This window comes from Microcebus murinus, chromosome 2 (genome assembly GCF_040939455.1).
Source record: "Microcebus murinus isolate Inina chromosome 2, M.murinus_Inina_mat1.0, whole genome shotgun sequence".
Lineage (NCBI taxonomy): Eukaryota > Metazoa > Chordata > Mammalia > Primates > Cheirogaleidae > Microcebus > Microcebus murinus.
The window spans coordinates 10,926,787-11,067,407 of NC_134105.1; the positions used below are offsets into that span (position 1 = coordinate 10,926,787).

General features: G+C 56.2%; 1 protein-coding gene across 1 annotated transcript; it reads left to right on the forward strand.

Annotated features, from left to right (window-relative positions):
• The first annotated feature begins 373 nt into the window (after nucleotides 1–373).
• ACTL8 (actin like 8) lies at nucleotides 374–65,618 on the forward strand. The gene is made up of 3 exons (XM_076010538.1): nucleotides 374–529; nucleotides 62,129–62,544; nucleotides 64,349–65,618. Exons 2-3 carry the CDS (start codon nucleotides 62,197–62,199, stop codon nucleotides 65,090–65,092), a joined length of 1,092 nt encoding a protein of 363 aa, XP_075866653.1. The 5' UTR covers nucleotides 374–529; nucleotides 62,129–62,196; the 3' UTR covers nucleotides 65,093–65,618.
• The last annotated feature ends 75,003 nt before the right edge of the window (nucleotides 65,619–140,621 follow it).

Consider the following 140,621-nt stretch of genomic DNA (forward strand, 5'->3'; position numbering starts at 1 on the left):
ATTTGAGCAGTAATAAATATAGTCGGCGATGACTTATGGGCCTGTGAGTCTCCTCGTGTTATGCAAAAAGTGAGAAGTTATCCTGTCAGGACGATAGCTGCGTCTTCTTAGGTGGAAATACAGAGTTGTGTTGTTGTGCAGGAGTTCAATTGTGTGTAGAAGGGCTCGTATGGAAGCTGAGTTCTCAAAGGGACGGACTTACTGATTATTCATTATTGCCTCCCAGCTCCAGATTCACCCTTCTTGCCTGCTTGGTGAAAATGGAGCCGGGCCCTTTAAATTTCCCCCCTGGCCAGCTGCAAGCGGGCCTTTGCCTCTAGAGGGCGCCGGAGCCCCATGCAGGGACAGGCTGCTTCCTGGTGGCCATGTGCTCACAAGGCAGCTCCTGCAGCCCTGCAGCCTCCCAGCGCCTGGCTCCTGTAGTGCAGAGGAGGGGCGGCACCCCTTTTTTGCAGTTTGGTAGTGGGGTGCCTCCGGTGAGACACGTCCCCTGAGCAACTTTTGTGGCACCCTAGAGGGCAGCTTTCTGGTAAGTTCTGCAGGTTGTGTTTCTAGCAAGTTGCACCAACTTTTTTCCATGCACTGAGGCACAGCCTTGCTGTCTCAGCAAGATCCGAATGTCAGCCCCCAGGGGTGTGTGTGGAAGGGTACTGCCTTGGGGGTTCCATTGCAGCTTGGGGGTGCTCTCTCAGCCTAGGTTGGGGGGCTCTGCCTCAGCACGGCAGTTGAAGCCTCTGCCTTGCGGGCTCAATATCAGCTCTGGGGAGGGCGATTCCTCTATACTCTAAGCACTGGGGGCTGGGGGCTCCCCCTTAAGGGTCTGTGTCAGCCTTAGGGGTAGAGGTTGCCCCTGTATCTGCTAAACCTATGGGTTTCCCGTGCCAATCCCTTGCGGATGCAGTCTCCGGTCATAGTAATCCTCTGCACGAAACTGTCCCTGTTCCAGTGGCTGCGTGGCTTCTCCCAGACAGGACGCAGCGCGATGCCCACTGTACGTATAGACCACGGTGTGTGTATCCGCTTCCTCGTTGATATTTCCAGTTTGGGGCTATTATGAGTAATCTGCTGTGCATATTCTGGAGTGGACAAGGCTTTTCGTATGCTACGTCTCCATCTCTCTTGGATACATACCTCGTGTGGGGCTCCTTTGTGGAGGCCAGGCTGGAGGGCTTTAACGTGGTCCAGAGGGTGCTGCAGAGCTGCTGGAAGTTTTGTGGGTCTGTTTTTTTTAATAATAATGATGGCATTCCAGGTGGATCTTAGACGGATTGCTCGGCCGGCGTGAGTGGGAGGGGAGACGCCACCTTTCAGTTCCCCAGGTGAGGGTGGCAGCTCGGCCTGGGGCTCTGGGCGTGTGACTTTGCTCCATCCCCGATTCCCTGATCTGTGAAACGGGGTTTTCATGGGCATGTGCAGGATCATTGGCAGCACTGAAGGGGGTAATGGTGGGGACACCTGGCACAGGGCTGGTGTGGGGCAGGTACACGGTGGTGGCAGCTAGCGTGACTGCCACTATTAGTGTTTCAGCCAGGATGTCCCGGTTTCCTGCGGCACTAGCCATTATGTGTCCACAGACCAAGCGTCCGGAGGGTGGGAGAGGGTCTCGGGGCCCTGCCCAGGGTGTCTCTGCACTCAGGAGGGGGCACGGCTGCCCGTTGTTTTATAGTGCCAGGAGCTTTCTGATGCCTTCTTGTGACTTCCCCGGAGGAGTGGACCCTCAAGGTGGCCTTGGGGTCTGGGCTCTTTGCCCGGCCCCCTGACAGTCACCTCGGCTGGCACCCTGCCTGTCCAAGCCCCGAGCTGCTGCACCCCAGGAAGTCAAACGGCCATGATTTGTCAAATAAAATTTCCATCTGTCGAGGAATTTACGAGAGTTATTACTGGCTATAAAACCGATCCGAGGAGAAGGATGGATCCGAGGGGTAAGTGCCTCTAATTACGTGCGGCAGTGACTTTTAAATAAGGTTGCACATGTCCTTATTGGAGGGAGCCGGTCCCTCTCCCTGTCTGGCCCGGGGCTGTGGCGGGTGTGTGACTGCACAGGCAGGGAGGAAGAGGAGCTGCCTTACGTGGACTTGGGGGTCACTGTGCCATTTAGGAAGATCCTTGATGTGAGGGGCCTGGCATGCTGCAGGGGCTTAATAAATGCATGTTTTTGCTTTATCTTCTTCCTTCTCTTCTTCCCGCGGGGACCAAGCCGGGTTGCTTACTGGGTGGGGGCGGTCTCTCTGCACCATTCCTTGCTGGCATGGCCTCTGTGTGACCAGCCCATGTGACCTCACTGGGCCTCTATAGCTTCACCTTTAAAATGAGACAATTAATTACCAAGTGCCCATCCCCAAAGGAGCATGGGGAAGGGAGATTTATGGGCACGTGGGCCCAACCTTGTTCTGCTCTTAATACACAGCTTTGCTCTAACGTGCCCAGCTACTGGGGACAGAGGCCACGTCATGGGTGGGAAGGTTTGGGGGGCTGGGGGGCTCCCCTGAGGTCACTGGGATCTCAGGGGCTCCTGCTGTCTTAGAGGAACATGGTGCTGTGTTAGTCTAGCCCGTTACCTTGACCCTGTTGGAGATGCTGAGTGCAGGACCACACTTGGGGGCAAGCGTGGCCCCTGCTGGCTGGGGAGTGAGGAGGGCCCGGCTGGAATCACACGTCACTGGGTCCCCAGGACTGGGTGGGGCACAAACCACCCCATCCCAGAGCGTCCCCACTGTCCAACATAGGGCTTGGGGCCGAGACCAAGAGAGAATTTGTAGCCTGTCCCTTAACTGCTGGGCCAGGGGTCCGGTCACTGGTGCACACAGAAAGGAAGGACAGCCACTCTGTCCCTCCCCTGACCCCCACCCCACCAGGCACCAACCAGCCCCACCCCTCGGGCCATTTCAGGCCCCAGGCCCCAGCCCAGGCCCGGCCACTGGCTGCCTTTTAGCTGCTCGCACCTGTGGCCAGGAGCCATCAGGTCTCGGGCTTCCCCGGGCGCTGGCTCTCCGTGGGGCCTTGCTGCCAGCCACGCGGCGTCAAGGCAGCTGTTTGGCAGCGACTGTACACCGCGTCTGCAGCCGAGGGGGCCGGGCTACAGTGGGGGCCCAGGGGCTGGTATTTGGTGGGGTCTCGTGGGGAGCTGAGCGCCCTGGTCTGGCCGTGGCCGGCGGGGGACACCTTCCCCTCATGCCTCCTGAGCCCGCGTTCCCGGGGACTGCCTGAGCCTTTGGGCCGAAGGCAGCTGTGGAGTTGCATGGCCACCCGGGACTCGGTTTACCTCTGTGCCGGTGGGGTGGGAGCACTGCCTTGCAGAGTGTGTGAGAGAGTGGGGACCCGCCCGGAACAGGTCTGGGACTCCGGATTCGTCTGTCGGGGCCAGGCTAGGAGGAGGGCGGGGGGTACGTGCCCTGCCGTGTCGGGTCCACGTCTCCCTGGACGGGGCCTCTGGGGAGGGCGGGCTGGGGCTGGAGTGAGCGGCCTCTCGAATTCTCCCCTCGCCTCCCGCTGGGGATGAAAGAGCCGGAGGGGCCCCCGGGGGCCCCAGACACCGCGGGCTCTCGAGTGACGCAGGACTTCTGTCTCTGGACGGGCGCCCGCCGTGCCGACAGCTTCGCTTCCACCTGGCTCCGCGGTGTCCAGGGCCGGCGGGCGGGGCAGTGGGGCGCGTGGGCGCAGCTCCGCGTTGCTCCTGGGCCGGCCCCGCCCCTCTGTGCGGCGTCTTGCTCGCTGGTGTCTCCTGCTCCATCCTCCCCGTCCTTGCTGTTGGCTGCACGGTGGCAACACAGCCATCGTCACGCTAGTTTTACAAATGAGGACACAGGCTTAGGGGTGCGGGCTGGGTGAGAGAGAGGGGGCAGCTGGTCTCAGGCCTCGAAGCCTGGCCTTCGCGTCAACATAGGCCACTCGCCCTCGCTCACTGAGCCTGGGGAAGGAGACGCCAGGACCGCGGGAAGCCCGGCCTCGAGCAGCCTCTGGCTGGTGGGGGACAGCGGCTGCCACTGCTGTGCAGTTGAGCGGCAGGCCCGGGGTTGGGGCCGGGTGCCTTGGGCGTGGCCTTCAGAAAGGCTCCCCTGAGGAGGTGACATCCCTGGCCCTTGCTGCCCCGGGGGGCCCTTCCGCATTGCGAGTCACGGGACACAGGACGCCCGGCCCCTCTGGGCCCTCCTGGTGCCGCGGCCTCCAGCCTGCAGGGAGATCCGATTTTCTCTCTCGGAAGGGTGAGCTGGAGGGCTGCGAGTCTCCCTGCTGGTTCAAGAGCCTTTCTGAGGAGCCGCTAGAATTTTCCCTTCCTGTTTCCTCGTTAGCTAGAAGCCTCCAGAAGGAGGTTCCAGCACTGCTGGGTTTTTGCTGCTGCCTCGGCAGGGGAAGGCTCAATGCAGAGTGTCCCCCAATTCCGTCCCCTGCAGAAAAGAACAACGGGATGGGGAGCTGGGAGCCGACGGGTTTGGCGAGCGTGCGTGCTGGGCGTCCGCCCTCGGGAACCCGGGGTGCAGGTGGAGCTCTGTGCCTGACCAGCTAACAACGGGGTCAGTCTGAGCCTCAGTTTCCCGTTTGCTGATGGGGATGGCAGCCTCACAGGGTCATCACCAGGGCTAAACAGGACAATATTCATCTAGCGCTTTCTGTCGTGACAATTGCTGCTGTTGATGACGCGTCCTGACCAGCACAGCAGAGGCTGGGAACCAGCCACGCGCCGTGGAGCTGAGCGGGTGCGGGGTACGGGGTGGGGGGTGGGGCCGGAGGCGGAGCCCGAGGGTGCCGGCGGCCGGGTGAACGTGGTGGCTCTGGCTGCAGCCCCGCGTGGCGCACAGCTGTGGTCCAGGTCCAGGCCCCGGGGGCCCAGGGCCGGGGCTGGCCTGTGCTTTGCCGCTGCAGGAGGGTCGGGTGCCAGTGGGAACGCTGAGCCGGGAGGGCAGCCGAGTCACACTGGCCTCGTCACACTGGCCTGGCCCTGGAGCTGGGGTCCCGCCAAGGTCGTGGTCAGGGAAGGGCAGCGCCGGCGGCAGCGAGGTCAGGCTTATTCCTTCGCTGCTCTCGTCTGTCCGGCCCGGCGGTGGTCAACCAGCAGCAGTTTTGTCCCCCAGGGGCAGCTGGTGATGTCTGGGGACATTTTGGGGACGAAGTGGGATAGAGGAGACTGGCATCTGGTGGTGGAGGCCAGGGATGCTGCTACACATCCTGCAGGACAGCTCCGGCCCCAAGCGCCGGCGGTGCCGAGCTTGCACGCCTGGCCCGGAGTTGGCTCCCGGTGGAGGTTGGCTGAGCGAGGACCCGGCGAGCCTGGGGGACCGGTGTCACTCACAGTCAGCCTGAAAATGGGAGTTTCCTTGTTTATAGCTTGATGTTCCCTCCTGGTGCTCTGTTAGGCTTGGTCAGGAACGCTACGGGATTCCGACAGCAGCTTCCGCTCTGGGCACCCTTGGGGTGGCGGTGGTGGGGCTGGGACTGCAGGGCCGGGGGTGCGGGCTCCGGGGGGGCCCCTAACACGCCCATCCTGGCTCCTGGCCCAGGCTCCCCCTCCTCGTCTGGCCCTGTTGCTGGGCAGACCGGCCAACCACTTGGTATGCAGCCCAGTGTGGCCCAGGAGCTGGGGTTTTAATAGCTGAATATTTCTTTTAAAAATTCTACTTGTCTGGACACCCTTATTGCTCCAGCTCTGCCCGCCCAGCTCCCCGGGGAGGCGCACGCAGAGATGGTGTGTTAATAGGCCGGCAGCCCCCTCTTTCTGGCTCTGCACTCGGCCTCCTGTGAAGGGGGCCGTGGCCTCGGCCTGCTCCCTGTGCCCTGCCTGGTGGCCCGAGGTGGCACTGACGCACAGCCCTGGTGTCCGGGCGGTGGGGGCTGGTGGACGCCGGATGTCAGAATCCACCTCACCGAGAGTTTCTCTGCGGTGCTGGTGGCGTGAGCCGCGGGCACTGAGGTGCCAGCGCTGGTCCCTTCTGGGACTGGTCCCACGCTGTGACTCTGACCGCCGCCCTGCTGTGACAGAGTGGGGGGAGGCCTCCGCGGCTGTCCCCAGGAGAAATCTGCCCTCTTGACGCTACGCCCTGGCGTCTGCCCACCTCTTCCTCTCTCGCTTGCTGTCTGCGACGGATGGAGCTAAATCCAGCAGGGGCGCGGCCGGGCGTGGTGTTCTGTCGGCACCCGGTGGGCCCGTCCCACTTGTCCTCACGGCGGCCTCGTGTAATGACGGCTGTGCTGTCATCGCCCCATTTCACAGGCGGGGAGCCCGAGGCTTGCAGGGCTCACGTGTCCCAGGCTTTACCTCCGGCGAGCTGGCCGCTGGGTCCGGAGCGGGTCGATGCCCGTGGGGACTGCCCCACGGGGCCGCCTTCCTGCCAGCCCCTTCCTGGCAGGTCTCCCTCGACCCCTCAGTCAATGGGTCTGCCAGGTCAAAGGTCAGAGCGGACTTCAGGCAGGAACGTTCTAGCAGCCGACCAGCAGGCCTCATGGCGGTGGGTTTTCTGGTGAGGGAGGCGCATCCACTCGCTAGAGTGCTCACCCAGGGCCGACGGCCACGGTCCGGGCGGGACAGCCGGGCCCTTCTCGGAGGTGGGGGCCGGAGGTCCCTGAGGGGCCCCTGCTCCTAGGATTCCAGAGCCCCAGGCCTGCGCCTCCAGGTGATGGTGTCCGCACCCCGTTCTCAGGATGGGGAGCGGCAGCTTGGAGCTGGCATTTCTGTGCCCGGGTGCCGGCTCCTCCTGCCTCCCGCCTGCCCCAGCTGGCCGGCACAGAGAAGGTGGCCGGTACAGAGAGGGAAGGTCACCTCATTGTGTCTTGCCCGGCGGCAGCGCCTTGGGCCACTGGTGACCTGGGGGGACAGGAGTGGGCTTGGTCCGGCTGGATGTCCCTCCGCCCATCTGCGCACCCTGGCGCACGCTCCGCTGGGCTCCTCCTGTGCCAGGCCCCCGAGGCCGAGGGAGGTGGCTCCGCCCCCAGTGGGCCCTGGTGGCTTTGCCTGTGACTCCCAAGCATCAGAACGAGGTCCTGGCCTTCCTCAGAGCACAGGGTCAGTCACCCGGGTGGGGCCTGGGGCTCTCTGTCGCGGCCAAGCCCCCGGAATCACCGCCGAGACCCCCACTCAGGAACCAGGGACACACAGTTCCCCGGGGACCGCCGTGCAGCAGCCGGGGCTCCTGCCGAGGGAGGTGGCGGTGCTGGTGGGCCTGGACTCGGGGGGACCGTCCAGTTGCAGGCGCTGGGCGCTTCCATGCAGCCTGGGACTCCGCCTCCCTCCTGCCCTGGTCCCGGGGGTGTGGGCCTAGGGGAGGAGGAATGTGCCAACCTGGCCGTCCAGGTCACGTGCACCAGAGGGGACCCTCCGTGCGGGCAGGCTTCTTACCTGCCTCGGTTCACTGCAGTATCCGATGCCCAGGAGGTTGCCGGGCACGGAGGAGGGGCGCGAGCGTTTGTCGAAATTGACTCTGCAAGGCAGCGTGCTCACCCCTCCTTGCCTCCGATCCACAACCTCTTCTTGAGCCCTGACTGTGGTCCAGACCCTGTGCCACACGCTTTTCACATACTCACCTGTCAGATGTTACAGCATCCCCGTATGGAGTAGGGGTGATAGCTGTACCCATTTGACAGATGAGGAGACTGAGGCCTAGGGAAGGGCGATAGCGTGGCCAAGCCCCTCTCGGTGTCTGGCTCCTCAGCATCGTTTAGGCCTCAGCTCGGGTGTCCCCTCTCAAGAGCGGTCTGCCCTGAGCCCTGGCCCAATCTCACGCACGTGGTCCTGGTTACCGCCCCCATGGCTCTCGTAGCCCAGCTGCCCATAAAAGTCTCATTCCCCGCTGTGGCTGGTCCGCCTCCGCTCCCCGGGCCCGTGCGGGCTCTGAGCACAGCGTGCGGCTCCCGGCGGGGCAGGGCTGGCCGATCCTGGGTGACACCTGCGCTCCCACCCACCAGGCCTCCCTGCCCGCCTGGCTGGATGAGCCGTGAGCTCGTTGAAGCCGATACTGATGTCACAGCCCTGGGTCCCAGGATGGGGGCGGAGGTCCCCCGAGACCACCCTCAACCCCCTGGGAGTCACATCTCACCCGGGTTTCGGATCAGCCAGAGTTCACGCAGCTGGCCCGCCTGCGGGTAGTGACCGCGATTTCCCCGCACAGCCCTCAGCGCTCGGGAGATGCTGGGGCTGACGAGCAAGGGGCTGTGACGCCCCGGCCCTTGTCACCAGGCTTCGAAAGTGCTGCCGCCGCCTGCAACGCGGGCTGGGTGCCTGGCGGCGTGCCGGGGCGTCCAGCCCGTCAGAGCTGCGGCCTTTGACTCAGCGGCTGCTCTGCAAACACAGCGATGGCTGGTGGAGGTGACGCGTGGATTCACGCACCCGGGTCCCCAGGTCGCGTGCTCGTCTCTGATCCATGGGCAGACGACTGATGCAGTTTCAGGGCGGGAGAGCCGCGGGGACAGTGGGTGGAAAGGGGACAGAGTGATGGAGGAAAGACCACGTGGCTAGAGAGGGCAGGGACAGGTCACACACAGACCTGAGGGAAGCGAGAGGGGCTAGCCATGAAAGCATCATGGGGGAGAGGTTCCGGACAGAGGGCGCGGCGCGTGCAAAGGCCCTGTGGTAGGGCCGTGCAGGGCCTGCTTGAGGAGCGGCGAGGAGGGTGGTAGGAGGCGAGGTCAGGACGATGAGGGTGGGGAGATGCTGGCATTGCTTGAGCAGAGCGATGGCACGATCAGACTCCCGTGGCTGAGGACAGACCGGGGGTGGACAGCTGGGGGCAAGGGGACCCCTGTACAGGGCAGAGATGGTGCTGGCAGCTTAGCGTGTTCTAGGAGCTTCTTAGACGTCACTCCTCTTCCCTTTCCTCGCCTGGCTGACGTCTTCTCGTCCTTCCCTCCTGGTGAGCCCTCCCTGCGCCCCTGGGGGTGCGTTTGGCCCCATTTGTGCCCACGGCTCCTGCGCGCTGCCCTTTTGTGGCTGTCCTGTCCCGTGGTCTCTTGGTGCAGAGTAAGCCCTTTGCTTTTTGGCTATCGAATGAGGATCCGTGTTCGCTGTGTTTATCCTGCGTAGGCATCAGTTTTTATTTTTAACATCTGTAGAAATACCTGCTTTCCGTGTAACCTGCTCAGGGACGTCTCGTTGCCGCGTCTGTTTGTTTCAAACAAGAGGCGGCACCTGCTCAGCTTCCCGACTCGCCGAGATCCTGCCACGGCCGACGCCGGAGGGAGGAGACTGTGCCACGCAGCCAGCGTGGCTTTTGCAGAAAGCACGAGGCCCTGGCCTGTGGCTGTGCAGGGTCCCTCGGGGGGACCGGGTGTCCGTGGGTTCAGTCTGGGGACACGCGTGAATGTGACGTGGGGCTAAGAGAGTCAGCCACGGTTCCTGTTTCACAAGCAGTGGCCGTCGGCGCTGGCCAGTTTGGCAGCGGAGGAGTCACCAGAAGGAAGCTCTTGGGTCCGAGGTCAGCTGATGGGGACGGGTCTCAGTCAGATCTGCTCAGAGCCATCTGGGCACCCCCGTCCAGGATGGGCGGCCCCAGCCAGCTGCTAAGGCTCTTGCAGGACTGGATTCCGTGTCCCGGGAGAGGGGCCCTCACCGGGGGACTCACTGGGGCAGCCCTGGCCCAGCGGGGTGCAGGGCCTTGTGCTCGGCAGTCCTGCCAAGACGGCATTTTGGGGAGTCTCACTCCTGGAAAGGAATTTGGGGGTGCTGACGTCAGAAGAAAGAGGGGCAGCTGTGGGAGTGCTGCAGAACCTCACGCTTCCTGAAAGAGCCTCACGTGTGAGTGGTGTAGTCTTTTAAGATGCCGAGGACAGTGGTGCCGTCACAGGGGCTGCTGCAGGGCAGGACCACGCCCTGGAGCTGGGCGCAGGGTGGGCAGGGCGTCCTGGCTTGGGTACCCGCTGCGGCTGGGCCGCCAGGGCTGGTCGTCTGGGCTAGGAGGGAGAGTTGGGGGTGGAGTGAGCCGGGCTCACCACGGGCACGGGCCGGAGGTGGTTTGGTGGGGGTGAAGGGGCAGCCCCCGGCTTGCTGGTGGGGAGCAGGGAGGGGGGCTGCCAGCTGAGGAGTTCAGCCTTGGGAGGGTGCCTGTGTTGGGCTGGAGGAGAGCAAGAGGGCGTGCAGGTGGATTTGAGGAGTGGGGTGACAGGTGCTGCTGTTTCCCCCATTATACAGATGAAGAGGTGGGCTCAGAGAGGTTAAGTGACTTGGGCATGGTCACACAGCAAACAAGTAGCAGACAAGGGATTTGAACCCAGGCCTGGACGACATTCTCTGTTGGTCTATGTTATAGAATCACGGCTGTGACATCTGGGGGCAGCCTCTGACCTGTCCCGGGTGGTCCTGATTCTCTTTCCTCAGCCTGTTCTTTCCCGGGCTTCCTAGACCTCCCTGAGCATGGCCGTGGGCGGGCAGGTCACAGCGGTTAGGGGGTTGGAGAGGGTCCCAGGGGACTTCCTCCTTGTCCCTGCGGAGCCTTTCCTCCTCCCTCCCTCCCCCCCTGCAAAGAGCTGGAACAAAGCCGGCAAAACTGGAGTCAGCAGAAAAGCCTCATTTTTCACCCTAGACACGTTCGTAGCTGACAGATATTAACCTAGCTCCTACTCTTTCCTTCCAGAAGGGTCTGGGCTGAGTCCCGCCCCGGATGCTGGGATACCAGCGCTGCCGTGAATTCCCTGCCTCCTCCTAGGCAGGAGGTTCCTGCTCTGCAGGCCTCAATCTTCCCACCGGTAAAATGGGGGTGTGGCACTCACGGTGGGGGGTCACACCCCACATGCCCATGGGGGCCCTCCGGGAAGGAGGGGGGTGGGAAACCGGCCAGTGCGGGAGAGGGGAGGGTGCGGGATGGGGGCCTGGCGGGCACGTGCCCGCAGGTAGGCCGGCCGCCGCTCAGGGCCAGCCTGGCTGTGCGGGGCTGGGAGGGCCAGACCTTTGGCTTATCTTCAAGAAAATCCAGAAATCTGAATTGTGCTCCAGAGTATTTCAAATTTTAAATGTTAGCAACTGATTTGAAATTTTTGAAAAGACTGTATAGGCCCATAACAGTAGCTCCGTGGGCCGAAACGGGCCCGCGGGTCACCAGGTCACGGCGTCCGGACTGGACGGTTTGGGTCTCTGCCAGCAGGATGAGCCACGGCCACGTCGAACAGGCATGTAAATAAGAATCAAACACTTGCCTTCTAGAAGCCTTGATCTGTGCTGTGTTTATTGACGAGGTCTGAGGTTTAGAACGTGCGTCTAAGCTCAGAGTCAGCGACGGGGCTGAAGCCTCTTGGAGAAACTGTGATCGCAGATTGGGGATCGTGTGCCCATGCCTCTCCCTGCAGAGCACTTCCTGCTCCCAGAGTCTATCTTGAATCCTTCCTGCTGCAGACTTAGCCTAGCCTGGCTCCCCTGGCAACCGCGTACGCTCCTTCTCCTCTCGTCATATAGTCAGAGAGGGAGAAGCAGGGAGGGTAGCCTTGAGCTCTCCATAACCCGGACGGCAGTCCCAGGGACCTCTGCTTTCTTCCCTCTGCAAGATCGTGGGCAGGACAGGTTTATTTGAAGCCAGCAGGCAGCCTGGGAGCAAGATTTATTGGCTCTCATAAATTTTTAGAGACCTCTGGCTAGAACTAGCACCTTTATCACATTTGCTGCTACCTTGGTCCCCAATCTGGAGGGTGTTAGTGGTGGATTGATTTCTTTAGTATCCAGCGAGTAGTGGTTTTATAGGCCCTTTTAAGGGCAGACTTGGAAAAGACCTGAAAGAGGCAATAGGGTCAGAAGAGGATCTAGAGGTCACAGTGGCCCTATGAGCGGGTCATTCTCACCACGCCAGTGAAGCCAAGGGAGAGAAATGGCCCCACTGGGGTGTGGTGTGTGATTACAAGTATCAGTTCTGGGCTCTGGCCAAGAAGAACAGGGGAGTGGATAAGATACAAACACTGGCGTCAAATGCTTGGGTTTGAATCCTGGCTCCAGCACTGTGAGGCTGAGGGATGTGGGAAATTTACTGAACGTCTCTGAGCTTCTAAGAACTTTCCTGCCTGCAAAATGAAAATTATAGCAGTTGCTTCCTCATAGGCTATTGTAAGGATTAAAATGATACATGGGCCGGGCGCGGTGGCCCACGCCGGTAATCCTAGCACTCTGGGAGGCCGAGGCAGGAGGATCGCTTGAGCTCAGAAGTTTGAGACCAGCCTGAGCAAGAGCGAGACCCCGTCTCTACTTAAAAAAAAAAAAAAAGAAAAAGAAAAAAGCGACATACATAAACTGCATAGAATAGGGGCCGGCAACCTTCTCTGTAAAAGTCCAGATCACAGACATGTTCAGGCTCCGTGGGCCGTATGGCTTCTTCAACTCAGCGGCTGTAACGTGAAAGCAGCCAGAGACAGACAATATGTAAATGAATGGGCGTGGCTATGTGCCAATAAAACTTTATTTATAGGCAGTGCAATTTGAATTTCATATATTTTTCATGTGTCACGAAATAGTCTTCTTTTTTATGATTTTTTTTTCAACACTTAAAAATGCAAAAGCCATTCTCGGCTGTCAGAACGTATAAAAATAGGCAGTGAGCCCGATCTGGCCCACGGGCCCCAGTGTGCTGACTCCGGATGCAGAGCAATGCCTGTTCCCTGCTCATGAAATGCTGGTCACTGCAGTTACCTTCATCTTCATCATCGCTCTTTCATCTGCGGAGGGGGAGTTGAGGCAGTTAGGTTTGGGCCCAGAAAGGGACCACTTGGGTGGAGGAGGAGCAAAATACCTGTCAGTGGAGAGGGAAGAGGGGACGTGTTCCGTGCTGTCCCAGAGGGACGGCCTCCAGGGCTGACGGGGAGGTGGATTTATGGCTCTGAGCCTTCTAGCAGCTCGAGGGGCCTAAAGTTGGAACAGACTGCCTTGGGCGTCGTGAGTGCCTGTCGCTGGGTGTGTTCCTGCAGAGGCCAGACGCCCGTGACAGGCTGCAGCCTCTGGCTGGATGAATGGCCACCACGGTGCTGGTGTCCCGGCTGGTTCTTGTAGCACCTGCCAGGGTAGCAGGAGAGGGCAGCTTCCTATTCCTCCCTGTCCCTTTTTCTTAATTCTCAAACTACCTTGCCCTCTTCCTGGCTCCTCAAATAATCCAGCCACGCGTACAGGCCACACTCTCCCATTGAGCAGGTGGGAGAGCCGAGGCCGGGGGTAGAGGCTGAGTTGGACACCTGGCCAGACCTGTTGGCCCAGGCAGGGTGGCGCGGCTTGGTAGAGACACATAGCGATGGCTCGCCCTGGTTCAGATCCCAACTCTGCTGCTTCCTACCTTTGCGAGTCTAGGCTAGAATAGTCACTTAACCTCTCTGAAGCCTCAGTTTCCCCATCTGTATAGTGGAGGTGTGTCACCCCCTTGGCCAGGCGGTCGTGAGGATGAAATGAGTTGTTGTGTGTAAAACGGCCAGCCCGGTGCCCGGCAGACGGTGGGTATCTGAGCGGTGCTCATTCACGTCTGTCCTGGTCCTGGCCTCTGGTCCGGGGGGCTGCTGGCGAGTCTTGGGGGGGCCAGGGAGGAGCCTGTCCTTCCAACATGGCCTGCCCACCGGCAGCTTGCTGTGGCGGAGCCCCTCCCGTCCTGACCCGTGGTGCCGGCGTCGTTGGGGCCGGGATGGGGTGTCAGGAGGCGGTGACCCCAGCCTGGACCAAACGTCTCTGGGCCTGGTGACAGAGTGTGGCAGAGTCCAGGCTGCACGCAGGCCAGTCACTGGGTGGGGGCCTTTTCCTCTGCGGTGGAGTGAACACCAGGCGGGGAAGCCCGTGGCCCTGGGCATGGCCTCCAGATGGGCCCCGCAAGCTAGCCGTTCCTCTCCTCCCGCGGGTGTGGGCTGCGGCCCTCTAGTGCCCAGGGCAGGTGACTGGGGGATGGGCGGGGTTCACCAGAGACAGCCGGCTGCACCCCACTCGCCCAGCGCTTCCCGCACTGGGCCTCTGCCCGGTGGCTCTCACGGGGATCCCACTAACCCGCAACCTCCCGTGGGGTGCAGGCAACTTGACCCCCACTTGCGGATGATCACACCGAGCCCGACAGCCCAGGTCACTTGTCTGGGGCCATGAAAAAGGAGGCAGGAGAGTTGGGATTGAACCTGGGTCTGGTGACAGAAGCCCGAATCCCCGGCCCCAGCTCAGTCTGCGGCTCCCACTGCCTTTGGCCGCGCGGAGTCCACACGTGTAGGGCGCCCCCTGGTAGGAAGGCAGCCAGCGGTTCGGGGTGGTCCCGAGGCTCCAGTTGCTGTTCCACATAAGTCCTCTTGTGTTTGATACTCTTGTCACCCACACGACCTCTGTATGAGCTATTCCCATTTCACAGATGAGAGACTGAGGCGCAGGGGGGTTATGTGACCCGCTTGAGGTCGCAAAGCTGAGCTGGGAGGCTGGGATTTGAGCCCGGGAGTTTGAAGGCCTGTTCTCGTAACCACTCGCTCCCCTGCCTCTAACGTGGCCATAAGGCGCTTAGGCCGGCATTGGACACAGCCCCGGTGGGCGCGGACACAAAGTGCAAGGCCAGAGGCCGCGTGCGTGCGTTCGTCAGGTGTGCGGGTGACTCCTGCCCCACTCTGGACGTCACGTTCCTCCTCCGTGTGCGGGGGGACGCCGCCGTCCGTCCCCTTCCTGCCCTCGCCTCGCGGGCGGTTCATGCGGGGAGAGCAGTCTGTCCTGCCACAAGCCGGCTCGCGCGTCCTCAGAACCGCCAGCCGTGCAAAGTCGCGCGGTCAACACCGCAGGGTTTACGGGGAGAACGCCCAACCCTCTGTGGGCGACACACGGGGAAGGCGGGGACCTGATAGAGTGGCAGCGGAGCTGCGTCCGGGTTTGGTGGCCAAGAGGCGAGGCGTGTGGCGGTCAGTGCCGCCTGTCATCTGGGAGGAGACCTCAAGTTGGCTCTCGGAGGAGTGTGTCGCGCTGCGCTGGCCGCCACCGCATGCACGAGGACGAGAATGGGGGAGAGAGAGAAACCCCAGAGAACACGAGGGAGGAAAGTGGGGCGGGGGAGGTGGCGCCGGCTGGAGGGTTGTCACGGCAGGGGCGGTGGCGTGGCCCCGTGTCCTTGCGAGGCCCGTGCACTTTGTGCATTCCCCAGGGTGCCGGGCCCCACGGGTGTGGTTTTCCGTGTTCGCCTAGGGTTTCTAGGGGAAACGCGGGCGAGGCCCCGCATGGGCCGACGAGAAATGTGCATAATGCTCAAATTATTCCCTGATACGTCAGTGGCGTGGGGACGCATCTGCACTTTCAAGACCGGTGTTACAGAAGACGGGACGGTGCTTTGAGTCGGCGTGACGGGGGTTGGGAGGGTCTTTTCTAAGCAGGCTGGTCTCACCCCAGAAGGGGGGCTGTGGCTCCGCCTGGCAGCCCCCGTGGGGTCTCGGGGCTTTAAGCGAGGCTGGCCCTCTCCTGAAGTCCCGTCCCCAAGCCCCAGCAGCTGGTCCTCCGGGGTCTCCAAGGCCCACACTGGGTCCTCTGATAAATCCTGGTGCCGCTGGTTATTCTGGGGACAGCCGGCGTGGAGGGTGTCGGGGCAGGCCCGCGGCTGTGACCACTCAGACTCAGCCAAGCTGTGGCGTGTGCAGGATCGCGATGGCCAGGGACAGGAAGCCCACTGGGGACAGCAGGAGGCAGGGGCTCCCTCTGAACAAGGGATTTAAGCAGGAACGTGGCCATGTGTCCCCAGCTCCCTGGAGCCGCTGCCATGTGGCCGGTGAGTCCCACGCGCTCTGGGGCTGCAGGGGCCCGGGGTGTCTCTGGGGCCAGACCCAGGTGGCCTCAGAACAATTTCCTTTGCAGCAGAGCCCACGGTGGGGCCTCCACTGGGTAATGAGGTCTTGTGAGCGACTCCTCCTTGGAGCAAAGAGGATAGGGGGAGAAAGAAAAAAAAGGATTGCCCGGAATTTATTAGTCTAATTACATTTTCCTAATGCGGTCGACCCTCGCTCACAGCGGCGAGCTTATCAAAGCAGCAATCGCACCAGCATTATTGGAGTTTTAATAAGAGTCAATTGGTTATTGTCCTTGCGGCGGCGGACACTGTAGACGTAATCCCCCAGGCCCCGGGAGGCAGGGAGCGCGCCGCCTTTGCCGGAATGAATTATTTACACTAGTAATAAGGATTAGAGGTGTGGCTTTTGTGTTTGGGGGAAGCGGAGCTTTTCTTTGTTCGCTCGGCTCCCGGCTGCCCTGAGTGCCCGCCGGCGCCCCTCCGAAGTGGGGAGAGCACTGGGCTGGGAGTCAGGACCATGGGTTCTAGCTCCAGCCCACGGCCCACCTACTGCGACGCCTTGCTGTGTGAGGTCAGGCCGGCTGCCTCACCTCTCTGGTCCCTCCCGTGACCCGAGAGGCCTCGAGCAATAACGAGGAAGTGAGAGTGTGCGGAAAGCACTTTCTCGGCATACAGCAAGTGCCAATAAACGCTGGCTGTTTCCGAAATAGCCAAATAAAGGGGCGGGTCACAGCTGAGCACCACCCTCCAATATTAATAGGTATTTATTGTGCCACGGAGTCGAGCCGCTTTGCGTGGGGAATGCGCTTTCCCAGAGCGCCAGGGTCTGTCCTCGTCACGGGACCTGAGGTGGGGGCCTTCTGGCCCGAGGAAGACGAGGTGGTGCCGCAGGGGCTCACCTTTCTGTTCTCCCTGCAGCTGTGTGACTTCGGGCAGCATTCCTGACCTCTCTGTGCCCTAGTTCCCCGCTCTGTAAAATGGGTCTAATCGAAGGATCTCTCTCGCAGGGTTGACGGGAGGATTACAGGAGGTGATCGTGCAAAGCGTGCGGAGCCGCGCTCAGCCCGTGCCGAACAGATGTGAGTTATTGTGAGGTTAGCAGACGTCTACACCTCCGCGTTCTGATCTGTGAGACGCGGGGGCGGGGCCGCCCGGGCGGGGTCACCGTGGGGACTCGGTCAGGTGGCGTGCGCTCGAAGCTGGCATGCAGGGTAGTCAGGGCGGAGGGCGCCATGCTCGCCGTCTTCCTGTTCCCGCAGCGGCCCCAGAGGTGGCTCTTCCTTCCTGGTCACAGGCGGGCGGGACAGGACAGTGCGGAGCACACGCCGGCCGCAGGTCGGAGCTAAGCCCGGCTCCCCGAGGCCAGATCTGGGCTCGCTGGGCTCCAGCCGGGGCGTGAGGGTGCTTTTGTGCCAAGGGCCGCAGCAGCCTGACAAATAGCTGCTTCTGGCATTTGATCCCCGTCCTGCACGCCCCCCATTTTGCCAGTGAGGAAACCCTTCCGCCAGCCGAGCAGCCGTGCGCCCGCCCCCGCCGTGCTGGGCGTCCTGGCTCTGTGACGGTGGGGGGCGGGGTGTGGGCTGTCTCACCCACTGCTGTGTTCCCAGGGCCACAGACAGCAGCTGGCACATAGTAGGTGCCTAATAAATATCAGACCACGTGGCGCTCACAGTGTGTCAGAGCAGGGAATGGGGCTGGGGACACTGGGGGATGTGCAGGGAGGCTGCAAACGGAACTCCCCGGGGCCAGAGAAGGCCCCTGGAAAGGTGCCGCCTGAGTAGGGACTGCAGGGTTATGAAGGAGCAGACCGTGCTGCTGTCTGGGGGAAGGGTGTTCAGGCAGAAGGAACAGCAAGTGCAAAGGCTCTGAGGTAGAAGCATGTCTGGAACGTTTGGGGAACGGGGAGGCTGCAGTGCAGTGAGGAAGGAGGGCAGTGGATGAGGCCAGCGCTGTCTCTGCCACCACAGCAACTTAGGGTGCCAGGCCCCGAGCCGCGGGGGAGGTGTGACAGCGGCAGCTGGTCGGTGGAGTGGCTGGAGGGGCCGAGAGCCTTCTGCTCGGCAGGTTTGCCTCTGGCGTCTTTGTCCCGTCTCTGGCTGCAGGTGTCCGCTCTCGCCTAGATGGGTGCATCCGCCATGCCAGGCTCCACCTCCCCTCTGCCGGCACCTCCAGTCCTCATTTACCGATTCCTGTGCGGGGGCCTCGTGGGCTGAGGAGCCTGGGCCAGGGGAGGGAGGCCTGGAGGTTCCAGGAAGTGCTTCCTCCCAGCAGTTGCAGTTCGGGGAGGGCACCCTGCTGGCTCGGCCCCCCGGGCTGCCCCTTCTTCATCTGAGGAACTTTCCAGATCAGAGCACAATTAATCCTGACTCTCGCGAACACAGGTGGGGGTGCTGAGGCCAGGTTGGGCAGGGATTTCCAGCAAATTAGAGGCTGGGGGCTGACGTCAGGCAGGAGGCCCTGGGAGGAGCCTGCAGAGCTGTCCCCTCCCGCCCCACCTGCTGGCAGCTCCTGGGGCCGGAGCTCTCTCTGCCTGGAAGTGGAGGAATAGAGTTGGTTCTTAGCATAGGAATGGCCCGGAAGCCCATTAACCACGCACTGGGCAGGGGAGGCGGAAAGTTCTGGAGGGAAGTGAAAGGACAGGTGTCAAGGCCAAGAGGTCCACCCGGCCGGGGCGGTACTGTCAGCATTAAACACTCAGGTGGCCCCAGAGGTGACATCTGAAAGGAAAAGGTTGCAGGCTTGGACCAGGATGTGCCATCAAGAGGCTACAGTTCCCGGCCAAGGTCACCTGTGTCCCCCGAGTGCTGAATCTAACGGCCGCATCAGCCTCAACCTGACTCAACAGAGTTAGGGGCTCTTTCTGGAAACAGTCTCCATCTGTTGGCTCCACGCACCTGTTGAAGTTTGAGAACTTGCACTCACGTGCCCCAGCTGCCCTCAGTCTGGCGTGGCGGACAGCCCTGGGCTCGTGAACCCAGCATGGGGTGGGGGATTCTTAGAGCTGGGGCAGAAGAGTCCCAAGACAGCGTGGGGAAGCACCTGGTCTAACTGGAAGAATCAAGGAGGGCTTCCTGGAAGAGGCTTCCTCGGACCAGCTCTGTCATCTGTACTACCAAGATGCCAAAGCTCAGCAGGGAGGTAGAGTCACTCACATAGGTCCCATGCCCTATAAATAACAAGGACAGGATTTGCACCCTTTCGCCTCTCCTCCCCAACCAAGACTTGTGACCTGACTCTGAGGGCCACAGGGAGCCATGGAGGCTTTAGAGCTGTGGGCAGAAGCTCTTGAAGAGGGCAGCACGTAAGTCCCGGGCAGGATGGGACCCGGCCGCTTCCACTGGGCTCTGCTGAGAGCTGTCCCCTCGGAGAGGCTCTGCCGTGGACCTGGGAGACAGCAGAGATCCCGGATTCAAAGCAGATCCTGTGCCCGGCTGCTCTGGGTTTGCTCAGGGCCTGGAACAGGCGGTGAGGACTCTGGTGTTGGTCCTGAACTGATTTTGCCCCTGTCTCGCCCTTCCACTGTGCCCTGGTTCACGTCCGGCTCCAGGAGCTGGGGGTGAAGGCTCCTCGCTTTGGCTCCCAGGAGCCTGGACTGCGGCCTCCTCGTGTCTCTGGAGCCCACTCCACTCCCTGTCCCTTCCACGCTGCTCCTGTCCCTTCTCCCTGCAGTGGCCTCATCTCCCCTCGCAGGCAGAGCCCGTGGCCATCGCACACTCGGCCGTCTCACGCGTGTTCCCTCACCCGGCTCGCTCCTGAGGGTGTAAATGACACTGGTCCTTGCACCAGGCCCTGGGGTGACCTCACTTTTTACGCCTTTCCTTCCGGAGGGCCGTATGTGACCCTGTTCGTGGTTTCCTCTTTCTTTTTTTTTTTTTTTTTTTTTTTTTTTTTTTTGAGACAGAGTCTCACTTTCTTGCCAGGCTAGAGTGAGTGCCATGGCGTCAGCCTGGCTCACAGCAACCTCAATCTCCTGGGCTCAGCGATCCTACTGCCTCAGCCTCCCTAGTAGCTGGGACTACAGGCATGCGCCACCATGCCCGGCTAATTTTTTTTTTGTATATATATTTTTAGTTAGTCAATTAATTTCTTTCTATATTTTGGTAGAGACGGGGTCTTGCTCAGGCTGGTTTTGAACTCCTGACCTCAAGCAATCCGCCCGCCTCGGCCTCCCAGAGTGCTAGGATTACAGGCGTGAGCCACCACGCCCGGCCGGTTTCCTCTTTCTAAGCCAGCGACTAGCCACGCAGCACAAGCCCGTCTCTTCTACCGGGCCAGTCAGGCGCGTGCCGTGCTGGGTCAGGCCCTGCAGCAAGGCCGAGATCCCAGGTCCTGGGCCTGCGGGAACACTTCGGCCTCTCGGGTGCTGCCTGGCTGCTTACGTCCTAGGAACGGGCCCTCCCCCGGCAGGGACCTCCGCCCGGCCGGCCGCTGGAGGTGCCTTATCCCGCGGCCCCGCCCTGCGCCGCCCCGCTTCTGCGTGTGTCCCGAGTCTTTCAGTCGCTCCACCAGATCAGCGCGTGCCCGGGGGTGGAAGCCAGCCCTCCTGTCCGCCATCCTTGCCCGGGATAGCGGGCGCGGCGTGGCGTTCCTCTCGTGCACCGACTCTGATGGACTGAAGACTGCGGAGAGAGTCCGGGTGGTATTTGGGCTTGGCGGGAGAGAAGCTGGTGATTGATTAGTGATGTCTGCCACGGCCACGAGGGGGAGCAGTGGAGCGAGTGCTAGAAAGTGCCGGTGCCTTTTCCCCTCGCGTCTCCTGTCCTGCTGTGTGCTCTGGCGGTGGCCTTGCTGGGCGGTGGCCTTGCTGGGCGGTGGCCTTGCTGGGCGGTGGTGCTCGCTGGCTGCCGGAGGGCTGACGGGAGAAGACACGTTCCGTTGGTCCTGCTGGGTTGGGGAGAATGGCTGGAAACTGCTGTGAGCCGAGGCGCGCTCGCCCGCGGGCCTGTGCCCTGCCTCTGTGTCGGGGGGCTGGGCAGCCGTGGGGGACTGGGTGGGCAGAGAGGGTTTCCCAGGCACCGAGCCTTGCGACTGTCCTAGCAGTGGTGCAGGGCTTGCTGCGCCCTGGTGGCTTCTCACCGGCCCGGGGGCTGCATTTCCCGGGCCGTACCCCAGGGCGTCGTTCAGGCTCCTTGGCGTGGGGGCAAGGGTTGCACAGGGCCGGGGTGTCAGCCAGAGCCGTGAAGGGACCCAGGCTCAGCTGCGCCCACCGAGACCCTGGAGCATGGTCTCCCTGCCTCCTGCGTGAGAGCTGTAGCTCTGACGCCCAGCGGCTCGGCTGTGTGGTGGGGTGTGGCCGCTGGGTCAGAGACCGGCTGGTTTCTGGTGAAACATAAACCCAAGGACCCGGGGACCCCAGGAAACACAATAGCCACAGAAAGAACAAGCGTTCTTGGGGCCCGGTCTGCATTCTAGTCACAAAGCTGTGCCTTGCATTTGCTGTGTGGCTTTGGGCAAGTTACCTCCCCACTCTGGGTCCATCTTTCTTCTCTGTACAAGGAAGGGGGTCACTGGAGATCCGAGGGCCCTTCCTGCCCCACTGTGGACATGGGCTGGGGACGGTCCGTGTCTGATCTGTCTCCAGTGGGGCAAGTCTGAGAGTGGGGCCCGTGGGGTGCTGTGTCCCTGGGGCCTGCCCCCCCAGACGTTGGGTGCTCGTGTGCGGGGTGACAGGTGGGCTGGTGAGGAAGTCCTGGAGCTAAGAGGCTGCTGTGTGGAGGGCAGAGGGCTGGCGACCCGGCCCAGCGGGGTCAGGAGAAGCTGGCCCACCTGCTTAGCCCGCCTCTCCCTGGCACTGTTTTGCTTGGAGGAGGTAGATGTGCCCCCACCCTAGAAAAGCCCCAACCTGCCCTCCCCACCCACCGTGCCCCTTTCCCTGCTTCTCTGTGCCCCGTCCCCCCCACACACCTGGGATTCCAGCCGTGCTATCCGATTCACAGCTCCCACTCTGGCTTCTCCTGCGGCAGCTGTACCCGCTGCTCCCTCTTTCCGATCTTTCCTTCCCTCTGCCCTTCTCCCCGCCGACACGCAGCCTGGTGGGCCTCCCTGGAAAGCGCCTCTGACCTGCCCCTGGCTTGAGTCGGAGCCAACCCTAGGCCACCTCCCTCCCCGTTCAGTTCCTTTGCCGCCCTGTCTGGTTTTACTGCTGCCCCCCACGCCACTTTGCAGCGTGTGAACTTGGGAAGCTTCGTCTCTCTGCCTGCACGCCTCATCCCCAGATGCTCAGAAGGAGAGGGCAGCTGTGTCGGTCAGGAGAGGCCAGGCCGTGCCACACTGATAAACACGTCCTGAAATCTCAGTGGCTTAAAACGGCCACGTCTAGTTCTTGTCTCTGCAGAGTCCAAGATGGGTTGGGTGGAGCTCAGCATGGCTCTCTTCCAGGTAGTGACTCAGAGATCCAGGGCCGCTCTGATCTGTGGCTCCACCCTCTCCACGTGGGGCCTCTGTGTCACCACTGAAGGGGACAGAGCGCAGAGATGGCCCCTGCCTTTTACATGCCTCAGCCCAGAAGCGATCACTTCCGCTCACACTTTATAGGCCAAATATAGGCCCCACTTGGGGCGGGGAAGTTAGTCTTTCCTGTGGCTGGGGAGGGGGACCTGGATGTGGACGAGCCTAGGGACCCTATTGTACCATAGTCCATGAGTCCAAAAGGTTAGGGCCCTGGTCAGTGAGTGGCCGCAGCCAACAAGTGGCGTAAGCTTGAACAGACAGTAGGCTCCCACCCATCTGGGAGCACGGGGGAGACCCGAGGTCCGGGGGGGCTGGGGTCCTGCCTGAGGCGGCACCTGGCGTCTGCGGAGGGGCCAGGGGCAGGTCCCAGCTCTCCCACTGTCCAGGCTGGTCCTTGCCCCTTAGTTCCAGGTCACACCGTGGCCGGCCTCCCGCCGTGAGACGCAGGCGGGGACGGATGGGGGCGGCATCTCTGGGGCTCCTGTGAAATTGTTTTAAGACCTCGGAAAACAAATTGGAATTTCCAACCACCCCGCCCTCTTGAAAGCAGGCCGGGTGCGTGTTCTAGGTAATCTAGTTCTCGCCGTGCTCTATGGACGGGCTGTGGGGGGAGGGCGGCGGTGAGCCGGCAGTGGGGGAGGGGAGGGCTGGCGTCCGCGCCCGGGTGGTGCCGGGCCTGGCTCAGGAGCGCTGGGGGATGGTGGGGCGGGGTGTCTGGGGGGGGCGATGAGCCCTGCGTGGGGCACGCTGGGGCTGGAGGGCTGTGGGACAGCTCCCAGGAGCACCCGGGGGCTCCGGCCGCGGGCACGGGTTCGGGAACGTCAAGGAGGCTCTGAGCTCGGTCTGTGGTCTCTCCGGGATTGGGGGCTGCATTCATTTCGGGGGCTGCTGTGACACATCACCATGAACTGGGGGGCTCAGAACGACAGAAATGCGTTCTCTCACCGTGCGGGAGGGACCAGTCCGAGCTCGGTGTCACTGGACTGAAGTTAAGGCGGCGGCAGGGCCCCTCTCCCCCAGAGGCTCCTGGGGGGACCCTCCCTGGCCTCTTCTGGCGAACCTGAGTGTCCCTGGGCTCCTGGCCGAGTCACTCTGTCCCTGTCCTCCCATGGCCTTCCTCCCTGAGCGTCCCCGTGTCCCCCTCTCTTCTTGTAAGTGTGCAGGGACTGACGGGCCATTGCACTTGGGGCCCTGCCTGAGTCCAGGGGGATCTCATCAATAACTGATGGCATCTACAAAGACCCCATTTCCAAATGAGGTCACAGTCTGAGGTCCTGGGTGGGTATGAATTTGTGGGGGGGACGTTATTGAACCCAGTACAGGGGCTATTCGTGGGTGGGCTTCAGGGGGGCTGCACACCACCTAGATCCGAGTATAAGGTCCCCTGTGTATGGTTACCCCCGTGAAGACACGTGGCTTTCTTTGATTCGTCAGAGACCCCAAAGATGGGGAATCAGCACTCCTGCAGGACCCCTCTCTGGTGGGTGAGGCTATTGGGACAGAGGACGGGCCTTCAAAACGCAGATAGAAGGGGGTCTGGAGACCAGCCACCTGTGAGGGAGCCACTGGAACAAGAGGGCACGGCAGAAGGCTGTGTTGGAGGGCTTGGGACAGTGGGTCCCACCTCCCAGGGGTCACGGACACTTTTAAGGATATGTGTTTTTCAGGCCCAGTGCAGTGGCTCACGCCTGTAATCCTAGCACTCTAGGAGGCCAAGGTGGGTGGATTGCTCAGAGTCAGAAGTTCAAGACCAGCCTGAGCAAGAGTGAGACCCTGTCTCTACTATAAATAGAAAGAAATTAATTGGCCAACTAAAAAAATATATATATATATATAAATATGTAAATAAATTATCTGGGCATGGTGGTGCATGCCTATAGTCCCAGCTACTCGGGAGGTTGAGGCAGAAGGATTGCTTGAGCCCAGGACTGTGAGGTTGCTGTGAGCTAGGCTGATGCCACCACACTCTAGCCTGGGCAATAGAGTGAGACTCTGCCTCAAAAAAAAAAAAAAAAAAAAAGCATATGCGTTTTTCAGATGCATCCCCGGAACAGCATACATAGTGAACACACGCCTTTGGTGTACACTCCAGGCATGAGCCTCCCCCACGCAGAGCCCACCCTGGACCTCTGAGGACCCTGGTCCGACCCCGCTGGAGGGGAGGAGCTTGAGGAGGACGGAGGGAGGGAACAGCCCCGGATGCTGCAGGCAGCTGAGCGGGGTCGGGCAGAGGGGAGGTCAGGGAGGACCTGGCGTTGGGGATTACAAGAGATAATATGGGTGAAAGCGCTCCCTGGTTTTAAAAGTGAAATTCCTTATTTTGTCTTTTTTTCTTGTTAAACTGCATAAGGCAATATCTGGGCATGATAGGACAAAGTGAGGAAGTGCAGATAAGGAAGAGGAGGAAAATCCCTTTAATCTCACTGTGCGCAGACGGCCAGGGTCGGTGCGCGGCATGCGACCTTCCGAACCTCGTCCCCTGCGTTCCATCTGACATGCACGGGATCCAGTATAGGCAGCAGCGTAGTAGCTCCCATTTTCACCTGAAATATTTAATACGCTCTCGGGTGAAGAAATGCTCGGGCAGCATCTCCACCAGCTGCGTGGGCGCCTGTTGTCCGGCCGTGCTGTGACCGGCCGGCCTGCTTTGGGGCAGATCGCCGCGTTTCATTTCCTTCCCGATAAACAGTTCTGTAGTGGACATCCCTGCAGTTTCTTCTGCGCATGCGCTTCTGTGGGGGCGAGGCCGTGATCCCTGCGGCAGTGCACTGAGGCTCTCCTTTCAGAAGGCTGCATTTGGCGATAGATCTGCGTGAAGCCAGTCCTGCCTCACCCACGCCGGGTGTGGGCTCTGTGGCCCGGGCTGTCCCTGTGTGTTAGGCGGTGGCTGGGGGCTCCCTGCGAGGGTGGCAGCCCTCATTTAAAACATTCGTCACTTAATGCTCGGGTTGGAATAGAGGAAGGAAGGTCCCACTTTGGCTGCCCATCGGTTCTCTGTGGATTCTGCAACTCGGGCCCCCTTACGTGTCCCAGGATGAGCGCTTCCTCTCCCGGGAGGTTGCAGGGATCCGGAAGTGCATGGTCGTCGGGCTGGAGATGCCGTCTCCCGGCCTCTTCTGTGGACGAGCTGCCCGGAGACGCCAGCTGTGCTCACAGTCATGCTAAGGAAACCTCTGTTTCCTAGGGGAAGCTTCTCTTGGGCTCCACTGGCCTGGAATTCTGGAATGAGTTGGTTCAAAGGCTTGGCTCGTTGGCTGAAAGCCTTTGAGTTGTTGGTGACTTGGAGCTTGGGGTCTCTGCTGGGGCTGGTGTCACCCTCTAGACCTAAACAGGTGTCCACCTTCAGTCCTGCCTCTCGCTGTGCGGACCGGCCGGGCTGCGTAGTCGTTTCCGGCCTCCGTGGTCTGGTCCCTAACATGGGAGGCGAATCCTCTGTCACATGCCTCCTAGGAATGTTGGAAAGCGAGTGACATTGTCCCCTGTGGGCAAAGGAAAAGTACCAAATGCTTGGAAGAATGATTTATAATAGCCCATTTTCCTAGGAGTTGGTACTCTCCAGAAATTGAGCTTCTATTCTTTTTGTCCTCCTGTTTTTTTTCCTTCCTGAGGAGTATAGGACATTAGGAAAGCGATTCCGCATCTTCCATGCCAGGGACTCCTCTCAGCGCTGTGCAGGCATCAGCCCATTTGATCCTCGAGAGACAGGCACCAGCTTCTCCCATTTCACAGGGGTGGAGACTGAGGCCCAGGAGGCAGCCCGCCATGTTCAAAGCACGGGCTGCGGAGCTAGACGAGATGCGGCGTGGGCTGGGGTGCCCGGCAGGGCCGGTTTGAGTGCTTGTTGGGCCACCTGCTAGCTGTGTGACCTTTGAACCTCTGTTCCCTCGTCCAGAAAGTGGAAGCGACACCTGCTCTTGGTGGGTCTGTTGGGACCGCTTCAGCGCCTGGCCTGGCATACGCAGCGTGTGCCGGTGAACGCGGGGTGAGCCATTTCCGCCAGAGAGACTTCATTCTGCAATGTGCCACTGATTCTCGCTAGGAGGATGGGGACTGTCCCCTTCTGCTCCAGGGGATAAGGGCACCCACTCCATAGGTCGTTGTGATGATCGGATGCGCAAATGCAGGTGAGTTCTTTAGAGGAGCTGGCTGAGAGCTCGAATGTCCACCGTGACCCCACGTCCTCGATCACCCCTCAGGGGCTTAGATGTCAACCCCCATCCCACTGTGATGGGGTGCCCGCGGGGTCCCTGTCCCTAACCCTCGATGGCCCCACATAGCTGGTAGCTAGCGCGTGTCTGCTGCTCTTCCTCCTAATGCTCAGTTCTCACAGCGATGGCTGTACTCTTCCAGTCACCCTTCTGTTTCAGAGTTTGGTGAGTGTTTTAGTTTCCTCTTGCTGCGTAACAAATGATACAGACTTAGAGGCTGAGGACAGCACACGTTTATTATCTCACCAGGTCTGTGGGTCGAGAGCTCACGCAAAACTCGGCCGGGTCTCCTGCTCGGGTCCCCCAGGCTGCCATCAGGTGTGAACGGGGCTGCGTCTCACCTGCAGGCTGGACGGGGCAAGAATCTCTCCCAAACCCGTTGGGGTTGGCAGAATCCGTTCCCCGTGGCCGAGTGACTGAGGGCTCCGGCTTATTTCTGGCTGTTGGCTGTGCCTGTGGACACTTAGCTGCCGTGGATCACCCGGGCTCCTCTGCCATGTGGCTCTCTCCGTGGGCAGCTCACGCGCGGCACTTTGCTTCTCTAAGGCCAGGAGGACAGCGTCTCTCTTTCTGGCCTGTGAAGATGGAGACGTAGAATGCAGCACAATCCCAGGAGCGATGACCCGCCACCCTTCCGTCATCCTGTTGGTTAGGAGGAGGCCGCGGGCCCCACCCGCACCTGTCACACAAGGGCACCGTGCAAAGGTGTGGATCGTGGGGTCACCTTCAGGTGCGTCTGCCACAGCGAGTTTCGTGAGCTGACAGCTTATTGAAATGATGTAAAATAAGCACCATTAGCCCAAAGCACTTTCCTGGGAGCAAAGCGCTCACCGTCCGTTTGGCCGCCAGATGCCTGTTCGCAGCGCGGCTCTGGGCTTGCTGGAGAGCCGAGGGTGCGGGAGACGTCCGTCACTCAGCGCTGGCTTCGCCTCTCTCTGTTCCTCTTGTCTGGATGGCCTGAAGTCAGAGGAAGAGTGGACAAAGGGGGAGACGGTGGACAGGACCCCAGAGCGACAGCAGCAGGGGGGACGTGTACGTGGACTTTCTTTACATACACGGGCAGGCGCCTTTGTAGGGACAGTTTTACGTAAGTGCACGAATGTTGCACATTTTAGTGTGATTTTCCCCTTCCTTCTGTTTGTCCCCTGACCCTCCTTCGGTGACACTTCCCTCGCCCCAACCTGGAACCCATGTGCAGGATCTTGAGTTTTTTCATGTTTTCCATGCTCTTATAAGCATTTACAGACATATATGAATGGTTTTACATTTCTGGATCTTTTCTCATTCAGCCGTGCTCTGTGGAATCCTCCCACACCAGTAGCTCTATTCTAGTGTGCGGTTTTTAGAACTGTGCAATATTCCCAGTCCTGGATGTACTGCGATTTAGCCGATAGCTCCTCTCTCAGTTGGTGTTCCTGTCATTCCTCATCTGTTAGCATGGCAAGTAGCACCCACATAAGCATGTGCACACACACACATGTGCACACACATGCACACACATCCTAAAGTACCAGCTTTAATTCTCTGGGGCGTAATCCCAGGAGTGGAGTTGCTGGGTCAAAAGCTTTGTACACTATTCATTTTAGCAGCTGTGGCCAACTCAATTTTGCCAAAAGCCGAAGCACCTCACGCTGGCCCCAGTCGTTTGAGGGGAGTCCTTTCCCCGGACCCGCCAGCGAGAGGCGTCATTGGTCCCGTCAGCTTTGCCAGGCGGGGAGGTGTAGGGTGGCATCTCGTTGTTGCTTTAACTTGCACCTCCCCGACACGCAGTGACCGAGCGGGTTTCCATCCGCGTGGCTTTCGGACGCGCTCCCACGTGCCTGGCCTCTGCGCACCCTTTGCTCGCTGCGCTGCCGGGGCCTCGGTCCCCCGCCCGTCCGCTTGCCGGCTCTGGGTATGGCGCAGACCCTAACCCTCTTTCTGCCATCTGCGTAGCTGCTATCTTGCCGGAGACGGCGAGTCGTCGGTTCACTTTGTTTATTGTATCCTTCGCCATGCAGAAGTGCTGAGTTGTCACACGACTAAGAAATCATCCACCCTCTGTGGTTCCCGGGTGTCCAGTGAGGGCTAAGAAGCCCTCACCTGCACGTCTGCTTTCCTGTTGCATCCGCAGTGCAGTGGGGCAAACGTTTACTCGTGTGTGGCTGCGCCAGGCCCTGGGCTGACCACCGCAGGGGTGGACAGGTGGGGCACGCAAGATACGCCATGCCCTCAGGGAGCCCAGCGTCACCCAGATCAGCAGGACCAGTGTGACCCAGTGGCGGGGGCTGGGGGTGAGGGTGGGCAGCGCGTCCGCTCAGGGCTTCCCAGCCGGGACGCAGGGGTGCCGAGGCCTGACACCCTCGGCCCTCAGAGCAGCCGGGCCAGGCCTGGGCCTCACCCCACGAAGCCCCCCCGCCATGGGCAGCCCCATCCCTTTACCACACGCAGGTGTCCCTGTCTCCACCTTCCGTGTCGCGGGGCTGCCTTCCCTGATTCTTCCAGGCTGACGGCTGAGTCAGCCAGGTGAGGAGGGAGCGGGGAGAGAGGGAATTCCTGGAGGAAGGCACAGCAAGGGGGTGGCAGGAGGGCCTGCCCTTCCCGAGGAGTCCCTACCTGGGCCGTAGGTAGAAGGGCAGGGAGGGGTGGTGTGTGGGGGGCGATACCACCACCAAGCTGCAGACGGCCCTGTGAAAACCAGAGAGGAACCCAGGGCTGACGCTCCTTGCAGGGGGACGTAGTGGAAGGGCGAGTCAGACTTGGAAACACCGCCTCCCTTCCTGAGGTGGGAGGTGCGGGGCCCTTGCGTGCCAGCTGGCCTCCTGGCACACCCCGGCCCTCTCCTGGCTGCAGACCGCTTTGATCAGTGGTCACCCAAGGGGGTCTGTGCGCTCGCAGGAGCGTGCGGGGAGAGCCACGGAGTGCAGGAGATGGAGTTAGCTCTGCATTTCTATTTATGTTCTCGTCTCCTCCTCTGAAGGTGTATTTTTGTGTGCGTTTAATGATGTACATAATATTAGGAAGGCAGTGCATGTTCCTAATTATAAACAAATATATACTGAGACGTGCACAAGCGGAAGTCTGGAGACCACTGCTCTTAGTGGGATGACGTATTGCCACCCCCGTCTCCCCCTTCAGCCATACCCAGCGGCTCCCAAGAGTGAGGGGACCCCCAACACAGAAGGGAGGGACCCAGTGGGTGGGGGAGGCCTGGGAAAGTGATTGCTGGGAAGGAAATGACTTCTCCCACACTCCCAGAAGGCCCGGCTCCTTCTCATACATCAGCTCCTTGGAGTAGCCCCCTCCATTTTGGTTCCCTTTTTTCTTTAGAAAAATATCTTGCAATTGTGGCTATTTTGTCTATTTACCTTTTTCCTGTTTCCCCATGGGACTGTCAGCTCCATGAGGGCGGGGACGGAATGTCTCTGTGTTTGTGGCGTCCCCAGCACCTGGGACAGCGCCTGGCACAAAGCTGACCCTAAGCATAGGCGCAGCCTAACGAAGGAATGGGTTGGAGCACGTGGTGGGTATTTTCCATACCTCGTTTATTTCCATGCTCCGTGACGGTAGGCAGCATCATCTCCGTTTTTGGGCAAGAAGCTTGGGTTCAGAGAGGTTGAGTAATTTGTGCTAGGTCACACAGCCATTTGGGTACAAGGGTGGGAGAAAGAGAGCTAACCATTTTCTAAGTAGTATGTCTGCTAAGTGCCTGGCTCTGACCATAGCTTGAACCCCCCTCATTGGCTACGAAGATCAAACGCTGTTTACCGAAGGGTAAACTGAGGTGCTCAGAGAGAAGTGCCTGCCCAAGGCCACACGGTGAGGGAGCAGAGGAGCTGGGATTTGAACCCAGGCCCGCGTGAGTCCTACACACGTCCTCCTTCCTCCTTCTGGCTGTGGTTCCTTCGTTCTGGGAGAGCTCTCGGGGCCCGATGGTGGCTCCGCGGCCCACAGCGGCACGGCGGGCGCCCTGGCACACGCCTCCCCGTGGGCAGGCGGCACTGGGAGGCGGCGGGCTGGATCCGCTGTGGCGAGGGTGGCACCGGTCCACGGCGCCAGGCCCCGAGCCAGCCTCATTTGCCTGCCTAACGAGGAGGGTGATGTTTTATGCATGGCGCCTAATTCTGCCCCGGCAGTCTCCGGCTATATTTAACACCGTTAATCATTATTGTCGGCTCCCGGGGGGCCGGGCCCCTGATTAGTGTCAGAAATGCATCAGACGGGAAGGAGAGAGGGAGGAGCAGGAGCTCGCCCCCAGCCGCTCTCCTCCAACCGGGGGCAGGACCTGCCTCCCCGGCGCCCCGTCTGCCATCTGCGGGGCACGTGACTCGGGCTACCTTGGCTCGGGGTTCCCCCCCGCCAGCCTCGTGGGCTCCTCCTGCCCCCAACCCCGGCCTCAGCCTGCAGCCGGGCCTGTTAGCCATCGGCCCCTCCTGCAGTCTCGGTGTCCTTGGCACGAGAGCACTGCCGCCCGCCAGGCGAGGACGGTGGCCTGGGCGGGAGCTTGGGTAAGGGACATCCGAGCACGTGGTAGACAGGCGTCCCTGCTCCGGGCCTTCCCTACCCAGCCCCGGCCTTCCTGACTCTCACCTTCCCCAGGATGTGGTTTTCACCCGTCTTAACAAATAGGGAAACTGAGGCACAAGTGAGGTTTCACAGGCGTGTGGCGGGTTTGACAAAGTGTGTGGACCTGTGTGAACATTGGGTGGCCGTGTGGTTTCGCCTCCAGATATCCGGAAGGGTCTTCTGCGGGACCCGGGGCGGGCAGATGCCCGGGCTTTCCCGTGGCCACGTGCGGAGAGCAGGCAGTCCTGTACAGCGTTCGTTTCCTGCTTCCTCCGCTCCAGCGCAAACCCCCTCCAGCTCTGCCCTTTGCTGCCCCCCACTCCGACCCGGCTCCAGCTGCTGCCTTCTTTGTGCTGACGTGGGGGACAACGGCCCCGTGCTTCTCTCGGAGCTCCTGGGGCTCTTTCCTGAGCAGAGCGTCCGCCCGCCTGCTCAGAGCCCCGGCGGCTGCTGGCGTGACTGCGTGGCCCCGCCGAGACCCTCCCCAGCAGGGGTGAAGAGGGCAGATAAACTAGAAGGCGGGGACCGGGAGCCCGTCCTGCCATCTCTCGTCACCCGGGGGGTGGCAACTGAAGATCCAGGAGAACTGGGCAGAGGTCGGTGGAGAGGGCAGGAGTGGACCCAAGGGATGGCCCCGCTGGGGGACGCAGGCTCTCTCGGGGGTGCGGGAGGGGAAAGGACGGCCATCGGGCGCACGCCTGCACCCTCAGGGGCGCAAGGCCTCTTGCCCCAGGAGAGAGAAAGCAGGGGCGGGACAGGTGACCATCTGCCGGCTCCCACGCCGTCCACCCTGCCCGCGTCTGTCCTGCGCGGCGTCATGTGACTGTCTTGCACGGTCAGATCCAGGTCTCCGGGTTAGACCGCCCTGGGCCCGAAATGTGCAAATCATGTGGCTCCCCTGGAGGGGGGCTGGCCCTGTGGGGACCCCAACTAGGGGGAGGGCTTGGAGTGGCCAGCTAGGGCCCTCCTGCCCGTGCATGTGTGGCGCTGCCACCTGAGCACCCACTGTGCGCACCGCACCGTCCTGTGCAAAGGACTTTCTCCGCGCAGCCGGTAAACCGAGGCGTCGTAACGCTCCGTGGGTCAGAGTGGGAGCTGGTTTTCATTTCTCCGCTTGTTGCTTTTAATGGAATTTCTCTGCGTTCTCCTTTCTTGGGCCTTAATGTCCTCAGGCAGATTTTATTATTCTCTGGCCATTTCCAGTTGTTAAAATGTAATCCAATCTGTTTTAGAACCCGGGATCTCATATCTCATCTAAAGCACCTATTTCATTGCCCGCCCCCAGCTTTCTCCAGGGGGCGGGGGAAGGAAGGGGGCTCACTCTTCCAGGCAGGTGGGGTGGGGGCTGCTTGCTGCCTTGGTTCTGGTTGGTTCTGCCCACGCTGGTGGTCTCTGCTGCCATGGTGGTGCCCCTCGCTCCTGCTCCGTGACTGCCTCCACCTCCGGGCCTGGGCCACCCTCCCGCCAGAGCCCTGTTCCCTGCGAGGGCGGCCTCGCTGTGCAGAGTGTGTGCGGGGAGGGGCGGTGCTGGGGCCGGTTCTGCTGTATCCGGGCCAGCCCTGGGAGGGCAGAGGAAGGGGGCAGGTTTGTCCCCGATTGTGGGCAGTTTCTTGTCACCTCCCTCTAGAACCTGGGTGTGCTTGGCCCTCCTTATCCTTCGTTTTGGCTTTGGCTGTCATTCCGGGCTCCAGGAAATGTCCCACTCACATTCTGTTACATGCAGATTCCTCTTGCTGACTCCTTGCAACCACCCTGCTTAGTTTATGGGATTGTCCCCATTGACAGATGAGGACACGGAAGCCCAGAGAGGTGCAGTCACTTACCCAAGGCTGCTCAGCGGTGGGTAGCGGGCAAGATTTGAACCCAGGTGTGGATAACCTTAAAGCCCTCGCGTAAGAGCCTGGATTATAGAGTCTGACTCCCTGAACTGGAGTCTTGGCTCTGCCATTCCCTGGCTGTGTGACCTTGGGCAGAGCTGCTTAACCTCCCTTGCCTTGATCTCCTCATCTGTAAGCTGAGGGTGGTGATTAACAATGATACCTAGGGTTTTGGGGAGGATTAAGGACCTCATCATTGCATTTGCCACCAGGACTGTTGCTGACATTGTCTGTCAGCTGCCTCTAGGCTCCACAGGAGAAATGGCTTTCAGCCCTTGAAGCCTGGAAAATAGATATTGATCAACCACCATCATGAGTTGATTGTGTTTTCCTCTTTGCTTTGGCTGCTTGGAAGCTCACATTGCTGCAAGTATATAGGCCTTCCTGATCTCATCTTATTTTTTTCTACCTTTCTCCTTGCCATAATGCTTTTAAGTTAATTGTCTTATTTCCTATAGTATGAAGTGGTATAATATTCTAAATTTCTATGTGAAGCCCTGGTTGTCACAAACTGATGTTGCCATCACAGGGGAAACTGAGGGCAATGTAGAATATCCTGGAGAGTTGCTCTTGCAGATCGTGCCCGGTCCTTACCCCTCGGAGAAAAGCATTTCTAAGAACAGAACTGCTCTTTTGGGAATGGGGGAGGACGTTGGCGTGGTGAGTAATACTAGAAAGTCCCTCCAACCCTTTGCACGCTGAGGGGGTAGGATGATCTGCTGATATTAATGACATCTGCAAAAGGAGGAATACCTGGCAAGTCACTGTATCCATTTAGCATCAATGCAGAAAATCCCCAAATAAGACGCTCAAACAATACAGAAGTTGATTTCATGCTCACGTTCAAGTAGTTTAGAGGGGGGTCAGTCCCGGGTTGAGGGGACTGGGGGGTGAGTCCCGGGGCCCCACAGTCTAGGAAGACCTAGCGTTCCTTTCTTTAGCGCTGCTGTGTGGTAGCTTCCATCCTCAAAGTCACTCGTGTCCCAGGATGGTTGCTGGAACTTGCCATCGCATCCTGCATTCCAGAAGGGAGGACCAAGCAGAGAAGGGCACTCCTTAGAAGTTGCAGACACAACCCCCACCACGCTCTAGGCTCTGGTCCTCATTGAGGAGCTCCAGGACCTCACCCGGGAAAGGAGTCTGTGTTCTGTGCGAACTTGGGCTGCTCAGAGCCCATTTCCTCCACTATAAACGCTCTAACTACCTTGCAGGGTTCTTGTGAGGATTAAATAAGGATGTAGTAAAATAGAACAGGTGTTCCGCAAATGTAAATTTCCTTCTATTTTTAGTTCTCCCTTCCCTCCACTACTTGGGACTAAGAGAGACGCTTTAGCTACATGAGGAAAGATTTAGGAGCAATAAAAAAAGAAAACTCTTTGAGCGGGTGTGTTGTAGCACACACCGGAAAGCTGGGGTAACTAACAGATTTCTTTCGGCTGCAACCAGGGAGGCAGTCAAACGGAAACCGGAAGGAGGGTGGGGGTCCCGCGTCGATCCCTAGAGGTTAGAGATGTGTAGAAATGGGGCGTGGACCCTGGGAAGGACCTTCCCTGCTCTTGGATTCCAAAATCTTGCTGTGATTGTCTTCCCCAAGTTCAAGGTGGTGCGTGCAATGCATGTAGGGGGCGGTGGGGCTGAATGTGCAGCTGTTTCCCTGCTCCGGACGAGCTCGGGCGAGTCGAGGGCTGTTTGCACACCAGGCACGCTGGCATGGGGTGCAGCATCCTGCAGCGGCATCTCATTCCCCTGCCTCCCTTTTCTGCCAGGGCTGAGCCCCCAGGAGCTCCCTCTGGGGCCTTTAAAAGCTGAGCAAGCGAGAGCAGCACCCAGCTGGTGGCTGGCTCTGCTCGGAGGAGGCTGCTGGGGAATGACACTCTCCCCCGGGTGTCTCACCAGGGTGCAGATATTGAAGTCAGCAGTGGGGCGGCAGGCCCCGGCTGCCCTGGCTACTGGGCATGCCCAGACTGGCTCCCTGGAGGACGAGGGAGAAGAGGAGAGGAGCAAGACAGCTGAAGGTGCACGAACCCGTGCAGGAGCCTTCGGTATCTCATTTAATATCCACCGTCCCCTGAGGGGTAGGCATCACTGCCCCACTTAACAGAAGGGGAAACTGAGGCTAGGGGTAGGCGCGCACCTTGTCCAGGGTGAGTGGCAGCCTGGGGTGTTATTTGGGGAGATTCAGGCCCAGCTGTGTCACTCTGCCCTCAACCTCATCCGGGGCCAGCGGGGTGATCCCCACGAAGGGCTGGAACTCGCCCACCTCCTGCTCACACAGCTCCATGCGGCTGACGCAGGGTTCAAACCCCAGACCCACTTGGCTTCAAAGTGTGCCGAGTGTCTTGGTCTCCCTCTCAGCTCTTCCAGCCTCGCTCCCCTCCTGCACCTGGTGGCACGCCCCAGACGTAGACTGCGCCTATAGGGAGGTTTAGGGGCGGCTTGTTGGAGAGTTAGCTTGCGCTCGAAGGACTGACTCGCTGACTTCCAAGCAGCAACTGCACCAGCCCCGAGGGCCCAGGGGGTGGCCAAGTCCACGCCTGCCACTGTCTGGGCCCCTGCCCCTCTGCTCGGGGGCCCCGCCCCTCTGCTCGGGCCTGCTCTAGGGGCGCGCTGCTGGAGGGCGGCACGCCTGGGCCCTCCCCGGCAGCCCTGGGGCAGTGTCCTCACTCCCGGCTTCCAGCTCCTGGGACCACCGAGATCTGAGCGCCCGCGGCTAAGAGGCGCCGGGTGCGGCAGAAGGAACTCAGACTCTGACCAGACTGGGGCTGGAGACCCGCGTCCCTCCTGCCTCTCTGTGGTCCCCACCCTCTTGGAGCCTCCGGTTTTGCTCCTCGACAGGCAGGGCGGCAGCTGCCACCTGCTACGGCAGTTCCAGGTGGCGCCGACAGCGTGTCCACGCCCTGCTCTGGCGCCTGCCGCGCGGCAGCTCAGAGGGGCGGTGCCAGGGCCTCTCTGTCTCTCCGGCGAGACCACGGTCACCCCGGACCAAGCACCCCTCTTTCTGCAGCACCCGGAGCTGACTGTGCGCCACGCCCGCGTTTCCCAAGCCGTGTTCTGTGGACGTGGGCGTTCCCAAAAGGAATGTTCTGGAACCAACTGTGTGTGAGAGACGCCCTGTTAAATAGGCTCCTAAAGGGTTTTTTTTTTTCTTTTGAGACAGAGTCTCACTCGGTTGCCCGGGCTAGAGTGAGTGCCGTGGCGTCAGCCTCGCTCACAGCAACCTCAAACTCCTGGGCTCAAGCGATCCTCCTGCCTCAGCCTCCCAAGTAGCTGGGACTACAGGCATGCACCACCATGCCTGGCTAATTTTTTCTATATATAATAGTTGGCCAATTAATTTGTTTCTATTTTTAGTAGAGACGGGTCTTGCTCTTGCTCAGGCTGGTCTCCAACTCCTGACCTCGAGCAATCCTCCCGCCTCAGCCTCCGAGAGTGCTAGGATTAAAGGTGTGAGCCACCGCACTCGGCCTCTTCAGGGTTTTTGATGTGACAAAAGCCTCGTGACTCTGTAAGGGAGACTGGGCAAGGTACATGTCCTTTCTCAAACTAGTCCAACAATGGGACCTTCCTCTCATTCTTCCTGCAGAACACACCATAGTATATGGGTGAGAGAATATTCCAGAAGCCTGTGGGCCTGAGTGTGGCTCTAGTGGCTTCCTCCACTAACTGGCTACATGTCACCTCTCTGAGCCTCGGCTCCTTCATCTGTAAGGGGGTCAGGAACCCCAGGTTTCCGGGAGACTGAGAACTGCCTGGCGCGCTGTGGGTGGGGCCGGCAGCACAGGGCCTGGCCCACGGGGGGTGCCCGGCGCGGGGAGCCCCCATTCCCGGGTGGCGGGGAGTGCGCAGGGAGCGAGAACTCTGACCCGGCTGCAGGAGGGATGAGGTGGGACCGGAAGAATTAAGAGGCGGAAAGGCTATCCAATCCCAGTGGGCAGAGGACAGAGCCGAGGGAGGAAGTCCCCATCTCCCCACGAAGGCGTTTGGTGTAGCCAAGTCCGCGGGCAAATTCACAGTCCAAACTGCCCGCGTCTTCACACCAGGGCTGCCGGGGTTCTCTCCCAGAGCCTTCGCTAATGAGGCTGGCTCTGCCCGGAAGGCAGAGGTCACTGCGGCCTGTAGCCCTGTGAAATGCGCAGTGTCCCCAGGCAGCCATAATTGGCCCGCTCTGCCTTCTGTCTCCTCAATCGCATGCGAAGGTGCAGCGGGCGTGGGCACCTGTCACCGCTCCACTCCACACACAGGTGCCACCTGCCAGGTCCCCCAAGGAGCCCACCGTCTGCGGGCAGCTGGGCCAGCAGATGCGCAGTTGGCATAGGTGGCCGGGGGCAGGGGACCCGCTGCTGCTGGGAGGGAGCCCTGGACGGCACCTTGCAGCAGGTGCAGACCGTTGAAAGAGATGTCACAGTTCACCTGGCGACGCTGAGCGTGGGGCGGGGAGGACGTTTTGGGCGTGTGCAAACACACACACGCACACACACGCGCGCGTGCACACACACACACACACACACACACACAGCCATTTGGCAATGCCATAGAGTTTTCTCGGGTGCTCTATTTTAGTCCGAGTTGTGACCTAATTTCTACCAGGGTGATTGAGAATCATGAGATTGCTGGGCATTCATTCCAAACATGCTTTTCAAACATGTTGTTTTTTTCCCCCCCATCTATACTGTTCCCCCATGTGAAAGAAGTTCATGCCATTCACCATCTGTCCGGTCCCAGGGCCCTCTTGGGTTTTCACTGTAAAGAAGGAACTCTTTCGTCCCCGGCCCCTGCCGCGTCCCCGCCTGTGGGGGCTCGCGTCTGTTGTGCCGTGTGTGCTGGTGTGACGCGGGTAGGCGCGGCCTTAGCCACGTCGCCAGCGCTGTGCTATTTAAGGGCTCCCTTCTCCGTTTCTACATAGTAACACCCCGTTTGAAAGCTGTGCCCGCGCGGCCGTGAAGTCCGCTCCCAAGCGTGCTTCCCGAGGACCGTTCGCCGTCCGCCTCTCCCCGAGCGATGCCCGTGCTGGGGCCTCTCGGGTTTCCCGGAGGCTTGGAGGACACGGTTTCTCTGCGGTGTGTGCAAAGGAACAGGGGCGGCAAGTCGCCGGGACACGTGTGTGGGGTCACCGAGCTCCACCAGCTGGTCCCGCCGGGCGCACTCCCACCAGCAGGGCTGGGAGCCCCGTCGGCCCACATCCGTGCTGCCTCGCTGGCGGCTGCCCGCCTGGCGTCGCTGCTCCCAAGAGTGCAGGGCATCTCATCGCCTGGCCGGGCGCGTGGCTGACGGGCGCGTGGCTGACGGGAGCGTGGCTGGAGGGCGCATGGCTGGACCTCTCTTCATGCCCCTGCGGCTGTTTGGAGCGCTGGTCTCTGGGCGGGTCACACACTTTGCCCATTTCCCCATCTTTTCGTCTTTATTGCCTTGTTGTTTTCAAAGTTCTGTATTTGTCCCTTTTGGACATGGCATGAGTGTCGTCTCTCTTGATACATTTCTGTTAAATGTGTCTGTTTTCTGTAAATAGAAACCTATTATTTTTATGTTGCTACCTCCCCCCCAACAACATTCTCTCTCCCGCTCACCTTAGAAATTGTGTGTGTGTGTGTGTGTGTGTCTCTACTGTCTTGTTTTTAGAAGTCCTTCCCCACACCAAGGCCAAAAATATTCTCCCAGAGGCCAGGCACGGTGGCTCATGCCTGTAATCCTAGCACGCTGGGAGGCCAAGGCAGGCAGATCGCTCAAGGTCAGGAGTTCAAAACCAGCCTGAGAGAGACCCCGTCTCTACCAAAAATAGAAAGAAATTAATTGACCAACTAAAAATATATATACAAAAAAAAAAAAAATTAGCCAGGCATGGTGGCGCATGCCTGTAGTCCCAGCTAGTTGGGAGGCTGAGGCAGCAGGATTGCTTGAGCCCAGGAGATTGAGGTTGCTGTGAGCTAGGCTGATGCCACAGCACTCACTCTAGCCTGGGCAACAAAGTGAGACTCTGTTTCAAAAAAAAAGATTCTCCCAGAATCTCTTCCCCTAGCTTTATAGTTTTCGTTTTTAAATTTAGGCCTTTAATCAAACATCTGGTTTCTGTTCTGTGTTCTCTGATAAGACAACCGTATTTTTCTCTCTACTGTAAGTCAGTTCCACCCCGCCCGCCACCCACAGTCCGTCTCTTCTCCTGCGGTGTCAGGAGCCACCTGTGTGTGCCCCAGCCCGTCCCACAAGCAGGTGCCATTTCTGGGCCCTCTCCGCTGTTCTGTGGGTCTGTCTGTTTTCAGAGGGATGCCTTAGCTGGTCTTCAATACTGGGCCTCTGGGGCATCTCTTACTTCCTTAGAGGCCAGAGGTTTTGCTCTCCTCAATCAAGCTTGAGCAAGTGGGAGACCTTTTCTTCTTCTAGACAATTTTAGAATTCGTTGGCCACATTCTCTAAAAACCTTGCTTTAATTGTTAATTGAAGTTGCATTAAAATTTCTATATTACATTGGGGAGTTAACATCTGAACAATGTTAACATGACATTTAGTTACTTTTTTCAGTCATTTTAATAATTTAAAACTTTTCTCCATACAAATCTTGGACATTTGGGTCAATTCAAAAATAGCTTTTGATTGACAATGTAAATGCAATTTCTCTCTCTCTCTTTTTTTCTTTTTTTGAGACAGTGTCTCATTCTATTGCCTGGGCTAGAGTGCAATGGTGTCATCACAGCTCATTACAACCTCAAATTCCTGGGCTCAAGTGATCCTCCGGCCTCAGCCTCCCAAGTAGCTGGGACTATAGGTGCATTCCACCACGCTCGGCTAATTTTTCTATTTTTTTTGTAGAGATAGGGTCTTGCTCTTGCCCAGGCTGGTCTCCAGCTTCTGGCCTCAAGTGGTCCTCTAGCCTCGGCCTCCCAGAGTGCTAGGATTATAGGTGTGAGCCATCACGCACGGTCAGGATCTCATTTTCTATTGTGTTTTCTAGTTGGTTATTACCAGTATAGAAGAATGTTATTAATTTTTAACTTGATCATTCTGAACATGGTCAGATTCTGTTGAGTTTTCTTCTATAAATGATAACATAATTTTCTTAAATGTAAACAGTGGTATTTTCTCTCTGTTCTTCCAGTGATTTTACATTTTGTTTCTTCTTGTCCTCCTGCATTTGTCGGGACTTCCAGTGGGATGCTGAGTCACAGCAGTCACTGCAAGCTTCCTTGCTCTAGTCCCAGTCTTAAAAGGAACCAGGCTGAGATTTTTTTTGGCTAAGGATGGCATTTTCTCTAAGTTTTACTATGTAGCGTTTTATCCAGTTAAGGAAATTCAATTTCTTGTCTGAGTTTTTAAAAAAATAAATAGATGTTAAATTTGATCAAATGCTTTTATCAATCTATTGGAATCATTTTTGCACTTCTGTGCAAAACCCTACTCTGCCTAAGAATACTTACAAAGCTCTTTCTATGTGCAGACTGTGTTGCAGGTGCTTTATAAATATTGACTTCTTTAATCCTTGTAATAACTCTATAGAGCCAGGCACTATTGTTATCTTCTTCTTGTAGCTGAGACAAGGTAGGCCCAGCAAGGCTAATTAACTTACACAAAGTCACACAGCTGGTTAGGCACGACTCTAGCATTTGCGGTACCAGGGGAAGAGTATAGGTGAACACATATATGCCAATTTTAAATATTTAAAGTTATAAAGCAAGTTAGCAAACTGTTAAACAAAACATATTCTATCTCCTACCTGAGAAATATACCTTGATAAAGATAAAATCTATGAGATACCAAGATGACAAAATGTAACTATTGCACAGTTTGGTATTCTATTGATGACTCTGAGATAATTTGGATGAGTGATAAAGTCATACATAACTCAAATTATATATTTAGTAACCATAAAATGTACATTTTTTTTGCCTTCAATAAAACAACTAAATTCTGACATCATCAAGATTTTCACATAGTATGTGTCCTATTGATAGTAGTGATATAAAGGATTAAAAAAATAAAACAATTATATTAAAAGTATACAAAATTAAACTTTTACCACCTAGAAGTTAAAGTACATGTAAAAAAAAATCTCTTGGGCTTTCAAAAAGGCTTTTTCATCTAAAATTCGGAATTTTTTGTAAATATTAAGTGGTAAAATATAAGTCAGCAAAAAATTTTAAATTAAAGATATTTAAAGCTTACATGTGTCTACCCTTTGAAAATACAATTCTAGCGTTCAGCTTCCATCTAGTTGCCAATATAGACCACTGGTATCACGCTTTCACCCTTATTACGTCTAGACCGAGGTGGATGCACATATAGGAGTCAGATGAGTCAGTTGTTCAGGGTTCTGCATGCCCCTGAGCTGCGACTCAGAGCTGTCGGGAACACTGTTCTAATTCAGCTAATTCACGAGTGCCTCTACTTCCCCAAACTGGAGCACGAAGAGAAACAGGAAGGCGTATACGCAGCGCTTCTAGGAAACGACGCTTCGTTTTGCAGGAATTTATTGCACGAGTGCAGAGAGGGAGATTGGCAAGTTGGCTAATTTGTCTTCTCCCCTACCAGACTGCTTCTGCAGCTCAGACCCTCCCTGCAGCTCAAAGCTGTGACCTCCTGATCTCTGCAGCAGCACGTGCGAGAAACTGCCATGGCATTTGGGCACAGGTTGCTCCTCGTTTCTGTGAAGTCGATCAGGAGCTGCTGGGAAGCAGGTGTCTGGGGCCTGGGCCGTGTCAGCCATGAGAGCAGACGCTGAGTTAGGGGTTGCGGTGTGCTGGCCCCGGGCGCAGCTGCAGGTGACTCCGTGCGTGTGTGCGTGTGTGTGCGCGTGTGTGCGTGCACATACTTGTCAGTGGGTGGGGCCCAGGGGAGGGTCCCCTCTTACCTGGTTCGAAAGAAGTTACTACAGCTAGTAAGTAAAGGGGCTGGGGTTGGAACCCAGGCTGCCGGGCTCAAGTCACTCCCCTAACCGCAGCCCCACGCTGCCTCCCCACTGTGATGTTTTTAACCGACTCTGAGACTCGGCTAGCCGGCCCTTGATTTTGGGTTTTTGCAAATGTGTCCGTAAGCGAAATGGGCCTGTGGTATGTTTCGCTTATACTGTCGTTTTCTGCTTTTGGGAGTCAGATCATACCAGCTTCCTACCATAAGTCTAGTGACTTCATTTTGTTTCCTATTTTGTTTAAGCTCACGATAATCTATTTGGTGGAACTCACCTATAAAACCGTCTGGGGTTAAGGCCTTTTGGGTGGATGCATCTTTGATCACCATTTCGATTTATTTCGTGTTTTAGTTTGTTCAGACTTTCTGTTTCTTCTTTTATCACTGTTGGCATTTTATATTTTTCTGGAAACTTTTCCGGCTTTTCAAATTTGCGACCCGTCCAGGGCGTCGTGGGTGAGAAGAAAGGACATGGTGTGGCCTTTCTTCTGCTTGGGGTGCCGGCCACCATCTCCTTTGGGGCACTGCTTCCCCGTGATGGGGCCCAGACACATGCCGTCTCCCCAGCGGCTTCTCCTGGTCTTTGTCATCGATGTCCCCCCCCCCCCCCCGCCCCGACTGCCCTGGGCTCGGGGGAGGAGGCTCACGCTGGGTGGGGAGCCCTCGTTCAGCAGCCTGTGCTAGTTTACTCTCTCGTCACGATCGTGTTCAGTTGTCGTCTCCTGTGGGGACTGGCCGGGATTGTGGGACGAGATCCCAACACTGCAGCTGAGCCCCGGAAGTAACGGAGCTGGGGTTTGGATCCGGGCTGCCCGACTCGTGTCCTGCCCTCAGCTGTAACATCGTGTTGCCTCTCCGCCAGGTTGTTGAAGTTGACTCTTACACTGGTTGGCTGATGCTTCCTTTTGCGGAGAAGAGTTCTTCCAACAGTGATGCCCGCCAAAGGCGTGAGTGGGCAGTGAGTGTGTGCCGCATCTGCCATTCCGACTTGGCTCTCACGCCCAGCTGAGGGTCCCTCTGATTTTAAAGGCAGACAGAGTCAGTGAGGGAGGTGGAGGTGGGCTTTAAGCTCACATCAGGGCTTTTGAGCCAGCAAGACTTGGTTCAAATTTTAGCTTTGCCAATTTCCATGAAATCATATACATACCATGAGAATTCTGTGTCAGTTAGGAATCTAACCTACCCAAACTGGCCAAAAGAGAAGAGGGAAATTGATCGGCTCAACGAACTGAAAGCCACAGAGGTAGATCCAGCTGCAGGAGCAGTTTGATCTAGAAGTTCATGATGCGGAGCCCTGGCCCCATTTCTCCAAGACACCCTCGCCCCTGCCCTTCTCTATGGGCCTGCCCCGTCCTCAGGCCGTAGCTGGGAAGCTGTCACGGCCGTGGTGGCTTCGGAGCTGGCACCCACCGGCTAAACAAGAGAAAATTGTTCTTTGGGGGCTTCCTGTGATAAGTGAAAAAGATTCTTTCCCAGAAGCCCCCAGTGTCTCCTTGTCTCATTGGCTTCAGTTGGGGCACATGTTCCTCCCTGGACCAATCACTGGGGTCAAAGGGCAGGCTGCGCCCCCGGGCTGAGAGTGGGGAAAGCAAATCCCACGGGAGCCACAGGCTGACGTGGGGGGGGCGGGTCCTTCTCATGGTCTGAGTGCTGTCGCTGGGAGCCAATGCAGGTACAGGGAGCCCGCAGACGGCTGCCCCTGCCCACGGCCGCTGCCACTGCGTCCTGACGGGACTCCTTGCTTCTGCCTTTGACCTCACCTCTGTCCCCAGCCCTACAGCCGTGCGGTTCTCCTGACAGCAGGATGGGTGTGACCTGCCTCGTCTCTGCTCAGACACCTTCGGCGGCTGAGTGTCTCCCTGAGGGGCAAAGCCAGAGTTGCTGCAAGTCCCCAACAAGGCCCCAGGTGCTCCCCACAGCCATCCCCCCCAAACCCCACACCGCTGGGGCCTCCCCTGCAGCCACCCTGGGCCCGCCCCCGCCTCGGCCTTTGCACCTGCCGAGAAGCCGGTCCTGGCAACCATGCGCTTCCTGCCCTCGCGTATTCGGGGGCCTGGCCAAGCGGCATCTCCTCCGAGAGCCTCTTCTCATCAGCCCGTCTGAAGCAGGAGCTCCTTCCTCCCCCGTAAGTTCCTGGTTCTGCTCTTCGCTTTAGAGCCAGTGTTTTATAAAACAAATCTTTCCTACCTCCCTCCAAGCCCCCCACTCCACCCCGATGTCACCTCCCCGAGGGCGGCCTCTGGCTTCCTGCCCATGGCTGTATCTGCAGAGCACGGCACACAGTAGGTGCTCAATAAGTGTTTGTTGAAGGCTGTAGCTCTAACCCCGCCACCTCTTCCTATCGGTCCGGTGAGGGTTTCCTCTCTCTCGCCTGCCAGCTCTTGTCCTGGGGCCAGGCCGGGAGGACCCAGGGATCAGATGTCCCCTTCCCTGGCGATCTGTGACGTGTGTGTCATGGACATTGGTGTGTCCACTCGGGTCCCTGGGGGCAGCCGGTTAAAGGCACCGCCTTTGCTCTTTGTCCTCTTCCTCCTCACTCTACGCTGCCAGGATCTTATTAGCCCTGTTTACATGGCCGCGATGTGGAGCGATTAATTTTTAATGGCTTGGTTTATTGCATGTTTGAACGGTTTATTGAGTAATTCCCACATTTAAGTGATTAATTCCCCAGAGTTCAGAACAACTGGTTAGTTTTACATTAATCGGGGTTTCTGAACGCCACGAGACAATCAATCCTGCCTGCCAGGGAGAGTGATGTTAAAATACCTCAAGGTACAATGAGGTTAAGAAAAGGAGTAATTAAAAGCCTGTCTTCCCCTCATGCAGATTTGATGTCTCTCTCTCTCTCCTGGCGCTCTCCCCTTCTCAGCAGGGCCCTCGCGGAACCCACTTGCTCTTTAGGAAGATCGAGTCCGCCTCGGTCCTGGAGGATCTGCCCTCCCTGGTCCCAGGCTCCGCCCCGCTACTGCCGGGAGGGGGCTTTGCTCAGCTCTCGGCCCCCAGGGGAAGCGGCCTGTCGGGGAGCCCCTGGCTTCTGTCTTCACCCTCTGGTTCCTGATTTGCGAGGAAGCTGGGCCATGCTGGCCTTGGAATAAGTGACCGGTTATGCCGTGGGGCCAGGCGGAGCCCAGGTGGCCTCACGCGGGACGGGCTTGGCCTCCCAGCCCTGCCGCAGGGCCTGGGCCGGCTCAGCTCTGAGCAGGAGAGGAGTGGGAGCTGCATTGGCCTCTGTCTGGGTCTCCCAAAGCTGCCCCTGCAGAGGGCTGGACGGAGCAGCTCGCAGCTGCACAACGTGCTGTCTTTCCGTTCCGGACGCCAGGGGCACGGGCGGGTCTCGCTGGGCCACGGCCGAGGTGTCATCGGGGCTGCGTTTCTTCTGGAGGCTCCAGGGAAGATGTTTCTCTGCTTCTCCCAGCTTGCAGGGGCCGCCTGCGCCCCTCGGCTCGGGGCCCCATGGCCGACAGCAGCGTGGAGCCATGTCCTCACGCCTTCCCCCCACTCTGACTTCCGCTCGCTCTCCCGCAACGAGGGGACCCTGCGGTCACACTGGGCTCGCCCGTCGTCCAGGGCCCTCCGCCCCTCTCGAGGTGGGATGACCAGTCACCCCGACTCCACCTGCAGCCCCGTTCCCCTCGGCCCTGTCGTCGGACACACTCACAGGGTCCAGGGTGGGGACAGCACCACCTTGGCGCCGTGCTGGTCCCAGCATCGTGGCGGGGGAAACAGGGTGGCTGGCGGATGAGAGACTCTACCGCCAGGATGCCCTGGGTTCAAACCCTTGCCTAGACCCTCAGGAGCCCTGGGGACTTGGCAAGTTTACTTCTGCGCCTCAGTTTCCCTATATATAAAACCGGAGGCTGGTAACAGTGCCTTCCTCCCAGAGACGGTGTGCTGGGGAAACAAGCGGTGAGGCGCCCGGCCTGGTGCCCGCGACGGGCCAGAGACGGAGCCCTGACCAACGAGGTCCAGACAGCCCGTGTCCCCAAACGCCTCGCAGCTCGAGGGAGGGGGGACCCCGGGTCCGCCGTTAATGGGAGGCGGACAGCAGGCAGGGGCTCAGCATGTACCAAGGGCTAACCCGCCTCGGCTCTGTCCCGTGTGTCCCGCAAACGCTGTTGCCGATCCTTCGAGCATCCGCGAAAGGTAGTCATTCTCATCCGAAATCTGAGGTTTAGAGAACTGATCAACCTAAGGCCACTTAGTCAATCGTATGGCGGGGGTTAAGGGCTTGGGCGTGGGTTTGAGTCCCGACTATACCCAGAGGTGGGTGGCTCGGGGCCCATCCCTTCCCTGAGCCTCAGTTTCTCCATCCGTAAACGGGAGGTGACACTATGCCCGTGGCGCTGCGCTGCCGTGCAGATTGAATGAGGCGCCGTGTTGGAAGGTACCACGCCCGGCGCCCGGTGAGTGCTTAGCAAGAGTTCAGTGTCAGCGGCCCTTAGAGGGATGCGCCCCGTTTGGAGACTACCTGGCGTTGGGAGCATCGTGGAGTGAAGGTCTGGTGTGGGTCTCAGAGACCCGAGGGGCGTGGCGGGAGGGGTTTCTGGCGGAGAAGAGAAGTGGCATGGAGAGGCACAGCTCTCCGGTGGCAGCAGGCATCCCGGCGCGGCGCTGGCCTCCAGAGCGCAGGCAGGCCGGGAAGGCGCGGCCGCCGCCGGGAGGGCCCTGCGAGCCCAGCTGAGTTTAGACTCCGTCTTGCTGGCGGTGGGGGCTGGGGAAGGGTTTTGGGCAGGAAAGCCACCAGGAGCCTGTAGAAGAGACCCATGTTTTAGGGACACGGGAGGGGAGCCCATATGGAGCGCACGCCGCCAGCAAGCCAATGTATTTTTAAAAATTTATTCATTCAACACAAACCCCATGTAACAAAAATATGCCAGTTCCGTGCTGGAGATAAGGAAGTAAAATACAAACAGGAGCTTGTCTGCCAGCGGCCTGCATTCTAGTGGCACTTGGGGAGAGACGGACGCCAGCCAGGAAACATACACCGCCGTTACGGGTGGTGCGAAGTGCTGGAGAAATGAGGTTAGCCGGTGTGCTGCTGGCTTGCTCCGGAGTGGCCAGGCAAGGCTCTTCTGGAGGGGTGTCACTTGAGTGGTGACCAGAACAAGGGGAAACAGCTGGGTTCTGGAAGGACTGGCCAGGTGCTCCTGCCAGAGGCAGAGCAATGCAAAGCCCGGGGGGTGGAGGAGCCGGCTGCGGCCCAGGGACAGAGAGAACAGATGGGCCAGCGCGCCGGGAAGACGGCGGAAGATGCTAGGGACAAGCAGGCGGCGCTTAATCACGGAGAGTCTGCATTTAACTGTAGCTCGCTCTGATTTCATTCCACCTTTTCTTCCCCTAGATCATTCCCGTCATCCTAAAACCTTACCAGATCCTTTCTCTTCTTAAAAAAAAAAAAAGCCTCAGATCTCCTGGGGCCCCGTTTCTTGGCATGCCCACTGTTGTCCTTCTTTGCTTCCTTTCAGAGCAAAACTCATCAAAGTTGCCCGCACTTGCCACCTCCAATTTCTCTCCTCCCATCCTTTCTTTTCGTAAAATCTTTTCATTTTAAAAACCGTTCATACTTAGAGAAGACGGAAGAACAGCTCGACGTATTCGCTAATACGCATCATCTGTATTCACTGGTTATTACCTTTTGACCACATTTGCTTTGACACTTTTTCTGTATGCACACGCTGGTTTTTTTTTTCTTGATCTATTTGAAAGTAGATCATGTGACATTTTACCTATAAATACTTCTTTATGTGTCTGCCTAAAATCAAGGGTATTCTCTTTTAGAACCACAATATAGTGGATCAAATACAGGAAATTTAACATTGAAAATATAAGCTGTATTCAAATTCACCATCTGTCCCCAAAATGTTCTTTAAAAAATGTACCTTAAAAGTTACATGCAGTAAGACTCAGTCTTCTTTTTTTTTTTTTTTTTTTTGAGACAGCGTCTCACTTTGTTGCCCAGGCTAGAGTGAGTACCGTGGCGTCAGCCTAGCTCACAGCAACCTCAAACTCCTGGGCTCAAGCAATTCTGCTGCCTCAGCCTCCCGAGTAGCTGGGATTACAGGCATGCGCCACCATGCCCGGCTCATTTTTTCTATATATATCAGTTGGCCAATTAATTTCTTTCTATTTATAGTAGAGACGGGGTCTCGCTCTTGCTCAGGCTGGTTTTGAACTCCTGACTTCGAGCAATCCGCCCGCCTCGGCCTCCCAGAGTGCTGGGATTACAGGCGTGAGCCACCGCACCCGGCCAAGACTCAGTCTTTTTGATGGATGGTTCTGAGTTCTGACAGTTGCGTGGAGGCCAATAACCATGATCACGACCAAGATATAATACAGTTTCACCACCCTGCAAATTCCTGCAAGCCTGTATATTGAACTCTTTCCCCCACCCCCAGGAAACACTGATCTGTTCTGTTACTAAGTTTTGCCTTTTCCAGAAAGTCATATATTAGGTCGTCATTCATAAATATGAAGTGTCCAATTTCCTTAAGTACTAAGTTTGACAGTTGATATCTCTGACATTTCCCGTTGACACTTCTTGTTTTATTTTTATTGTGAAGGCACATCCTCACTTGGGCAAATGCCCATTTTGGCTTGTGATTTATCCTTCACATTTTTTTTAGAGCAAGTTTTGTGACACCATGGATAAGTCAAAATCCGTGTTCTTTTCTAATATGAGTTCCGTCGTGGAAACAAATGCCGCGCAGACAGCTTGAAATATCAACGAAGCACCTGGGAAGGGTGTGGCTCTAATGAACGCACAGTACTTTGATGGTTTGACAAGTTCTGTTTCTGGTGATTTCAGTCTTGAAAATGAGCCACGTGGGCGACCTGAGACCGAGAAAGCTATAGTGGAAGCGAATCCATCTCAACCTATGAGTGAACTAGCAGCAAGGTTGGACGTTACTACTGCAATAATGTTGGACCCCTTGAAACAAATGGGCAAGGTAAAGGAGCTGGATGGATGGGTTCCGCATGAATTCAATGAGCTTCAGAAGAGAAACTGTCTTGAAGCTTGACTTTCTTTGCTGTCATGACATAAAGGTGTGAACCCTTTTCACATTGTATCATTACCTGTGATGAGAATGGGTTATTTTTGACAATCACAATTTTGGGGCATAGTTGGTTGGATAAAGATGAAACGCCAAAACGCAGTCCCAAACCAAATATTCATCAGAAAAAGCTAATGGTGTCTGTTTGGTGGTCCAGCACTGGTGTTATCCACCACAGCTTCGTGAAACCTGGTCCGTCGATGGCAGCGGGTGTCTGCGGCGGCCAACCGGACGACGCGGTGAGGATGCTTGTGACTCAGCAGCTTAGCTTGGCCGGCAGAGCCAGGCCCGTCCTCTCGCAAGACAACGCTTGACCGCGTTGCACAAACAACGCTGCTCAAACCCCAGCAGCTGGACCTGCAAACTCTCTGTCATCCGCCCTGTTCACCAGACCTTGCACCAACTGACTGCCACTTCTTCCAGGCTTTGGACCGCTTCTTGCAAGGAAAAATATTCAATTCCCATCAAGTTGTGGAAAGCGCCTTTCACGGTTTCATCGCCACCTACTCTCCAGGCTGCTGCGCTGCTGGCACAAGCAAGCTGCCGTTAAGGTGGCAAAACTGTGTCGGCAGTGTAGGTGCGTCCTTCGATTGACTGCACTGCTGCTTGTTTGAGAAATAATAAACTGCACTTTTGATTAGAAAGTGGACGTTTCATATTTAATGACCTAGCAATGGGGAACGTACAGTATGTAAGTCTGGCTTCTTTCATTTAGCAGACTGGTTTTGAGAAGTCGATCTTGTTGGTGTATCACTAATTGTTGCTAAGTAGTAGTCACTGTAGGGATGGACCACCACTTGTTTATCCGTTCTCTAGCTGAAGAACATTTGGGTTGTTTCCAGTTTTTAGTGATTGTGAGTAAAGCCTCTGAAAACATTGGTGTAAGGGTTTTTGTGTAAGTCTTCATTTCTCTGAGGGACTTAGGAATAGGATTGCTGGTTTATGGAGTAAGTATGTGTTTACCTTTAAAAGAAACTTCCAAATTATCTCCTAGGTTGTACCTTTTTATAGTCACACGAGCAATATATGAGCATTCCAGTTCCTCCACATCCTCACCAGCACTTGCTATTATTCTTTAAAAAAATTATTTTTAGTCATTCTAATAGGCATGTAGTAGTATCTCATTATGGTTTTAATTTACATTTCCCTAATGACTAATGGATTTTTAGTATCTTTCTACTTGCTTATTTATCATCTCTATTGCTTCTTTGATGAAGCGTCCAAACTTTTCACCCACTTTTAAAAGTGAGTTGTTTGCTTTATTGTTATTGATTATTGATAGTTCTTTATATTTTCTGGGTACAAGTCCTTTATCAGATATGTGATTTGCAATTATTTTCTCTCTGTGGCTTTTCAAGTTTTTTTCCTCTTGATAGTGTCTTTCAAATAGCAGAAATGTTTAATTTTCATAAAGTCCAGTATATCAACTTTTATGGATTGTGATTCCTTTTTTTTTTTTTTTTTTTTTGTTACCCAGGCTAGAATGCAGTGGTGTGATCATAGCTCACTGTAATCTCAAACTCCTGGACTTAAGTGATCCTCTTGTCTCAGCCTCCTAAGTAGTTGGGACTACAGGTGTATGCTGCCACGCCAGGTTAATATTTCTATTTTTTGTAGAGATACAGTCTCACTATGTTGCTCAGGCTGGTCTTGAACTCCTGGCTTCAAGCTATCTTCCTGCCTTGGCCTCCCAAAATGCTGGGATTGCAGGTGTGAGCCTAACCTGTAATTGGCCCTGGATTTTATTTTTGATGTAGCATCTAAGAATACTTAGATGTTCTTCAATTTAAGGTCACAAAGATTTTCTCTCATGTTTTCTTATAGAATTTTTATAATTTTCTATATTCTATTCATACTTTATATGATCCATTTTGAATTTTTTTTTTTTTTTTGTAAAAAGGTGAACAATGATGCAAGGTCATTATTTTTTTGTGCGGAGTGGTCCAATTTTTCCTGAACCATTTGTTGAAAAGGCTATATTTTCATCACCAAATTGTCCTTGAACCTTTGTTAAAAGTGACTAGGTGTGTATGAGTTAATTTTTGGACTCCCTGTTCCATTCCACCGATCTACGTGGTTGTCCTTTCACCAATAGCAACTGTCTTGGTTACTGTAAATTTATAGTGGCCCTTGAAATCAGATAGGTGAATATTCCAACTTTGTTCTTGTCAAAATTGTTTTAGCTACTCTAATTCCTTTGCCTTTTTATATACATTTCGGAACCAACTTTTTTTTTAAATTTTAGCATATTATGGGGGGTACAAGTGTTAAGGTTACTTATATTGCCCGTGCCCCCCTCCCCCCTCGAGTAAGAGTTTCAAGCATGTCCATCCCCCAAACGTTGCACATCTTACTCATTGTGGTTGTATATACCCGTCCCTTCCTCCCCCTCCCACCCTCCCGACACCTGATAAAGGTTACTCCTATATGTCCACTTAGGTGTTGATCCGTTAATACCAATTTGCTGGTGAGTACATGTGGTGCTTGTTTTTCCATTCTTGAGATACTTCACTTAGTAGAATGGGTTCCAGCTGTATCCAGGAATATACAAGAGGTGCTATATCACCATAGTTTCTTAAAGCTGAGTAGTACTCCATGGTATACATACACCACATTTTATTAATCCACTCATGAATTGATGGGCACTTGGGTTGTTTCCATAGCTTTGCAATTTGCAATTGTGAATTAGAACCAACTTGTTGATATCTAAAAATACTCCTGCTAAGATTTTGATTGGGATTAAATCTATAAATCAATTTCAGGAGAAATGGCCTCTTAATGATACTGAATCTTCTAACCCGTGGACATAGCATCTCTCTCTATGTATTTGTTTTCTTTGATTTCCTTCATCAGTGTTTTATAGTTTTTAGTATATTTTATAATATGTTTTGTTAGATTTATGCCAGAGTATTTCATGGATTTTGATGCCATTGTAAATGGTACTTTTTTTTTGAAAAATATGGTTTTTCAGCTGTTTATTTCTAGTGTATAAAATATAATTAGTTTTTAAGATATTAAACATGTGTCCTGTGACTTGGCCAAATGCACTTATTAGTTCTAGGATTTTTTTTTTTTTGTATATTCTTTGAGATTTTCTTTTCTTTCTTTCTTTCTTTCATTTATTTGACTTCCCTATAGCAGCAAAGATTTTCTACATAGACAATTATGTCTTTTGCAAATAGGGATGGTTTCATTTCTTTCTTTCCAATTTCTATGTCTTTTATTCATTTTTTCTAGCCCTATTGTGCTGGCTAGGACTTCCAATTCAATATTGAATATGAGGGGTGAGAGCTGATACCCTTACCTTGTTCCCAATTTTAAGGAGATGGCATTCAGTTTTTTAGCATTACATTTGTTAGCTGTAGAGATTTTTGTAGATGCCCTTTAACAGGTTCAGGAAATTTCCTTCTATTCCTAGTTGTTGAGAGTTTTTATTATGATGCACATTGAATTTTTATCCATTGATTTTTGCATCTGTTAAGATGGCCATGCGGTGTTTCTCCTGTAGTCTGCCAGTAGGTTACATTACATTGATTTAAAAATGTTGAACTAGCCTTGTATTCCTGGGATGAGCCCCACTCAGTCAATGTATATTATCCTTCCTTTATATTGCTGCGTTTGCTAAAATTTTATCGAAGAATTGTTTTTATCCATCTTTATGAGAGCTTTTGGTTGGTAGTTTTTTTGTTTTGTTTTGTTTTATGATTGCTTTTGGTTCAAGGCAATGCTGGCCTTACAAAATGAGCTGGGGTATATTGCTTCCTTTTTCTGCTTTCTGGAAGAGCTTGTTTATAAGTAGTATTATTTCTTCCTTAAATATTGGTAAAAATTTCCAGTGAAACCATTTGGGCCTAGAATTTTCTTTCTTGAATGTTTTTTTTTTACTATTATAAAAAGTCTATTTTGGCTGGGTGTGGTGGCTCACGCCTGTAATCCTAGCACTCTGGGAGGCTGAGGCAGGCGGATTGTTTGAGCTCAGGAGTTCGAGACCAACCTGAGTAATAGTGAGACCTCGTCTCTAACTAAAAAAAAATAGAAAGAAATAAGCTGGACAACTGAAAATATATATATATAAAATCAGCCAGGGATGGTGGCGCATGCCTGTAGTCCCAGCTACTCAGGAGGCTGAGGCAGGAGGATTGCTTGAGCCCAGGAGATTGAGGTTGCTGTGAGCTAGGCTGACGCCATGGCTCTCTAGCCCAGGAAACAGACTGAGACTGTGTCACCAAAAAAAAAAAAAAAAAAAAAGTCTATTTCTTTAATAGTTGTATGGTCATTCAGGTTATATATTTCTTCTGGACTGAACTTCGTTAGTTTATATCTTTGAAGGAACTTGTCCTTTTTACCTAAATTGTTGAAAAATTTATAGGCATAAAATTGTTCATAATATTCCCTTATTATCCTTTTCTTGTCTTTAGAGTCTAAAGTGATATCACCTCATTCTTGATATCAGTCCTTTTGTGTCATCTCTCTTTTTTTCTTAGTCTGGCTATAGGTGCGTCAAATTTATTGATCTTTTCAAAGAACCAGCTTTTGGTTTTATTGACTTTCCACTGTTGGTTTCTGTGTTCAATTTCAATTATAGTTCATGCACCACATGACAATATTTTGATCCATGACAGACCGCACATACAATGGTGGTAGCATAAGATTGCAATACTGTACTTTCACTGTTCCTTTTCTGTGTTTACATATGCTTAGATACATGTGCTTATACAATACTGCCATTGTGTTATAGCCACTGTGTATTCAGTGTAGTGACATGCTGTACAGGTTTGTAGCCTAGGGGCATTAGGCTATGCCATACAACCTAGGTGTGTACTAGGCTGTACCATCTGCGTTTGTGTAAGTGCACTCTTTGATGTTCACATGACAAAATTGCCTAATGACACATTTCTCAGAAGTATCCCTTTCATTAAGCAGTGCGTGACTGTGTTTTAATCTTTGTTACTTCCATCCTCTGCTTTCCTTGGGCTTAATGTGTTCTTTCTCTAGTTTCTTAAGGAAGAAATTTAGGTTATTAATTTTAAACCTTTCTTCTTCTTCTAATAGAAACATTTAATGCTATAAATACCTTCCGAGCACTGATTTAGCTGCATTCCACAAGTTTTAATATGTTGCATATTTTTTTCGTTTGGTTCAAAATATTTTCTGATTTTGTTATTTGACCCATGATTTATCGATGCATTTTTTAACTTCCAAATATTTGAGGATTTTCCAGATATCATTCTGCCTTCGATTTCTAGTTTAATTCCTTTAAAGTCGGAAAACATACTTTATATGATTTCGATTTCTTCTGAAGGTAAATGTAAAGGTTTGTTTATAGTGTGGCCAGTCTCTGTGAGCGTTGCATGTGTTCTTGAAAATAATGTGTCATCTGCTGCTGTTTGTTGGAGTGTTCTATAAATTCCAGTTAGACGGTTAGCAAAGGTATGAAATTTGTGAGCAACCAACTTGACTTTTCTGCTTGTTCTATCGATTACTGAAAAAGGAGTTGAAGTCTTCAAGATGGTGGATTTTTCTATTTCTCTTTGCACTTAAGTTTCTGCTTAAGTGTTTCAAATTATCTGTTGTCAGATGTGAGTGTGCTCTGGGTTGTTGTCCTCTTGGTGAATCGACCCTTTTACCATGACACAATGTCCTTTATTATTGGTAATAGTCCTTGTTCTGAAGTCTGCTTTGTCTGGTAGTAAGACAGCTAGTCCAGCTTTCTTTTGATTGCTTTTTACATGGTATAGCTTTCTTTTCCATCCTTTTACTGTTAACTGATCTTTATCAGTTTAAGTGGGCAGCCCTATAGTTTGCTCTTTTTGTTTTTGCTGTTGCCATTGGACAATCTGTCATTCAGTTGATGTGTTTTGGGATGCTACATTTTTTAAAAATGTAATTATTGATGTGGTTGGATATAGGACTATCATTTTGCCTTTTCTTTCCCCTCCCCCCCTCTGTTTTTTTGTTTGTTTGTTTGTTTCTCTGTTCCATCTTTCCTGCCATGGTTTGGATTATTTGACTGTTTTTTAGTATTCCTTTTTAACTTATCTCTTGGCATTTTGGCTTAATCTCTGCATCATTATATTTCTTATTTGTTGCTCTGGGGAGTGCAATATACATACCTGACCTTCTGCAGTTTAATTAGAGTTAACAGCAGCAGCAAAAAAATTACCCAAGAACAGGACGCAGGACGTTCTTCTGTCCTCTGTCGTAAGTCACCAAAAGCAAACGGGGCAGGAAATTTAACAAAACGAGATAGCAGATGCCCTTGCCAACCTAGTGGAGAACACAGGTGAAAACCTTTGCATGGAAACCAGGTGCATGAACATGGCAGACGGGAAGTCACCCCTTTGCAGGACGATCATGTGATCTCATTGCTGCTCATGGCTCTTGCGGTTGTTGCAGTCTGGCCAACTGATGGCAGTCAAGAGACCACCAGCTGGGACACCTGCCAGTGACAGACAATAGCCCAGCGGCACCCTGTTGGTACGCTAAACGTGCTCTCCATAAATTCCCCCAAAGTTAAAAAAAAATCCTGCTTATGTAAAGGGTAGAAGCCTGGCAGCCTTGCAGATCTGCTTATCCTAATCCTCCTTCACCCCTGGCCTGGGCGTCACATCTGCGTACATCGAAAACTCCGTCAGACACCGTTATAACTTTTTGCTTTCGATGACCATGCATATTTTAAGAGGGGAAAATATCCTTTTGTGATTTCTAAGGCATTTACCATTTCTGTTGCTCTTTCTTCATTCCTTAAGTGCCAGGTTCCGGTATCTCTTCTCATTAACCTAAAAAGCTTTCCTTAACATTTTTTTTAAAGCAGCTCTGCCAGAAATTAATTTTCCTTCATCTAAAAGTGTCTTATTATGTCTTTCTTCGCACCTGAAAGAAACTTTTGCTGGGTATACAGTTCCGGGTTGGCAGCTCTTTATTTTTCCTGGATTTTAAAGCTTACTCACCTGTTTTCCGGCCACAATTTTTTTTTCTGATGGGAAATCTGCAGTCCTTCAAAGTATTATTCCCCTAGACGTAATGTTTTATTTTTCTCTAGATTCCTTAAAAAAATGGATATTTAGCAATCAAATGACCATGTGTCTGTACATGGTTTTCTTTGAATTTGTTCTCTTTGGGGGTATGCTGAGCTTCCTGAATCTGTAGATTTATGTCTTTGACCAAATTTGGGGAACTTTTAGTCATTATGTCTTCAACATTTTTTCTGAGACAATCTTTTCTCTCTCATTTTGGAACTTCAATAACATGAAAGTTAGACTTTTTAATATTATCCCACAGGTCTCTGAGGCTCTGCTAATTAAATTTTTTTCTCTGTTTTTCAGATGGGACAATTTCTATTCATGTCTTAACGTTCCCTTACTCATGCCTTTGTCATCTCCATTCTGCTGTTGAGCACAGGGTTTTTTTGTTGTTGTTGTTTATTTTTCATTGTACATTGATAACTTATAATTGTATACATTTATGGGGTACACAGCAATGCTATAATTTATGAGTACAATGTGGAATAATTCAGTCAAGCTGGTTAGCATATCCATCACCCAAAAATACCTACCATTTCTTACGGTGAGAGCCTTTGGAATTTACTCTCTTGGCAATTTTGAAACGTGCTATTTCAAAATACTCTATCATTAACTCTATCCACCATGCTGTGCCACAGAACTCAAAATATTAATACTTTTCAGGCTGACAATATTTGAGCCTGATGCCGCGGGGCTCTGTTCTGTTAAAATCCTCCGCGTTCAGCCAGCCTGGTTCGCTGTCACTCGTGCCCTCGTGGGTGGCGGTTTTGATGTCGCTACAGTTCAGAGGCCTCTGCTCTGCTCCTCGGGGCCTGCCCCACCCACGCCCGGTGAGCCTGGGACCCGGCCCCTCCATACACAGCGTGGGGGGCCTGTCTCTGTCTTGTCCCCTTTCCTTCAGCGCTCTCCCCACCCTCCCTGACCCACACAAGCACCCTTTCTTGGTCTTATGCCAGAAAGACAGGGTTTTGCCTCGTCCTGGCTAAGTCGGGGCCAGCCACGCCTGAAGCTCTCTGCTGGAAGCTCGCCCCAGGCCAAAGCTTTGAGGGAAAATAGGAAAGTAAAAGAAGTGGGAGCCTTATCCTGGGCAGGTTGCTTCTTTGAGTCTCCTCTTCAATCTGCCTGCTTTCCTCCATTGTCCTCAGGTAGATATTTTTTTTTTTTTTGCATTTTGTCCAGAATTTGTAGTCATAAGCAGCAGGAGAGAGGACTGCAATGGCCTTACTCCACCGTGGCCGGCACCAGAAGGCTGCGGTAACGTTCTTCGTGGCAATTTCTTTTCTTTTCCGACCTGGGATCAGAAAATGTGCATTGTGTTAATTGTCATGCCCTTTCATTTCGAGCATTTTCCGAGCATTTCGTTGCTTGGTTTGCTGCTGCTGTTAATCTCTGCCAGTCTCTTCCTCTTTCTCGAATCCTTCTTTTTAGGCTTTCACCCCCACCTCTCCGGCGAAACTGCTTTAGCCAGGGCCACCGAGGACCTCCGTGTCACCAAGTCCAGTGCATATTCCTTCGTCTTCATCCTTGTTCCCCACCCCATTTGATTCTTCCCTTCTTGAAGCACTTTCTCTGCTTGGCCCCTGGGAGACAGCTCCCTGCCGCCTCTCTGGCCACTCCCACCCGGTCCTCTTCACTGTCCAAGGCCCGGCCACTGGACCCCACATGTCCCCAGGCCTGAGTCTCTATCGGCTCTAAGTCCCTTCGTGATCATGCCCACCCCAACAACTTTCTCTTCCTTCCGTTCAGTGGCTCCAAGTTATGCTGCTGCCCAGACAGTTCCACGTGTCTAATGGACACCTCTAACTTAACACGTCCAAAATAAAATTCCTAATTTCCTCCCTAACCCCAAACTGTTCCTCCATAATCTTTTCCATCTCAGTAAATGGACACTTCATTCTCGCAGCTTTTCGGGCTGAATATCTCGGAGTCTTCCTTCATTCTTCTCCTGGTCTCATGTCCTGGTGTATCAGCCTTTCTTAAGTGTGCCCCTGACGTGACGGCGTCTCCCCTCCTCCCGCCACCACCGTAGCGCGGGTGACCCACATCTTCCACTGCCCTTAGCATTTCTTCTGCTCTTGCCCTCCGCAGTCTGTCCTCTTACCGGCCCACATGATCCTGGTGCGAGTGGGGTCAGATCACGCCGTCCCTCTGGCCAAGCCCCAGGGGTTTCCCACACCCGTAAGCACGGTACGGGGGCCTGCAACGTCCTTCCCCCACTCAGCACGCCCCACACTGGCTGATCCCAGAGCACATCCGGCCTTTTCATCCTCGGGGCCTGTGCGCTTGCTGTTCCTTTGGTGTGGAATGCTTTTCCAGGTATTCACATTCCTTATTTTCTCAACTCCATTCAGTTCTCTGCTCAAGCGTCGCCCTGTCGAAAGGCCTTTTGTGACTTGTCTATTTAAAGCATCATGGCTTTGTGCCTCTAACAGTCCCTGTCGCTTTTCCCAGGCTTTATTTTTCTCCACCGCGTGAACCTCCCGGCATGCTGTGTTGGGTTCGGTGGTTACCGACAGTCTGTCTTAGAAGGTAAACTCTACAAGGGGAGAAATCACGGCAGTCTGGAACAGTTCCCGGTACCTGGCAGGTGCTCCGTAGGGATTTGTAGAATGGATGGCTCCGTAAAAATGCTTTTGAATGTGTAGATTTTCTCTCTGTCCTCAGAGCCGGCTCCGTGGAGCCGTCCAAATGCTCCTCTCACTTTTGTCACCCAGGGCAGAGGCCTCAGGTCATGCAGGCCACCAGCCTGGAGCCCCCAACCCCCCCCCCCACCGTCCCCACAGCAAGCACCCTGAGTGACAGCCCCAGGGAGATCACCCTGCCAGCGTCTCCCACGACTCCAAATGCCAGGCCCGAAGGAGCATTGATCAGTCACCGCTCTCGCCGTGCGGAGGAGGCCGGTGGCGGAGGAGCCTGCTTCCCGGAATGTCATCCAGCAGCCAGTTCTCCGCCACTCCGGGTGATTCAGTGCGAGGAATCCATCACTCGCCTGCCAGCAGCGAGGCAGAGACCGGCCGCCTTGGCTCCGTCTCTCTGCGCCTTCTGGCGCTCCCGGAGTCTGATGTCAGAGCTGATTAAAGGCGAGGAAGGCTGGCCTCTGCCCCAAGGTTGGCGACAGCAGGGAGCCACCGGCCAGGGCTGGGCAGTGGCTGCCACGCTCCGTCGCGATGGGCAGATGCACTGCTGCCCAGAAACCGAAGCAGAGCAGATAACTGGGGCGGCGACAGCCCTAGAACGCGGCCTCGCCCTGGAGCGCTCTCTTACGGGAAGCGCCACGCACGGTCACCGCACCCCGTCTGCGGTCCCTGCGGCCCTCTGCATTCTGCAAGGGGTTCCATAAAGCTGTCACTGATGTCCCCATGCCCACTCAAATTTTTTTCCCTCAAAAAATTTGTACTTACTGTAAAGTTTACTCCAAAAGGAGAATAGTTGTGAGAATTTTACAAATGCGTGCAGTTGTGCACCCGCGCCCATAATCGAGATACAGCAGCGCCCCACCACGGCCAGCTCTGCCCTGCCCCCGCGGTGACCCCGCTCACCACCGCCGGCTGCTGGCGGCCGTGGATCTGGCTTTGGACGTCCATATGGTTCTGCCTTTTCCAGACTGTCATGGGAACGGACTCGCACGGCGTAGAGTCTCCCGCATTTGGGATTTGTTCCTGTCACCGTGAGCATCAGTTGCGTGTCTCTTTTTGTGGCCGGGCTGTATTCCACTGAGTGGAGATTTGTTTGTCCCTTCCCTAGGTGGAGGATATTTGGGTTGTTTCTAGTTTTTGGCCATTATGAATAAAGCTACTACTGTAAACATGTGCATAAAGGGGTTTTGTGTGAGCATAACTTTTCATTTCTCTTGTGTGAGTACCTAAGAGTGGAAATGCTAGATCGTACAGTAGGTATATGTTGAACTTTATTTTATTTTATTTTTTTGAGACAGGTTCTTGCTCTGTTGCATAGGCTAGAGCACAGTGGCATCATCATAGCTCACTGCAACCTCCAACTCCTGGGCTCTGGCGATCCTCCTGCTTCAGGCTCCCGAGAGTAGCTGGGACTGTAGGCACATGCCAACCCACCTGGCTAATTTTTTTATCTTTTTAGTAGAGCTGGTGTCTTGCTCTTGCTCAGGCTGGTCTTGAACTCCTGAGCTCAAGCGATCCTCCCACCTCGGCTTCCCTGAGTGCTAGGATTACAGGCGTGAGCCACCGCACCTGCCTGTATGTTGAACTTTTTAAGAAACTTGCCACACTGTTTTTCCAAAGCAGTTGTACCATTTTCCATTCCCACCAACAGTGCATGAGATTTCCGGTCTCTCTGCCTCCCAGCCCGCCGGTCTCTAATAGTAGTCATCCCAGCAGGGGACAGGGATGTCTCGTGGTGGTTCCAACAGGCATTTTCTTAAAGACTAACCTAAAGGTGCCAGCCACCTTTGCACGTGCTCATTCGCCACCCATGTATCTTCTTTGGTGAAGCAACTATTTCAATCTTTTGCTTGTTTAAAAAATTGGGTTGTTTCTCTTCTCTTTATATTAGGCTTTGAGAGTTCTTTATATTTTTTGGATAAAAGTTCTTATCGGATAAATGGTTTGTAAATATTTTTTTCCCAGTTCATAACGTGCCTTTACATCCTCTCAACAGTGTTTTTTGAAGAAAAGTTTGTACATTCAATGAAGTATGGTTTATCCATTTGTTCTTTTATGGATCAGGCTTTTGGTGTTATACCTAAGAAAACTTTGCCTTATCTAAAGTCACAGTGACTTTCTTCTATGCTTTCTTTTATGAGTATTATAATTTTAGGTTTTATACTTAGATCTATGATGTATTTTAAGTTAATTTTTTTTTTTTTTTTTTTTTTTGAGACAGAGTCTCACTTTGTTGCCCAGGCTAGAGTGAGTGCCGTGGCGTCAGCCTAGCTCACAGCAACCTCAAACTCCTGGGCTCAAGCAATCCTGCTGCCTCAGCCTCCCGAGTAGCTGGGACTACAAGCATGCACCACCATGCCCGGCTAATTTTTTGTATATATATATTTTTAGTTGGTCAATTAATTTCTTTCTATTTTTGGTAGAGACAGGGTCTCGCTCAGGCTGGTTTCGAACTCCTGACCTTGAGCAATCCGCCCGCCTCAGCCTCCCAGAGTGCTAGGATTACAGGCGTGAGCCACCTCGCCCGGCTTTTAAGTTAATTTTTATATAGTGTGAGGTAGGGACTAAGATCCTCTTTTTTGTTGTTTTTTTTGAGTATGGACATCCAATTGTTTCTACTATTTGTTATAAAGACTGTCCTTTCTCCAATTAATTCTTTTTGGACCTTGTCAAAGATCAAGTGACCTTTTTTGTGGGTCTATTTCTGGACTCTCTGTTCTGGTCCATGAATCTACGTGAGTGTCCTTTCACCAATACCACACCGTCTTGGCTACTGTAGTTTTATAGTAAGTCAGGACATCAGGTAGCGAGTGCACCTGCCTCTGAACATGCGGTTGCTGTTCTCCCCACTTCCTAGATGATGAAACTGACCATCATCACGGTTAGTGTCCCCTGACGGCCTCCTCGTATGGTAAGTTAGATGCTCAGCTCATTGCCAAAACCCACATCTTCTCATGCATGCGGCTCAGAATACAGCCTTTGGAGTCTGGTTTGGGTTTAACTCTAAGCCCTGCTTTTGTTAGTTATATAGCCCTGGGAATGTAACGTTAACCTCTGTCTTCCTTGGTTTCTCCATCTGTAAAATGGGTGTAGTTGATGGTCCCTGCCTTATGGATGGTGGCAAAGATTAAACCATATGAAACTGCTGATAATCTGACCATTTTTCATTGACACACGTGGCAATTTTTACATAGCTCAACTTATCATTCAGATGTTCCTTGTAGTGCTAGATGAAGGGTATGCACTCCAGAAAGGGCACCTACAGCTACCATCATCATCATCATCATCATCACCATCACTATTACAGCGAGTGCTGCTGTTGCTATGTCATTATTATTGAAGGTGGTGGCTCTGAGGCTGATGTTTCTCATGTTCCTTGTGCCCTCTAATCAGGCAGCCAACGTTTACCAAGGACTTCCTAAGAGACAAGCTCCTTGCTGAGTCTGCAAAGAGTAATCTGACCCAGGCTCTGGTCCCGTGGAGGAGAAGTGCCCACCTGGTGTGACAGGCTTACGTGCAGAGTGCAGTGGGAGACGCTTGGTGGGCAGGAGGGGTGGGCAGGGATTCCTGGACAGGGCCCGTTAGGTGAGCCTTGTGGGATGACCAGGAATGTGGGGTGGGGAAGACGTTCCGGGTGCAGGTGGCAGCTTACGCAGAGGCTTGGGAAGGGGTGACGGACACGCTTCAGGAGGAGGCTGAGATCCGACCCTGGGGTGGAGGGTGGGTAGCGGCTCATGGTGGCCTAGACGGGGTTCATAAAAAAACCCCTCCCTTCCCTCCGCAGTTGCCCTGCTTTGCCAGACGTCCTTGGGGACCCACGTCTAGAAGCCATCTCCCGCCTCTGCCTCCGCCATGGACTCCAGAGCCATCATCATTGACCACGGGTCTGGCTTTCTGAAGGCCGGCCTGTCCGGCTGGAACGAGCCCCAGCTGGTGGTGCCGAGCATCGTGAACTACATCCCGTGCAGGGAGAACCCCGGGCCCAGCTACGCCCGGAGGCGCGTGGGCCTGGGCATCGACCTCCGCCACCCCGACACCTTCAGCTACCCCGTACAGCGCGGCCGCGTGCTCAACTGGGAGGGCGTGGAGCACATGTGGTCCTTTGTGATGGAGAGGCACAGGCGGGAGCACAGCGACTGCGGCGTCATCATCACGGAGTCCCCCCTGAGGGAGCCCATAGACCGGAAGAAGACGCTGGAGGTGAGTCCTTCTGGGGGCTGCCACCCCCACCGGGAGGGGTGCAGCCCGACGCTGTGTCAGGGCGTGACTGGGCACCGGAAGTCTGCTTTTTCAATCACGTGCCCCACGTACGTTTCCTGAGTACCTCACGCGTGCCCGGCACGGTTCTGGGTGCAAGGAGCTCGCGGAAGCCTTCCTGCGGACAGAGAACAGCAGCCACAGTGGGGGCAAGGGAGGACGCGCCGGCTGTGTGCTTCTGGATCCTGTGCCTGTTCACAGACCGTGTTCTGGCCCTCAGACTGGACCATGGAGAGGTTAACAAATCATTGCAGACAGTGACCAGTTCTAGAAACAAAATGACACAGGGTGGTGGCCGACTGGTGGGGAAGAGGGAGCCTGTTGGAAGAGGGTGATCAGGGAGGGCTTCTCTGAGGAGGTGATTGCAGCCAGTGAGGCTGGAGCCCAGTAGGAGGCATGGCGAGAGGCCAGTAGGATGGTGAGGTTGGCGGGAGCCAGACTGTAAGGCCTGGGTGTGCTGTGGGGAGTGCTTTGGTTCTGCTCTAAATCAAGGGTTGGCAAGCTACAGCCAGCGAGCCCAATGTGGCCCACCACTTGTTTTTGTAAATAAAGTTTTATTGGAACATAACCACACCATTCATTGACATATTGTCTGTGGCTACAGCAGCAGAGTTGAGTAGTTGTAACAGACTGTATGGCCCGTGAAGTCTGAAATATTTATTATGGTAGGTTTGCAAGATACAATATGTGATGACTAGCTAGATTCAACTTTTAGATAAATGACAAAATCATGTCATCATATAAGTATGTCCCCAGTACTGCATGGGGCATACTTATACTAAAACATGACTTGTCGCTTATCTGAAATTCAGATTTAACTGGGCATCCTATGCTTTTATTTGCTGACTCTGGCAACCCTCACTGTCCAGCCCCGTACAGAAAACACTTGCCAACCGCCTCTCAGAGCACATAGGCGGTTTCTGGAGAGTTCCGCCAGGGGAGTCGTATCTGATGGTCTGTTTGGACAACAGCGCCTTGCCTGCTGTTTGGAAAGTGGCTGGTGGGGGACGGCATTCTGAGAGCAGGAATGGAGGGAGCCTTCTCCCTCCGAGGGCACAGGTGGGCCTGCAGGGGCACGTGAGAGGCACAGGTCAGAGAAGGCCGGGCTGCTCCCGCCGGTCTGCGTCTATGGGGTCAGGGCCCTGGCGCAGCAGGTAGCTGGGGAATTGGGGCGGGGGGCTCCGTAAAGACCCGGAAATGTTGGGCAGGGGGAGAAAATCCGCCAGGGACTTTGCCAAACACTAAGTTTCAGAATTCCAGCTTCGTATTGATATTTGGGAAGTTTTTATTGTAAAAATAAATAAGGCTTTGCCTACCAGGCAGTGAGTACGTTTTTCTTTTTGCTTTCTCTCTGCATTTTTTGGAGGCAGTGGTGAATATGCAGCACTTGTTTCTTTTCTAATCTGTTCCTCCTCCTTCTAAAGAGGCGGGTTCCGGCTGCCAGCGTGACCCTCGGCCGAGCAGGCACCCGCAGAGCCGGTCCCCAGCGCGGGGCTCCTCCCGCTGCCCCAGAAAAGGGGTCTCCTGAGAGGCCACCGTCGGACGAGCTCCCAGGGGCAAATCCAGCTCCTTTTCTAGTGCTCCAGAGCCCCTTCCTCGTCCCTGCTGCATAAGCCCCCGGCCCTAGGCCCGACGTCCCGGGGGCAGCTGGGAGCCCCCGAGGGTGTGGGTCTGTGCCGGGCTCAGGTTTGAGAGCAGAGCGGTTCCGGGAAAACGCCCTGAGCGCATTCTCCCTTGATTCTCGCAGATCATGTTCGAGTTGCTGGATGTGCCCTCCATCCTCCTGGCCGACCAGCTGGAGATGTCCCTGTACGCCAACGGCCTGCTGTCCGGCGTGGTGCTGGACTCCGGCTACGGCCTGACCCGCGTGCAGCCTTTCCACATGGGCCGCCCGCTGCCCGACTGCAGCAAGACGCTGGAGTTCGCCGGCCAGGACCTGTCCGACTTTCTCTTCAAGAGCATCTTCAAGAAAGACTGCAATCAGCACGACCCGTTTCAGCTGGACACGGTGGCCGTGATTCAGACGAGCAAGTGCTTCGTGCCCCAGAGCCTGGGGGAGGCCCTGGACTTCTGCCCGAGCCACTCGGATGCGGGCAACACCTACCTGCTCCCAGATGGCACCCCCATGGAGCTGGCCCCCCTGGAGCGGCTGGCGCCCGAGGCCTTCTTCAGCCCGCAGGTGTTCGACCTGCCGGGGCCCAGCATCCCGCAGGTCGTCATCGACTCCATCGAGTCCGTCCAGACCTCGCTGCGCCCACAGCTCTTGTCCCACATTGTCGCCTGCGGGGGCAACACCCTCTACCCCGGCTTCACCACCCGCCTGTACCAGGAGCTGATGGCCAGCGATTTCTCCTCCTTCGAGGTCACCATTTGGGCGAGCACCACCAGAAACTTCAGCGTCTGGCTCGGAGCGTCCGTGTTGGCTCACCTGTCCACGTACAGGTCTGAGTGGCTGACCAAGGAGGAATATGATGAGAGTCTAAGGCCGTGACCTGCGGCTCCCTCCTGGGAATGGACTCCAGCCAGCTGGCCCCGGGCGGATGAATTTCAGCAACGTGCTCTGGGCAGCAGTGGAACGGGAGGGGGGAGGGGCGGAGTCGGCTGGAATCTGAGGTCTTGAGGGAGTTTTTTAGGTTTTTAGATTTTATCCTTTTTCAAGAGTGGGATCCAACTCGAGGGAGGATGGGATGTCATGCCTGGACACTCTACGGGGGACAGTTTTTCCAGGGTGGTCCGTCACTGGGGTGGGAGTGGCCCTCTGCCATCTCCATGCCTGACAGCCACTTATTTTCCCCTGGTGCCTCCCTTGCATTGTCCCATTCTTCTTGATCAAGTAGGTTTTAACTGGGGTAACCCTTCTGCTGGGAGCCTCAATTAATTTTGACTGGGGGACAGGGAGGGTGGGGATGGGAGAGTTGAGGACTCTGGTCCTACAGGCCCTTTCTGGCCAGGGGTCATTGGTGTGATGAGCCTGGAAGGCCCTTTCCACCCTGGCCAGGGCCTTGTTTTACACATGCAAATAAACAACCTGTTTGGAACCAGTGTGGCTCCTGTGATGCACCAGTGTGGGGGAGGGGGCAGCCCCTGGGGAGACAGACCGGGGAGGGTGAGAGTGAAAGAGAGTGAGGGTGGGGGCCTGGGAACCATGGCTGCCACCGAGCAGAGCACACAAGGGCCTGGAGCCCCGTTCTCCATCGCCACGTCCTCCCCGCTCACCCCACAGGACCCCCATTCTGTTCACAGCTTGCGTTCTCATTCGATGAATATGTACCCGGTAAACGTGCGAGCACTCACTGTGTTCCAGGCACTGTGCGGGGTACAGTGGATCTATCCATTCTAAAGCCAGGTTATTACCAGCGGTGCCAGGCTGCCTTCTCAGCTTGCTGGCCCTGCTGCCCCCTTGCCCTGAGAGATGCCGACGTGTGATTTTTCCAGCTTGAGTGAAGGCCACGTCTGGGTGGCAGTCAGGTGTGGACATGCTGAGCTCTGACCTCTGGACTCGAAACCAGCATATCCGTGTGCACCTGAGCCTTGCAGGGCGGAGACTCAGCAGTGAGAGGGAGGAAGAGGAGGGCCTGGGGAGGAGATGGGCGAGGGGTGTGTTTCCCCTATTTGGCTCCGGGCAGCCGTCATCAGAACCCTTTTTCTCGTTTCCTTCCCAATGTAACATTTAACCTTTCTGTTCCAGCGTCAGATCTGGCTGCCTGGTGTATAATTACCAACTTTTCTTCGCCTTCTCTCCCCCCACCCCCACCCCGAAAGCTTTTAAAACTCCCTCGCTGGGTACCATCCTTCTCCTCCGACTCTCCAATTAAATTAAAAATAGCAGCTCCGTGGGGCTGCGCAGGGCCGTCAGCCGAACTCGGAACTGCTGGCACGCCGGGCCTGGAGGGGCGGCGCGTGGTGCCCAGAAGATGCCTGCCGACTCCGGCAGGGCCTGGCAGCTGCTCAGGGCTGGGGGAGGCCGATCCTCCGCGAGCGGTCTGGGGCTGCCTGCCAGGGGCAGCCAGGTGCAGGGCGGTGGGAGGCTGGGTCTTGGCAGCTGGGCTGGGGGCTGGGTAGGGCTGGCAGAGGGGACAAAGGGACATGCCCCCGGGTGGGCCATCCCCAGTTGTGAGGGCACAGTCCTGCCAGTTTCTGTTGCCAAGGCAGGGGCTTAGCACCCTGCGCTGGGGTTTGGGTGTCCGGGTTCCCTGAGATAACCCTGGTGGAAGCTTTAGGTTGTGCTGGTGCAGAGGACCAGTGGAGCGTAACACTGAGCATGCTCCTGGCTCCAGAAGAGAGCTGTGCTTTCTCTCCTACTTCTAGGATCCCTTTCTTTAGACAGGCAGGTGGTGAAATGGACAAGGGCATGGATCCCGAAGCCAGACTGCCTGGATGGGAAGCCCTGCTCTGCCGCTTCCTGGCTCTGCTAACATCCCCGTGCCTCAGTTTCCCCAGCTGTAAAATGGACATAATAAAGATGCCTCCTTCAGGGTGGTTTTGATGATTACCGTATATATGGCTTTAATGAGTTAACTTACATAAAACACCTAGCAAGTGCCAGGCACGTAGGGTTTGCTGAACACACCAGCCTCTATGACCAAGTCCTTAGGCAGAAAACCGGTTCTTCTGTTTATGTTTACTCGCTCACAGGTAGACAGGTGCTGGCGATGGAGGATAAACATCAGGAAGTGCTGGTTTGGTTTCCTGGGGGAGGCGTCGCGGGGTGATTTCCTTCCTTGTCTGAGTGCTATGGTCTGAATGTTTGTGTTCCCACAAAATTCGTGTTGGGACCGAATCCCTCTTATGGGTGAGATTACGAGATGGGGCCCTTGGGCAGGGATGTCATGAGGGCTCTGCCCTTGGGCATGGGGTTGGCGCCTTAATAAAGGAGGCCTCAGAGAGCCGCCTGGGCCCTCTGCTCTCCCACCACGTGAGGACACGGTGCTTGTCCCCTCCGGAGGATGCAGCACCAAGGTGCCACCTTGCGGGCAGAGAGCGGCCCGCACAAGGCAGACATCAAACCTACTGGCGCCGCAGCCTCAGACTCCCAGCCTCCAGAGCTTCGGGCAATGCACCTCTATTCTTTGTAAATTACCCACTCTGCGGCATTTTGCTATGGCAGCAGGAGCAGAGGGGACAAAGGGACATGCCCCCGGATGGGCCATCCCTGGTTGTGAGGGCACAGTCCTGCCAGTTTCTGTTGCCAAGGCAGGGGCTTAGCGCCCTGCACTGGGGTTTGGGTGTCCGGGTTCCCTGAGATAACCCTGGTGGAAGCTTTAGGTTGTGCTGGTGCAGAGGACCAAGTGGAGCTTAACACTGAGCACGCTGAGTGATGGGGAAGACTTGCGTTCTTGACACAGAGGTACCACGGGGCCAGGGAGTGCCTGGCGCAGGAAGAGGTGGACAGCCAGAGTGGTCTTCTGGAGGAAGTGATGTTTGAGATGGCACTGGTTAGAGGGGCAGGACTTTGCACATGCTGTTCCTTTTGTTTGGGATGCTTGTCCCTGCTACCACCCCCATAGTTGCCTTTGACGACCTGGTATGAGGGGCTAAATAGATGGGTCATTTGCAATGGCTGAGGGATGGGGGGCTAGGGAAAGATGAAGGTGATTGTTGGCAGGGTCAGCTCTCAAAGGACATCGGGTGTCACACCAAGGACAGAATTGTCAACAGAGTCATGATGTCACTTGAAGTAGAACTCTGGGAATAGCTTGGAGAATGGCTCAGAGAGGGATTGGACCAGAGCAATAACATAAACCACAAACATAGATATTCTGTTAGACTCGGCTAAGGCTAAAAATTCTGCTTTGTCCGGGCCCTTGGTCCTGTCTGACAGGGACTTTGGTATTGACGATACTTGGGGTTAATGGTGGGTTTGAGGGGCTAGCGCATCTTCTTTCCTGTTGCCAAGCAGTTTTAGAGCCGAGGTGATGGCAGGAGAGTGCAGAGCTTGGGCGGAGTCACCTCCCAGGTGGGAGAGTGAGATGAATTCACGTCCAGGGTGAGAGGAGCCCTTCCTCAGTTGGGACATCTGCGCTGGGCTCTTTTGTTCTTCCCTTCAGCACTGCAAGTCGTGGACAGCTCCCGGGGCCTCTCCCTTCCTTCCTCCGCCTCCTTGGATGAGGCCAAAGCCTGTTGAGAAAGTGGGACGTCAGAAAGACGCAGGCTGGAATCTCTGTTCTGCATTTGCACGCTGTGTTGCCTGGAGCAAAGGTCTGCCCCTCTCTGGTTCAGTGGCATCATCAGTAAAGTGGTGATTATAAGGCTGATATGGAAATTGAAGCTGTTTATGCACTCAGTGGATATTCATTAAGCACCTACTCTGTGCCCTGGGCCCTTTGCTAGGCTCTGTTAAATTGAAGAATGTTTTTAAAGAGGCCGAGCAGTCATCCTGGCACATAGTAGGTGCTCAGTGAAGGTTAATTTTCTCCCTGAGTCACTGTCTGCAACAAAACTCCAGGACTAAAGACCCCAGGAGGCTTTAGGGTGATGCGTGGGCACCAGAGCTCATTCCCGCTCCTGGCGAAGCTTCCTTTTCATCCCGTCCTTTTGATTAACTTCCTCACCAAGGTGTTAGGACACCCACTCTCGGGATCTTTAGAGCTTCAAGAGGCCCTAAAACCAGAGTGTGAGAGGCGGGTCTCCCTCTTCTCTTTAATTAAGTCAGAGTTAACTACACTCACCCAAATTCGAGCCATCCTCCTGACCCCCAGTTCTGGGGCTGTCCCCTCTACAGTTACCTCCCTCCAGGGAGAGAAGAATGCTTCACCCAGGAAGCAGGATGCCGATGGGATTGGAGACACGGTTTCATTTCTGCAAAGCCTCGCTCAACACCGGCTGGGTGCGTCTCAGAACACAGGACAGACCTGTTCCTCCTCCCTAGGGTTTGATGGGGGTGAGCACACCCCCAGGAGGTGGGGGGGGGGACAGGCCAGTGCCACCCCCTCTGTAACCGTGTGCTTGTGGGGTCACCATCTTGGCCAAGCTCTCCGGGCCAGCCAATCAGGCTCCCGGTCGGGCCGAGGGCCCTGCCGCTGTGCTCCCACCGGACACCTGGGGCTGGGGGAGGGGCCGGCCATAATCCTCGTTTAATTTCTCCACGGCCTCCATTATAAATTCCATAGCTCTACCAGTCAAAACATGACTAATTCCTGGGACTGCAGCCCCCACCTGGGAGTAGAGAGCCCGGCGCTGTTTGTGCTACCTTTTATCACCACTAATAAAGGCTTGGCAGTTGGAATTTAGCTGCTGCGGGTGGTTTTCCTATGCATGTGGGTCCCCCTCCCCACAGGGTCTCTGCAGCGGTGGAGGCTTGCTGGGCTGGTTTCCCGCCAGCTCTGTAATGTCCCCAGCCTGGAAAGCCCGTGAGTTTGGGGGCAGTTTGCAGAGAAGGGGCCACAGCGTTCAAGGTTAATTGGGCCTTCGACGATTCTGACGAGGGTAGGACGCTGCGTGATTTATGGAGAAAAGAATGGGTTGGCTGAAAGTAAACAGAGCAAAATTGCAGGTGTGATGTTTGACCGCTGCAGAGAACGTGAGTGAGGACGCATTCCCTCGCCCGGGCGCGGCGGTGGCTGGCAGAGGGGGCCGCGCGGGTGGTGGAGCTGTGCGCCTCCCTGCTTCTCCCCCACCCGCTGCGCTAGCTGTGAAACCCAAGGGAGCTTTCTCAGCTTCTCTGAGCCTCAGTTTCCACACCTGCAAAACGGTACAGACAAGCCATCAGCCCAAGTGCACGACGGGGTCGTATGTGGATAGCACACTTTGTCCAGGGGCTGGCCCACCGGGAGACCACTGAGGTTGGGGGAACGGTCCCCTGCGGTTGTGTTGGTTTATCTGACACCTTTGTCATTCCGTAGTCATTAGGGATGCTCCCCGAGGGCCCGGCGAAGGTGTGAATTTATCGCCTTTGCAAAAGCAACCAACTTGGCCTCCATGTCTCCAAAAACAGTGCCTGCTTCCAACTGCCCGGGCTCTGCCTGGAGTCGGCGTGGTCTCACTCCGGGTCGGAAGCGGCGGCGACTTTGACTCAGGGAGTCTGCAGGGGCGGTCTGTGCATGTGGATGGAGAGAGGCGTGTTGAGGGCTGGCCAATCCCAGAAGAGAAGGGTGGGGACAGTGGCAGGTGACAATCAGACGGAGAGAGGTGGGTCTGCCTGGTGAACCCTGGGAGGGCCGTGCAGCCAACAGCTGTTCAGCCTCGAGATCTGGAGGCCGAAGGAGCTCTGCCACTCTCTCGCCGTGTGACCTTAGTCTGATTACTCAGTGTCTCTGAGCTCTGAACTCCTTATCTGTAAAGTGGGGATGATGACGGCACCCGCCTCACAGTGCGTAAAGGTTTCTATGCGCTACCGTGCGCAAATGCCCAGCCCGGTGCCCGGTGAACGTGCCGCTGCTGTTACTATTATTGCTGTGATTGTGGTCATCATCATCCCTCTTCTTTTCAGCTGCTGTAACGAGGAGCACTGGCGTTAACAGGCAAGGGTTGCAGTCGTGGCCAGAGGCTGGGAGCCGGTCGGCCTGCTGCAGGGTAGTGGGCCTGGTGGCCAAGACCGTAAGGGTCAGACTCACCTTCGAGAAGCTGCAGTGGCACTAAGTCCTCTCCCTATTGTCTCTGACTTCAGAATCTTTCCAGAAACCACCACTTCTCACCTACTACTCCACAGCCACTGCTGCAGGCCACCGTCTCTTACCTGGGTCCCACCTGCCTGCCCTGCTCCCAGGGGGCCCCACCTCTCCCACCACCCCGCCTGTTCTCAGCACACAGGCCGCCGCAAGCCTGGGAAAGGCCACGTCCCGCTGCACTGCCCTCTGCTTAAAAGCCTTCCGTTGGCTCCCAACTTACGCGCAGGAACGAGCCAGAGTCCCCAGCCCTGTGTCCTGACCCCTCTCCTCCTCTCCCTCCCGCCGGGCTGGCCCCCTGCCGCTCCCTGATTCTGCCAGGTGAGCTCCTGCCCCGCCTTTGCCCCGGCTGCCCCTTCTGCCTGGAACGCCCTCCCGGGCCGCTGCCGGGTCTTCCTCTTGCTTCTTCAAGTCTGTCCAGAAGCCACCTTGCTAGAGAGGGAGCCCTGACCCCAACACCCCTCCTTAAAAAGTAACAGCGTCCACAAGTCCTCTCTTCGCTCTCCCTGCTTTATTTTATTTTATGAAGACAAGTGTGTCTCCCCATTAGAACATAAGCTCCATGAAGGCAGGACTTTGTTTTGCTTACTGTGGTATCCCCAGCGCCCAGAACAGTGCCAGCACATAGTACTTGCTCGTTAAGTGTTTGTTGACTGAATGAGTGAGTGAATCTGCCTCCCCAGAGAGCACGTCTATACCTACACAGAGGACGGGCAGCCAGCTCTTTGTTCTATCCCCAGGGCCAAGCAACGGCGCGAGGCTCCAGCGTCCAGCAGGAGGTATTGAGGTCAGTGCTTGCAGAATTTTCTGGCATTGAGCTAAAACTGGCATGGTCTTGTGCATACGTGGATTGAGCTGACTTTCTCGGAGGTTCGGGAGCCCGTCACCTGCAGGAATGCACATTTAGTTAGCTGCCTGGCAGAACTTCCAGTTGCGGGGAGATGGGTCTGATACAGAGATAAGAAGCCCAGAGAGGTGACAGGATGCGCCCAAGCTTGCCCACTTGTTAGTAGCAGAAGCAAGGCGCAAATCGGGTTGTGTTATTTAGCAACGCTGCTCCCATTACGGAGTGCATACTGCGGCCCAGGCACTGGAGCTGCACAGACCGGGGGCTTCCCTCCTGGAGGGGCTCTCTCTAGACCAGGCGTCCTCATACTATGGCCCGCGGGTCACATGCGGCCCGCTGAGGACATTTATCCGGTCCGCCGGGTGTTCTTGCTACCGCTGCCTGTCCTGCTTAGCAGCCGACTCGTCCCGGGCCCACAGTGCGCATGTGTGGAAAGTGCGCTGCACTCTCCAACGGTCTGAGGGACAGTGAACTGGGCCCCTGTTTAGAAAGTTTGAGGACCCCTGCTCTGGACCCTGCGTCTCACGGCCTGATCTTGCCATACCAAGTCCCATCACTCGGGTCTCTGTCAACCGTCCTCCCTCTCCCTGGAGAGTCCCAGCCACGCCCTCCACCTAAGCGCCCACCTCGCGGCCTGCACACCCTCTGCTGGTCCCCCCGGCTCCCTTTCTTGTCAGTCCGGCTCAAAGCACAGTGACCCCCTCAGCTCAGCCTGTGCCGCGGCCCTCGCACGCCCCTGCCCTTGCATGCGATGAATTGGGGCGTCATCCTTACTTCTCAGGTATTTTGGGGAGACCGAGCTTTCTCTCTCTCAGCTCAGCCGCAGCTTCTAGGGCCCAGGGATTTTGTCTCCGAGTCCTGGGCACCGGGAAGGCCGAGTGGGGAGACCTCAGGCTGTGTCGTCGGGCGGGAGACTTGGGGTTCCCATCCGGGCATACGCGAGGATGAGGAAGCACACCTTGCTGTTATGGGGGGTCGTGATGCGCCCCAGCAGGTGGGACGCCTGTCGCAACTCGCGGCACGTGGTGATTGTTCAGAGAGAAGCTCGCCGCGCCGTGTTGGAGACGCTCCTGGGAGCCCCGAGGCCTGGGAGCAGAGCCCGACTCTGTCCCTCCCCAGCACCGTGACCTTGGGTACGTCACCGGGCCTTTCTGTGTGATGGAGTTAGCACCTGCCCGACAGGGTTGTGGCGGACTCGGTGGGCGCCTACAGGAAGCCCCCGCGCCAGGCCCTCCTTGGCATAAAGCCTGCGTCTTGCTGTCGTCGCCAGGAAACACAGTGGAAGGTGGCAGAAGGAGGTAGGAGAGACAAGGTCTCTTCCGGCTCTCTAATTTACAGATGGGGAAACTGAGGCCCAGAGAGCTGGGGCAGAGGCCTATGTCGCTGACTCTTAGGTTTGTTCTCTCTCCTTGGTTCCAGTGTCACTGAGGCTGCTCTGCCCTCCTAGGGTGGGGGACAGGGCGCTGGGGCCAGTGTGCCGCCTGCCCCCAGCGGGGCACCTCCGAGCGGCGTGGGGGGGACTATAGCGGCCACGCCATTCTGAGCCCCACCTGGGAGACCGGGTGCTGGTTCTGTGAAGGCTGTGTCTTTTCCCCTAAATGATAAAAAATGTCTTGGATACGCCTTGTGCCACAACCACCCCTAATCTGCAAACCTGTAATTCCCCGAAAGAGGGAAGTGAAAGAAAAAAACTCTGCCTGCACGGTCTGGCGGGATCCTGGGCCAAGATTTAGAGGCGGGAGCTATAGCGGGGCCTCGCATTACTGAGCCTTCATTACTTTTACAAAATACGTTCCGGTGGGTTTGCCCGCCGCTTTAAAGCGCCGTCGTAAATAATTAAACTCCACTTGTCAAGGGGGCGGAGAGAGGGCTGGTGAAACGATGGCTTGTGTGAGGGGCACTGGGCTGGGAGGCAGGAGTCCCGGAGCCTGGGCTCTGCCTGAGCCCCCTGCCCCTGGGCGAGCGGCTCCGCCTCTCCAGGTGAGGCTTCCCCAGGTGCAGAACCAGAAGGCCGGAGCAGGTGGTCTCGAGTCCCGGCCAGCTCTGACAGTCACGCTGCTCAGCCCCAGGGAGTGTGCATTTGGGGAAGGCAGGGCCAGGCCTCCCAGCCTTCCTTTTACTCATCCTTCCATTTGCCCAACTGCTAAGCACTGTTGGAAAACAGGGTTACGGCACAGGCAGCCTCAGCCCTCACAATCCAGCGTAGGAAACCATCCAGGAAACGGATCACAACACCAGAGGAGCCCAGAGCCCTGTGGATGTGCAGCAGAGGGGCAGCTGCCCAGCCTGGGAGGGCCTGGGAAGGCTTCCTGGAGGAGGTGCCATTGGGCCGAGTCTGGAGGATGGGTAGGAGTTAGGTAGATAAGGGAGGACATTGAGGACAGGAGGAACGGCCTGTGCAAAGGGGCAGAGAAGTGCCTGGGAGTTAAAAGGCTGGCCCGTGGTTCCGGCAAGAGCAAAGGTGACCCAGGAGGGTTGGTGAGTGACAGGGACAGGTCTGGGGGCCTTGAATGCCCAGTTGCGGAACATCCCTAGCTCTGTACCTGAGCCCATGACGTGCGGCCCTAGCAGAGCCTGCTGGGAGGAAGGTAGGTGCCCCCACCCAACCCCACGCAGCCCCCACTCCTTCCCCTGGCGAGGCAGAACTTGGTGGAACGCATCAGTTTGCCAGGGCTGCCTAACACATGCCACAGACTCAGGGCTTCAGCGACAGAAATGTATTTTCTCATAGTTCTAGAAGTCCAAGGTCAAGGTGTCAGCAAGGTTGGTTTCCTGGGGTGTCTGTCCTTGGCTTTTGGGTGGCTGCCTTCTCCCTGCATCCTCATGTGGGCTCTCCTCTCTGTGAGCACCCACCTGGTGCCTCCCCGTTCTCATAAAGACTCTGGTCAGGTTGGATCCCTAACGGCTCATCCCTAAAGGCCCCGCCTCCACATACCGTCTCATTCTGGGATAGTGGGGCCTAGGGCTTCAACCTGTGAATTTGGGGGGGACACAGTTCAGTCCGTAGCATGGAGCTTCCTTCACGTTATTTATGGAGGAAGGGGCTGTCCCCTGAGCTCCTGGGGAGATTTCTGTGGGTGCGAAGATTCATAGAATGTTCCAGCCAGATGGGGCGGCCATTCCCGCTTCCCTCTCCTCCCAGTTTAACAGGGGAGAAAGCGGGAGCCCCGGGGATGATGCGGCTTGCCTGAGGACACAGCAAAGTGGTGGCCCACAGGGTGGGAACGCAGCTCACTGGCTGCCTGGCTCAACGTCCCTCCTGCCCCACCCGATGACTGACAGTCACACAGCCGCAGTGCTGTGGACTGAGGGTCTGTGTCCCCCTGCAAATGCACATGTCGTCAGCGAGCCCCCAGGGTGACAGTATTAGGAGGTGGGGCCTTTGGGAGGCGGTGAGGTCCTGACAGCAGCGGCCTCATGGGAACAGCGCCCTCCTAAGGGGCCGAAGGGACCGGAGTTCTCCACTCTTCCATGGAGCACAGGGCTGGGGGCGCCGTCTGTGAACCAGAAGGCAGGACCCCGCCAGACGGCACATCTGCACGCACTGCGATCGGGGCCTTCCCAGCACCCGGAGCTGTGCAGAATGAACTCGTGCCGTCTGTAAGCTCCCGGTGCATGGCAAGCTGTTATAACAGTCCGAACGGACTACGATACCCGATATGAGGGTCCCGGCTTAGAGACCTCGCCCCTGCCTCTGTTTCCCTTAGCTCACCAGGGACATGGAGAAGAGCCCTCTAGCTCTGTTTGTCTCCACTGCCTCTTCCCCATGTTACAGGACATGTCTGGCCCATTCCAGCCCATTTGCAACCAGCCAGCTTGGCGGTGGCCGGCTGGTGGCTGTAGTGTCGGATACAGCAGCTACCAGCTGGGCACAGCTCTTAAAGGGGCAGCCTTAATTCCCTGCTGGGGCTGTTCCCCAGGGTGGTGGCCAGGTCCCCCCCGGAGCCCCTGGCTGGGGTTTCAGGAATGGGTTCCTTGAGTGGGCCTGGGTCCGACGGGGGTCCTGCCATGGTGGTAGGGCGCAGGCTGCTGGGTGCAGGATCCCCTCCTCAGCTGGTCCTGAGGAGGGGACCCTAGAGCCTTGCCGTGGGGTCCCCTCCCACCTTCACACTCTTTCTCTTTTTATTCTCTCTCCTGATTTCTCAGCCTCTGTTCTCTTGGGCAGCAGCGACTCGCTGATCCCGGGGTCACCTCCTTGGTAACTGGCTTGCGGCCAAATCCTGGGTGCAAGTCTGCTTCTGAGGGACCCCAAGTTAGAACGGTGGTCGGGAGAGCGGCGGCAGGTGGAAGGTACTGTTTCCTCTCGTGGAGAAACACAAGTTCAGAGACTTAAGCAGCTTTCCCTGAGCCCCCAGTCGAGCAGGCTCCGAGCCCAGTCTATGGGGTCCGTGGGTTCCGTGGGCCGAGACAGGTACGGTGGGGAAGGGGAGAGAGAAGTGGACGCCTGGCTGGCTGGGGTCTTGCATATAGGGCAGCGAAAGGTAGGAGTCTGTGCTCCCTAGGACAGTCTCTGGGGGGTCAAGTCGAGCTTGGCTTCCAGCAGATTCTGCAAGGAGCAGGAGTTAGAAGAGACACAGCTGTCCCGAGTCTGGCTGGGGCACTGTCAGGGCGGGGGCTGAGGGGCCCGCACCACGTGCGTGGCGGTGGGCAGAGTCGGGGGAGCAGGTGTGGAGGGCGGCGGGCGGAGTGGGGTGGGACAGCCTGCGGCGGGGGTTGGGATGAAGCACGACATGGGAGGGGGAGAAGCTGTCATCCAGCCCCGACCCCCAGCCCTTCCCAGCGCAGATGGTGCAATTAGAGATTGGACACGTTCTCTGCAGAAGATGATGCCACTTGAGGAAAGGAAACAGTTCCGTGGGGGGTCTTTTCTCTGTTTTAAAAGCAGCCTGCAGCGTATAATTCCTTCCAGTAAATTGTATGCTTCAGCACTCAGGGTGGGGCTGCAGCCGCGGCGCTCGCTTCTCCGTGGAAATCAGGGTGAGGCTGGGCCTTGGATCTGGAGCTCCTGCTGCGGGGAGGGTGGGCACGGAGCCACGTGCTGGGGCCCCCACTCCCCTCCCCCGGTGGGCAGGCAGATGGCATCTGCCCTGGGGTCCACCCCGCCCCTGAGATGGCGGCGCCTGGCCGCGGGAGGCCAGGTGGGGTGGAGGGGTCAAGGGCTTGTGTCCTGTTGTCTTCCCGGTCCCCTCGGTGGCCAGGCCACCCCTCCCTGCCCCGTGTCTGCAGGGAAGAGCGGGAGCTCTAAACATTGGTGGGACGCCAAGAGGGCGGGGGCCCCATCAGTCTTGTTCATGTGGCATACAGCAGGTGCTCAATAAATATGAGTTGACTGACTGTACTGGGTGGAGGGTGGCAGTGAGGACTCCCTGACGCAGATGCAAGTGGAGCTGCGTCCCCTTTTGGGGGCGTGCCGTGCGAGCATTCGGACCCTGCTCTGCCTGCCGCGTGCGGGGCGGAGAGAGTGGAGCTCACCTGGGGCCGTGTGCGCGCCTCCTGGGGGCCGTGGGGCCAGCGCCAGGCCCGGCCCGGCACAGCGTAGGTGCTCAGGAGATGGCAGGGCCCGTGTCACCGTGGTTCTTTCAGCCCTGGAGACCACAGTGGGTGCGGGCCCCATTCTGCGCCTTGGGGACCCCGGGAGAAGTCACTAGTTCTCCCTCTGTGAGCCCCTGTCCCTGCCCCCTACGCCCCCCAGCTCACACCCGGGGTTCGGACCCCACCTGCAGCCCAGGAAGGAAGGAGCCTGGTCTCGCCTTTCCCCCCCTGCCGCCTGCTGTGGAGAGGCAGGTCCAGGCTCGCTTCAGGGGCGGGATGGCGGGCAGGAGCTCTGTCCACCTTCCCACCACGTCCCATTGCCTGGGAGGGACCGATATGGAGGAGGACGACCCCAGGGAGGTGCTTCGGTTGGCTCCTGCCTGTGTGTGTGTCTCCATGTCCCTCCTCCCTGGGCGTCTAAGGACATGTCCCTCGCTGCCTGTGTCCCCTTGGCCCATCCCCGTCTGCCTTCCTCCCTCCAGGCCCCAGCCAGGCCAGCCCCCTCAAGAACTACCTCTGGCTGGCCTCCCCCATCAGGCACACCTGAGCCGGGAGGGCCCAGGTCACCCTCTGCCACTCACCAAATCCCCCCTCCTTCTGGGCAGGCTGGGTCAGGGGCCGTGGGGTGGGCGTGGTCTTTCTGGGAGGTGGGGGCCCCGGGAGGCCTGCTCCCCAGCTAATCAGGGGGCTCTTCTGCCCACTGTGGTCTCCGGGCCAAAAGGCCTCCCCCAGGGCCTCGGGAAACACAGAGCAGTTTCTGCCCCCGCCAGGGCCCCAGCTCGGGTGACAAATGCCCAAGAATAAACGGGGGCTTCTCTTCCGTGGCCTAGGGGTAGCCCTAGGTGGGGAGGTGGGCCCGGGCTGGGGTGCTGGGCTGACTGCCTTTTGCAGAATGTTCCAGGGTCTCAGATTTCCCTCTGCCAGGGGACCCTGGATTCTCACATGAAATGTTGGATGCTCTAGACCAGGGGTCCTCAAACTTTTTAAACAGGGGGCCAGTGCACTGTCCCTCAGACCGTGGGAGGGCCGTTGGAGAGTGCGGCGCACCCTCCACACATGCGCACTGAGGGCCCGGGATGAGTCGGCTGCTAAGCAGGACAGGCAGCGGTGGCAAAAACACCCGGCGGGCAGGATAAATTTCCTCAACGGGCCACATGTAGCCCTCGGGCCATAGTTTGAGGACGCCTGGTCTAGACTGGAGGAGGTGTGGGCACACTTGTGGCGGTGGGAGGCCTCCGTTCAAGGTCTGGCTCTGCCACTTGTGACCCTGATAAGGCTCCTCACTGGGTCTGGGCCTCAGTTTCTCTACCTGAGCACCGGGAGTGGGAGGTTGGACCAGATGTTTTCTTCGGCTTCGGTAAAGGCAGACCCAAAAGACCACGTATGGAGAGAGAGATTGACTTTAAGGGGCTGGCTCACGTGGCGATGGAGGTCGCCGAGTCTGAGATCTGCATGCAGGGTCCTGGCAGGCTGGACACCCAGGCAAGAGCTGGCATCACAGTGGGTCTGAAGTTCGGAGCTCCGTCCGGCAGGCTGGACTCTCAAGTGGGGTTTCCATGCCGCATTCTTGAGACAGAATTTCCTCTGTGAACCTCAGTCTGCTCTAAGGCCTCAGCGATTGACGAGGCCGGCCACGTTTCGGAGGGCGATCTCCTCTCCCGACAGTTGGTTGCCTGTGGACGTTAATCACACCTGAAACACACCTTCCCAGCAACACCCGGACTAGTGTCCGACCGAACGGCTGTCACCGCAGCCTAGCCAGCCTGACACATGAATTCGCCGTCGCAGCCCGTGTGGGCTGTAGGTAAGATGAACCCCTGGACTTGGGGTAAGATGAACCCCTGGACTTGGGGTAAGATGAACCCTGGACTTGCCGTGCTCTACCTGTCAGGCACTGAGCCGGCCATGATGACCAAGGGCGATGGTTTCCCGTGAACGTGGACGCTCCGCGGCGCGGGTTTGTCTGTTTCCGTCGGTGCTGGAGCCCCCGGCTCCTGGCACACAACAGACGCAGCACGCGTTTGCGGCACGTACGGTCCCACAAGGCAGGGATTTGGGTCCGTTTCATTCAGTGCTGCATGTCAGGTCCTCAATAGATGTTTCTGGAATGAAGGGGTGACTGCTCCTTGGAGCTGAGGGGCTCTGATGGATTTCTGCCACTTTCTCCCTCCTTTTCTATAAGAAACTGGGCTGAAGCCCTGTCTTGAGTCCTCGGTCCCTCTTCTGGTTCCCCCTGCTCCTTCCTCTTTCCTCCTCTTCCTCTGCCTAGCCAAGTCCGGCCTGCCCTCTGAGGCCCTGACCCGGCCCGGCTCCCCCAGAGAGACTGAATCTCGGCCAGGCCACCCCTGCCCGGGGCTGCCCCTCCCCCGCCCCCGCCCCTGCTGACGGTAGGTCACCCTGCACAGCGCCCATGGTCTGAAGGTTAGGACTCAGCCAGGCGTAGGCTATGTCATCTTGGGTCGCTGAGTGACAAGGACAACACAGTCCTCTGTTGAGCTGAGATGGACTTCTGAAGCATTCAGGTTTCCCCTTCAGTATAACCCCGCTCCCCATGAAGGATGCTCAGGCCCCCTGCAAGGGACCACTCTTTCCTTCCCACCACGCCACTTTATCCCACATTCTGCTACATTCATTGGCCCTCTTTCAGCCTTCTGTCCCCATCACACTCCCTCCTACCCCAGGGCCTTTGCACATGCCGTGTCTTTGGTCTGGAGCACTCTTCTCTCTCCCCTTCAGAAAAACTCCTTCCAGTCTCAGCTTCAGCATCATTTTCTCCAGGAGGACATTCCTGACCCACCTGGCCTCCCTGACAAAGTCCGATTTCTCTACGTGAGGTTCTGGAAGGCCCCACACTTTCCCACGGCAATTGCCACGGGCACACTTCTGCATTAATTTGAGTGCTTATGAGATTTATGTCTAATTTCCCTTCTAGGCTGTGACCTCTGAGAGCAGGGCCTCCTCTCTCTCCCCAGTGCCCGGGAACGGGCTGCATGTGCTGGCCGTGTTTGAGTGAGTGAACGAGTGAGTGAATGAATGAATGATTCACATTCCATGAATTTCTCATTTCTTCAAGGACACGGAGTGCACTCACTGCCTCTCCCGCTGGTCTCTGCCCCAACTCAGTCCTCCCCGCGTTCACGGGTATTTCGGGGGCCGGCCCTGCCTCTGCAGGAGTTTCTGTTCTCCCCTTGTCTCCAGCACGTGCTGGGCTGCCTCGGGCAGAGGTGCCTTCCCTCTCTGGTCCTCCACATCCCGCCCTCTGCACCCCCTAGCCTCCCCCAGCTCAGGGAATGGGGTCAGCGTTGGGAACAAGGGAACGGTGGCTCAGAGGAGGGCAGTGACCCGTCCTCACGTCTCGCTGGGTCTGCCGCAGCCACGTCTCCTCCGGCCACTCCCCGTCTCTCGTGCGGCACCACCAACCCGAGCCTCCTCGCTGCGCCCCGCCTGCCACCCCGTCTTCTCTCCCCCCGCTGCCCGAGTGACATTTTAAAAGCACAGATCAGATCATGGCATCCCCCTGCTCCAACCCCCCGGGGGCTCCCATTGCAGTTAGCATAAAGCTCAGCGCTCTGCCCAGGGCTGGCACCTTCTCTGTGGAGGACCAGACAGTAAACATTCTGGGCCTGGGCCGTATGGTCTCAGCCGCAATGATTCCGCTCTGCTGCCACAGCGCAAAAGCAGCCCCGGACAGTTCGTAAGCGAGGGGCACGGCTGTGCTCCGATGAAACTCGACTTATAAGAACAAGTGGAGGGCCAGATCCGACCCGCAGCCCAGCTTGCTGCCCCCAACTTGCAGGGTCCTTTGTGAGCCACCCCTGCACCCCCCGCATCCCCCATCTCTCTCCTCCTTGCTGTCCCTGCCCAGCCTGCTCTGGCCTTCGCCGTCTCTCACACACGCCAGGCTCGGCCCCACCCCAGGGCATTTGCACCTGCAGATCCCTCTGCTGGGATACAGTCCACCTAGATCTTCACGAGACCAACTCCTTGTCACACTACAGATCTCAGGACAGACGTCACCTCCTCAAAAAGCCTTTTCTGACCAGTCTGGCTAAAAAGCACCTCCCCAAGTCTTGCGTTACTGTGTCTGGTTTTATTTTCTTCAGAGCACTGTCATTCTTTGACTTTATTTATCCATTTGTTTGTTAATCCATTCATCTGCCTATTCATCTGTTCATCCATCCATTCTTCCACCCCTTCATTTATCCATCTGCCCATCTGTCCATCCATCTGTCCATCCATCCATCCATCCATCCATCCATCCATCCATCCATCCATCCATCCATCCATCCGTCTGTCTATCCATCTGTTCATCCATCTGTCCATCCATTCATGTGTCCATCTATTAATCTGTCTGTCCGTCAATCCATCCACCATCCCATCCATCCATCCATCCATCCATCCATCCATCCATCCATCCGTCTATCCATCTGTCCATCCATTCATGTGTCCATCTACTAATCTTTCTGTCCGTCAATCCATCCACCATCCCATCCATCCATCCATCCATCCATCCATTCATCTGTCCAACTGTCTATGTCTTAGTCTGTTTGGGCTGCTATAACAAAGGACTATAGGCTAGGTGGCTTATCAACAACAAAAATTTATTTCTTATAGTTCTGGAGGCTGGAAGGTCCAAGTTCAAGCTGTGGGCTGGTTCGGTGTCTCCTGAGGGTCCACTTCATGATTCGTAGACGGCACCTTCTTGCCGTGTCCTCACATGGCAAGGGACAAGGGCTCCACCCTCCTGACCTAGTCATCCCCCAGAGGCCCCACCTGCAAACGCAATCGCACTGGGGATTAGGGTTCAACATATGAATTCCGGGGGGCACACAAACATTCAGTCCGTAGCACCATCCATCTACCATGCACCTGTGCATCCATCCGCGTCTAACCTCCCTTCTAGAATTTGAGCCCCACGACAGCATCTGTCTGTCTTGATCACTGGCGTGGCCCCGGCATCTGGAGTCACGGTGGGCAGTGGATGTGGCGAACGCCCAGCGATGTGTGTTGACCGACTGCCCGTGAACCTGCTCGCCCGAGCTCACGGAGACACTGCATGGCCAGGCCAGGAGAGGCCTGCCCGGGCTCAGGTCAGTGCACGGGGCACCCCACAGGGCCTTCTCCCACCCCTGATATGACAGCATGCCGTCCCCTTGCCAACCGCAGAGCCCTTCGCCAACCTCTGGGCCCCCACCCTGCTCCGAGGGGAAAGAAATGCAAAGATTCAAATGAAGCCATCACCTTTGGGAGCCTCCCTGTGAGCACGTCGGGGGGTGAGTTGAGGCAGCTTTGCTCTGGAGACTGAAGCAATGTAGAGGCACTTGAACATGAAGGGTTTAATTATCCGATTACAGGACAGTAACTGGGCATTAGGATTTTTTATAATTATTAATAGAGTATTAAACAATGAATTATCATGAACAATTAAAATTAATTGCATTTCTTGGAGTTAATTAAATTATTCCTTTGATAGGACAAGTGGCTAAGCACACATAAAAATTAAGAACCCGGTGCTAGAAGACTCTGCAGGAATGGGGCGTGGCGGGGCAGGGTGCTTTTCCCTCTCCAGCCATGGGGAGGGGCTCGATGAATGGGCTGGGGCTTTGGGAATCTCCCAGTTCTCCCGGGACGAGGATGGACTGGCGGGGGGAACCCAGAACTGCCTGCTCAGGGTCCCGCCGGGCTCGGCCCTTTGCTTGTCTCCTCCTCTTACCTTCCTTTCTTCTGTCTCTCCCTCCCTCTCTCTTTACCATTCTTCTTTCTCTCTTTGGTGTGGGCTAGGCATGTCCTAGGTGCTGGACGCATGGGAATAAATCAGTGGAAACTCTGTCCCTTGTGGAAGTCAAGGTCAAGGAGAGAGAACTAGCCCGAGTTAGTGCACAAGAGGCTGGGGTCTAGCTTCAGACTCTACCTCTTGCCGGCTGCATGACCTTAAGCAAATGCCTCACTGTCTCTGAGCCTCAGTTCCCTCATCTGCAACACGGTGCCTACCTCATGGGGCTGTCGGGGGAACAAATGAGCAAAGCATTTAGTGTGGTGGCTGGAACATAGTACATGCTCAATAAATAGTCATTATTATCATATTGGCCATTTAATTGCTGTGTCAGGTGTAAGCAAGGGAAAGATACCTAACCTGGCCTATTTGGGTCAGAGAAGCTTTTCCAGAAGTGAGATCTTTGTCTCAGTCTTTAAACATGGGTAGACCTTGGCTAGGTTGCAATGCGAGGGAAGTGCATTCCAGGCAGAGGGAACAGCATGTGCAAAGGCCCGGAGGCTCTGCCCAAGCAGCGAGCTGCAGCGGTTCTGCGCTCCAGGAGCGTTGCCTGAGCGTTGTGGCGTGGGGAGGACGCAGCGTGGAGTACGGGAGCCAGCCACGCCGGCCCGCCCTGCGTCGCCCCTGCCCACACTGCGTCGGGCCGGACTGTCATGAGGTGCGGCAGAGGGCTGGAATGTCACTCCCAATTCTCTGTCCTCGAAGGCACTCTGGCTTCCTCCTTGCTCTCTTGCTTGTGGATCGCTTGCTCTGGGAGAAGCCAGCTGCCCCGTCCGGCAGCACTACGGGGAGCCCTCGTGGCGAGAAACGGAGGCCTCCTGACTGCAGCGAGCGGGGAACCGAGGTCTCCAGCCGAGGGCCGCGGGAATGGGCCCGCTTAGAAGTGGGTCCTCCCGCCCCGGTCCGGCCTGCATGTGGAGGGCTGCAGCCCCGGTGCACACCCAGAGCCAGGACCACCCGGCCAGGCTGCTTGGACGTCTTAACCCACAGAACCCGGGGGAGATCACGTTTCTGGTTGCTTTAAGCCACTGCATCTCGGGGCGATTTGTCCCTCAGCAGTTGGTAACTGATGCCAGCAGTGGCAGAGCCCAGATTGCGAGGGGCCTCGTGGGAGCCGAAGGTCTGGTTTGCGGGTGAGAAGGGTCACTCCCTGCCGCACAGAGCATGCGGGGGGAGTGGAAAGTGGCCGATAGCGTTATTCATTTATCATGTTCTGGGCGCAGCTCCAGCTGTGGCACACGAGTTAGCCTGTGTAATTCTCACGACCACCTTAGGAGGTAGGTACTGTTATTAGCCTAATTTTAAGGATAGGAAATTGAGCAAGGCTGCAAAACGTCTTCAGTATCACATGACTAATAGGTCACGATGAAGCCGGGTTTTGAACGCAGTACGTTTCTTAACCTCGCCGGGGGCCGGGAGCCCTGCTGGGCCAGCGGCAAGAGGGCAGGAAGGGTGCGGAAGAGACTGGGAGGGGAGGGGTGGTTGAGAACAGGACCCGGTGCCCGACGGGACGGTCAGCGAGGGCAAAGAGACACCCACAGGTTCCTGTCTCGGCCCCTGTTCCCATCTTGGGCTCAGGGTCAAGGGTGGTTCCCAAACCTGAGATGGGGAACTTCAGCAGGGGCAGGTTTGGGGGAAAATAGAGAGGTCTTCTGGGGGGGTGTTGAGTCTGGGGTCCTGAGGAGCATCTAGGTAGCTCGAGGAAGGTGCTAGGGCTGGAGGCCCAGGTATTCCCCGCGCCCCACGCCCCGCTTAGCTCTTGCCAGACTGTGCAGCCGTGCACGCGCCTGTCTCCCCACATCCGCCGCCGTGGATTTGCGCCACTGCCAGTCCTCCAATGCCAGCGTGTGGCTTGGCCCCCGGTGGTGCCCAGGGGACGTAAATGGAAGGATAACTAACTGAGCTCCAGGTCTTGGGGCTGGTGCTGCTTGTGGGTGGGTGGATGGGCAACGTGGCGGGCAGGTGGGCGCCTGGAGCCATGCTCAGGAGTGTGGCTCGGACAGGTGCCTTTGCCTTATAAGCTGGTCTTCCCACACTGACAGCCACCTGCTCCTTCCCCAGCCCCGTGACACCAGGCCCAGGCCCCTGGAGCAGCCAATCTGTCACCTGCAGTGGCTGCCAGGGCCAGGGGCTCACAGAACGGGCCCCGGTCCCTGGCCAAGGCTGAGAGACCCCAGTCACCCTGGGCCCAGGGCCGGGTGGGGGTGTTGGGAAGAGACCTCCCCCCCATGCAGCTCGGGCTCTCTTTCCATCTCCTGCCACCCCCATGGTCAGGGCAGCTGTTTGTGCGTTTGTCCCCTGCGTGCCTCCGAATTGCTTCTGTTGCTCCGGCCCGTGCTGGGTTTGCTGCTGTTGGTCCCGTGGAGTCATTCCCTAGGACAGACCCAGATGGACAGTTTCCCTACACATGGCCACACGGGCCGGCGAAGACCAGACCCTCACACCTGCCGAAAGGGCCCCGTCAAGTGACTGGTGCCGGGTTTTGGGTGGGGCTTGGGGAAGCCTGGTGGCAGCCCTGGTGGCAGCCCCGGGCCTGGGGAACCATCAAGGCCAGCAAGAGCCAAAGAAACCCCTCAGAGCAGAGTCTAAGCGGGAGGGAGGGGTGGGTGGCGGGGAGAGTGGACTTGGCTCCCCAGGGCCCAGGGGGCAGTGCCTGGACACCTTGCTGGTTGTCATAGCTGGGCGTGGGGTGCGACTGGCATCTAGCAGGTAGGGGCCAGAGACGCCGTTGACCATCTGCAGTGCACAGCTCAGACTTGGGAAAAGAGAGACAGCCCAGGAGCCTGGTGGTGACAGGCAGCCACCCTGCTCCTAGACCTACCCCCCTTTGGCCTGGGGCAGAAGTTTTCAAACTGTGTTTCCAGAGCCTTCTATGGGCCAGGAGGGAGGTGAGTGGGTGGGGTCTGGGACCCCTCCTCTTCCCAGCTACTCTTTTTATTATTTTGAAATCTTGGTTCTGTTTGTATAGTGAGTATGCATTTTCAAGTCACGTCCTCCGGTGTGCAAAGAGCTGCGACTTCATTTTTCTATCACTGAACCGAATTTCTGTCCCAGTTCCCTGTCCGCCCGAGGGCAGAAAACGTAATCGCAGACAACTCCAGCTGAACTCAGTCATGGCAGGTGTGAGCTCAGTGGATTCGGGACTCCCCTCCCCTCCTGCCCCTCAGGGTGCCGTCCAAGTTCCAGGGGGTGTCGCGGCACCTGCTGGCAGCGTCTGTCCGGTGTCTGTCGGCGGGAGCCTCCGCTGGGCGGGCAGTGCCCGGCCTGGGCCTTGGAGGGGCCGCTCCTTCCCGAAGGTGTCACATTCCTGTCCGATGCCCAGGAACTAGCTTTGTGTCTCATGTCTGCCCCTCGGAGAGCCAGACAGGGAGAAGGGGCCTCTCCTCCTCTTCCTCTTCTTCGTCTCCCCCTTTCTGCTCTTCCTCCCCTTCCCTGGTGGCATGGGCAAATCTCTGTGCTTGTCCCTGCAGAAGCCCAGAATTTACCCCCAATTCCCGAGGGGCAGCGGCTGCTCACGTTGTGTTTGCAAAGCTCTCCCAGATTCACTGGCTGGTGTCAGCGTAGTGCAGGTGAGATTTTCAGGGGCAGAGCTCTGAGCTTTTGCATAACAAGCCGTGTTTACCCAAGAGCTCTGCTTCTCTCTGCCTCCTTCCCCATCCTCCCCAGGCTCCACTGAGGAGCCCGCCCAGGCCTGAAATTGCGCTGGGTGCAGGAGGGAGCCGGGTGCGCCTGGCACCCAGGGGCAGCGAGCGTGGGGACACCTGCCTCTCTCCAGCAGGGGCGCCTGGAGCTCAGACAGGGACAGATGTTTGCCGAGGTCAGTCGGCAGCACCATGACAGAGGCCAGCGCAACACGCCCAGCAGCTGGCGGGGCGCAGGGAGGGTGGGGTGGCATTCGTGGAGGGGACTGAAAGCAGAATCTTACCCTCCTCGGTCTGGTCTGCCAGACCAGTGCCCTGTGGCCGGCGGCCACGGGCTGCAGAGGTGTTCCCCTGTCCCCGCCCTCCCATGCACTCGGCGCCGTGAGCCTTCAGTCCTCACCGTGAGTCCACGGGACAGACACTGTCATCGCCACTGTACTCGTGGGGAGACTGAGGCTCATGCCCCGGCGTGGCCCAACCCCACTGCAAATCAGTGGCCCGGATGGAAACCTTAAGAACGGCTATTTCTTTACTTTTAAAATATATGCTCATTACAGCGATTCAAATGATCCTGAAGTATATACAATGTCAATAGCCTTTCCCACCTTTCTTTCACTTCCTGTCCCCCCTCTCTGGGCGGGAGGGGGGATATATAGGAGTGTGTACGCGCGGATCTGGATCTGGGGCAGTGTGGACAGCAGAGGTGCTGCCGTTACGTCTACACCACAACTTTGCACCTTAATGTGTTTTTCCTCAACAGCGTATTTTTTGCTACACATTATATTCAGGACAGCGGCGGTCACTGAGACAGGTGTGAGTTATCCTTGCTAATCGCCATCTAGCCGCCAACGCACCGACCGCCGTCCTCGCTCAACCGGGCCCCCTCGGAGGCACGTCCGGCCGTGCCCGGGTTTCTGCTCTTGCGACACCACGAGCCGCGTGGAGTGAACGTCCCCGGGTGACGGTGCTTTTATGTCTGAGAATCCATCCTAGAAGTGGGGCCGTGGGCCAGGGGTTAGAAACATTCTATGTTTCCAAAGATACCAGAGGCGGGATTCGCATCCAAATCCGTCTGACTCCAAAGCCCGAGAGAGACCCGGGATAAAAGGTGGTGGCACAGCCCCTGGAGCCCCCAGCCTGGGGGCAGAGATGCGGCAGCCCAGCCCGGCGGGAGCCCCTGGCCAGGGCCGCAGCCACGGCCGAGCCCAGCGCAGGCAGCCTGGGCAGGCACGTCCTCGTCCGTCCTCGGGAGCAGCCGGTGAGGCGGGTGGCCTTCCCGTGTCACAGATGGGGACACTCCTGGGCAGAGCGGCAGGGCGGGGGCAAGTCCGGGAGGGAGGCCTTCAGGCTGGGTGGAGAGTTAGACCAGGAGTGGAACTGCCACGCCGGGGTTTCGGAGCACCGTTTGTGGGCTGTCCTGCGGGGAGCTGGGACAGGCAAGCCTGAGGGCCTGTGCCCGGGCCGGGCGCCCTGCTGCGCGGCCCCTCCCCTCCGTGTGCACACGGGTGAGCACGTTCCCTGCCGCTCCAGCGGCCGGCGAGGCTGGGCGGCCGAGTGCGGCTCCTGTTGGTGACGTGGTGGCCGTGCTCGTTGCCTCCACAAGGAGAGGAGCTGCAGGAGGGATGGGGAGGGCCAGGGCTGCATGCCGGGAGGGGAAGGGGCCACCAGGGGACTCGCCCAGCTGCCCCGTGCATGGGGTGACTGAGGGGTGGAGGGCGGAGGGAGGCAGGGCGGAGGGGTGGGGTGGGGAAGGGGAGACCCCAGTCCGATGGAGGAGGCACACTGTCTGCCGTCGAGGGGCTACTGTGCCATGGGGGGCACTGCTGCTGCTTCCAGCCTGAGAGGACTCCTGGCTTCCACCTGGGGGCTCCAGCCCTGCTCAGTCTATGGGGAAGACGATAGAAAAAACATGAAAGAGTGACATAGTTGCAGTCACTGAAAACCCTGCTTTAAAACGCCGGCCGTGGCACCTGCATCAGGAACGCTGTGACGTGACGGGCACCGTGGCGCTGTGGGGGGACCCCTGGCTTTGGAGCCACGCAGGCTCAGGTCGGACCCCTGCCCCACCACTGAGAGCTGTGTGCCGCGGCTGTGTTGTTTTCCCTCTCTGAGCCTGTCCCCTCACTGTTAATGAATGCAGGGTTAATATTTAAATACGTGAACACTCCTGTAGCTACTCAAAGCACGGTAGCTACTCCGACCAATCTTATTTGGGAAGGTGTAAATCATGGGTGGCTTCCTGTAGGAGGAGTGTGTGGAGGCTGGACTTTGAGGTCTTGGCCTCTCTTCTCAGTCCCCCTGGAGGGTCTCGGCTCGTGGGCCTCGCTGCATGTCCCCGAGCCTTTCCCGGGACAGTGATGACGCAGTCGGTGCACAAGGCCGGGCTAGGGGCTGCCGTGGGCAGGTGGACTGAAGGTAATTCCAGGAGATGGGAGACACCTGCCGGAGGAGCCCACCATGGACAAGCCATGGGGTTTGGGTAGCCCTGTGCTCCCTGGTCACGATACTCTCTGCAGTGCCACGTCACCTGCTCTTGGTCACCTGCCATGGCGACGTTCAATGCAGACAAATGGGATGCTGGCGCTGGGCCAGGCGGGAGGGGCTGAGCATCAGCAAACACCTGGGACAGGTGAGAGGGCAGCAAACCAGAACCGCACGACGCTGGCGACTCGGCATCGCTCTCGTCTGTTCAAGCCCTCGCGGTAGGTGGCGGAGGTCCCCGGGCCGAGCTGACGGGCGCCGTTGATTCCGGGACAGGTGGGGCCTGATGGGAACCTGCAGGAAGCAGGAGGGTGAGCGGCCCACGGTCTGGTGTAGCAGGAGAGGACTCTCAGGTGTGGCCGGGGCGGCCGATGGGGCGCTGCCCACGCACACCGTTCTGGTGTCATCTACCGAGCGACCGCTGTGCCTTGTGCGCTGTGCCAGCTGCGCGCACCGTCACCTCCCATCTTCCCACCCTCCCTCCCGTGAGGGGTGCAGTCGTTATCCCCACTTTGCAGACGAGGAAGCCAAGGTCCAGAGAGGCTAAGTCCCTCTCCGCAGTCACACCGCCGCTCTGCGCTGGGGCCGGGGTTCAGATGCAGGTCCGTCTCATTCCGAAGGCGGCGCTCCGAGCAGGCCAACCCCAAGGAAGTGCCCTTCCCGGTCGGTTTGCTCTTCCGTGCACCGTGCATGGCCCTGTGCCTTGGAACGCGCCAGACACGACGGGCTCTGCCGGCTCACAGAGGCACTGGGCACACGTGGTGACGGTGTCAGCCACCGTCCGGTGGTCAGGCCCACTCGGGTCGGTTCCCTCCAGGGGCCTCACTCCTGGACTTGCCTCTTACGTCTCCCTCTCGGGCCGACGCTGCCTTTTCCGTTCAGCCTGGGGCCTGCCCCTCCTGGGTCTCAGACCGTGTGTCCGCCCAGTGTGCTTCCAGGGCCCCTGCCTGGGCCCGCTGCCCTCGCCCACCCAGAGGTGCCTGCCCTGGCCGGCAGGGGCCGTCTTTCCTGGTTTTTTTTTTTTTTTTTTTTTTAGTTGGTCAATTAATTTCTTTCTATTTATAGTAGGGACGGGGTCTCGCTCTTGCTCAGGCTGGTTTCGAACTCCTGACCTTGAGCGATCCTCCCACCTCGGCCTCCCAGAGTGCTGGGATTACAGGCGTGAGCCACCGCGCCCGGCCTGTCCTGGTTTTTGACCGCCACATTGAGGGAGCAGCGAGGGGCAGGGGTGCGGCAAGCGTGGGGCATAGGGGAAGGGAGGTAGAGAAACAACCTGTCAGGCTGTGGCCGCCAAGTCCCTGCTCCCCGGGACAGGGTGCTCGCAGACAAACGGGCCACACGGCACGGAGGTGCGCGCTGACCCCGAGTCATTTCAAAGTGACTATCTGGGATAGCAGTAACCATGTCCAAGGACGGAGAAGGTCAAACCGGCCGTCCCACTGCTCGACTCCAGCGAGACTCCTGCCGAGACAGCGCTGCCTGGTGGAGGGGCGGCAGGGAGGTGGGGAGGAGGAGGAGGAGGAAGTTGAGAAGGAGGAGGAGGAGGAGGGGGTGGAGGAAGGCCCAGACAGAGCCCAGCTCTTGACCAGAGGCTCAGAGGAGGTCGTCCAAGGAGCTGCTGGAGATAGGTTAGCCGTCCGTGTCACCGGAAGCCCTAGCTCCAGTTGGTTCTTGGACGCTGTGGCGTGACTCGGTTTACATGCCCCTAGGATGTGCCTGTGCTGTGGACAGGGGCTGGGGTGGGCCTCCCCCTGGCCTGTCCCTTCATGTCTCCTCTTCCTGTGTCCCTTCCTTCTTCTCTCATTGTTTCCACAGTCATCTACCCACAGGCCCACACCTGTGGTCACCGTCCGGCCACCTTACCTCCAGCCACCTGGACACCTTCCTTTCCTTCACACTTCTACCCGCTCAGTCACCCCTCCGCCCCCTCCGCCCATGTCCACCTGTCTGTCACCCACCTTCCCACAGTCAATCCCCAGCCACCTCCTCGCCCACCCCTCCGCCCATATCCACCTGTCTGTCACCCACCTTCCCACACTGTCAGTCCCCAGCCACCTCCTCACCCACCCCTCTGCCCTTCCAGATGCTCACGTGGACAGTCATCCGCCTCCACCTGCCCGTGTTCACTTTTCTCCCCATCCCCCACCACCCTCCCATTCATCTGCCCATCCACCCTTCCCCGTCTCCCTTCCACCAATCCTCTACCTACCAATTCTCCCTTCACCCATCTCCCTTCCCTTCCCTTCCCCTTCCTGCTCTTCTCCCCATCTGTTCACCCACTCAGTCTCATATCCGCCCTTCACCCATCCACCCTTCCCTTCCCTTCCCTTCTCCTTCCTTCTCTTCTCTCTTCTCCCCGTCTGTTCACCCACTCATTCTCATATCCACCCTTCACCCATCCACCCTTCCCTCTTCCCTTCTCCTTCCTTCTCTCCTCTCTTCTCCCCATCTGTTCACCCACTCAGTCTCATATCCACCCTTCACCCATCCACCCTTCCCTTCCCTTCTCCTTCCTTCTCTCCTCTCTTCTCCCCGTCTGTTCACACACTCATTCTCATATCCACCCTTCACCCATCCACCCTTCCCTTCTCCTTCCTTCTCTCCTCTCTTCTCCCCGTCTGTTCACACACTCATTCTCATATCCACCCTTCACCCATCCACCCTTCCCTCTTCCATGCATTCACCTACCCATATCCATATCTACCCCCTACCTGTCCACCCATCCACCTGCCCATCCACTACCTATCGCCCGGCCCTCCCCTCCCCTCCACCTGTCCACGCCTCCGCCCGCCCTTCCTTTTCAGCGCTCCTCTGTGCACACCTCCTTCCAGCCGCAGTCATCCCTTCCTCTCCTGTGGACGCCTGTAGCCGCTCGATGCTGTCTGATAAGCCCTGTCGTTTCCTGCTTCCCTTAGTTTGCTGATGCTATCGTGCCCGCATGTCCTCCTCCTGAACTCTGAGTGCTGAAATCACACCCGCTCTTCAAGGCTTATCGTAGGGTCTCCATTTCAGGCATGTGATCTGCAACCAGAGAGACGGGCGCTACAATCCGGCTCCGCCATTCAGCGGCCGCACGGCCTTGGGAAGGTCGCTCAGCCTCCCCGAGTCTCCTCAGATGCAAAAGGGGCCGATGATGCCGCTCGTGGCGTGCCGTAGTTGAAGGGTTACACAAGATTGTCTGCGACGTGCCCAGCAACATACATGGCACCCAGGGGACACTCGGCACATGCTAAGTATTTGAGGAGGAAATGCAAAATTGATTAAAGGCTCTCCTGTGCTCTCAAGGCGTAGGGACGAGATGGCTGGCTGGGGACAGACACGCTTCCTGAGGCTGTCTTCTGCTGCTTTTGTTTTCTGCTTTGTGCGGTCCTCGACTCTAACCACTGATGTACCTTCCAGAAGCTTTAAAAGCAGAGACAAAGGGTGGGCAGTGTAGACAGCAGGACATGGTTAAATCAACTTCATCTCAGCAGGGGGCTCAGGATAAGACCACGGGCATCATGCCAACTGCTCATTAGAGACAAGAGACCTGCTACGACATGCATAGCAATGGCTCCAGTGGGCTGGGGTCTGATATTTCCACAGGGAGCTGCGTGTCTATGGGAAAGCCCTTCAACTGAGCCCTGTGGTCAGGGAGGCCCCCTGCTGAGACGAACAGGGCAGCCGGGCCCCAGGGGGATGTGCACTGCGTTTTCCGTCCCCCACAGGGGAGCATCCCCAGAGAGGCTCGGGAAATCCGAGGCTGGTGCTGTCTTCTGACGTGAGACGTCCCTTTTGAGTGAGGATGGCTTTCTCTCCGCTGTCCGCGGGCCTGGCGGAGAATCTTGCAACCGCGCTCTGTGGTTAGTGGCCGCGCCGTCTGCTGCAAACCAGCCATTAATGTGCTGCTACGTGCTTAACAACAGTCTCTCTGGGACCTTAATGAAAACAGGACCTGGTTTGAAGCACGTGCCAATTTCCGTGATGTACATGCTCCCATCATGTACCGTGGGGGGTTTCAAGCCCCGGAGCTCAGAGATGTCACATCTCTGAGCATGGCGTGCAGAAGGGGCCCTCCGAGCAAACCGCCGGCGAGGGTTTTGATCGCACAGATACAATAGACATAAATAACCTCAAGAGCACAATAGCAGCAAAATATAGTAGAATAATTATGGAGTGATGAATCTTGAGTGTTTATTATCTTTGTTCAAAACGTAATTTAATTAATGGTAAGTGTACACAATTAGATTTTCATTCCTGGTTGTGTTTAACAGCTAGCTCACAAAATTCCTGAAAATGTAACAGTTGATTTTCAGGAGCCACTGGGAGCCAGCTCCAGCACACCGCGCTTCTTCGGGCACACGAGTTTGTTTTTCTCCGGCTCTCTCCACTTCTGGAGGGTGGGGGGAGCAGCACGCAGAAGCCCGAGCTGGAGAAGTGGAGAGAACCCCTTGGCTTGGAACTTGTGCCGGGGTGTTCTCCAAGGCGAGGAACCTACAGGGACCTGGTGCTGTGCTCGCTGAAGAACCATTCGCTTGAGAGGCAAGTGGTAGAAAGGGCTTTGACCCACCTGACCTGGGTTCGAATTCAGGTTTTACTATCTGGTAGTGATAGGACCCTCGGCAAATTACTCATTCTCTTTGAGCCTTTTGAGTCAATGAAATAATTTATTAACCCAATTTGTTGAGCACCTGTTATATGCTAGGCACTAGAAATAGGACTGTAAATAATCAGACAAAAAATATCCCTCTTTGCATATACCTTATGCTCTTACTGGATAAAGTATTAAATTGTCTGCTATACAGCAGGTGCTTCCCAATGGGACTTATTATTTAGATATTATTGGTATTATTTAGATATTTTCTCTACCCACAGAGGTTGGATGAGGTGATAGAGGATAAGATTACGGTCTTTTTCAAGACAAGGACTTATTTCTATCAAAATCACAGTATTCTCTTTCATAAGGGTTTGGCATTTATAGCTTTTAAAAATAGAAATTGAGTCCCTGCCATGGTATGGTATATCTTATCTGGATTTCACAAAACCTGTTAGTGTTCCTCTACCCATCCATCCATCCTTCCATCTAGTCATCCATCCACCCATCCTTCCATGTATCCATCCATCCACCCATCCACCCATCCTTCCATCAATCCATTCATCCATCTATTCATCTATCTACCCACCCATCTATCCATCTAACAATGCATCCATCCACCCATCCTTTCTTCCATCCATCAAACCTACCCTGCTTCCTTCCTTGCTTCCTTCCTTCCTTCCATTCATCTATCCACCTATCCATCCATCCATACATACATCTACCTACCCATCCACTCATCCATCCATCTACTCACCCATCCATCCTTCCATCTACCTATCCTTCCATCCATCCATCCACCCATCTTTCTATCCTTCCATCCAACCTTACATTTATCCATCCATCCATCCATCCATCCATCCATCCATCCATCCATCCATCCATCTGTCCTTCCATCCATCCATCCATCTGTCCTTCCATTCATCCATTCATCTGGGAGGGAGGTATCTCCAGTTCCAATGTTTCCTTCACAGGTAGCTCACTTAGTACAATTCTTGGCCTTTCTCTATTCTGTGCCAGGAGAGGTGGTGTAATCAATCTCACTGGTGAATTTGGCTTATGTAAACTGGTCTTTCCTCTCTTCTCCCCCATGGGGGCTGGCTGCCCAGAGGGAGCAGGCATTATCCTCTGATCTTCTAGGAACTTTGCTATCCAATATGGAGGCCACGCACCACATGTGGCTGTTAGCATTTGAAACCTGGCTAGCTGGAATTGAGATGTGAGATGTGTTAGTGTAAAATACACTTTGGAATTTGAAAACTAGTATAAAAAAGAATATAAAATGGCTCATTAATAATTTTATATTGGATATGCGGTAAAAGGATAATGTTTTAGAGATATTGGGTTAAATAAAATATATCATTAGAGTCAATTTCACCTGAATCTTTTTTTCCGAACTTTTTTTCAGTTCACCCCTCCTTAGGCAACCTGGTGTTTCCCTGCTCCCAGAAAGTTACCATATTGATGCTGAATTTAGTGTGGATGTCTGATCGGCTTAGCGCACTACAGCCCAGAACTCCTGGGCTCACGCGATCCTCCGGCCTCAGCCTCCAGAGTAGCTGGGACTGCAGGCGTGTGCACCAGGCTGATGCTTTTTTTAAATGTGGCTACGTAGAAATATAAAATGATGTTTGTGGCTTGCAGTATATTTCTCTTGAACAATGCTCGTCTAGACATGAGCTTGTGCCTGTGAGGGGGCTGGGAGGTGGGTGGCCTGCCTCACCCCAAGCTATCTGTGACAAGCGGGGCTGGTCTGCCTAATTCCGGGGTTCACTGAACAGGCTCATTTGGCTTTCACATGACCCTGTGTTCTGCTTTCCAAATTAGCCTTTATCTCCACCAAAGGTGACGTGTCGGCCTCCACCTGCTGCTCCCTTGTCTCATTTCCCATCGTGTTGTGAACTTGGGCGGGGAAGGAGAGGACTATTTCTGGGTCTCTTTAAGGATCCCCTGCCATTCCTCCAGACAGTATACACCAGGCGCTTACTCTTCACTGCACCGTGGCCTGCGCTGAGCATAAAACAATCAAATAATCCAGCATGATGTCTGGCCTCAAAACTGAACCAAAACTTAAAATGCTTATCAAGCTGGAAAAATTCATGCACGTGCACATAAATCCCAAACTGTGCCTAAGATTTTAGGGAGGTGCCGGGATTTCTGGAAGAACATCCATAGGCCTTCCCGGAAGCCCTGGCTAAAACGCCTTGTTTGGAGCAGGGTGGTTCAGCCTCAGCTCTACTGACGTTGCCAAGTGGAAGGTTCTTTGCTGTGGGGCTGCCCCGTGCATTGCAGGTGTTGGCCAGCGTCCCGGGGCTCTACCTGCTGGGCGCCAGGAGCATGGTGCCCGACGTCCCCAGTTATGACAACCGGAAATGTCTCCAGACCTTGCCAAGAGTCCCCTGAGGGGGTAAAATTGCCCAAGTCAAGGACCGATGAGCTGGGGCAGCTGCATCTGGCTAGATTCAGACACTGGCACTGTGGGGTCGCCCACTTCTAAACGGACTGTGGGCTCTGTGAGTACTAAGGCCACATCTCATGCATCTTTGAACGCCCCCCACTGCCGGTGCCATTTGTACCATGGTTCCCCCGTGTCCTGCCTGGTGCTGGACACGTGACAGTTTTGTTGGACGGAGACCAAAATGTAAGAATGGAGGCCCCCTCATTTTTTCCTTCCCACTGGCATGTAAAACTCATGCCAGTACCCAGTCCTAAATTTCTCATTAGGCCCTGGGGGACATGCCATCTGTAATTATTTTAAACCCAGACTGTGCTGAGACATCTCCTTCACTTTCCATCTAGAAATCACTGCTTTTCAGCAAGCAAGAAACAAATGTCTCTGCAAAGCCTCAAGCCAGATGTTCCTGGAGGCCCCATGGGCCTCTCCCTCCGGCTCCGGCTCCGGGGCGGCAGCTCTGACTCTGACCACACACCCGGCTGCACACAGACACCTGCCCGTGCCCCGGGGACCCCTCTCCTGGCTGCTGAGCGGCTCTGCTGCCTCAGCACACGCCCGCGGTCGGGGATTTTCATGGCCTCCAGAGAGCTCATCCGGAGTCGCTGAGTCCCGGGCCCCTGGGTGACGCAGGAGCCGGGCGGGCACTGGCTTCCTGTCGAATACATCAAAAAGAAGTTGGGCGACAAGAAGAGCAAGGGCATTGATGTCAGCCAGAGCAGGGTTGAAGTCCAGAGTTCACACTTTTGTCTGCTGTGTGATTGCCCGCTAGTGGCTCTCCCTCTCTGAATCTCATTTCTCATTCGGAGAGTGGGCGTATGGGTTATCTCTGAGAACCTTCCTGCAGATATTTAACGGTCATTTTTAGTCCTCATGGCTGGCATTGACGCTTGTGTTGCTTTGTCTGAGCAAATTTACTTTCCATTGTACAGGGAATGGGGCACGGATTATTCCAGTTTGGCCCTGATGTCTGTATTTCGAAGTTTTCTCCGTAGCTTCCTTCTGCCTCCAGTGTCCACTCTGATTTCTAGGCTCAGCAAATACCCAAGCGATGGCAGGTGTTTCACAATTGAGTGTCTAATTTCATCACTTTGCCACTCTCTGCCTCAGTTTCCCCATCTGCACAATGGACATGACAATTAGTTCCCACCTAATAGTGTAGCAATAATCGTGGTTATCTCCTTTTTGGAGAGGAGCACACAGAGCCATAGAGAGGTGACATGCCTTGACCATAAAGGCCGGGTATGCTGGAGCCCAGGCTTTTATTCATTTTGAGACAAGTCTTCAAGTCGGAGAAGCCTGTTGGGAGTTTGCACTGAGGGGCGTGTGTGTGCGGAGCGGCGGGTGGGCACCTGTAAGTGTGATGCTCATCCGTGCCTGCGTTCACTCAACAAACACTGAGTGAGCAGGAGTGTCGGGAATATCAGGCACCAGTGGGAACAAAAGCAGAACAGAGCAGGGTAGGCTGCTCAGGAGTGAGGAAAAGGGAAAAGCGATCGTGAACGGGAGGTCAGAGTAGGCCTCACTAAGAAGGTAACGTTTTATCGAAGACGTGAAGGAGGTGAGGGAGTCGACTCCACGGGTATTTGTGTGAAGAGTGTTCCAGGCATATGGAACAGCCAGTGCAAAGGCCCTGAGGCAGGTGTGAGCCTGGCACGTTGAAAGAACAGCAAGTAGATCAGGGAAGAGCGGGGTTTCAGGGGTCAGAGAAGGTCAGAGGAGTAATGGGGTGAGACTGCGTAGGGCTCCGTGGGTCAGAGTGAGGACCCGGGTCTTGACTTTGAGTACGGTGGGAGCTGCTGGCGGTTCTGCGTGAGCACAGGTGGGAGTCAGGCTGCTTACCTGGGGCGGGGGGGTGGGCTGCCAATCTCAGAGGGAAGCAGCTCCAGGACTCCTCACCAGCGGCCCAGTCCAGGGGCGCGGGGACCCTGTGGCCGTCTCTCCAGGAGGTCCCGGAAGCACCGGGGACCCAGCACCCCGGCCCCTGGCTCTGCTCGCCCCAGCTCGGGTTCCCCAGACACATCAGCGCCCGCGAGTCTGAGTCTCCGCTCCCCCTCCAGCCTGGAGCTTTTCATCTTCCGCTTTGTCCCCGTGGGCAATTATTTATTATTTCCTTCTCCAAAGTGTTTCTGAGACACGGCTCTTGTGAAAGATGCTGCACGGAATAAAGTGGGACGGCGTCATAATTCACCCTGGCTCCAGCGGAAATATCTGAGCGACAACACATTACTGTCCAATTTCGCTGCTCTCCGCCTCGAGGGAGAGGCGGGAACCCCACCCGGGTGGTCCGAGCTCTTTGTGGAATTGAATGAAGCGGGTCTGGCAGCCGTGGTGCTGAATGGGGAGCCCCGGGCGGGGCGCGGTCACCGAGCACGGCTAACGGGGCCTCCGCCATCAGACTGGGAGGTCCTGCGGGGCAGAGATCCACCCTGCCCCTTCCTTGGGCTCTCCCATGGTGCCTGGTCCAGGACGCGTGGTGAGGTGTGGTGGGAAGGGCAGAGCTCTGGGGTCAGGCTGGTTTAAGTCCCAGCCCTCCCTCCTTCTTGACGGCTGTGTAATCTTGCACCAGACGCCTGGGCCTCAGTCTCTGTACCTCTATAATGGGGATGCAGAGATCTGCTCCAAGCTTAGGCTGTGCGCATCACCGTGAGCTGACGTGTATTTGTTATCTACGGCTGTGTGACAAAGGGCCCCAGGATTAGCCGCTTAAAGCAGCAAACACATAATCTTCCTCTGTGGGTGGGGTTCCCGGCTCAGGGTCTCCAGGAAGTGTCTTCCGGTCGAGATGTCTGCGGGGCCCGGAGGACCAGCCTCCGAGACGGCACACTCACGCGGCAGCTCCTAGAGGCCTCGTCTCCCGCTGGCTCCGCTTCCTGGTCACTTGGACGCGGCAGTGAGCTGTGCTGGCCACAGAGCGAGGGAGCTGTGCAGATGGCAGCCCCGATCTCTTCCCCCGCCCCCGTGGTTTCGATGCTTTTACAGAGTTGTGCAGTCATGCCCACAACCCAGCTGTAGGACATCGCCATCATCCCCAAAAGTCCCCCTGTGCCCATTTGCGGCCAGCCCCTGCTCCTCCCGGCAGCCGGCGGCAGCCCCTCCTCTGCTGTCTGTCTGCGCGCCTCTGCCTTTTCCAGTCGCTTCATTTCCAGACCAGGTAGATTCGTAGACTAGGTAGCATTTTATGCCTGGATTCTTTTACTGGGAAAATGTTGGGGTTCACCCGTGTTGTCCCACAGATCAAGAGCTCACTCCCTTCCCTGCCGAGGAGCAATCCGCCGCGTGGCCGCGCGGCACTTGGTTTGCCCGCACGTCTGTCGATGGGCTTTTAGACGGATCCCAGCGTTCTCCTGCGATGAGCAGCGCAGCTCTCACCATTCCCGTGCAAGTCTTTGTGTGGACATATGTTCCCGTTTCTCTCGGGCAGATTCCTAGGAGTGGACTCGCCGAGTCTTGATGCGTTTTTGTTTATCTTTTGTAAGAAACTGCCAAACTGTTTTCCGTTTTGAATTCCCACCAGCAATGCACAAGGGTTCGGGTGCCTCTGTATGCTCAACACTTGGTATAATCTGTCTTCTTGACGAAAGCCACTCCAGCAGATGTGTCGTGGCGTCTCATTGTGGTTTTCACTTGCATTTCCTTAATGATTAATTGTGTTGAGCATTTTCTCATGCACTTGTTAGCCATTTGTATATCTCCTCTAATGAAATATCTATTCAAATCCTTTGCCTATTGGGTTCTTTATCTTATTACTGAGTGATAAAAGTTCTTTTTATAGTCTGGATACACGCCTGTTTTTAGATATATGATTTGCAAATATTTTCTCCCTGTCTGTGGTCTGTCTTTTTAGTCTCTTAGTGGTCTCTTCTAAAGTGTAAAAGTTTTAACTTTGATGAAGTCCACTTTATCAGTTTTATTCTACATTGATCATGCTGTTCCTGCTGTATATGAGAACTCTTTGTTCAACCAAGGTTATAAAGATTTTTTTTCCTGTATTTTCTTCTAAGAGATTTATAGTTTTAGTTCCAACTTGTAGGTCTATGATCCGTTTTGAGTTTGGGTTTGTGTATGGTGTCAGGTAAAATTCGAAATTGATTTTTTTACATGTAAATATCCAATTGTGCTAGCACCAGTTGCTGAAAAGCTCATTGTTTCTCCAGGGGGATGTGTGAGGGCCTTTGTTGAAAATCAGTTGACCATAAATGTGAGGATTTATTTCTGGACTCTCGATTCTGGTTTGTGGGTCTGCTATCCTTATGCCAATACCATACCGTCCTGATCACTGTGGCTTTGTAGTGAGTTTTGAAATCAGGTAGTACACATCCTTCAACTCTGTTCCTCTTTTTCAGAACTGTATGACCCGCTTTGTGTTTCCATGTACATTTGGGGATCCATTTGTCCATTTCTACAGCAAGGCCCGCTGAGGTCTGGGTAGGGATGGCAATGTCTTTTACAACCTCAGAAGTATCATGACTTGCTCCTTTGATCATGGAACAAGTGTGGCATCACATCATCCATGCCTTAGACGTGCCATGCCACCACTTGTTCTTTCTGTCACACAGACCAACGCTGGCACAGCGTGGGAGGGACCACACACGGTGTGGGGTCCCCGGGCTGTGCCGGAGCAGGACTGCCACCTGACGGGTGTGAGCCGGCACTGGCCGCAGTGAAGGCCACTGATCCTCAGACCCACGGACAGACTTCCTTAAATTCTCCCGTCTGTCTGATGCTAGAATATGAAAGCTGAAGTCTGTGGGCTGAGACAGGGGTGCAAAAGAACTGGGGGTGGCGGGAAGCCAGGCTGTCATGCGAGTTTAGGTTTGTCTGGTGGAATTGGACATTTTTCAAGGGGTCTTTGCCCCTTCCCGTCGGACCGGGAACTCCCTACAAGCAGCAATTTGTCACCTCCGAAGGTCTGTGAGGTGAAGCCTTGGGGTTCAGCAGCAGTGGGGGGACCCATTGGGTGTCTCAATTAGTTGGGGTGCCATATAACTTGCTGCTGATGAATAATAAGACACCGCTATTGTCGTGATAGGGCCGCATGGTGAATCCTTCACCACTCAGCTGGACCGAAGTCATCATAAGTGTCCCTTCTCAAGCTCACAGGACTGAGATTCCCGGGTCTGGGCCGGGCTCGCCCGGTGGCTCTGCTGCTGCCTGCGGCTGTAGCCTGGGCTGGGGTCCGCGTCTCCCGTGCTCCTGCTGGGACTCGGGCGGAGGGGCAGCAGCTGCCTGAACAGGGTCTTCTCGGGCTGATCACGGGAGTGCAAGAGAGCGAGCAGAAACATGCACACGAACGAGGCTTCGTGCTGGAACCACCCCATGGTCACTCCTGTCATCCACGGGCCACCTCACATCATACAGTGACACCCAATATCCTGGGGAAGGAAGCAATTCACTCTGCTCTTCCTAGCAGGTGGTTCTGCATGGGCCAATGATAAGGGGTGTGGATGTATAATTTTAAAAGGGTGAGGGCATGACGGGTTGTGAATAATGTCTAATCAACCACATGCATGAATGGTTTGCCTGGAAAAAACGTTAGCGTGCATGTCAGGCTGTCTCCAGTTGATGGTGCTCAGCACTCCCTGGCACTGATGGGCTTTCTAGGGAGGACAGAAAGGGCCGAGTTACAGCTCATGGACCCTTGAGGACTCAGGTGTCCCCATGGGCCCTCCTCCCTGGCTGCAGGTCATAGCTGTGCAGTGCACACGTGGGTGAGCATCCTGTGTTCCAAGGGCCAGGATGAGGACGCCCTCCTGTATGGTCACTGCCCCTATAGCCAACATCATTGAGCCACCGAGGGAAGTGAGCTCCCCATCTTTAGAGGCATTCAAACAGAATGCAGATGGTCATCTTTCAGGGATGCTGGGAGGAGTTTAGAGAAGTCAGAGGCTGAACCAGTTCATAGAGAGATTCCTTCCAGCACTGGGCACTGAGGAGTCTAACCATCATGTTCAAGGTCACTTGGTAAGTTAATGCCCGGGGTCACGATTAAAACCCAGGTCCCCTGTCCTCAGATTTCACAACATGGACTGTTGCTTCTAGAAGTCCCTTAGCAGGCACCTACTCCACCCCCAACCCCGTTTCACAGAGATGAGGGTAACCGAGGGCCCGGAGGAGACTGCACAATGACACCTCTAAGCTACAAGGCTGGACTTGAGCTCCGGTCTTCAGCGTGGCCATCTCTCTGCCTCTCCTGCCACGCCCCAGGCCCTCTGGGCGCTGGGAGCCTGCTGCCTGCCTGGGCCAGGAGGGAGCCAACAAGGCACCTAAGTGACAGCCACACTCCGCGTCTTGTTTAGAAATGCAAATGCCTTGCAAGGCCACATTCACTGCTTCCCGTTTTCCGCACTGCACAAATTACTCTTTTTCCCCTCTCCCTGTAAGAGTTGTCTGGGATTGTTTGTACTACAAAAACCAGAGGGAATTGAGCCGTTTGCTGCAACAATCCTGCCAGATCCGGCCTCTGGGACAGGGCCTGCTTCAGCAATGAGGGCACTCGACCCTCCCTCCTTCCTCCTCCTGGCCTGAGGCCCAGCAGCAGGGACACGGCCTCCTGACCTTTCTGCCTGCTTCTTCCAGGGGCCAGAGATGGTCTAGAAAAGCAAGCCCGGCCTGGGAAGGGCACTGTGCAAGTGTGTTCCCATTGCATGGGTGGGAAGACTGAGGCCCCACCTTCAGTCCCAATTTTCTCTCACTTTGGGACACAAGGGCGGATTTCAAGTTCCCGACAGCTGACAAAGTCTTCCTCTCACCCTCTGTTCCCCCTCCCTACTAGTTGTATTTCTCTGCCGTTGGTGAGTCACTCAGTGATCGTGAGCCATCCTGTGTGCTCTAGGGCGGCCCGCTTGCGGTTCAAAATGTCATTTTGGTTATCAGCTTAATCCTTACCATGAGGATCGTTACCCCTATTTTACAAAAAAGGAAACTGAGGCTCAGAGAGGTAATAGGCCAGGTTGAACCTTAGGAAGTTGCCATTTTTGTAGACAAAAAAGAAAATGGTTGTACATTGGGTATTTCATATGGTTCAACTGATAACTTGCCCCCGGTCATATAACTTCCCCGTTGTCTAAGGACAACATCCACCATGTTTTAGATGAACCTTCTTACTGGCGACGTGCTTTTGGCTGAACCATCGGCTTCTGTGTGGATGGGGGGTGTGGACGTGTCTGAGTCAGCCTGCGTGGCCAGAAGCCGAGTACTTCTTGGTAGTTACTGAGGCCCAGCCAACGCATCTCTCTGGGCTCTTTTTTTTTTTTTTTTTTTGAGACAGAGTCTCACTCTGTTGCCCAGGCTAGAGTGAGTGCCGTGGCGTCAGCCTAGCTCACAGCAACCTCAATCTCCTGGGCTCAAGCAATCCTCCTGCCTCAGCCTCCCTAGTAGCTGGGACTACAGGCACGCACCACCATGCCCGGCTAATTTGTTCTATATATATTAGTTGGCCAATTAATTTCTTTCTATTTATGGTAGAGACGGGGTCTTGCTCTTGCTCAGGCTGGTTTCAAACTCCTGACCTCAAGCAATCAGCCCGCCTCGGCCTCCCAGAGTGCTAGGATTACAGGCGTGAGCCACCGCGCCTGACTCTCTGGGCTCTTTAGTGTTATTGAGGCACCAGACCTACTTTAGCTATCCCCTGACTCAGCTGTGTTAGTTATCTGCTGCTGTGTAACAAACAGCCCCAAAACCTACTGGCTTAAAACAACAAGCACTCATTGTCTGACAGTTTCTGAGGGTTGGAAATCCAGAGGGGCTCGGCTGGGTGGCTCTGGTTCAGGGTATTTTGTGAGGTTGCAGTGATGGTACTGGATGGGGCTGCAGTCACCTGAAGGCTTGCCTGGGGCTGAGGGACCTGCGTCTCAGAGGGTTCACCCACACAGCTCGTGGCAGGAGGCTCTGGTTCCTCACACGTGGGTCTCTTCATAGGGTGGGTTGAGCTTCCTCACAACATGGCGCCTGGCTTGCCCCAGAGCACAGGATCCAAGAGGGACTGAAAGATGGAAACCACAAGCCTTTTCTTTTTTTTCTTTTTTTTTTTTTTTTGAGACAGAGTCTCGCTTTCTTGCCTAGGCTAGAGTGAGTGCCGTGGTGTCAGCCTAGCTCACAGCAACCTCAATCTCCTGGGCTCAAGCAATCCTCCTGCCTCAGCCTCCTGAGTAGCTGGGACTACAAGCATGCGCCACCATGCCCGGCTGATTTTTTTTTATATTATATATATTAGTTGGCCAATTAATTTCTTTCTATTTTTATGGTAGAGACGGGGTCTCGCTCAGGCTGGTTTTGAACTCCTGACCTTGAGCAATCCGCCCGCCTCAGCCTCCCAGAGTGCTAGGATTACAGGCGTGAGCCACCGCGCCCGGCTCACAAGCCTTTTCTAACCTGCCCTTGGGAGTCACAGTGTGTCTTTTCCACCACATTCTGTATGCTGGAAGCAAGTTGCCAAGTACAGCTCACACTCAGGCGGAGGGGAATTTGTCTCCACAGAAGGGAGGAATGCCAAAGAATTTGTCGACATATTTTAAATGCCTCCCTATTTAGCCCTGGTCTATATGCTGATAAACTACAGAGACAGGAGAAACCTGCTGGGGCTCTTCCTGGAGTTCTGTCCCTACGCTGACCACCTTAAACATTCTCCTTGGGGCAACCCTTCCCTTGCTGAACAAAAAGTTTATGGATCCCTCTCCTACATGGGGCACAACAGAAAGCAGACGGCCTGTGGTTTATCTCTCTAGGAGTGTGTCACGGGTCCCCTTCTGCCTGGGGGGTGACTGCATGATTAGTTGGTTCCTTGGGATACGGCTGGGGGGAGGCTGTCGGGTGTCACGAGATCAGCACTGAACTGGGCTTCCGTGTAACCTGCACAGACGGGTTGCACGAATCTATCGGCCAGGACTCCCGGGACACTAATAACAGAAAACCCAGCCCACACTGGCTTCAGCAGGAGTAGAACGTTTAATAGCTTACGTAAGTGAAGAGAGCAGAGAGTGGCCCCGGCTTCAGGAGCTGCTGGAGGCGGGAATTCAGTGCTGTGGGGGTGTGGGGTGGCTGTCCCGACCCCCAAACTCAGGCTCCCTCTGCCACAGTGCAGACTGGCTGCTGGGAAGCGGCTGCCCAGCCGGGAACTACGTTCCCCAGCACCCCTTGCGTCTGGGTGGGCCACGTGGCCAGTTCTCATGAGTGGAATAGCGTGGCAGTGGTGTGTGTCGCCTCTGGGCCAAAGAGCTTGGGGTGCAGATATGCCTCCTCCATTCCAGCTGGCCCCGAGGGCGGAATGCAGGGAGCTCCACGGGGGGAGGGCACGGCACAAGGAAGAATCACGGATCCCGAATCGCCAGAAAGGCCCTCGTCAGACCGTTATGTGAGCAAGAAAGGCGTTTTCATTGGGATCATCCGCCAGATGTGCGGGTTCATTTGTTACAGCAGCTGGCATCACTCTGACGGACACAGATGCCGTCAGGACCTCTTCTCTCTGCAGCTGCCTACTCTGCTTTCTTCTCTGTGAGCTCCTCTGAGGACCTCTGGGCTAGTGATGCAGGGCTGCCAGCAACTCCGGGCCAAGTGGACGCTTGCAGGTTCCTAGGTCCAAGGCCAGTAGAAAATGCTTTTTACTGCCTTCTCAGTAGTTTAAACGAATTCCCAGGCCATGTATGTCCTTGCTCAAATGTGTGAGCGCATGCCACACCAAACTGCTGCGTCCAGCAGTGGCAGTGCCCGGATGGGCAAGCCCGGGACATGTCCTCTCCTGGGGCTGGGGGTGGGTCAACTGCACGTGGCTGCAGACGGGGGAGGGGCGGGATGCTGGGCATGCGTCCGTGGCCATGAACTTGAGCAGCGCTCAGAAACTCCCTGGGCTCCAGCGTCCTTCCCTCTTCGGCAGGGGTGCTGGGCATATGGGAGGCATGGCGAGGGTTTACCGGGATGGAGCGACCTTGGAGAGTTGCCCAGTCCTGAGATTTGTGACTCGGCCGTGTTCAAATCCCCTTCCCGCTGGAACGTCGCGGAATTGGCTCATTTGGGCTCTGGGTTGACAATCCCAGCCGAGCGCTTTCTATCTCCTCCAGCCTTTTGTTCTCCCTCACATCCTCGCGGGGCACTTTCTGGAAGGACATCAATGTCCGGGCCCAAAGCGCGCGGTTTTGAACATCAGTCGCTCGGCCTCGCCGCTGCCAGCTCTCCGGTTGGTTCCGCTGCCATCCCCGACCCTTTGATCGGGAGGAGCTGATCAGAGCCTCTCTCTCTCCCTCGGAGGCAGCGGGTTTCAAGCCTCCAGGCAGCGTTTTCATGTTCGCGCCACGTCACCCGTCCGGCCTCACCCAACGGGAGCATGGTCCACGCGGCCCTGCGTGTGGCAGATAGCAAGGCGAATGGCTCTTTCAAACGCCTCCTCCCAGAGGCCCTCCAGGCTGCCCCGGTCCCCGAGGAGCTCTCTGAACTTCTGGGCGACTTCCGCTTCGACACCTAATTACAGCTCGTCCTTTAGATGAGCAGTTTCCTACTCCTCTGCCTTGGGTAAGGCCCTTCCGGATGGGAATGTATTTTCTCCTTCTCTTGTGTTCTTCATGGTTCCTTGGGTAGATCTGAGCGCAGAGTCCAGGAAGTGAAGTACGGCCGCGGTGACATGTGCTGAGCAGGGACGAACTGTCAGACTCCCCGCTGTGTGCGCTTGCAGCCCGGCTCTCATCTGGTCCCGCCAGCTGCCCTGTGCACTGGATATTCAGACACATATCTTTACACACAAAGAAAGTGACACTTAAGACGGACTGTGTCACATGCCCAAGGCCACATAAACAGCAAGAGAAAGGATGCTGATGCAGACGCCGGGTTCCCACTCATTCAGCATTTGCCAACCGCCTTCTGTGTGCCGTGCCCTGGGCTGGGCTCCGGGGAAGTACTGACCCGAACAGGGCGCTCTACAACTGAGTGGTTCATGGGGGTCTTTTGGGGTCCAGTCCTGCCTGGACGACTTGTGAGCTGCACCGCATGGAGGAGGCATTTCCCCCTCCAGCCCCAGCTGTCCGTAGGTGGCCAATTGTAGGGTGTCGGGCCTATGTTCATACTTACCAAGCCCTTGTGTAGCACTTATTTAGCACTTTCTGTATGCCTGAAGTGATGTTGAGTGTTTCCTAAGTGTTAACGAATGTTATGCTCACACAGCCCTAGGAGGTAAGGGCTATTATTATTCCTATCTCACACATGAGGAAACTGAGGCTCGTAGAGGTGAAGTGACTTGCCCCAGCATGGCAGTGAGGGCTCACAGCCAGTCCACCCGGCTGCAGAGTCCCTGCCCTTAGCCTCTGTGTTTTGCTGTCTGTCCACTTAATAAACAGTGGTGGGATTGGGTTGAATTAAATCACCGCGATGACTTTTGCCAGGCCTGTGTGGGGTGAGTTTTCTCAAGTCCCTGCAGGGCTGAGTCAACCACATCAATCTTTCTCTTGGACTCTGATTCAGAGAGTGAAGTCACAGTCCCACGAGGGAGGCCCTGCCAAGGTTACCGTCCCCGTAAGTAAGACGGCACAGCCTCCGAGCTGCCCCGCTCTGCCCTGGGTGCCGGGCGGCCCAGCGGTGGTCCAGAGGCTCCAAGGTGGGGCGCTCTGCTCGGATCCCGGCAAGTGGAACTGGGAGCTGCCACGCCTTTGTGCCAGCTGGACACCGCCTGCCCCTGCACCCTCGGCACCCCCTTCTCTCCGTCTTCCCGGAATCAGCAAGGAAAATGCTCCCACGTGGAGGCAGCTGCAGCCCCTCGCTCTGGCGCCTGCATGCCAAGGCTTTCTGTTTGAAAGCAGAGTGGTTTTCAAAGGAGTCTTGTTTGATCTTGTGGGTCTCTTTCCCCCTCCACTTGCCTGGAAGCTGACAGCAGTGATCAGACGTGGCCTCTGACAAATCTCAGGATCACCGCACAGGCCCTGGCATGGCCGACGCCGGCAGCCGGGCAGGGGGGACTGAAATCTGCAGGCTGGCGGTGGCAAGGCTTGGGGACGGATCCAAAGGCGCCTTTTCCCGCTGGGCCTCTTCTTCCTTTGTCGCTCCAGCTGCTTGAGATTCAAGATGCCCTTTGAGGATGAGTCTGCGCTCCCAGGGGAGCCGTGTCTGGGGAGGGCACGGATGGGCCCAGGGCAGAACCTGGCTGCCCGGCACCTTCCGTGACCACGCCCTCTCCCTTTCTCTTCTGGATTTTGCCTGAAATATCTCTGCGCACGGGAAGGTGCGAGGAGTGATGTTAACCAAGCCCTGTTCACTAGCCACTGGGGGCTTGTCTCCCATTTCGGAAGTGCTGGTGAGCACACGTGTGCTCAGGGTGTACACGCCCACCTCCCAACCCCTGCAAAGGCACCGCTGGCGTGCAGCCAGACACCGCATCTGAATGCTTCCGCCTCCACCTCCCTTACCCAAATGGAAGAAGGCAGGTGGCTGTAAGTACCCTCACCATACAGATGAGGAAACTGAGGCTCGGGGGTTAGCATCCCTGCAGGGACTCATGAAAACTTGACCCCAGGCAGGCCTGGCAAGAATCATTCAGGCAATTGACTTCAGCCCAGTCCAACCACCGTTTATTGAGTGAACAGACAGCAAAGCACAGAGGCAAGAGCAGGGACCCTGGGGCCAGGGGGACTGGGTGCGAGCCCCCGCCACAGTGAGTGCTTGGCCTGCCTTCGGTCGCACGGCAGGGAAGTGGTGGGGCCAAGACTCCAAAGCAGGACCCCTCCGTGTCCATCCAGCCCCTCCCCCAGCCCACTCCCCCCCAGAAGCCAAGCACCCAGGACAGGAGGGAGCCCTATTGTCATCGTCTGTGTGAGCCCCTTGAGTGAGGGGCTGTATATTCAGTCCCCAGTCCCCGGGCCCCACTGGCTGTCAGAAAATACCCGTTTGACTGCACGAAGAGAGGCTGTGTGGCCCTAACTAGGGGAAGGGAAGATGGCTCGGGGGAGGACTTAGAGTGGTCGCTCTCTGAGTCTGCATTAGATTCCTGGGGCTTCTGCAACAAAGTGCCACACACTGCGTGGCTTAAAACAGCAGGAATTTGTGCTTTTGTACTTCTAGGGGCTCGGAGCCTGAAATCAAGGTGTCCACAGGGCCCTGCTCCCTCTGAAGGCTCCAGGGAGCGTCCTTCCTGGCCGCGCCCAGCTGCCGTGGCTGTCGCCGGTCCCTGGAGTTCCTCCGCTTGTGGTCGCATCCCAGTGTCTTCACGTGGCTGTCTCTGTCTCTGTGTCTCTGCAAATCTTCCTCTCCTTGTGAGATCTCCGGCCATTGGCTTTAGAGTGCACCCTGACTCGGTGCGCCCTCAGCTAACTGCGTCTGCGAAGGCCCTACTTCCAAATAGGGCCACGTGGATGTGAGGTTCCGCGTGGGGTGGACTGGGGGACGCCGTGGGACCCGTGCAGATTCTAATCCGGCATTTGTCGGCTGCGAGTCCTTGGGAAAGCCCTGTTGGAGCTGAATTGTCCTCATTTGCCAGACGGGGGCCAGGAGGGGCTCCCGGTGTGGGAGCTCTGAGGCGCAGTGTGAGGACGGCACCAGCGCACCTGGCAGGAGGCGGTCACACACGCCGCCATTCGCCTCGTCGCTGTTGTTTCTTTTATTCGGCGGAGTGTGAGGTGAGTGAGGAGGGATGGCGGTGCTTCTCTGTAGAGTGGGATATATTTAGAAGGCGCTGGATTCCAATAAGGGAGAACAAGATCCATTTATTTGTTTATGCGTCTGTAATTACTGGGGTTGAAGGGAGGACAACAAACAACGTGTTCCATGCCCGAGCTCGGAACCAGTCGAGAGACAGATGCCGGAGTCCGGCGGGCGGAGGCCAGACGTCCGGGTTGCTGATGAAGCCGTCTGGGGGTGCGGCCCCGTCCGCAGCAGGCCTGCCACCGCCCGGACCCTGGCAGAGAGAGCCACCCTGCACAGGAGGAGGGGGGCGATTCCCGCATGCCCAGTGGCCCCTCCCAGACTCTCCAATCAGAGGGCTGGGGGAAGGGAAAACGGGAGGGGGGTGGGGCAGCAAAGCGGCTGGGGGGGGTATTGCCAGGAGAGGTGACATCTGCAAAAGGAAAGGAGTCCCCTCCAGATACATAAGAGTAATCCTGGCACTGCCACCTCCCAGCTGGGAGACTTGCAGCACGTGGTGTGGCCTGTCTGAGACTCAGTTTCCTCATCGGTAATATGAAGATTATGAGAGTTTCTTGTTTATAGGTTGGCGCATGAATGAAATGATTTAACACCTGCACCAGCACCCTCAGCCAATGCTTGGAACGTGCGCGGCACAGAGCAAGAGCATCATGACTATTGGCTGCTGCTTTTATTAGGCTTCTCCGCCCGGCCGCGCAAGGCCTGGGGTCAGGGGAAGGGCACGGTGACCTGAACGTCACCACTCGATGATGCAGCCTGGTTCTGGGAAGGGGCGGGTGACCCCACCCTGCTCCTAAGATTCTCGAGAGCACGGGCATGCGGGCAGTGATGGCCCGCAGAGTGCTGTGTGAAGCGAAGGCTCGCTGGTGTGACCATGACACGTGAGAGCTGTCCCCGGGGCGGAATGCTGGAGAGAAGCCCCTTTCCTGGAGCTGGGCTGGGCTGCGGGCAGGGGGCGTGGGCGGGCAGCACGCCTCGCCAAGGCCTGGGCAGGCTCCTGGTGGACAGGGAGGGCTGGACGCTGGGCAGGAGGATGACGTCACCGGGAATCTCCTCGGGTGTCTTCAGCCTGGAGGGCGAGGGAAAGAGGCTGAGAGGAGGAGAGAGTGCTGGCTGGCTGGCCAGGGCTTTGCTTTCCCTGCAAGGATCTGTCCCGGGAGCAGCTGGCCACCCCTTCTGGAGGGGAGCGCCACGTGGCGCCACAGTGCAGAAGCAGATGTGGGCTCCCATCGGTGGTTCTGCAAGTCAACTGTCCTGGTGCTGTCCCTGAACCCACAAGTGAGGGGCAGGTGGCATCTCAGAGTCCTGCCCCAGTGGTTTACGTCCTAGGATGTGGTAGCTGGGGCAGTGGCTAGTGCACAGATATTAGTGGTTCTCTGAGTGATTGAACTCATGAGATATTCCAAAGTCAAACAGAAATAATGTTATAAGGGATTCTGGATTATCCAGGCTCCAGGCTCTCTCCCTGGTCTGGATAAGGGAGAAAGAGCTTGAAATTGAGTCATTGGGCAAGTTACTGAATCTCTGTGAGCCTCAATCTCTTCATCTATGCAGTGGGGAGAATGACGGGACCCTCCTCCTCATTGTATTGTTATGAGGATTGAGGGAGATAATCATGGGAGTTACTTCACACTGTGCCTGGCACATAGTAAGTGCTCAGTGAATGTTAGCTGTGACAGCAGTAATGGTGTGATGGCAGACGTGGAGGTGGTCAAGGTGATGGTGGGAGTGATGGAGTGGTGGTATGATGGTGGATGATGATAATGATGGTAGGGATGATGATGATGGTGGGGATAGCAATGATGGTGGGGATGATGATGGTAGTGGGGATGATGATGATGATGGTGGGGATGATGATGATGGTTGGGATGATAATGATGGTGGGGATGATGGTGGTGAAGATGATGATGATGGTGGGGATGATGGTGGTGGGGATGGTGATGATGGTGGTGGGGATGATAATGATGGCAGGGATGGTGATGATGGTGGTGGGGATGATAATGATGGTGGGGATAGCAATGATGGTGGGGATGATGATGGTAGTGGGGATGATGATGATGATGGTGGGGATGATGATGGTGGGGATAGCAATGATGGTGGGGATGATGATGGTAGTGGGGATGATGATGATGGTGGTGAAGATGATGATGATGGTGGGGATGATGGTGGTGGGGATGGTGATGATGGTGGTGGGGATGATAATGATGGCAGGGATGGTGATGATGGTGGTGGGGATGATAATGATGGTGGGGATAGCAATGATGGTGGGGATGATGATGGTAGTGGGGATGATGATGATGATGGTGGGGATGATGATGATGGTTGGGATGATAATGATGGTGGGGATGATGGTGGTGAAGATGATGATGATGGTGGGGATGATGGTGGTGGGGATGATAATGATGATGGTTGTGGGGATGATGATGATGGTGGGGATGATGATGGTGGTGGGGATCATGATGATGAGGATGAGGACGATGGTGGTGGGGATGATAATGATGGTGGAGATGATGTTGGTGGTAGGGATGATGATGTGGTGGTTGAGGTGACAGTGGGAGTGATTGCATTGTGATGATGGGGTGGTGATGGTGGTAGTGATGATGACAGTGGTGGTAGTGGTAGAGGTACTGATGATGGTGGTGATGGTGGTGGTGACGATGACAGTGGTGGTAGTGATGGAGGCAGTGATGATGGTGGTGATGGTGATGGGGTGGTGACAGTGGTGGTGACAATGACAGTGGTGATAGTGGTGGAAGTAGTGATGGTGGTGGTGATGATGACAGTGGTGATAGTGATGGAGGTAGTGATGGTGGTGGTGATGGTGATGGGGTGGTGACAGTGGTGGTGACGATGACAGTGGTGGTAGTGATAGAGGTAGTGATGATGGTGGTGATGGTGATGGGGTGGTGACAGTGGTGGTAGTGATGGAAGATGATGGTGGTGGTGGTGATGGGGTGGTGACAGTGGTGGTGACGATGACAGTGGTGGTAGTGATGGAGGCAGTGATGATGGTGGTGATGGTGATGGGGTAGTGACAGTGGTGGTAATGGTGACAGTGGTGGTAATGGTGGAAGTAGTGATGGTGGTGGTGATGATGACAGTGGTGGTAGTGATGGAGGTAGTGATGATGGTGGTGATGGTGATGGGGTGGTGACAGTGGTGGTAGTGATGGAAGATGATGGTGGTGGTGGTGATGGGGTGGTGACAGTGGTGGTGACGATGACAGTGATGGTAGTGATGGAGGCAGTGATGATGGTGGTGATGGTGATGGGGTAGTGACAGTGGTGGTAATGGTGACAGTGGTGGTAGTGGTGGAAGTAGTGATGGTGATGGTGACAATGACAGTGGTGGTAGTGGTGGAGGTAGTGATGGTGGTGGTGATGGTGATGGGGTGGTGACAGTGGTGGTGACAATGACAGTGGTAGTAGTGGTGGAGGTAGTGATGATGGTGGTGACAGTGGTGGTGACGATGACAGTGGTGGTAGTGGCAGAGGTAGTGATGATGGTGGTGATGGTGATGGGGTGGTGACGATGACAGTGGTGGTAGTGGTGGAGGTAGTGATGATGGTGGTGATGGTGATGGGGTGGTGACAGTGGTGGTGATGATGACAGTGGTGGTAGTGGTAGAGGTAGTGATGGTGGTGGTGATGGTGATGGGGTGGTGACAGTGGTGGTGATGATGACAGTGGTGGTAGTGGTGGAGGTAGTGATGGTGGTGGTGATGGTGATGGGGTGGTGACAGTGGTGGTGATGATGACAGTGGTGGTAGTGGTGGAGGTAGTGATGGTGGTGGTGATGGTGGTGGTGATGATGACAGTGGTGGTAGTGGTGGAGGTAGTGATGGTGGTGGTGGTGGTGATGGGGTGGTGACGGTGGTGGTGACGATGACAGTGGTGGTAGTGGTGGAGGTAGTGATGGTGGTGGTGATGGTGATGGGGTGGTGACAGTGGTGGTGATGATGACAGTGGTGGTAGTGGTGGAGGTTGTGATGGTGGTGGTGATGGTGATGGGGTGGTGATGGTGGTGGTGATGGTGATGGGGTGGTGATGGTGGTGGTGATGGTGATGGGGTGGTGATGGTGGTGGTGACGATGACAGTGGTGGTAGTGGTGGAGGTAGTGATGATGGTGGTGATGGTGATGGGGTGGTGACAGTGGTGGTGATGATGACAGTGGTGGTAGTGGTAGAGGTAGTGATGGTGATGGGGTGGTGACAGTGGTGGTGACGATGACAGTGGTGGTAGTGGTGGAGGTAGTGATGGTGGTGGTGATGGTGATAGGGTGGTGACAGTGGTGGTGATGATGACAGTGGTGGTAGTGGTAGAGGTAGTGATGGTGGTGGTGGTGGTGATGGGGTGGTGACAGTGGTGGTGACGATGACAGTGGTGGTAGTGGTAGAGGTAGTGATGGTGGTGGTGGTGGTGATGGGGTGGTGGTGGTGGTGATGGGGTGGTGACAGTGGTGGTGACGATGACAGTGGTGGTAGTGGTGGAGGTAGTGATGGTGGTGGTGGTGGTGATGGGGTGGTGACGGTGGTGGTGACGATGACAGTGGTGGTAGTGGTGGAGGTAGTGATGGTGGTGGTGGTGGTGATGGGGTGGTGACGGTGGTGGTGACGATGACAGTGGTGGTAGTGGTGGAGGTAGTGATGGTGGTGGTGGTGGTGATGGGGTGGTGACAGTGGTGGTGACAATGACAGTGGTGGTAGTGGTGGAGGTAGTGATGGTGGTGGTGGTGGTGATGGGGTGGTGACGGTGGTGGTGACGATGACAGTGGTGGAGGCAGTGATGGTGGTGGTGATGGTGATGGGGTGGTGACAGTGGTGGTGACGATGACAGTGGTGGTAGTGGTAGAGGTAGTGATGGTGGTGGTGATGGTGATGGGGTGGTGACAGTGGTGGTGACGATGACAGTGGTGGTAGTGGTGGAGGCAGTGATGGTGGTAGTGATGGTGGTGGGTGTCAAGCCTGGGACTGGGTGCTGGGAATGTGGAGATGAAAAGAAAAGGCAGGAAAGATAAACACATAATTGGTATTTACTAACTTCGTGACAAGGGTAACCAGTGAGGAACATGAGACTGAATTGGTCAACTCTTCAAGGATATGTACTGCAGGACTCATCATTTGCCATATTTTCAAGGAAGGAAAGGGCATTGCGTGGAGAGGAGACGGCGCGTGCCATGGCTTGGAAGCATGGAGTGGCTGGGGCTCAGTGTCGCTGCAGCATGGAGGCTGGGCTGGCGTTGGCATGGCAAGGCAGGGGCTGGAGAGGTAGGCAGGGCATCGACTCCACGTCGAGGAGTTTGGCCGTGTTCCTATGACGATAGGGGTGCTGAGAACCAGGTCAGCTGGGAGACCAGGTGCTGTCAGCTCCTGTGTGTGGCTGGGTGGGGTGGGGTGGGGTTGGATGGGCCTGAAACCCACGAAGGGCGAGCGTGTCTGTGGTACTTCTCCGGGGCTGGGGCTGCGGTGAGATTGCGGCTGGAGCGGGACCCAGCTCTGGGGAAACCACGATGGCGGCTTAGGCACCAGGTGGGTCCTTGGATTTTTGTTCTGTTCCCCGGCCCTGATCACTTGCTGCCAACGCACCGTCACCCTCCAGCCCCTGCCCAGCTGTCACCTTCTCTGGGAGGCCTCCCCTGTCTGGGTTGGTGTGGGTGCCTTGCCCCCGTGTCCCTCGGCACCCTGTGCTTTCGGTACTGTCTGTCTCCTCCCTGGACTGTTCCCTCCTTGAGGCCAGGGGTTGCATCTTACCACGGCACCCAGCACAGGATGCGGAATGTTCTAGGGGCTCTGCTGTTGTGTGTTGGGCGGATAGATAGGATGGGTGGAGAGGTGAGCAGGGGTGAGGCTCAGAGCAGACAGGCTGCACCCACCTGAGTCTTCCTCTTGCTGGGAACCGTCACCTCGGCCCTCCTGGCTACGGAAGGCCCAGGCAGCAGCCCCCGCGGAAATATAGAGCGTTATCTAAATGCTAAATAGCAGCAGTAACGGCCAGACGGGCTCTATGAACAACGTGCTTGTGGGCCACCTCCTGCTGTTGCTGCCCGCCGGTGCGCTTCCAGAAGGCCTGTCGGCGGCTGGCGCTCACGCTTCGCCAGGACCCGAGGCTCTTGCACGCCCAGGGCTGTGCGGGCAGCGCCTGGAGGGGCCGATTGTGGCAGCCGTGTGATGGGGGGCCCAGGTCACAGACGTCCAGTCCTGGGGGTGCTGCCACCAGCCCTTGTGTGACCAGCAGGTGACTGACGTCCCTGCACATCTTCAGATTCCTCATTTGTAAAGAAAATGAATTTCCTCTCTGTCCCTGAAAACCTACTGTACACCAGGCACTTTCCCGAGACACTTCTGAAACATTTCCCGAGAATGTTTCAGATCCTCGGGACAAGCCCGGGAAGTTCCGGAACAGACCAACAGCCTGGGGCTCAGACAGGGGACGACACCCCCGCTAGGGCTGTTATAAATAGGATTTAGCACAAGCCACACACGCGAGGGGCTGGGCTGGATCAGAGGTTTGCACAATGTTTGTAGTGCAGAGAAGCTTTGTTCAAACAAAACCTTACGCAGAAACGCTTTGTAGAAAACAGATTAAAGCAGAGCAGACCCGATTGAAGCAGGAGTCGGGGCGGGTGGGCAGGGGGTTGGTGGGCCCTCCCCGGCTCCCCTCCCTCCCACCCTGCAGACCATGGGGCTCACTGGGGACTTCTAGGGTCAAGGCTTCCTCGGGGTGAGCCTCACCCTGGAGGATGCAAGGGCAGCCACGTGGGGTCGCTCGGAGGGCAGTGGTGGCCTGAACGTTCCTGGGCCTCCTCCCCAGCGGGCAGAAACCCCAGCCCGCGGGGTTTCCCGGGCGGCACTGAGTGTTAGCGCCCTTCTCTCTGTATGCAACCAGGGCTGTGCTTATCCGGACCTAGAGTCGCTGCCCTTTGACCTTCTGGGGTTTGACAATCTCGATTCTCCAGCCTGCCCTGGGCTTGTCCCCCAGACTGGGCGTGGCTCCCTGAGCTGGCCGTGCTCAGGGGGAGCCTGGGCAGGGCCGGCGCGGGGCATGCACGGGGCTGGGCAAAGGTGTGGCTGGCGTGGCTGGGATCTGGCCAGGGAGGTGCTGACAGCCTCAGCCTGGGGATTTCAGGCTCCGGCTGTCACCGGAGCCCATGTCACTAGGCTCTGGAGATGAGTGACAAATTCCAGAAAAGAGCTTGGGGCTCAGGGGAGGGATGGGGCTCTGAGAGAGAGGAGGGGCTGACAGTCCCTCCAGGAGCTCAGATTGCTCTGGGAAATTTTTGGAGGATAATTCAAATGCCCCCTAAAGTGGGATTAACACCCTTGTTTTGGGGCTGGGTTTGTGGAGGGTCTCCCTCCGGTACCCCTCCCCCAAACTCCGGGCTTCCATCACCCCCTCTTTCCCTCCATTTGTCGGCCTCGTCGAACAGCACCGGCTCCCCCAGCCCCCAGGTCTGACCCGCGTCCAGCTCAGGCCTGGGACCCTGGATTCTAGTCCCAGCAATGCCCCTGCCTGCCACTGCCCCTGCCTCAGTTTCCTCACCTATGCCTTGAGGGTGTCAGAAGAGGTGACCTCCGAGGGTTCCTCTGGGTGACTCCAAAAGCCGGGGACGCGAAGCCGCAGTCTGTGCTGCCCCCCCCCACCAGTGCCCGCTCAGCAGGAAGGAGGCGGGGGCCAGGATTTCGCGCTCCTCCACCATCCGTCACTCCGGTGGACTCGGAAAGGCCCATTTGGTTTATTAACACAAACACTCTTGGCATAAGCCCGGGAATGGCAAATTGGATGGGAGTTCACGGAAGTCAGGGGACGTGTTCATCACCTCCTGCTCCATCACCTGTCCCCGCTCCCGGCAGCCGGGGGAGCGGGAGGCGCGAGTGAAATCGCCTCCCGAAAACCACTCGTGCTTGGCCGCTCCCCGGGCCGCTTCTACGGCGGGCTGCCCAGCGCGTGACCTTGGGCAAGGTCCTTCTCCTGCCTGGGCCTGCGTGAACGGGGTGAGAGGAGCTGCAGGAGGAGCCTGGCCTGCGGCATCAGGTCCTGCCCTCCCCTGCCACACTGGGCCTCACTTTCCCGTCTGTGAAATGGGGACAAGGATTGGTCTCTATTCATTACCCAGGTATGCTGACCACTTCCTCTGTGCTAAGAGCCACACTGGAGACGCAAAGTTATTAACAGTAGTAATGATAGTATTGATAGTATTGATATAACAGCTCAGTAGGTGCCAGCACCGGTATATTCTAAGCACTGTGTACACTCTTAATAAGTGATTTTACCCTCAAAACAACCCAATGAGATAGGTGCTGTCCACAGCCCCATTTCACAGATGAGGACGCTGAGGCACGCCCGGGTTACGAATTCTAATGAGGATGAGGCATAGAAACGGTGATGTGTTGCCGTCACCACTGTGTACATCTTGGAGGGGTCGTTCACAGGGGCTGCGGGTGCAAGGCAAGGAGAGGACAGTTCCATCTGATGAGCTCGAGGAGAGCTCAGGGAGAAGGTGGCACTTGAGTTTTGGTCTTGCCATGGACAGAAGGGGCCAGGGCCGGGATGCTAGCTCAGCCCAGCATGTCGAGGACCTGCAAGTGCTTGATTCTGAGAGGAGGCCCGGGCGTGTTTGAGACCCCAGCACCTTCTGAGAATGTCCGCAAAGGTTCGAGGAGACGGGTCCTGCCCAGCATGGAGCACGGTCCATGTCCTCCCTTCTCTCTGAGACCGTGGGGCCGCGTGAGGGGGGAAGATGGGACAGCCGTTCTGAGCGCTGCTGGCAGGGCACACGGCAGAGGGCCTGCTCCCGGGAGGGCCTGGGCCTTTCGGAGCCTCCAGGGCAGACGAGGGGGGTTGCTCTCTGGGGCTGAGGGTCCCATTAAGCTGGTCGCCACTTGCACTAATTAACGCCTTCTTTGGGGCCATTAATCTCAGCGGCAGTGGGTGCCTGCTCCTGCCTGCCAGGTGCAGGGGGAGGCAGGATTAGTTCTCATTGCACCCCAAAGAGGGGACTCCTCTGAGCACCAGGTCTTGGGGTGGAGGTGAGGGCAGCGGGGCCATGGTCTGTACCGCCATTCTCCAGATGAGGAAACTGAGGCTTGGTCAGAGTGCTCTCAGAGTGACTTGTCAAGGTCGCACCCTGGCTGTGGTAGAGGGGGGCTGGCACCTGTCTCTGCAGCCCCAGAGGCGGTCTGTCCCCCTGCACCGGGAGTCTCTGCTCACCGGCCGAGGCCGAGGGGCCTGCTGCTTTGCCGTCTTCTCCCCCCACCCCCACCGCACACATCGGTTTCTCTACATTCTCACGCTCTGACTCCCCAAGCCGGGGCCAGAGGGGAGCTGCCCTGGAGCTGGGGGTCTTCTTTGTCTGCAGACAAGTGAGCAGAGAGCACAGGGGAGGGGTGGATGGTGCAGCGCAGGGCAGAGGGGGCGCGAGGGAGGAGGGAGGGCTGCAGCGCCTGGACGTGAGGGCTGCACCTTCCTGAACTGGAGAACAGAAGTCTGGGGACTGTCCCCCCAACCCATGCCGGCAGGGGTGCTCTTTCTAGCGGCAGAGGTGAGGGCAGAGCAGAGCTGGCTTGGAGGCTGCCTGCCTGGCCGTTGAGCACCCCAGGGTCCGTCTGCTTCTCCTGCCTGCCCTTTGAGCACCCCAGGGTCCGTCTGCTTCTCCCCAGCCCTCTCGCGGCTCTGCCCGGCTTGCCCTGCACCTGCTGCACCTGCACCTGCACCTGCACCTGCTGCACCTGTTCCCCATGAACGTCTCCTTGTTGCTCCCACCCACCCTCCTGGATGCTGTTGAGGGGGGTCTCTCCAAACCTGACTGCACCCCTCCTCTGCTCCCACCCCCTCTCCCTCCCTCCCCATCACCTGGTGGCCTTGAACTTGAAGATGCTGAGCTTGGCAAAGCCCTCTTCTCCCACCCCCTGCCCACGCATTCCCACACCACGGACGTGCAGTTCCAGGGCAGGGCAGGCACCCTCTGCCCCCAGCACCAGCTCTGGAGCCAGGCTGCCTGGGTTCAAGTCTCAGATCCGCCACGCACAAGCCGAGTGTGGGCAGATCATTGAACCCTTGTGTGTCGCTGTTTCCCCGTCCAGGAATTGAGAAGTATGACATACCTGCTTTGCACGTAAAGAGATTTAACGGGGCCTGACAGAAAGGAGGTGCTATCTAAGGGCTACTTGCTCCTGCTATTGCTGCTGCTGTTGTTATTAGCTACTGGCATGGCCCGCCTGGAGTCCCTGGGAGGCAGAGACCCATTTCACACCCATCCTTGATGCTGCCCAGCACCTGGCTCAGCGCCAGGCATCCAGGAGCTTTTCAACACACGCTGATTGAACAAATAGTGAGCGGGAGGAGGATCAGTCCTCTGGGCCCCCAATCTGATGGGGAGATGACATGCCCCAGACCTTGGGCCCTGCTGGTCAGACCAGGGAGGCAGGTCACACCATGCACATACAAACACTGGAGGGTTTCCCAAGGTGTCAGTGTTTAGAGTGTCTTGGTGGCCGCAGTGCGCCAGTGACTCTGAAATACAGTGAGCCCACTGCAGCGTGGGGGGCAAGGAAATAAAAGAGGGTTCTAGAACTTTAAATTTCCCTCCCTTCGCTCCCCTCCCCGTGTAGGGGCAGGTGGATACGGGGCAGTGCTGCTCAGACAGGGTGCGTATTCAAAGCTCCCAGGGACTTGTAAGTCTTAATGCCCAGACTGCACCCGAGGCTCATTAAACTGGTGTCTCTGTGCTGGGACTCGGGCATTAGGACTTTTTCCTACGTTTTAGGAAATGGAGGTCCAGAGAGGTGAACTGACATTGTCAAAGTCACCCAGCCCTGAGGAGGAGGCTCTCTCCTCCTGGCTCCAAGCCCCGGGCCATCTCTGCACCTGGTGAGCGCACCTGTCCGCAGTGCTCCAGGGCGCTCACCTTCTCCCACCTCCAGCTGGGGTCGTGGTGCCAAGCACCACTCTCTGGGGGCTGCAGAAAGTGCGGATAGTGCCTCGCACATAGTATGTGCTCAATAGTTGTTGAATGTGTGCGTGAGTTGAATGATAGAATGTCTCAGCCTGGGTTTCTCCCAAAAGCAGAGTCTGACCCCAGCGTGTGGTCCGTGGGTGACCCCAGCGTGCGGCCGATGTTAAGAGCCCCTGGTCTAGGGTTCCAGAGTCAGAAGCAGGCTGAGGCTGGTCCCGAGAGAGTGGGGCCAGCAGCCATACAGTCCCCTTCCCCCACTTTGGCGAATCCGCCCTCCGGACCGCACTGGGGTGCTGTGCTGGGGTCTGGAACCCCCAGACGGCCTCGAGATGCTCCCTGCCCCCGTTACCCTCACCCCTCGTTCAGCTGTTACTGGCCTGAGCCCCAGGACCTCCCGCCCAGGGCCAGGGCCAGAGCGGAAACCAATCTGTGAGCCGATCTTTTAATTCCACATTCAGTACAGTGCTGACCGCCTGCTGTTTCTCCTCCCAACAGGGAGCCGGGGAGATTCGAGCCAGAGAACGCGTGATCCTGGGAGCAGTGCTGTCCAGGCCTGCAGCTTCCTTGGGCCAAGGGCCTGGCTCTTCTGGACTCCTGCTGGCTGCCTGGTTGGAATATTCCCCCCATTGTATAGACAGGTAAACTGAGGCCTAGAGAAGTGGGATGGCAAAGGCCTTGCCCGGCCACGTAGACAGCTAGCGGGGGTGCTGGGGCCAGAGCCTGAGCTAGGCACTGTTTCTCCCAGGCCTAACCACTGTTGCCTCACTCCTGGTTTGGGGCTGTCAGCAGATGGTGACTATGGCCAGGATTGCTTTTTTTTTTAACAGATCATTAATTTTTTTTTTTAAATGGTGGTAAAACACATATGACATAAAATTTACCAGCTTTTAAGTGTACAGTTCAGCAGTGTTAAGTATAGTCAATTGTTGTGCGGCCAGTCTCCAGAACTCCTTTCATCTTGCAAAATTGAAACTCTCTTCCCATTAAACAACTTCCCATTTTCCTCCCCTCCACCAGCCTCTGGCAACCACCTTCCTGCTCTCTGTCTCTATGAATTTGGCGAGTCTGGGTGCCTCGTATTAAGTGGAATTGAACAGTATTTGTCTTTCTGTGACTGGCTCATTCCACTTAGCATGGCGCTCCATCCATGCTGAAGCCGCTGTCAGAACCCTCGTTCCCTTCTGAGGCTGAAAGACGGTCCACTAAATGTGTTTGCCATATTTCGTCTGGCCATCCCTCTGTCTATGGCCGCTCGGGTCGCGTGGCCGGGACTTCGGAATTCTGTCTCCACGGCTTCCTAGCTGCGTGCCTCGTCAAAGTGACTTAACCTCCGCGGCTTCTCTTTCCTCCCCTGGCAAATGCAGACAACCACAGTACCTTCCTCGGGGGACTGGGCATGGGTTTTGGAGCTGCTGATGGCATCTGCCCGGATCTCCTGGGTCCCTTGACTGGTTACGTGTGCCCATCCCTAGTTGCTGCTGCTGAAAGCTAAGCCTTTTCTAGAAGGTAGCCCTTGGGTGGCTGGAGCTACGAGTGTGGAGATATCAGGGAGGTTATGTCCCTGTCCCCAGGGGTGGTGGCCATTGGCTTATGACTGCGTGGGGGGGGGGGTTTGCACCTGCCACCCTGTGTGTAGGGGACGCAGCAGCTCAACTCTCTGGTCTTAAGGTGGGACAAACGGCAATGCAATCACACTCCTGAACTCCCTATGGCAGCAGTCCCCAACTTTTTTGGCACCTGGGACCAGTTTCATGGAAGATAATTTTTCCACCCCTTGGGGGTTGGGGAGTGGATAGCTAGCAATGGGGACTGGCTGTAAATACAGAGGAAGCTTCCCTCACTCCTTGCCCACTGCCCACTGCCCGCTGCTTCTGGACTCCTGCTGGCTGCCTGGTTGGAATATTCTCCCCCGTTGTATAGATAGGTAAACTGAGGCCTAGAGAAGTGGGATGACAAAGGCCTTGCCCGACCATGTAGACAGCTAGCGGGGGTGCTGGGCCCAGAGCCTGAGCGTCCTCACTCCTGGTGTGGGGCTGTCGACCCACAGGGCTGCCAGTAGTTGGTGACTATGGCCAGGATTGCTTTTTTAACAGATCATTAATTTTTTTTTTTTTTTTAAATGAATGCTCCTGCTGTGTGGCCTGGTTCCTAACAGGCCAAGACCTCTATCAGTCTATGGCCCGGAGGGTTGGGACCTCAGCCTGTGGGATCAGGCTGAGGCTAGATGTCATCTAAATCTCACCTTTGTTTAGCTCCTTGCTGTTCGTTATCCCATTGCCCTTGCCCCCTTTTAGGTTTCTCCTGAGCGCCCTTCCTTAAAAAATTCACTTGCACACAAACCCCTATCCCAGGCTCTGCTTTTAGAAAACCTGACCTACGATAACAGCTAACATTTTATCAAGCACTTACTGTATGCCAGACGCCATTCTAAGTGCTCTATCTATATTAACTAATTTAATTCTCTCACCCTGCTATGAAGAACAGCCCATGGCATATAGTAAATGCTCAATTAAAATGAGCTCTTAATCCTGTTCCTGCTGCCCTGGTTATTGTGGCTGGTCTGTCTGGACTAAAGAGGGTGCTGGTAAGGGAGACAGAAGAAAGGAAATTAGAATCATAGAGCCTTATTAAAAAGGGTCTTAGCAACAGAGAGATCATACGATCCTACACGTTTCCAACTGGAAAAATAAAGTAGCAAGACCAGCCACTGACAGTTTGACCTTGAGCAATGCAGTCTCTCTCCTGGCCCGTTTCCTCATCTCTGAAATGTTGGTCCACATAAAGGAGTAGACATAGATTGCATCTCAGGAGTCACCTGTGATCAATCAGTGTGGCTCCTTGGAGCGCTGTAGGCAAAATGATTCTGGATTTGTATCTCAGCCCTGCAGGAAAGAGCACTGTGATCTATTGGTGATGTCTGCCCAGGGGACGGGAGAGGGGAGTGATGGTGAGCGTGCCATGTATTTGCTATTTATGGATGTTTGAATTTGAAGGCCCCTTTAGCTCTGATAGCTTGTGGTTCTGTGATACTAAACTGGTGTTTAGAAGGCTCTGCCAGTGTGTTTGGAGGAAAAAGATAGGGTAACAGCCAAGGAGAGAGATGAAAGACTAGCACTGTGCATTGGGGAGGCCAGGGCCAGAGAGCAGACACCCTCTGCTTTCCTAGTACTGTGTCCATCCCCCTTGGATGGGCATCGCCCACTCCTGACTGCCTAGTCATTAATCCCTGGCTCGAGGGGAGTGTGTGTGTGACTCAGGTGACTGAGATCATTGGATTCTCTTGGTTTGGGCGTAGGACCCAAGCAGAGCTAGTGAGATGAAATGGGACTTTTGCTGGGACTCTTGTCAGGGAGTGGCAGCATTCTTTCCCACTGGACTTGCACCTGGAGCTCTGGCATCCCTCTTGCCCATGGGCTGCCTAAGGAGGAGGCCAATAGGAAGAAACGTAAAGTTTAAGACATGGTAAGAGATCGGGCCAGGGAGACATCTCTGTAGTGCCTGGATCCAGCCATGCCTGATGTGGCCCCAGATGTGTTAGTTATGCAAGCCAACAATATCTTTCTTGCGTAAGTCAATCTGAGCCTTGAAGGACACACCCAACATCGTTACCATCGGCATCAGCAGACCCTCCTGGCCGGTCTGCTGGGAGCGGAGCACGTGCTGCAGGGACTGATATGCGTCACGTTGCAGGGTCCTGCGCGCGGCCCTGGCCCCGCCTCTTGATGGCCTCACATTGTAGGAGGCTGCTTCCTGGGGCCCTGGAGGACCCCCATCCAGTCTATGCACTGCTCCTGAACTGGTCCCCAACGTGGCCTCCTCTTCCCTGAGAGCTCCCAGGTGGGTGAGGAGACAGAACAAGCACAGGGACCTGGAACGCCTCCTATGGGACCTGACCTCTGAGTCCTAAGAGGGGCCCCAGGGAATAAAGTTAACTTATCACTAGCATTTTAAACTTTCCGGCGAGGAAATGGAGGTCCAGAGAGGCGAACTGACATTGCCAAAGTCGCCCAGCCCTGAGGAGGAGGCTCTCTCCTCCTGGCTCCAAGCCCCGGGCCATCTCTGCACCTGGTGAGCGCACCTGTCCGCAGTGCTCCAGGGCGCTCGCCCTCTCCCACCTCCAGCTGGGGTCGTGGTGCCAAGCGTCACTCTCTGGGGGCTGCAGAAAGTGTGGATAGTGCCTTGCACACAGTATGTGCTCAATAGTTGTTGAATGTGTGCGTGAGTTGAATGATAGAATGTCTCAGCCTGGGTTTCTCCCAAAAGCAGAGTCTGAAACGAAGACTTAAGTGCAGATAGTTCATCTGGGAATGTTATCCCAGGGTAGACGCAAAGGGTGGGAGAGAGGAGCGTGGTCATCCTGAAGCCACCAGCCTACTGAATGGCCCCCAGTGAACCGGCCTCCAAGTATTCACACTCTTGTGTCACTCAACACCCTGAGGGAGGCTGACCTTTGTAACCCTAAGACATTGCAGAAACGGGAGCACGCGGCTTCGGAGCCAGCTCAGAGATGTTGAGGCTTCTGTTTTGCTCTCTGGGCTCACCTACAATGGGGGGCCAGGTGCCACGTCCTGAGGACACTGGAGCAGCCTGGGTGGTGGGGACCTGAGGCTGCCTGCCCAGAGCCAGCCCGAGCCTTCTAGGCCTGTGAGTGCACCATCTTGGCCCTGGATCTCCTAGCCGCGGCCAAGCCTTCGGGTGACCACGGTCCCCGCTGGCATCTCGACTGGAACCTCATGAGAGACTCCAAGCCAGAGCAGCTAAGCCTCCCCCACATTTCTGACCCGCAGAAACTGAGACTTTACATGTCGATGGCTGCTTTAAGCCATCGAGTTTGGGATGACAAGTTTTGTGGTTGGACGGGTCCCTGTGGCAGGTGACTGGCCGCTCGATCCCAAAGGACAGAAGTGTGTGCAGTGACCTCGAGGGCCCGCCCAGGGGACGGCAGGGAATATTTCCCCATCGGCTCTCACCTTCTGTTGTCCGAGGGCTGCCGCTCGGCATCAACTCCCCGGCACTTTGGGTCACAGCCGTGTGTGTGCCAGGCGGGCCCCTGCGGGCATCCAACAGGGCAGGGAAGGCTCTGGGCAGGAAACGAGGGAGTGAGTTTAGGCCTGGGGTGAGAAACCGTCAGCTCACACCCAGGGGAAGCTGCCTGCAGCCTGAGCGGAGCTGTCGCCACAGCGGCGGCTGGAGTCGGAGGTGGGGCCGAGGGGATGCGGGGCGGGTGCCCGAGAGCTGTCCGGCACACGGAGCGGCTGAGTGAGTGGTGCTGAGCGGGCACATCCGTGAACGCACGACTGGCTGAGTGGATGATGGGGTCAGCGATGGAGGGACCAAGGGACGAACGAGTCCACGTCGGGGCTGGTCACCCACCTGCAAACTGCAGGGAAAACCACCCTCCTGGTGCACTGGCATGACGCAAGGGCCCGGCATGCTCAGGGCAACAGAGACACTCGCAGAGCATCTGCCTCCAAGTCCCGCAGGGTCCCCTGAGTGGAGGCTGCTCGTCCCTTTGAGCTCCAGCCCCTCTTCATGCTCCCTGCAGGAGGAGGCGGGGAAGTAAGGAGTGCTGTCACTGAGCTCCAAGGGAGTGAGGAGAGAGAGAGAGAGAGGGAGAGAGAGAGAGAGAGAGAGAGAGAGAGAGAGAGAGAGAGGGAGAGAGAGGATGCATGAGCCCATACCACCAGCAGTGCCTCCGGCTAGCTGGCTCCCGGCGAGTGGCAGAGTTGGGGCAGAGCCGGAGGCACCTTTTCTTCCTGACAGCATCTTGCGAGAGAAAGAACCCTGTTCTCGGGAGACAGGCAGGAAGATCGCAGACCTTGGAGGTTTTCACCAGCTGGAAACTGGACTGGACTCCCGTCCACTGGGTTGGGATCCCCAGGCTGGGTTCTGAGAAGAGGGTCTCAGATCAGTGGCCGCGTGACTCTGCTCCTCCCCCAAAAAGAAAACAGGTCACAAGTGATCGCTTTCGCTCCTTATGCCACCCTCATGTCATAAATATTACTGTGACTGTACCCATTTTACAGATGGAGGAAGTGAGGCCCAGAGAGAGAAATGACTTTTGCCTGAGGTCAGGGAGCTGCACAAACGTGGCAAGATGGGAGTGAAAACTTCTTTGGGGTTCTTTCTGATCCACCCCGTTAGAGAGAGGCTCTAAGACGATCAACTTCACGAGGAAAAGGAAAATACCTTGCAGCCTGATTTTAAAAGGTGGTAGCAAGAGCCTTAAATAAGAACCCTGGAGACCTGGTTTGAATCCAGGCTTTGTCCCTAGCTGTGAGACCCTGGGCTTTTAATTCCCTACTCTGAGAATCCGCCTTCCCTATGCAGAAGGCGGGGTTGGACGGCGCCCACGCCCAGGACTCTCAGCAGGACGTCTAGCTCAAGCGCTGGACAAGCGAGCAGTGAGCATGCCTCCTTGCCCCACAGCTCTGTAAGGTTGGCACAACCAAGCCCATTTATTAATACAAATGAAGACACAGAGGCTCCAAGAGGTGAGCTAACTTGCCCAGAGACACAGAGCTGCTAAGGTGTGGAAGCAAGATTTGAACCTAGGTCCATCTAGCCACCAAGCCACATGGCTTCCTACGGAAAAGCATTTAGTTTTCGTGCTGTGGCTGCTGCTGCTGATAGACATCAGCCACCGCCATTCACTGGGCATCTACTGTTTGTGCGGCGTTATTCTAGGCGACTTTACGTGCGATGTCTCTGCGTCAGTGAATACCTTTTCATTTGCAAGTGAAGAAATCCCACTCAAACTGTCTCAAGTGAAATGTCATTTATTGGCTCACACAATCGGTAGGTCCCTTGGGTGGACCCTGTCTAGCCAGACCTAGGGACTGGATCTTCATTCTGTCTTCAGTTTTCTCTATTCTGCTCCCTTCTCTCTCTGTGACTGCATTCCCTCCTGCTGGGGCTACACTTTCTCTGCACGGCTGCCCCCAGATTTCCATTCTCTCAGGGCGGTAGAGAGCATCTCTCACCCAAAGTCCATATAGCCATTCCAGGGAAGGCCTCTGATTGGCTGTCCTCTGGAGCATGAGGCCACCGCTGGGCCAATCAGTGCTTCCAGGAGAATGGGGTTTTGTAATTGGCCAGGCACACATCACGTGCCCACCCCTGAGGGTGTGGTCTGGTGGAGGTGGGGTTCTGTGATTGGCAGTCCCACCATAACCACAATGCTTTGTGCAGAAATGACAGCATATACCCAGTTCAGTCTCATTAACCCCCACACCACCCCATGAGAAAGGTACAATGACACCCTGCATTTTGCAGATGCAACTAGAGGGTCAGAAAGGATGAGTAAACTGTCCAGGCTGCATAGCCAGCAACTCATTCAGACTCACTCTAATATGGATCAAGAACACTCAGTTAAATGGAATGGATAAAAGCATTATTGAGCACCTGCTGTGTGCAAGGGTGCAAGGGGAGGCAGAGGACCCACCCCTGCCCATGAGGCGTCTCCAATCTACCCGAGGAAAGCAGAGTTAAAAAACAACAACGGATTTGAACAATAGTTGGAGGCAGCGATAGAAGAGCTGTCACAAGGCTGTTGGTGATTAATTGCTAAATGAGTGGTACAGACAGTAATTGCTCCGGGAGTTCAGAGGAGAGAGTGAGGACTGTGGGCTGCAGTCAGGAAGGCATTTCTGAAAGAGAGAAACTCTGAACTTGAGCTTGAAGGACAGGAGGGCTTGCAGAGGTAGCAAGGAAGGGGCGGGGCCTTGTGCATGAGTTAAACGGTGTGACACCCAGGCACTCCCGGCTCTGTAGTCCTTTGGCTTAGAAGGAAAATCTCCAGGCCCTTTTAATACCTCACAAGTTCAAATTCCAGTTCTGCCACCCATGAGCTGTGTGGCCTTGGGGAAGTCACTTCGCCTCTCTGATCCTCTGGTTTTTCATCCATAAAGTGGGCAATAGGAGTCCTGCTTTGCCTGTCTCACCAGGTTGTTGTGGGGATGGAATGGATTTGCGTGCACTAAAGTGCCTTGGAAACCATAAAGTGCCTTGTAAATAGGAGCAATGGTTATAGATGGGTGGCCTGACACATTTACTCTTAGCCTGGGGGTCCCGACAGTGTGTCCGGGAGGACTTGTAATTCTCCCCTCCCCTCTCTTCAACCTCCACGCTTTACGTTAGGGCAACATAGTGCATCAACACATTTGAAGACAAATTCACCTTCGACTGAAACCTGGCTCTGTCACGTACCTAAGGGCCTTATTTATGCCTCTAAGCCCCAGTGCGAGGATTCAAGAGCTAACATCTGTGAAGGTGCCTAGTGCAACGCCTGGCATACAGTAGGTTAATTTATTTCAAATGCTGTTTCCCTTTGGGGGTGCCCATCCCCGAACACTTATTTTATATTCGGAGGCAATGGAAGGCCAGGAAAATGGGACACACTGATCGGCCAGACCCAGGTCACATGACCGTCCCTGACCCTGGAGAGGGGACTCGGAGTATTTATTTCCCCTCTCTTGTAGCCGTCAGCGAACGGCCGCTGGCGGGTCAGATCTGGCCGCTGGCTTGTTTTGTGCTGCCCACGGCTAAGAATAGTATTTATGTTTATAGAAGACGACGCTGCAGAGGCTTTTGTGGCCTACAAATCCTAAAATATTTACTATCTGGCTCTTTACAGGAAACATTTTCTGACCCCTGATCCATTTTGTCGTAAACACAATACACCAGCTATTCTCAAATCCGACGTTTAATGAGTCTAATGAGAGGGCCCCTTACAGAGCAACGTGGGGTTATTTCTGACTGCACAAAGGTTTGGGAGATGCATCAGTCACCCCCCAACCAGGAGAGGGGAAACTGCTGCAAGGTGGTATTTAAAACAGGGGGGGCTTGGTGAGTGGGCACTTAACATAGGTCATGGGCCTCTCACAGGTGAAAAAGCAAGCAGTGGAAGGGCAGCTGCCCCCAGCCCTGGGCTGCAGGGAGAAGGAGGAGGTGGTGTTCCTGGAGCCGGGTCTTGGGTCACCCAGGGGAAGAGGGAAGCACAGCAGCCCTGTCCCTGTCCAGTGGGAGCCCGAGCGGTGGGGACAGGCCCTGGCTTCTTTCCCTCCCGCCCTTTCATCTCCCAGCAGCGCCTCCTGTTGGCTGAATCCCACAGGAAGCCAGTTCCCGGGGGAGTCTGCCAACCAGCCTGCAAGAGTAGCCCTTCTCTGCTTTACAGACCAGAGCCTGGGCCAGGTGACACAGTGAGGGAAGGGCGACCAGGTCCAGGATGAGCCAGACAGAAGGGATGAGCAGATTCTGCCAAAGTCAGCTCTTTGGCTGACCGTTGACAGGCCGAACGCCTGGGACCAGGAAGGTGTACCTGCATGGGGACGGGGGAGGGGAGGGCGAGCACCTGCACAGCACCCAAGTTCCTCGTCGTGCCCACCTTGGCCACTCACAGGAGGCGTGTCCGCACCCATTGCCTCTTGTCTGTAGCTTGCATTCAGCTTCCGTTTAATGAGTCCCAAGTGGTCTCGTGGTGCTCTTCTCAGACGGCAGGCATAGCACTCCCTTCTCAGTTTGGCATTTCCTCGTCGTCTTTGTGTTCACGGAGGTGTAAACAGTTTCTCAGCTTCAGGCATCCCTCGACTCCCCCTTCCCAATGTTTCCGTACGCAGGTGACCCTTCAAACGACCTTCCCCACTTTCGCCACGTCTGCCTACTGCTTGCGCCATTGTTTTTCTTTTATCCGCTCTATTTTTGAACACGTTAATGAATTTAGTTACGAAGAAGACTTCATATCACTGCCGTAAATAGAAACCCGGGATCATATGCCATCAGTATAAATAAATACCACGAAACAACCGAATCAGTGTTAATTAAATGCTGGCTAGATCCTGCAGCTTTGGCAAAGACGGTGAGTATGAGGCTCTTTGTTAAAACGGGAAAACGTTAAAAATAACAAGTTGCTGAAGAGTAGCACTGGGGGAGATCACTCCTTGATGTCATCAGAAATGCCGAAATAGAAGCCCAGAGGGATTGGCTCTGCCCCTGTGTGGTTTGGGGCCACCGATGTCACTGCTCCTGCCACCTGACATCATCCCGAAATCACAGGGAATCTGCCACACCTCCGGGGACCCAACGCAAGGACTTCCCTTCACCCATACCCTCTGTTCGTCTCCCCTCTTGAGTTCTATTAGCCGTCCCCCCATGTTGGTGAGCGATCCTGTGTGCCACCCCACCGTTCTTGCTCCTCCGAAAACGGTGGAATCTCCCCCGAAGTAAATAGATGCTCGTGGACACTCCGCTTCCTTTGATTGATTGAACCGGCACCCGGAAACGAGTGGAATTCCTACCTATGCTGTATCCACTGAGTCGGGGCAGAGAGAGCCCGTGTTGGCTCTTCCGCCTGGTGGAAATTGTGTTTGTTTTTAAAATGATTAAGTTATAAACTGTTACTTATAAATAGTTACAACCTACCTGTCATCTTTAAGTGTCAACATTTATGACTTAATGACACGGTTTCTGCGCCATTACTGATGTTTGTGGGTGTGTGTCTGCTCGTTGGCATGTTCAGATGAAGTTTAGGGAAATCTATTTAAGGGGTGTGTGTGTTATATTACATATTGCATGTGATCTATGATTTATTTAGTATTTACTGTGTGTCAGACTCTGAGGAAAGTGCTAGACGTGACCTCAATCCTCACAGAAATCCCGTGGGATGTACTGTCATGATCTCTACTTTTTTCAGAAAGAAACTGAGGCTCAGAGAGGTCAAGTGACTTGCCCAAGGTCACGGGCTACGGAGCGTCAAAACTGGGATTGAATTCAGACTTGTCTGACCCCGGAGCCTGTGATCAGAACCCAACGCTTCCCTCATCTCGTTCTAATCCCTCCTCTGGGGAAACCGAGGCCAGAGAAAGGACCGGCCTTGCCGTGGCCCCACGGCCACTGTCTGAGTCTGAGAAGCCGAACTGCCACCTTGTGCTGCCAGTCCCTGCCCCGCAGACACCTGCAGGTCCCAACACGGGACAGCGTGGTGCTCGGCTGCCTGGCCCTCCGTGCCAGCCAAACTGTAACCAATCAACTAAAAACATTGCTGCAATTTCCCCTAATTCTCCTGCTTTTTCTTCTGAAGACAGGCGGGAGCTTTTTTTACCCCTCCTTCGTGCTAACGTGATTATTTGTGCGGCAGCAGACAAACACGCGGATGTCTGTGACGCTGAATTGCGGGCAGTGCAGGACGGGCCACCATACGTGGCCCGTCCTGCACTGCCCGCGTATAACCCCACAGTGCCAGCATTCCTCGGGGAGCCGGGGACAGCGCCGTCAGGAGGCCCGCTGCTGACGTGGTGGGGGTTCCATCGGCCGACATTTCGGGTTGATTGCGCCTTCCTGCAGATTCTGCTAATACTTATCAATTGGCCTACTAAGTGCAGGGCCTGGGGAGGGGAGGGGCACGGAGAGAAATGGAACTTCCCAGTCTCAAGAGGCCTCCTGCCTTCCTCCCTTGCTCTCTCTCCCTTCCCCTTCCCTCCCTGCTTCCTCTCTTCCCTCTTTCCTTGTCCTTTTGTTCCTTCCCTCCCCATTGCCCACCTCCCTTACTGCAACCATTCTGGGGGCTCCGCTGTGTCCGGGGCCCCCCGCCAAAGCCCCCACACCCAGCTGAGCCACGGCCCGTCAGGAAGGAGCTCACGACTTGCCAGAACTGAAGCAGGAAGTCGCCGTGCTGTTTCGGAGCTGTGCGAGCACAGTAACCAGAGGGGACGTTGACTTCCTCAGAGTCATATGGCCAGACAGCAGCAGCTAACCGGTGAGCACTCAGATTTCCGGAATCTTCCGACACTGCCCTTTCTCCCACAGTGAGGGCATGCTGTTAGGAATTATACCAATGCTGGGAAATACGATGACAGTGTGTCCTTCGAAAGGCCCGCCACGGTGGCGGGAGACGCAGAGGCCCGGTCGGCCAGCACCCGAGAGCCGAGTGCAGCTGCCAGGCACTGAGATGCCAGGCAGGGCAAAGCCTTCCAGCCTTCTGTTAGCAGCTCCCAGTTCTGGTGGGTTCTGTTCTTCCCTTGGTTGGAATGGACTTCTGGTGCTAAATGAAGGGTCTATCGGGACCCTCTGGGGCTCCCTGCCACCAGGCGTGATGAAGCCTCGGTGGGGGCTCCCGAGAGGGGCTCTCTGCTGTGACCTCCGCCCGACCTGTCCTCTCCCAGGTGTGCCGTTCACTTGTGGCCTGGGCCCCACTCCCTCCCCTGATGGGAACACCGGGGCGCTGACTGGCAGTCGGGCCATCGTGGGCACAGGGCAGAGCCTCAGCTGGCCGCCTGTCCCGCTCAGAGGTGGGCAAAGTCCTCCTTAGAGTCACCTTAGTCCAGCTAGCCAAGGGCACCCAATGACGGGACTGCCCAGGACGAGCCCGACACAGGACCCGCTGGTCACTGAGCCCCACCTTGCTGCCCGTACCCCCATGCCATGGTCCCCAAAGGCCTCAGCAGTGCTCCTCCAAGCCCTGGGGGTGCAGCCTTCTTTACCCCAGCCCCAGTGCCCCGGCCTTGCCCAAATTTAAGCAACAAAATCCCAGAAAGAATTTCACTGCAGTAGGTTCAGGTCATGACCTCAAGCCCTGGCAGGTCTCGGCCAACTTCTCCTTCATGTGCTCGCTTGGACACCACTTCCCAGAGAGCGCCGGGAGTCAGGAAGGGGGCTCTGGAGCCAGCCTGATGCTCCGAAAGTGACATACCAGCTCTGTGCCTCAGTTTCCTCATCAGTGAAATGGGGATGCTCAGGAGGACCCAGCACACAGGGTTCCTGTTGTGAGGATGAGACGTTAGTTCTCGGGGACCGTGCTTAGCACGCGGTGAGTGCAGACGGCCGGTGAGCGCAGGTTTCCAGAACATTCCCGCTACTCCGAGTCTCCGGCCCTGGGATGGCTCTGTCCCTCTCTGGGCATCTGGGTCTGCTTCCACAGCCCGATCCGGATTCTTCTCTCCACAGCCATTGCCGACCACCCATGACGGGGCTCTGGCCCCCAGATTCCCAGAGGACACAGCCATTATTGAGCTCCCACTGTCTACAAGACTCAACGAGGCACAGCTGCTGTGAGACCCCAGGAACTTACTTAACCTCTCAGTGCCCCTCCTCCCCGTCTGAAAAACAGGCCCACAGTGGTATGTGCTTCACACGGCTGTTGCCAGGAGTTAATGAACTCGTCCCAAAGGACTCAGCACAATTCCTGGCACGCAGTAAGTGTGCGGTAACGGGTGTGCTGTGCAAGGCCGTGGGTGTCAGAGAGAGGTCAGTGTGGTCCTGGTGCTGTGTCCCCTCTGTCACGCACCCTGTCACGTCATGTCCCCTCTGTCACGCACCCTGTCACGTCATGTCCCCTCTGTCACGCACCCTGCATCTCCCACTACATCGGCCGGCCTCCCCTCGCCTCCCCTTGCATTCAAATCGCGCGCTACGCCCTGTCGAGTTCTCGTCTCTGGCTGGCGGCTGGCATGTCCCTCCGGAGGCTGCACCTCGGGAGTTGCTGGAGGGGTTCTCGCGGGGGCGGCAGTGACACTCGGCCCCCCAGGACCTCGAGAGTGTCCGTCCTCAGTCACTCTTCCCTGGAGAGTTCACCACGCTCTAGACATCGGGCCGAGTGGTTGGCAAAGGTGAGCTCATTGAATTCTCACCATGGCCCTGCAAGGCAGGTAATAGCAGGGCCCCTATTTTATAGGTGAGGAAACTGAGGCTCAGAGACGTCGAGGAAGGTGCCCAGGGTAGCGGGAGGACTGAGTGGCAGAGCTGGGGCTCCGATGACCGGAGAACACGCTCTTAACCCGCCGGCCACCCTTCCCCCTTTCCGGGGAAGGCGAGACTGGTCCTGTGCGCTTTCCCTGCGGACTCCCCGTCACACACCCTGCCACCGCGGCGTCCCCGCCGTGGGCTGAAGGCCGTCCCCCACGGTGTCCAGATCTGCCTCTGTCAAGCCGAAGGGCTTTCCCAGCAGGCTTCCGATCCGCGCCTCCCCCGCCCTCCCCGGCCGGGCCTGGACGCTCCTGCCGCCTCTGAGCCTCTCCTTCCGCGTGCAGTGGTGTTCTCAGGGACTCCCATGTCCCGCACCCCGTTCCCGGCACACGCTGCCCCCAGGGCTGTGGCTCGTGCCCCCACCCCACGCACACGCTTACGAGAGCCCACTCGGGCCTGCGCACTCTCGGGTCGGGGGGACCCCAGGACACAGAGAAACGGGGAGGCCCTTGTCACCTCTTAAAACAGTTTGTGATGTGAGTTCCTGCAACCCAAACCCCGTAAGCCCGACTCAGGGAGCCCTGCGTCCACCGCAGCTTGAGAAGCCCGGGATAAACAAACTGATTACCTTTTGTTCAATCTTATGTTTTCCGCATATACTTCACTCTAGGATTTTATTTTTTCTTTGCAACCCCAGCTAACATCTCCAGGAACCTCTGGGACAAACCTTGCCGTGGAGCTGTGCGGAAGCCACACCCGGTCTCACTTTTGCCTGTGAAGTCTACTCGGCCTTCAAGGCCCCATTTGGAATCCCCCCTGCCCCACCCCCGGCACTAAGAATTCTTGATTCCTTCAGCTCACAACAGCCTTCCCCTTCTGGGAACCTTCCTGTCGGGGACTTTCTTGACTGTCTCTGGGGCCGGCTCTGGGTAGCATGGTGTTTGAAATGACGGACTTCGGAGTCAGATGCGAGCTCGAGTCCTGGTAACGCATCCTATGAGCTGGGTGACCTTGCACAAAGTCACTCAATGTCTCTGAGCCTCAACTGCAGCATGGGGCAGTAACTGAACCTGTTTGTGGTGTTTTCGCACGAGCCCCTCTCCAGAGTGCAGCACACGGTGAGCACTGGACGAGTGGCCGTGGCTACTGTTACTGCTACTGTTGTCGCTACTGCTGTCAGGGCTGTCAGTGTCTCTGTTGAATTGAGCTGCAGCCCGTGCCTGAACATCACAGGGGTATTTGGGGTGCACGCCTAGCCACAGAGGTGAACTTGAAGACTGGCAACACTGACCTCACTTAAATGCCCCGTCCCAGCCTCAGCCGGGGGCTGGGAGATGCTCCAGCTTATGGGGCATCACACGGTGAGTCGGACCCGAGAGGGAGGCTGAGTGCAGAGGCCAAGCACAGGGTCGCCAAGGCCTCCCTCTGTCGGCGCAGGGACAGGAAAGCCCAGAGGCCGGCGTGGGGTTAATGAGTCGCTCTCTCCCTGTAATAATCTGATAAATGGCTCCTTCTTCCCCTGCTCCTCCGTGGAACCTTTCGGTCCTTTCCTTGGCTGCTTGCTGCCTGGCGGAGACCTCTGCGCAGGCCATTATTGCTTAATTACTGGCTAAACGGTCTCATTTCTTCTCCATTTGTCAGTGTGGAGTCCAGGCCAGGGCAGCAGGGAGAATTTTGAAATTGCTCGTGGAGCCTCGGCTTTGGGAGATAAAGACGCCCACGTCTCCTTCCTCTCTGCCACCCCTGGCCGAGCCGGATGCCTGGATGGCCGGGCGGCTCGGGCAGTTAGAGCTGACTGCCGTCGCTCCCTGTTTACTGTTTCCTTTCCTGTCTTTGCCCGCCTTTGTCTGGGCCCCCTGCTCCTCCTGCCCTGTGTGGGGGAACGAACCTGGACTGTGCCACTGTGAAACTGGACTTGAAATCCAGCCTGCCACTCACAGCTGGGTGACGGGGTCCCTGTATCTTTATACGTGCAATGGGCTCACTAGCAACGGGCACCTGTCAGTGGCGTGGTGCATAGCACGCCGGAGTGGGTCTCCACTGCCAGCCGGGGCTGGGTGTGTGTGCAGACACCAGCCTCAGTCATATCTTCCTCTCCATGCATGACCCGCCTCATGCCTTTGTGTCACCCCCATGGGTCCCTTTCATGAAGGTGGAGTTGGGCCCAGATCACCTTCTCCTGCTGGCACTGCCGCTGCTTCTTGTTCACCCACTGATTCCCCCGACCCCCGCAGGGCCCTACTTGCACCGTCTGCAGCCCGGGGGGGAGGCTGTCGCCTCTTCACTCACGCTGTTGAAGAACCTCTCTGTGCGCTTTCTCCTACACAGAAAATCAACTTGCCAATAATAGCTAATCCAGAGCGCTGGTACATACGTGGCCATCGGGTGGGCCGGCTGGGCACATCCGTTAAGTAAAGTCTGGCATTTGAAGCCGCTGTGGGTTGGGATCCATGGGAAGGAGACGGGGAGGTGGAGCTTGGTGTGCAGGAAGTTTATTAGGAAGAGCTCTGAGGCATGACACTGTGGAAGGGAGAGACGGCGGCAGGACTGGGCAGAGAGAGCATTTGAGCTGGGACCAGTCCCAAAATGGCCTTGGCCAAACACACGGGCCAGCCAGAGCTGGAGGGGCCCTCCAGAGTCTGCCCAAGCTGGGGGCGAGGGTTGGGCCTGGGGGCGGGGGGGCGCGAGACTTGGCTGCGGTAGTTTTCTCTGGCCGATGCCAACCCCAGGGGGCTGGCGATCGAGGTCTGTCACTGGGATGCCCGGTTCTTCATGCTTGAAGGACTCTCTGTGTGGCGCCCCATAGGCTCACAAGCATCTCCGCTTGTCCAGCCCTGCCCTAACCATTCTGGGCTCCAGCCCTGCTTCTCCCAGCCCTGGGCGTCCAGGCACCACTTCCTGTTTGCTGTGTCCTTTGTCCCCAGTGTCCTGATCGCTTCAGCCCCGACCCGGTAACCAGACGTGGCTACTAAGTGCCTGGGGACCTTCTGTCCCTGCCTCTGTGCTTCCCTCTGACCCTGGCACAGCCTCCCCTGGAGGAAGGACGTGAGGTCCTGTCTGCCCTGGCCAACTCCTGATGTTTCACACTGGTGGAAGAGAGCCATGGCACCAATCATGCAAAGCAGCAGATAATGCAAAATCATTTACATTTGTCCTTCAGTTGCATTATGTGATTAGGAAGGGACAGGAAAGTGTGATGAATTAAGTGAGTGCACTCTGGGTTCAGCCCGCCTGAGGGTGCGGCGTGACCTTGGGTAAGATGTTCAGCCTTGCTGTGCCTGTTTCCTAACCTGTGACAAGGAGGATCTAATAATGGTAGCGTTATCGTAAAACTGTTGTCAGCATTAAATGGATCATTACACGTCCAGCCCTTAGCACAATGCCTGGTACATAGTAGCTGCTCAGTAAATGTTTGACTTGCTGGTGATATTTGGTGGAGAGTTTTGTTAAAATGTTGTTTGTTATCTACTGTCATCTTTACTTAATTGGAGTTGACCCAGATTTGCAATGGGAGGAGAAGTTGTCCTGGCATCCAGGGACCGCTGTGAATGTCCTAGCAAGTAGCTCAGCCCTAGGCGGTTATCAGTAGACAGGGCACCGAGAGAGGAGGGTTCAGCACCAGGGACAGCTCCCATGCCCATCGCCATGAAAGTGTTTTTCCTTCAAAGGACAATTGACCACAGGATCCCTGTCACCTGCTCATCTCCCAGGCCTCCTGACAAGCTAAGGATCCCAGGACTGGGCCCAAATGTTCATCGTCCAGCAACGCTGGGATGACCTGTGACATCCCACAGGAGTCACGGAGAAAAGGCTGAAGGAGCGGAGAGGGAACTTTGAGTCTGAGTCTGCCATCACCAGTGCAGGTGCTTGAGGGATGGAGACAGGTCCCCTCCCTGCTCGGGGACACCCTTTTCTCGTCTGTAAAGCAAGGGGTTTTGTTTTCCCAAGACTTGCCAGGCTCTGGCAGGCTTCGGGTCTGCGCTGGTCCTCCGGGGACGGAGGCCATGGATGCCAGGCGCCAGCAGATGGCACCCTCTGTCCTGTGTCCACCCCGGGGGCAAGGTTTCCCAGCTGGCAACCCCGGGGGTACCGCGGAGGGCCCCTAAGCTCGCTGGAACGAGTGGAGTCCCTGAACCCTGAGGGTGTCTGCTGTCCCCGTCATCCCTCTGTTATCCGCCCCTTGGAGCCCCGCCCCTTGGCTCTCATCTCCTCCACGGCTGGGGCTGGGGCTGAGCCTTCCAGATGGATGCCTGCCCGGATTTTTGTCCGCTCTGTGTTGCTGCCTGGTTCTCCTCCCTCCCCCCAGAGGTCTGTAGCACAGGGCTTGGGGAGCATCCTGCCCGGTCCCCTCTGCACTCCCCACCCTCCTGTCTGCCCCACGGGACACTCTGGCCTGGGCCAGCACTGGGGACCAGAGGAGTAAAAGGGACAGGGAAGCCCCAGCCTTGCTTCCGGTCCTGCCGTGCCAGTTCACTCCAGGATGGGCTCGTGTTCCCCGGAGCAGGAGGTGATGTTCTCTGAGCCACAGGAGGTCAAGGGATGGAGGTGAGGTGCCGAGACAGGAGGGGGTGGGTGCTTTGTCACTGCTATTGGGCACTTACTTTGTGCCACACACACATCTCACCTACAGCACAAAACGCAGGTGCCATTATTACAAGGAAGTCAGAGGCCAGAGAGGTTCAAGCATCTATCAAAGGCCAGACGGCTAAGAAGTGGCAAAACTGAGCGTCACACCGGGGCTGTCTGAATTTGGAGGTGAGTTAAACACTGTGTTGTTGTGGGGAGGACTCTTGCCCGGGAGTCAGCCAAGCTGGGTTCTGATCCTGGCTCTGTCCCTGAACTGTGGTCATGTGACCTCGGACAGGAAGCTTCCTCAGTTTCCCTATTTGACAACAGAGGGATTGGACTAGCACGCTCTCTAAGGATCCTCCAGCTTTAAGAGCCTATGTATAGACTTTCCCTGCGACTACTGCTTTTTAAAAACTGTTTGCAGGAGCCCACATATGCACAAGCCCAGCCTTATGTATACACGGAGTGGGCGGCAGCCTGCATGGTGTGAATGGCGGCTGCTGGGAAGGGCCCTGCCTGGAATATTTCAGTCGCTCGCCCGCTGCCAATGCGCTTGGAGCCCACCGCCCCAGAGTCAGGCCTGCGCAGTCCCTGCTGCAAAACGCCAGCGCCTCAAGGAGGCCTAGGAGATCATGTGCTTTCCTTCTGGGAGGAAGGGGGTTTTTGTTTTGATGGATGTTGAAGCTGCTTTGCGTTTCCTGAGTTCAAAATGATTCTCCCGAGAGTGAGAAGAGGCTTCCCAGGGCCAGCTGGAGAGCAGAGCCTCCCCCCTGTTGAGCTGGGGGAGGGCAGTGGGGAGGGCCGCAAGAGCGTGCTTGCTCCTCCGTGAATCATCCTCGCCTTTGGGTCCAGGTGGACCTGGGTTTGAGTCCTGGCAGTTGGGTGGTCTTTTGGGATATGCTCTCCCTCCCTCCCTCTCAGAGTCGAGCCCCTCACTTCCCTGGTGCTCAGCGTGCACGGGCTGGTGGGATGTCCTCCCCTGGAAGTGGCGGGGTCCAGCCCAGCACCAGCCCCGCCACGTGGCACGTTCCCAGGAGGGGCCCCGAGTCTGGTACCCAGGAGGGGCCACCACCTCTCCCCTTTCTCCTCCCAACAAGCCTATCCTGCACCCCTCCCTTCCCTTTCAGCAGCCGGAAGCTGATGGACAGGAAGCCGTCATCCTCTTCCCCCACTGGACACTGCCACAACGTCCCTCACCCTGCACCCTCCAGCTCTGGGCAGTGAGGAAGCTCTTCCTGAGGAAGGGACGCTGCAGTCTGGCCCCTTGAACTGAGAATGGCGATGCTCCTCTGGGCAGGTAGGGTGCT

Bases quoted from the DNA above. Each gene is read 5' to 3' on its own strand.
- ACTL8 (XM_076010538.1), top strand. From the start codon at position 62,197: ATGGACTCCAGAGCCATCATCATTGACCACGGGTCTGGCTTTCTGAAG. The intron at 62,545-64,348 runs GTGAGTCCTTCT...TGATTCTCGCAG, and splicing joins ACCGGAAGAAGACGCTGGAG to ATCATGTTCGAGTTGCTGGA.